Source organism: Durio zibethinus, chromosome 27 (assembly GCF_047325235.1).
Source record: "Durio zibethinus cultivar Kanyao isolate XHJ-2024 chromosome 27, ASM4732523v1, whole genome shotgun sequence".
NCBI lineage: Eukaryota > Viridiplantae > Streptophyta > Magnoliopsida > Malvales > Malvaceae > Durio > Durio zibethinus.
Genome location: NC_143188.1, coordinates 8,911,898 through 9,056,076, shown reverse-complemented (window position 1 = coordinate 9,056,076; position 144,179 = coordinate 8,911,898). Strand labels below are relative to the sequence as shown.

At 28.9% G+C, this 144,179-nt stretch overlaps 9 protein-coding genes, 2 long non-coding RNA genes and 4 pseudogenes across 17 annotated transcripts; 8 read left to right on the top strand and 7 right to left on the bottom strand.

Annotated features, from left to right (window-relative positions):
- The first annotated feature begins 321 nt into the window (after positions 1 to 321).
- On the top strand, positions 322 to 3,491 carry LOC111279917 (transcription elongation factor TFIIS-like). The gene is given in 3 exon segments (XM_089756525.1): positions 322 to 792; positions 2,055 to 2,135; positions 2,137 to 3,491. Coding segments are annotated over 3 exon segments (1,104 nt in total). The 5' UTR covers positions 322 to 627; the 3' UTR covers positions 2,995 to 3,491.
- Positions 3,492 to 3,549: 58 nt separating this feature from the next.
- On the bottom strand, positions 3,550 to 4,931 carry LOC111279916 (uncharacterized). The gene is made up of 3 exons (XM_022866982.2): positions 4,334 to 4,931; positions 4,142 to 4,210; positions 3,550 to 4,067 (listed from the first exon to the last, which is right to left on the bottom strand). The coding sequence occupies exons 1-3, from the start codon at positions 4,766 to 4,768 to the stop codon at positions 3,963 to 3,965; spliced, it is 609 nt and encodes a 202-aa protein (XP_022722717.2). The 5' UTR covers positions 4,769 to 4,931; the 3' UTR covers positions 3,550 to 3,962.
- Positions 4,932 to 5,434: 503 nt separating this feature from the next.
- Positions 5,435 to 9,207, bottom strand: LOC111279731 (uncharacterized). Its single transcript, XM_022866758.2, has 7 exons — positions 8,546 to 9,207; positions 7,962 to 8,042; positions 7,646 to 7,720; positions 6,975 to 7,019; positions 6,799 to 6,888; positions 6,599 to 6,700; positions 5,435 to 5,907 (listed from the first exon to the last, which is right to left on the bottom strand). Exons 1-7 carry the CDS (start codon positions 8,993 to 8,995, stop codon positions 5,725 to 5,727), a joined length of 1,026 nt encoding a protein of 341 aa, XP_022722493.2. The 5' UTR covers positions 8,996 to 9,207; the 3' UTR covers positions 5,435 to 5,724.
- Positions 9,208 to 20,473: 11,266 nt separating this feature from the next.
- On the top strand, positions 20,474 to 21,687 carry LOC149510888 (uncharacterized). Its single transcript, XR_016334781.1, has 2 exons — positions 20,474 to 20,706; positions 21,417 to 21,687. It is a non-coding gene; the product is annotated as an uncharacterized LOC149510888 (long non-coding RNA).
- Positions 21,688 to 24,778: 3,091 nt separating this feature from the next.
- LOC111279730 (mannan endo-1,4-beta-mannosidase 6-like) lies at positions 24,779 to 27,138 on the bottom strand. Of its 2 annotated transcripts, none has more exons than XM_022866756.2 (6): positions 26,944 to 27,138; positions 26,569 to 26,848; positions 26,288 to 26,482; positions 25,993 to 26,115; positions 25,663 to 25,874; positions 24,779 to 25,429 (listed from the first exon to the last, which is right to left on the bottom strand). In XM_022866756.2, exons 1-6 carry the CDS (start codon positions 27,102 to 27,104, stop codon positions 24,997 to 24,999), a joined length of 1,404 nt encoding a protein of 467 aa, XP_022722491.2. In that variant the 5' UTR covers positions 27,105 to 27,138; the 3' UTR covers positions 24,779 to 24,996. The 2 variants fall into 2 exon arrangements, with proteins under 2 accessions (XP_022722491.2, XP_022722492.2); XM_022866757.2 differs by having other exon boundaries at positions 26,950 to 27,138.
- A 1,642-nt stretch (positions 27,139 to 28,780) lies between these two features.
- LOC111279206 (receptor-like protein kinase FERONIA) lies at positions 28,781 to 32,094 on the top strand. Of its 3 annotated transcripts, none has more exons than XM_089756242.1 (2): positions 28,781 to 28,978; positions 29,193 to 32,094. In XM_089756242.1, exon 2 carries the CDS (start codon positions 30,665 to 30,667, stop codon positions 31,886 to 31,888), a length of 1,224 nt encoding a protein of 407 aa, XP_089612368.1. In that variant the 5' UTR covers positions 28,781 to 28,978; positions 29,193 to 30,664; the 3' UTR covers positions 31,889 to 32,094. The 3 variants fall into 3 exon arrangements, with proteins under 3 accessions (XP_089612368.1, XP_089612369.1, XP_089612367.1); XM_089756243.1 differs by having other exon boundaries at positions 28,813 to 28,926; positions 29,193 to 32,088; XM_089756241.1 differs by lacking the exon at positions 28,781 to 28,978 and having other exon boundaries at positions 30,717 to 32,023.
- Positions 32,095 to 34,684: 2,590 nt separating this feature from the next.
- Positions 34,685 to 37,317, bottom strand: LOC111279207 (ubiquitin-conjugating enzyme E2 28-like). The gene is made up of 5 exons (XM_022866141.2): positions 37,049 to 37,317; positions 36,813 to 36,928; positions 35,868 to 35,995; positions 35,660 to 35,764; positions 34,685 to 35,166 (listed from the first exon to the last, which is right to left on the bottom strand). The coding sequence occupies exons 2-5, from the start codon at positions 36,880 to 36,882 to the stop codon at positions 35,023 to 35,025; spliced, it is 447 nt and encodes a 148-aa protein (XP_022721876.1). The 5' UTR covers positions 36,883 to 36,928; positions 37,049 to 37,317; the 3' UTR covers positions 34,685 to 35,022.
- A 15,234-nt stretch (positions 37,318 to 52,551) lies between these two features.
- Positions 52,552 to 56,829, top strand: LOC111279867 (KH domain-containing protein At2g38610-like; annotated as a pseudogene).
- A 1,532-nt stretch (positions 56,830 to 58,361) lies between these two features.
- On the top strand, positions 58,362 to 60,018 carry LOC111279205 (protein RETICULATA-RELATED 3, chloroplastic-like). 3 transcript variants are annotated; one of them, XM_022866139.2, is made up of 2 exons: positions 58,362 to 58,404; positions 58,698 to 60,018. In XM_022866139.2, exon 2 carries the CDS (start codon positions 58,756 to 58,758, stop codon positions 59,803 to 59,805), a length of 1,050 nt encoding a protein of 349 aa, XP_022721874.2. In that variant the 5' UTR covers positions 58,362 to 58,404; positions 58,698 to 58,755; the 3' UTR covers positions 59,806 to 60,018. The 3 variants fall into 3 exon arrangements, with proteins under 3 accessions (XP_022721874.2, XP_022721875.2, XP_089612294.1); XM_022866140.2 differs by having other exon boundaries at positions 58,687 to 60,018; XM_089756168.1 differs by having other exon boundaries at positions 58,683 to 60,018.
- A 450-nt stretch (positions 60,019 to 60,468) lies between these two features.
- On the bottom strand, positions 60,469 to 69,395 carry LOC111279373 (putative zinc transporter At3g08650; annotated as a pseudogene).
- A 2,487-nt stretch (positions 69,396 to 71,882) lies between these two features.
- LOC111280092 (NADH dehydrogenase [ubiquinone] 1 alpha subcomplex subunit 1-like) lies at positions 71,883 to 72,574 on the top strand. Its single transcript, XM_022867255.2, has 2 exons — positions 71,883 to 72,188; positions 72,314 to 72,574. Exons 1-2 carry the CDS (start codon positions 72,081 to 72,083, stop codon positions 72,404 to 72,406), a joined length of 201 nt encoding a protein of 66 aa, XP_022722990.1. The 5' UTR covers positions 71,883 to 72,080; the 3' UTR covers positions 72,407 to 72,574.
- A 151-nt stretch (positions 72,575 to 72,725) lies between these two features.
- LOC111279930 (large ribosomal subunit protein mL102 (rPPR5) pseudogene) lies at positions 72,726 to 76,778 on the bottom strand (annotated as a pseudogene).
- Positions 76,779 to 79,223: 2,445 nt separating this feature from the next.
- On the top strand, positions 79,224 to 81,546 carry LOC111280169 (uncharacterized). The gene is made up of 3 exons (XR_002688999.2): positions 79,224 to 79,465; positions 80,511 to 80,867; positions 81,155 to 81,546. It is a non-coding gene; the product is annotated as an uncharacterized LOC111280169 (long non-coding RNA).
- Positions 81,547 to 99,719: 18,173 nt separating this feature from the next.
- LOC111279372 (uncharacterized) lies at positions 99,720 to 101,254 on the bottom strand (annotated as a pseudogene).
- Positions 101,255 to 113,366: 12,112 nt separating this feature from the next.
- On the top strand, positions 113,367 to 116,626 carry LOC111279665 (uncharacterized). Of its 2 annotated transcripts, none has more exons than XM_022866646.2 (6): positions 113,367 to 113,849; positions 114,207 to 114,371; positions 114,558 to 114,674; positions 114,936 to 115,139; positions 115,584 to 115,748; positions 116,007 to 116,626. In XM_022866646.2, exons 1-6 carry the CDS (start codon positions 113,610 to 113,612, stop codon positions 116,427 to 116,429), a joined length of 1,314 nt encoding a protein of 437 aa, XP_022722381.2. In that variant the 5' UTR covers positions 113,367 to 113,609; the 3' UTR covers positions 116,430 to 116,626. The 2 variants fall into 2 exon arrangements, with proteins under 2 accessions (XP_022722381.2, XP_022722379.2); XM_022866644.2 differs by having other exon boundaries at positions 113,465 to 113,849; positions 114,555 to 114,674.
- The last annotated feature ends 27,553 nt before the right edge of the window (positions 116,627 to 144,179 follow it).

Sequence of the window (144,179 nt, the reverse complement as noted above, 5' to 3'; positions counted from 1 at the left end):
TTTTATTTAGATCAAATTTGAAATTGAAGTAACATTTTAATTGAAATTTTAAATACCATAATGAGAGGTGAATTTCTAATTTTAAAATTTTAAATACTATTAAAAATATGATAATTTTTTCAAAAATTAAAAAACTCTAAACTAAATGTAAAAATCAAATATTCACAATCAAGATTCTAAAAAAAATTTTGGATTTTTTCGAACCATACGCATTTGTAATTTTCAAGATAATGTAAAATTACTAAATTAGTCTGTAACTTTCTAATTTACTATATGTAACCATTATTAAGAAGAATGAATTTCTGTTTCTTTTGATTTTTCCTTTTCTCTTTCGCCCTTATATATTACTAAAAGCCAGAAGGAAACAGATTTAAAAACCCAGCAGCAGAATGAGTCCAGGTTCAGGCCAAAGCTTGAATGCTGGAAAATAAACGAAGCATGACCATTGACCGTCCATTCCCTTCTTCATGGATCTTGACTCAATCCCGTCCAAAACACCAAACCAAACCAAATCAAAGAAAACAAAACACAACCCAACCACAAGCTCTCTTTTCTTTCCTTGCCGGTTTCGTCTCTCTTCAAAACGTCCTTACAAAAAGTGAAGGATAGGTAATTCCGCTTTGGCGAATGGAGAGGGGGCTGGTGGATTTGTTTGAGGCTGCCAAGAAAGCGGCTGTTTTGGCCGCGTCCGATGCCGTTTCCTCCATCGTCCCCGAGGTTTCAAGATGCGTGGACGCGTTGAAGCATCTCAAGGCTCTCCCCGTCACTTACGATATTCTTGTTTCTAATCAGGTTTTTTCACTTTTCTCCCCCCCCCCAATTAATATATTTAATTCCAATGAAACAATTATCTCATATATGGATTTAACTTGTCTCTGAGTTTATCTTTATTTCAATTTTGTGACTGCGGATTAGGAGGCCAATTAATTTCCTTTTCGAAATATTTCGTTATTTGGTTCTTCAAATGGAAGCAAAGAACAAATTCTATATAAATATATAAACATATATATTAGTATAATAGAGGAATAGATAGGTTTATTAATTCTATATGCAAGCAGTGAAGCAGTTTATAAACTTCAGAGAAGCTGATTTAATTGATTGCCTTGTGTTCATTTAAGTATAAATAAGCTATGTTAGGCAAATCGGGATTGCCTGAATCTTTTGATTTTTCATACACCTACACATACACAATTTGGAGTCTGACACTTTTGCTTTTTAAATTTTTAGGACAGTTAAATTGCACCGCTTCTAGTACTAAATATAGAAATACTTAAATGTATTATGTTATTACCAAAGTAAGGCTCCCCTGTTATAGAATGACTTTGACTACTGACTAGAAGGAATGATAGAGAAATTTATGAATACAAAGGAAGTTAGAAGAAATAGAGTGCAGACTAAAAATTTTACTACTTTATTACTTTCCAAAGTTGTGCTCTTTTCCTCTTTTTTCTTGTATAATTAGGTGTAATAAGATATATCTTATAGCTTCCTCATTTACCCTTGCCTCAATGTATTTGTTGGGTTGGTGGGAGAATATCCTTCCATCGCATTTTGTTTGTTCTCACCTTTCTTTTTTACATAGCAAGGAAACAAAGTTTTTCTCTCCATCATTTTCCATCCACCTTTTGTAGCACCCAGTTTCATGTTAAACGCGTTTGTAATTTTTGAATTATTTGTGGACGAAAAGCAACATGCCATGTTCTTTAATTTTTCATGTGTAGATTTATCATGAAAAAAATGAATTATGTGTGCTGTCATACTAACGTAGAAAGGGCAATTTTGGTATATGATTGAGCCATGATGTTCAATGCTATTACAACTTGCAGGTAGTTATAGTTGAATCGTATCTTCTTCATTGCTCAATGACATTGAAGGAGATCCAAGTAATTATTGTCAGATCTGATGTTAGCTTTACAATAATGTTGGCAATTTCAACCTATTAGTGGACCAAGACATTATCATCTGTTTCTTCTTCATCTTGTTATTTACTTTGTTACATGGATGTTGGTGAATGTGTACATTTCATGAAAATTTAACTCCCATACATATTACATGTTGGAAAAAGGCTTCGACCTCTCACAAAGCATCCTAGGGAGAAGATCCAAACTGTGGCTTCTGACTTGCTTGAGTTATGGAAAAAAAATTGTTATTGAAGAGACTACCAAGAACAAGAAAAATGACACTGTTAGTGCTGTCAAGGTTGAGAAACTTCAAAAGCCAAGTGCTGTGAAGGCTGAAAAGCTCTCCAATACAGAAACTTTAAAGGTTGAGAAACTATCTAAAGGTGATTCAACAAAACCCATCAAAGTTGAGAAAAAGGAAGCAAATGGAGATACTGCAATGGCTGAGATGACAGATTGGGGAGAGACTCGTAGGGTTGAAAAGATTTACATGGATGAGAGACAAGCGTCGAATGTACAGAAACCATCGCAGCCTCTTTCTGGTCCTCCAAAGCTGACATCATTGGTCAAATGTAATGATCCTTTGCATGACAAATTCCGGGGGATTCTTTTAGAGGCCTTGTCTAAAGTTTCCGCTGAGACTGATGAGGAAATGTTGAATCAAGTGAATGCTTGTGATCCCATCTGGGTTGCCATATCTGTAGAATCTGTGATGTTTGAAAACATGGGTAAATCAAATGGGCCCCAAAAATTTAAGTACAGATCTATAATTTTCAACATGAAGGATCCAAACAACCCAGATTTAAGGAGGAAGGTTCTTCTGGGAGAAGTAAAGCCAGAAATGCTTATCACTATGACCCCAGAGGAAATGGCCAGTGAGCAGAGGCGACATGAAAATAAAGAAATAAAAGAAAGGGCTCTATTTAATTGTGAGCGTGGTAGTGCACCAAAGGCTATAACAGATCAATTTAAGTGTGGTCGTTGTGGTCAACGCAAGACCACTTACTATCAAGTGCAGGCAAGGAGTGCAGACGAACCTATGATAACCTATGTAACATGTGTAAACTGCAACAATCATTGGAAATTCTGTTAGTGGAATCTGGAGATCTGTCATCCATGCAGTGAAGGTGTAGGGTTGATCATCTCGGAAGTGTCATTCTGTTTATCTTGAGTTTGTGGTCATTGACTTTGAAAGTAATCTTTCATTCATATTTATCTTGCTATAGGGACTTTCTTTTAGGGATATAATTAGGTCTTCGAGGGATGATTGTGCAAAATCATAACTCTGCTGTTCAGCATCTTAGGTGCATGCATACGTCCCACTCTTACAGAAAACAGAGGCTCGTTTTGTGGCAAAGATGATCTTGGATGCGGCTACAGGCTAATGTTGGCTATTTCTTTATGCCAGTTTCTGGTTGTAGAAGGCATTTCATATGAAACGTTTAATGCTTGTTTTTTCACCATAACCCCTGCAGATGGTATTCATTTCCAAAGCTAGTTGTAGAATTTGGTCTATATTTCTTAGTGTACCAATAACAATGCTATAAAAGGCATGGTTTGAATTTTCCAATGGATGCTATTTTTGTGGCATTTCCATGATTCTTTTTCTTTTACATTATTTGATGTGATTTTCATGATTATTTTTTATTGGATCTTGTGGTCACCCTGGTACGTCCATTTCAAAGTTAGAACAGGAGATTTGGATAAAGAAAAAAAATGTTTGAGCTTCGGACAATTTGTTTGATATTTGGCTAGGCGGTAATGAAGAGTTTGCATGAGAATATCGATGATGATAACAGTGTTCTATCAGGGAAGGCTGTGGCGCCCTACCAAAGCAAGGATTAAAAAGAAGATGATTTTAGTGAAAGAGAGCCTGTCTGAATTTGAATTTTCAACATGATCAGTTACCTACTACAATCAGATATATATTATATTATAGCATTTCCTTTGAAAATGACAAAAGAAGACCGAAGATCCGCCGTTCATTGCTCTCTTCCATCCATAATTATATATATACGGCGGGGAAGGTTAGGGTTTGGACTTGGACTTGGACAGACATGATTAATCATTGTTCTCTCCAACAAATTCAGAAGAATCTGATGGCGTTGGACTCTGCAATGTGTTTTCATCCATGGATTCCTCCTCCCAATCTGCACCTTTTATTTCCTGAACATTTGGATCAGAACAGAAATCAGAAAGAAATGTAACCGTGGGGATTTCCCCAAAACCAACTAACTTACCAGCGATTGCACTTCATTAAGCTTCCTACCCTGTTGTCTCTCCCTCAGTGATTTTATTGGAGATATCCTCTGAATTCAAAATCATAAAATACTAGACATTATTAAACACTCCCAGGTTGGTTTGTAACGAAGAAAAATCATAAAATACTAGACATTATTAAAGTCTCCGAGGTTGCTTAACTAATAACTTACGAGGCAATAAGATTTGAGCTCCTTTAATCTGAATAGCCTATCAACCTCGATTTCAAGCTGCTTCTGAATCCGCCCCCTTTCCTCCATCTCCTTCATTTGCAAATGCAGCATTGCATCCCTGTCTTTCAATATCTTTTCCGTCTTCTCCTTACCCAACCTCAGCCGCTCCAGCTTCTTCCTGATGGCACTGAGTTCCTCCGCCAATGACGAATCTAAATCCAACGCTCCCTCCATCTTCTTCTTCGGGGGTGTAGTAGCGTTAGGGTTCATAATGATGGGATGATGGTTCAGGTTCTCCTTGTTGGAATCGTCCCTCCATTCTTGTTTGGACTTTAACTTTATCTGCTTCACTACTACATTGTCATTGGGGGTGGCTGTATTATTCTTTGGCTGGAGAGCTTTGCGTCCGCTGAGATGAAACTGAGCCGCCGCCATTCTTAGAGATTTGGGATTTTCACCAAAGAAAATATAGACAAAATGGGAAAGACGAGAAAAGGAAAGGAAGAGAAGAAAAAGAAAAAAGAATGTGTTTGAATTTGAATAAGAGCAGGCGCTAACGGCTACTACTTTATAAATACAAAGTAGAAGTACATTTCTTTTTCTTTATTTGGTGGGTCACTTCTTTTTTTCTTTCTTTTTTTATCTACATAATAATAGTAATAATAATAATAATAATTAAAAATGAAGTGAGCAATGAGAAGAAGTTGTTGAGATTTGGAGTTATTAAAGAAAAAAATGAATGTAATTAATATAGAAGAAACATAGATATATAGGCTACGCCAGAATAAGAAACAGGGCGCGGCTAATGACACCCATTAGTCTGTCCGTTTAAGAGGGTGGGTTCTGTTTCAACATCTTCAATGGCAAAGATGACAAATGCTGGTCAGTATTTATTGCTTCCTTGCCGGTTGCCATTTCATTTTCAGGTCCAATAAAAACCATGATTGTTGTTTCAGTTGCTTAAGCGACTCCCAGAATACAATATTTCATAAAATTGGAACATATTTTGTTATATCATATAACTATCCCTGGTTTTCGGGTGTTCCATTCCATTCTGCAACTGCAAGCCAGCAATGGAACAAATAGTGCAAAATCACTCCAAGAATACAATATCACTCTTTCCTTGTCTGTGTTAGCCTTAAGAAAGTTGAATACAGAGCATTACAATTACCACAAAACGAGTGGCTTCAAATTTTAGTTACTTGCATTCACATAATATACACCTTTTGATTATGTAAAATTTGAAGAAAGAAAAATAAAGTTGGAGGGGTGGGGGGAGGGAGGAGGGAGGTATGAGCGGATTAATGCTGTAAGGATAACTACCAATTTATTTAATATATCTACATAGAAGGAAAGGGAGAAAAAGATCAAGCATAGAGACCTAAACCACTTCACAAGTAATCCATTGGATGTTCCCAATCATCTTCTGCTTCCCTCACTTTTGAATGTGATTTCTGCCTACAGAATCCTCTCCGAGTTCTCCCACCATCTCCAAATCTGATGGCCCCTTCACCATCAGCATATTCCGTGTGCTCTTCTATGGAAATACCAGCATTATGGGCATCCAAGAAACCCTGGCATAAGCAGGTCAGATATTTAACTAATGGCAGAATTTATTATAGATTAAAAAAAATGAATATATTAGCAAGCATGTCTCATGGCAAACATTTTCAATTCTGTAAGCAGATATCAGCTTCTCTAACTAAATGATAAAACTTATTAGCCAACTTAGGGTATTAAACCAAGTTAGCAGACTCAAATGTCACTGACAACCAGATAGTAGCATTAGGCATTTCCAAGTGATGCCTAGAACTGTTATTACTAACAATCTCAAAATAATTAGGAAGATCCATGGATCATAACAATGCCCACATATTGGTAAAAAATATAATAGTCATACAATATGTTGATATGCTACTATATATGGATGCCCAGATCTTGTCAGCCAAAGACTACAGAAGAAACATCGTCCAAACAGTAGAAAAGTTATATGTTTGTCAACCAGAATCAGGAAAATTTTCCTGTTTGCCACAATACGACTTCTTAGTTATGACTGCAGGGGCTAGATTAAGCTTTTTTCTAAGTGGATGTACATGGAAATCTTGTTGCATAAAGGTGGTATTTCTGAGTTAAACTGGGGGACCAATAGGCATGTATATCTAAATGAGTGGAAGTACACACAAAATAACAAGCATCAATGGGTCCCAAAAAGAAATCCGCAAGCAAGAACTTTTAAATAGAAGCATTAAGTGACAAGCAAAACACCTTTGTCAGCCTCTGTATGCGTGAGGCTGCAGCTTCATCAACAACTACAGTGTCTGCTATGACTTCCAGCACATCCTCAACAAGCAAAGCATAAGTGCTCACCTGGAGCCATAATCCAGTTATGACCGTAAAAACTACTGATCCTTCTATCACTCGATATTTAATTGTATTAAAAGATTAAAAAAAAGTAGAGAGACTACCAAACTTGATGGAATGATGGATATCCCAAAAGAATCCAACTCAAGAGATTCAACAGCCCCTGAATTAATGTTGAAAGTATAGCCCCGCACCTAGAATTATAAGAGATAGATTATAAGATAATTATAAAGCAAATGAAACAAGCAGAGAATTTCTAGGGCATAAAGTATGTACTCACCTTCCCAATGTTTCGACGTCTTGGTGTGACAACTCTGTATCCTACCTAACAAACATAACAAAATTAAGCTCTCAAAAGTAAAATCTAAGATATAAATGATGAAAAAGAAAATAACTAATAACCATAACAAAGGGGAAATTTTGATATCTTATGGGAATTTAGTATATCAGCTTCATCCTTCAATCATAAATCAATAAACCATGAAAGAAATAAGAATCATCACTTAAAAAATCATTTTGTGCAAACTTTCCAATTTAGTGAAAATGAAAATCAGTTGACTCCAAGACATGTAAATATTAATAGTGTTTTTTTGTTTAATTTCCATAGATGACAGAACCATGACATTGTTCAACAGTCAAAGATTGCAATCTATAAGAACTGAGCTCTACATTGCAATTCAAGTCTACGTTCTAAAACACCTAAAAGTTGCAAGCTGAAAGAATACAACTCCACTTCAAATGAACAACTAGTAGTCATCTCTGTATCATACCAAACATGAGTTAATTTCATAGGATCAAACACATAGCAGAAAATTTGCATAAAAGCACTCTATGCCATACAAGAAAACTTTAATTAATAACATGGGAAGAATAGTCAAGCAGCTATAAATCACAAATGATAAGATTTACATCCAAACAGTGGAAGCAAGACAGGAAAGGAACAACACCTACCAGAGTCTCAAGTCTAATCATTTTAAAATCATTCTCCGTCACTCTCTCATCTTCAACAAGCACGACATCACCAACCTTTGAAAGCAAAAAGAAAAAAAAAATTAAATACTATCTGAAAAGGAAAACTGTGGTGAAGAAAATTACAGGCAAAGAAGGCAATTGAAAATAGTGGCTGAAGCAAGCATAATCCTTGACCTATAGACACGCACTCAGCTATAGTTAAAGGCAAATTATAGAGACATCAGACATGAACCATTGACTTGAATGCAATTAGCAGTACTTAATGGAAAATGCAAAAAAAAAATTGATCCATTACCTTGTTGACATCTTGTAGAAGAAACCTTTCTGATTCCCCAGCAAGCAAGCTTGGCCTTACCTCCACAACCAACACCAGCCACTGAAAAATTAACAATACAATATGTATTAACACCTTGCGCAAATAACACCCATGTTCACTTTTGGTTGTAACTTTTGCTACTTAACTTTGCTGCCTCAAAAGTTGCAGCAAGTCAACAAGTCAAAAAAGCAAAATTATATTTGTTTAAAAATAAACAAAAAATCGCAAAACATGTTCAAACATAATTGTTCCATATATAAACAAAATCATAATTCATACATTTTGGTATCCAAAACGTTAATTTTTTGATTCGGCATAATACTACCACTTGCTTTTTTATCCAAGAAAACTTTTTGCTTTGTACTTCTGGAATCAAAATGTGAACAGTAAAGGCGACAACCGAACTCAGCAGTAAAGATACTCGTAGAAATGAAATATTTCATGGATATACAATTAATCCCAAAATTCCAAATTCAGCTGAAAATTGGCAATAACAAAATAACATGGTTTGCGTTGAATAATAATAATAATAATAATAATAATATGAAGAGCAAAGCACTTACTGAAGCGGTATCCACCCATAATTGAGATACAAAGCCTAAGCTTTGAGCAGATTGGATGCTTATCACTTGCTTTGCCACCATATTTGACCTCTTCATCACTTGCCTCCTCCTGCTTTCCATTTTAACCAATTCATCTCCACTTTTTCCACTCCCCTTCTCGCCCTTCAATTCCTCGTCACTAATTTTCTCCAAGCTAGCATCGATGCGACGTCGTTGGAGCTCCAATTCATTGTTCCCTTTGTCTTCAAACTCCAGGTGGCCATATCTCTCTCCCTCCGAGCCTGACCTTGGAGATTGACTTGCCTTCATACTGCATTCAAAAAGCTGTATTCTGCCATTATTTTTTATAAATGGGAAATGGGTACCTGGAATTCGTGAGCTATTGAGGGTTGAGTTTCCAAGTTTGATGATGGAAAAGGGGAGAGGGCTCCAGAGGACGCAGTTGCACATGCTAATAATAGCTCAAGGCTCAAGCTTTGTAGTCAGAGCTATGCGGATTTCAAATAATGGGCCAAACCCACTCCGACGCCGCTGCTTGGCTGCTTATTAGTAGCGTAGGTAGTGGCTGGCTGCGCTACCAAGAGTTTCCTCTAATTTTTTGCATGAGAAAGAAAGTGCTCTTCAGTTTCCAAGCTTCAATTGAACTCGCTGTCCTCGTTGGTGTTGGCCATAGCCATATCATTTGCCTTTTATAAAAAAAATAAAATATAAATAAATAAAAAATAGTACTCCCACTGCCTCATGCTTGCAAGTGGAATATTTTTCTTTTTTTTTTGCGTCTTCCAAAATTATGGTTTTCTTTTTTTCCGTTTTAACACTCACAAGTTTCAATATTTTTGCTAGAATAAGAGCCCTTTTCGTAGTATGACAATTTTTTTGAATTATTTTTAAATATGAAAAAAATAATTTTTTATGTTAAATTTTAATGGATGATAAGTTATAAATAAATATATATGTATTTATTTTTTAATATAATTATAACTTAATTATATATAAATATAATTTTTTTATTAAATTAATGCATTAAATAATATCTTTATTGATATAATATATAAATATAAATTAAATAAATAATAAAATACATTATTTTATATATCTCTAAAATGGTTAGAGCATAGCATCTTAAGCCCAATCTTGACTCGATCTAAATTATTTAAAAAGATAAAAATTAATTTTTTTTTTAAATAGCATCGATTAGATTGCGATAAATCAAAATTTATTTGATATAGGTTATTTTATTATCTTTACATTCATTGATTTTTTTTCTTTACAAATTTTATGTAATAAATAAAATAAAAAATAAAAAATAACAAAAAGATTCAAATAAAATGGCACGTGAATTTATTAAATTAAAGTATTAAATAATATTTTTTAATAAATATATAAATATAAATTAAATAAATAATAAAATATATATTTTTATATATATTAAAGTAGAAGCATAATACTCAAAACTTTACTTTGACCTGAACTTGATTTTAAAAAAAAAATCAACTTATTTATTTCGAATTAAAACATCCAATTGATTCATTACAAACTAAAATTTATCGAATATTGATTATTTTATCATCTTTATCTCAATTAAATTTTTATTACAAAATTTATTTAATAAAAAGTAAAAAATTAAGAAAAAAGGATAATGTTTCATATAGCCCTTTGACTAATGTATTTATTTTAATGTGATACTTAAACAAAAAAAGTTTCTAATTAGATACCTTGACTCTCTATTAATATAGTCTAAGACTTAACATCATTAATTCCAAAACGCTGACGTAGCATAAATATTTAATAAGATGCTAACACGTGTTAAAATAATTCAGTCAATGCCACATCATCAATGCCATGTCAACATTTAAAGAAAAATTTTAAAAAATTAAAAAAAAATTTTTAATTCTAAAAGAATTCTAAATTTTTTTAAATTCTAAAAATTTTTTAAAAATTCTAAAATTTTTTTAACTTTAAAAAAAATTCAAAATTTTTAAAAAAAATTCAAAAAAATTTTAAACAATTCAAAAATTTTTTTAAAAATTTTAAATTTTCTAAAAAAATTTTAAAACAAATAAATGGTTTTGTAGTAGCAATAGGTCAATAGTTGAAAGCAAGCCAACCCATACAACTGGATTCCATGTTCATGTTCGATTTGCCATTTCTGAATAAGCGACTTGATCATATTAATCTATTGGGAAAGAATAAAACTTGCTAACAAGGTTCCAAAGCTGAAGATCAGTTTTTGGACGAAGTAAATTGGAGGAGGCATTTGGATTGTAGCCATCACAAGGAGCTCAAATTAAAACATACAATGATAGTTACAAATAGTTCTCATCGAATGCTTAGCAGTTGTGAAAATTTTAGATGGTGCTAAAAAAAAATGAAAAAGGAATAATCATCTTTAAACTATTCAGTTTAGCTTCATTTAACTCAATGATCCAAGACTAGTATTGTTTCTGAACACAGATGGTTGATTGTTGATATGTAGGTAGGTGCAATATTTTCTCGACTAATAAAAAAGAGGTTTTGCTTTGGAATGTTATTGAGCCTTAGAGATTATATATATCTATATATCTATATATATATATATAGAGAGAGAGAGAGAGAAAAGGGAAAAAAGAGAGTTAATATTTGATTTAATTGTACAGATTCAGTCAAGACTTGTTTTATGTATTAATTTTTGTTTTGGTGCTTGTCTATAAAAATGCATTAGCTGTGGATAAGAAGTTAATATATTAATTAACTAGTAAAAATTATTATGATATAAAGTATAAAGCTTTTGATCCAAAATTGAAATTTAGGTTAAAAGAGTGGCGGATCCTTGATCCAACAGGTGAAAACAAAGGTTGAAAAGAGGAAAACAACATAATAAAAGTATAAGAGGATCGAAAGGTGGAAGATAGAGATTTTGAGGTTTGAAGTTTCGAGTTTTAACTTCAGACCTAAGAGCTATGAAACATTTTGGGATAAACTTGAGTTGCAAAATAGAAAGAGAAGGATGTGAGTTTTGTTTAGGTGAAATCGAGGACCAAACCAACGTCAACAAACAACGATCGATATTGGTGAACGGTGATCCGATAAGCTATCGGTTGTCGGAATCTAGGTTAAGGGAAAGATAGTCGTGTGGTTGTTTTTTGAAGGAAAGATGACTTTTTTAAAGGAGAAAAAATGAATTGAAAAAAAAAAAAACCTTTAAGATTATAATTGGCCACATAAGCATGACATATAAGTAACTACTTAATATGACATGTTTTTTATGGGCAATTGTCAATTTTTTATAGACTAAAATCACTAAGTAATTTTCTTTGCTAACAAAGTTAAGTCTTTGACTATATTGATATACGGATCGAGAGTCTAGGTACCTAATTAGAAATTTTTTTTAATTTAGATATCAAATCTAATAAATTACAATAATTCAAGGGTCATATAAGATATTATCCAAATAAAAAATAAAAAAAAAAACCAAAAAAACAAAAACTTTAAAAAACTAAAGAAAATGAAAAAAAAAAAAAAGATGTCACATAAACACCCAAGACAAAACAAAATGTCTTAAATGTTTCTCTAACTCAATCCACTTTTCTAAAAAAATCTCAATCAATCTTTATTTTAAAAAAAAAAACACTTATACTAGATTGGTACAAATAAAAACCAATTGAATATAGATTGTTTTCTCAATCTCTACCTCCTTCATTAACTTTTTTTTACTAAATTTATCTAATAAAAAAAATAAAAATAATAAAAAAAGTTAAAAAAATAGATTTAATAAAAAATAAAATAAAAAATGAAAGAATGGAGGGGTGTCACATGGAGACCTTTTTTTTTTTTTTTTCATTTTCTACAAAATTAATATTATTGATGTTTCGTAATATTATTTATTTTTTAGCTTTAAAAATTATAATTATCAATATTATAAACCTTTTAAAGAAAACTAATCCTTGCTAAATAATTTTATTATTTAATTAAATAATAAAGTAAATTAAAAATGTTACATATGTAATCCAAAAGTATAAAGAGAAAAAAAATAAAAAAATTGAACAAACAATTTTGAGAAAAAGAGGTAATTACCAATTTTTAAAAAAAAGTAATTTTATATTATATCACATGCACACACACATATATATATATTACAACATATATAGACACTTGAAAAGATTTGTCACATAAATACTTATGCGAATAATTTTTTGAATACATGTAAGTTAATTTTTTAAAAGAGTAGGATAACTTCTTTTTATAACAAATTACATGATCCAAAATTTATTCAAATATTAAAATTATTTAAATTATAATTGAAAATCAAATCAATTTAAAGATATATTTTTTAAAATTAAAAGTCTAAACTATGAATTTTATCTTCATAATAAGTAATTTTAGTTGTTTACCAAATAACTTTATTTAAGAAATTATTTAATTATTAAAATCTTTCATCATGTTTAGAATTTCAAATATTAAACTTATCTACATCGTTCAACAGCCTTTTTTTCTTGATTTAAAACAATAAAAAAGTTATCATTTCAAAAATTTATGCAAGATATTGAAAATTCAAACAACTTTTCATATTTTTAAATAATAAAACTATCAAAAAGACTATATCCATCTCAATCCTAATTATCAAATTTATATTTCAAATATCTACAAAAAATTTGATTTTATCTTTATTACTTATTATATCCTTTTAAATTTAAAATAATTAATTTAAAATTTATCTATTTAATCTTAGTTGCCACTTAAGAGTTTTTTTACAAATTTAAGACTATATCGGTTTTTCATTTTTTTTTTTATTTGTAACCATTTTTTAAGGTACATTTTATTACTATTGCAATTTTATTTTTTGGTTTACAACTTTTTTTTTCAGATATATTTTATTATTATTACAATTTCGTTCTTATAAAAATAATATTTTTTTTAGTTTATTTTTTTTTCTTTCTTCACATATCTCTTAATATTTTTCATATTTTGTTCAATAATTTAATCAACATTACAAAAGTAAAAGTATGTTAATACTTATTTTATTATTTAATTCATCATTCAATAATATATATGTTTTTTTTTTATAAAAAAAACATAATTTATTTTTATTTGATATAATCCTCCACATGTATAAATATTACTATAAATAAAAATGGCCCAAAAAAGGATGTCATTTTTTCTTACTTTTTCAAAAAAATTACTTTTTATGACGAGTAAGTATATATGAATTTAATATATGTTGTAAATAAATTTTGAAAATTTGAATATAATTTGGAAAGAAAATAATTTATATGTATATACCTATATTAAATAGATAAAAACTTTTTCATACATTACACGGATTGCAATTTAGTTTTCAAAGAAATTAAAATATCAATATATGTTTATTAATTTATTTTTTGTTATTATGTGAGAAACTTTTTTATAAAATTTTCAGTTTAGTGTTACTTGATTCGTGATATCAAATTCAATAAAATTTTGTATAATAATATAAATATTAAAAATATTAAAGTTAAAACTTTTTATTAAAGTTTGAAATAAAAATAATATTAAATACTTAACTTTTTTTACATGTAAAAAATAAATTATTTAAAAAATACATGCATTTGTTATGAACGAAATGCTGGTGTACAATAACCCAAAGAAAAGTTATATTATTAGTAAAATATCATTAATGATTAATCAGAGGATTTTTTGAAGTCTTTGTCTCAAATATTCTCCATCATCAAATCTGGATTTGTTAAGTTTGAAATGGTTACTTGAAAATTAGCAGAAGTGCTGAAGTGTGGTTTCATTGTTTTTACAAGGTTTACTTAGATTTACTTGACTGCAAGGCTAGGTGTTATTAGAGGAAGCAAAAAAAAGATGATTGCATCAATGGATGAAGAATCATGTCATGCAAAAAGTTGATTCTGACAAATCTAGTGACCGTAAATAGGATTGGGATCATTTCAAGACGGTTGAAATTTTTTTTGACAATATTTTTTTTGGACAAGGGATTTATGACTGACCAATTGTCTTTAAACATCCAAATACCATATTATCCAATGTCATTTGGGGATTCTTACACAATGCAATGCAATGTGTCATAAAACAGTGCTGTAAGCGGTAGGGGATATTTAGCATCAACATCTGGCATCGCTTGGGGATTACGTTTGGAGCACAGAAAAACACCTTAGAAGTAATCAAAACAGCAACAACTAAACACAATATTGTAACTCCGTGGTCCACCAGCCTAAGCTAACGATTTTAGGTCATGTTTGGTGGTGTATTGAATGATTAATAAGACAAGATGATAATCATTTTGTATCATATTTACTTTATATCTAGTTAAAAGAGATATAATTATAAAGAGGATTTTAATATAAAATAATTTAATTATCTCAAAATAAAGAGAATTATTTTTAATTTATAGGATTTGATTTTTATGTCTTATTATATTTTTAAAAATTACATAAATAATTTAAATTATATAAATTTTGAAAAAAAATAATTTTTACTAATAAATAAATTATTATTTTTTTAAGGCTAAAAAAGAGTACTTTCATTCCTAAATCAAAGTTTACTTCAGAATTAACAGTATGTTTAACCTGATCGGGACATTCTTCAACCCAAGTAGTGGTATCATGCAAGCCTATCCCTAGTTTAGCAAGACAATGTGCTACTTTGTTACAATCTCTCATGGTGTGGACTATCTTAACATTGTGAAATTGTTGAATCTTTATTCACGCTTCCTCTATCAGTGTACCAACAGGGGAGAAATCCGGGGTTGTCGCTTTAAGTTTTGACATTATAGTTAAGCCATCTCCTAGTATCACATCTGCAAACCCCATTTCCTTTGTAAAATCCACTGCACTCACCGCTTCAATGGCCTCTATGGTCAGAGGATCTGTTATCAACGGCCAGCTGTTAGAAAGAGCTCCCTTAACCAGTCCATCCGAGTTTCTAATTATCACTCCAATGCCCCCTCTCCTTTGGGCTGCGCTCACTGCTCCGTCGAAGTTGATTTTGTACGCACCTATAAGAGGAGGTTCCTACTTCTGGTTCCTTTTTGTTTGCAGGCCAAAGGATTGTTGTTGAGCAGAATTGAAATCTTGCTGGTATTGTTTAACAAAATTCGGTGAAGTTGTGAAGTTCCTTCTTTGTTCACCATGCACTTCACCATTACTGTCATTCCAAATCACCCAGGCAGCAATGATCAAGTGATGTCTCTGCTCTCTTGACCGGTCTTCCATTAACTTCCTTACCCGTTCTGTTATCCACAGATTTTCCCTTACTCCATCGTCCCACTGGAATCCTAATTGCCTCCAGACCTCTTTCGCCATTGGACACTCAAAGTTTGCGTAGGCCACTATTTCCTCATCTCCTTCACACCTTAGGCACGTGTTATTGACTTGCAATTTCCATTTGGATAGGTTCTGCATTACAGGAAGAATCTCTTTACACGTTCTCCACATGAATACTTTCATTTTTGTTGGTACCTTTGCTGACCATATATTGGACCATAATGTTGTTCTATCCCGTCCCTGTTGGCTTGTTACTCCCCTGCTACCATTTTATATGTGCTCCTAACAGTAAACTCACCAGAATTTTCAAGCCTCCATGCTACTGACCAGCCAATTTTGCTAAGCGGGATGGTGCACACTACCTATGCCACCTCTGTTGGAAATCTTTCTTGGAGCGCTTCCTAGTTCCACCATCGTGATTGTTCATTCACCAAAGTTGCAACCCTTTCATCCTCGTCCCATCTCTCCCTTGCCAAGTTTGGATTGAAATTTACATTAGAGGGCATCCAATTAACTTTCCAGATGCGTATAGTCCTCCCATCTCCTATTCTCCACCAGGCACCTTGTTGGAAAATACCTTTTGTAGCCTATACACTTCTCCACATTATGGAAGGATAGATTCCCAAGTTGGCTTCCAAAAAAGATCTTCCAGGGAAGTACTTAGCTTCCAATACCTTGTGTAGTAGAGTACCAGTTTTCATCAGCAACCTCCATCCTTGTTTGGTAAGGAGTGCCTTGTTAAAGGCTCCCATATCTCTAAAACCCAAACCTCCCTGTCCCTTTGGTGTGCATAGATGTTTTCATTGAATCCAATGAATCCCCTTTTTACCCTTCTCTTGTCCTCACCAGTAGTTGCTAAATAGGCTGTTTATCTCATCACACAATGAGGCTGGCATAAGAAAGCAACTCATGGTGTATGTGGGAATGGCTTGGAGAATTGCTTTTATAAAAACTTCTTTTCCCCTATGCGATAAGGCTCTATGACTCCAACCACTCAGTCTTGAATTTATCTTGCCATTTAGCTCCTTAAAGGCTCTTCTTCTGTCTCTCCCCACCATGGATGGGAGTCTCATATATTTCTCCATGTTGATTATTGATTGAATGCCGAATATATCTTTTATTTCTTTCTTTTTTTCACCTTTACATTTTTGCTGGAGTACAAGGTCGATTTTTCAAGTTTTATCTGTTGTCCTGAGCTTTCTTCATATCTCTGTAACACTTGCTTCACCCTCTCGCTTTCGCTTATGTTTGCCGTGGCAAATAGCAGGCTGTCATCAGCGAAGAATAGATGATTAACTCTAAGACCAGATCTGCTTGCCTGCACCCCGTGTAACAATCCCTGTTCTTGTTTATTATTCATCATTGCTGCCAGTCCTTCTGCACACATAAAAAAAAGATAGGGAAAGAGTGGATCCCCTTGACGGAGTCCTCTTTCTGGTTGAAAAACATCAGTAATCTCACCATTTACCACAAGAGAATATGAGACTGAGGTAACACAATTCATCATAAGTGCAATCCAATTAGAATGAAATCCCATTTTCTTCATTATGTCACCTAGATAATTCCATTCAACACGATCATATGCCTTACTCATGTCCAGTTTCAAGGCAAAGAAACCATTCTTACATTTTGTTTTACTCTTCATAGTGTGGAGAAGCTCATACGCAACTAAGATATTGTCGGATATTAGCCTCCCAAGAATAAAAGCACTCTCGGCTTCACTAATGCATTCAGGCAAGATGGTCTTTACCCTATTCGCTAGGACCCTTGATATAATTTTGTAGATTACATTGCACAGACTTATAGGCCTATATTGTGTGATTTTAGTGGGGATTTTGGTTTTAGGGATTAGAACAATGTGGGTATGGTTTATGGTTGATAAATCCCTATTTACATTCAAGTAAGACAAACATAATTTAGTTACATCCTCACCAACAATATGCCAAAATTTTTTTATAGAAAAGAGCATGCATACCGTCAGGTCCTAGTGCTTTGGTTGGATACATGTGTTTGAGGGCCAGGTGAACCTCCTCTGCTCTAAATTCTGCAAGAGTTTGTTTATCTCATTGATACAGGGGTTTCCACCACCTTCAGGGTATCTTCATAGGATGATTTTTTTTTAGAACTAAATAAGAGTCTAAAGTAGTTAGTTAGTGGCTATATTTTTAATCTCCACCTTGTCTTCACACCAAACCCTGTCCGAGTTTTCCATACCCTGAATTGTATTGTTCTCTTTCCTTTGCTTTGCTTGGGTGTGAAAGAACACAGTGTTTCTATCCCCTATCGCAGCCAACTTATCCTTGATTTTTGTATCCAAAACACCTCCTCTCTTTCAAGCTATTTGTTTGTTTCATCCTTTAGCTTTTGTCGTTCCCTAAGGAGTTGTCATTTGCTGGCCCCTTTTGTAGCACGTGGAGCTCATTTCTCAACCGTTTCAGTTTGTCCTTCATGGAGCTAAAATTAGTATTATGCCACTTACCCAAGTGACGCACAACCTGTCTCATTTTTTCTTCCACCGAAACTAGGTTGTCCACTACCCGTGCGTCCCTCACTAATTTTTTACAGTCCGCTTCCCTCGTCCACCATGCTTCAAATTTAAATCGCTTGTTCCTTCTTTTGTCTCTCCGTAGGAGCTTGCTTTTTTTCTCATACTGTCATAAGATCTCATTAAAATCGCCCATACAAATCCACGGTTTGTTTGATTGCCTTGCTAGGTGTCTCATCAAGGCCCATGATTCTTCTCTCTTACTAGTTTTTGGCTCACCATAAAATCTAGTTAATCTCCACGTCTCCCTTTCTTGCTCCTCCTCTACTTTCATATCTATATGGTTTTGGAGTAACTAATTAACTTCATTGATACATCGGACTTGCACATCATTGCCAATCCACCACTGCTTCCGATTGCATCCACATTAAAACATGCCCCAAATCCACATTTCCTCCTTATTCTATCAATTTTGCTTGCATGCAGCTTAGTTTCGCATAAGAACACTGCATGGGGATCTTTACTCTTTAAAAGATCTCGAAGAGCCCGAACCGCATGCGGGTTCCTAAGCCCACGGTAGTTCTAAAATAGGCACCTCTTTGCTCTAGGCGGGATTGGAAACCAGTCTCCTTCGTTCTTTGAATTTGTTGTGCACCTTCCCAGTCCACTTCTCTGCTCTTCTTCACTTGCATGTCGATTTCCATTGAATCATTGTCATGGTCCCCAGCCCTCCTCTCGCTATTGTTTATTTTGTCTGCCTCAGACCTTTTATTAATTTCTCGTGCCTTCCTTTTCCACTTGTGCTTCGTGCTGGGTTGTACGTGCATGCATGCATATGTCCCTTTATTTTCATTGCTTGTAACCCTCTCGTTTTCTGTTATTCCTACTTCCAAACTTGCCACGTCATTTATTTGCTTATTCACCTCCCAAACCTGGTCCCTATTCCCATGCGTAGTCCCTTTCTCTGTCAAGCTATCTCCACCTGCCTTTGTTATTTTCCCATTTATTTACACCCCTGATTCTCCTCCTTGATTTATTTCTTGTAACGTATGTGGTCCCATTTCTTTCCCTTCTATAATTTCTTATTTCCCTTCTATCACCCCGCAATTCTCGCTGAATTTGTGTATGATTGTGATCCCTGTATTCTCGCAGTCTTCCCTCCTATCACGCCCGTTTCCTTTGTTGACGCTCGTAACTTCGTTCTTTCATTTTCCCTTTTGATTCAAACGCCCGGAGTTCAAGTTGGAGTTCTTCCTTTCCGGTGAGGCTTGTGTTAATTCGTTTTGTTAAACAACTGGGATGCCCATATTGTTGAACAAAGAGTCTTCCTCTTCAAATGGGAAAGAGATCTGCCCTTCTTCGCCTGGCCTTTAACTACGTTGTCCTCTTTCCCATTCCCTATTTTTGAATATTTCTGAAATCCTCCAAAAGCCCTCACGCCTCCTATTCTTGCAGAAAGGGCTCTCAACTAGTTACCATATTGTCTTCCCTTCTCTTCATTACCAATCTCATCTTATCAATCTCTGTGTGACCCAAAAAACCACATAAAAAAAATTTGGCATTCGCTCATACTTCAGTCTGCCATGAATATCTTCCCCACCTTTTTTTTTCCAATGAAATAAACCTTCTTAAGGGCTTCATCATGTCACTTGTGACCCTCATCCGTAGAAAACTCCCTTCACTAGAGTAGGTGATATTCTTATCTACATCCTTCAATAGTCCCACTTTGTTCCCTATCTTTTCTGCAACTCCTATATTCATCGTTCTCAGGGGAAGGCCCTATAGCGTAATCTAGAACGTAGCTTCCTTGAAGGTGTACTCTTTTGGGCGTAATCTCCATCGTAATCCCTAAACACCATTAGATTTTTGTCGAAAGACCAAGGCGATCCCTTGATCACCCTATTCTTATCATGGTTAGATCCAAACTGGAATAAAAACAAAATTTCCCCCGTCATTACAAAAAAATGAAAAATTAGTAGCTGTTTTTTAATAGCATTTTACTTACAAAGGTCACTAAATTTGTGTTTTTATAAAGATTGAGGTATTTTTTTATCAAAACGTCATGAAAATTTTCCAATAGCGCTATTTGTATGACAAACGCCACTAAAAACAAGAATTAGCAGCATTTATACATAAAACGCCGCTATATCAAATAGTTTAAAGGTGATTTTCTTTCATAAACGCCACTATATTATAAAATTTAACGATGTTTTCTAAAATACACGCCACAAAATTTTCTCCATTCCCCACCCCTTTCTCTTTCATGCAAAATTTTCCCCTTTCTCAAATCTCTCTTGTCTTCCCTCTTTCTCAAATCCCATTCTCCTTTCACTTTCCCTTTTTCTCTTTCTCAAATCTTATTTCCCTTTTCGTGTCTTCCTTTTCAAACCAGCACCCAATCTTCGTTGAATCCAGTGTTGCGATTATGAGAGGTACTGTTTAAAAATAATTTTACTTGGAAGAGCTGTGGTTCTAATCGACTTATTCACAACTTTGGAATTAGAAATTTGTTCAGATGGTTTTTTCTTTAATTTCTTTGTGGTTTGAACTTGATATTGTAAGGTTGTGACCATCTAGTATTTCAACAAAAAAAACCCTAATTTCTTTGGTCATCTAGGTTATGACCAAAAAACCCCTAATTTTAGAAGCCTTGAATCATTCCCAATTCCCAGTCATTTTACTAATCGTTCATTGTCGGCGATTGGGGAACCAAATAGGCCCTTTGGTTTTTCTCATTGTTATTTTTCTTTAATTCTTTATTTATATAAATAATAAATATCTCTTACTGCCTTTTTTTCTTTTGATATGGCGGTGGTTGAAGATTGTCGGGAATAATCTTTCGAGGGATAGCGTGTTCTTACTGTTCTATGCTTGGATAATAATCTCATTTTTTTATTTTGTTTTTTAGTTCATGCGATTTTGGACTTTTTCTGTGAAACATTTCAGACTTTTGGTCCTGACTCATCAGTCCTGACTCGATGAGTGATGACTCGTGAATAAGGACCCGATGATCAAAGTCTATGGGCTAAGAAATCCAATCTTAATGGATTTGATTGATCCCATTTAGATCTTTTTTTTTTTTTTTTTTTTTTGTACTTGATACTGCAAGGCTTTTATGCATCTGCGTTTGGAATTCTCTCAGGCATGAGCTTAGGTGCATTTGTCTGTGCGACCTTAGTGGCTCATTTCCTCCCCACTAGTTCCACATTTCAGGTTTTTCCTTGAGCCTTCTCGAGAACCACTGGACTATACCTTTGCTGATTGTTGCACCTCAAAACTTTCGCTACAAGTTTTTTTTTACCTTTTCAGGTCGCTACATTTGTATCAATGCTTGCAATAGTGTACATGAGAATAATTTGATGTAATTGTGTTATTATTAATGTTTGAAATGACTAATAAAGTTTTAATTTCAATATATCCTTTTCCCGAGCAGTAGTCGTTGCTCTCTTCAATAGTTTTGCAGAGAGTGGGATGATATCTTCATTAATGGTATGACTTCCTTTCTAATTGTGAAATTATGACCTTTAGATAAGTTTTTTGATCTCATGATCCAAATATACATAGCTGAAAATGATAAAATCAATGATTCAGAAGCAAACTCAAAGCAAAGAACAAGCAAACTAAAACCGAAAATTAATAGGGTAGTAAAGCAATAGTATGAAAATAAATTAAACAAAAATTTAAAATACTTAATTCAAGTAACAAAGTGCCTCCTAGGTGACTGCTCAACCTAGAAGCAAACTTGTACCATCATTTATCAACCCCCAAACAGCCATGAAAAATCAAAGAAACAACATCAAAATACGGAAACAGGTTCTGGACAACATCTGATTAAAATTCAATTTCCACTCTCATTTGATAGTATTCGATCTCCAAATTTTTTGTGGAAGTAACTAACTAATATGTGAACATACCCATAAATTTTCAAGAGCATTGGACATCATTTAGTACTTGAAATTTAACCAAAACCGTAGCAAAACAAAATCTGGAATTTCAGCTTGGAAAACAGAACAGCTCCTACTAAATCTTAGATCTAGCTCAAAATATATGGAATTTTGCTGTCAAATTTTATAGAAGCTTAGATAACTCATAGATGAACAAGTACTAAAAAGCTTGATACAAATGGAAACCGAATTGAACTTGAAAAATCACAAAAACTGAAACAAAATAAAATCTGAAAACAGAATAACATTCTGGAAACAGCTTTTAAAAAAAATTAGATTTGCTATCTCAATTAGAACTATTTGATCAAGAGGAAGCACTGTAAATCAAGCTAACAAGTAGAGGAACAACATATAAAAAGCTCATGATTTGCTGAAACTGAAATCAACTTGAAAATTAATTTAAATAGTAGCTAACATCAAACCTGGAAACTCAAAAACTGTGTTGACTACAAATTGAAATTGCAAGCTTAAATGATAATTAAAGGAACTAAAGTAGAGCTAAATAATAAGTAAAGGAATGTAAAAGAAACTTAAAATAAATTTAAAACAAAAGAAAAAACAAAGAACAAAGATTGAACAGCCAAGAACATAGTAGCTATAGAGCTGCCAACACTTGGAGTTCCAACCAGGAAAAAAAATGCCAAGGCATATATAAAGGGGGGCTCTTCTATAGCTGAATGAAAGCTTTTTTAATGTTTGATCTCAGCTTCAAATGATACAAACTGAACCTTCAAAAATGTCAAGTCAACGATGTATTAGGAAGCTCTTTTTCTTTTGCAATATGCTGCCTCTCGTGGTTTGTAAGTTTACACGTAACTCATCAATGGCAAATTTATTTGTTTTGGTTCATTTCTACACATTTGTTCATGTACGATGTATAATTGTTGATTTAATAATAATGTTTTTCGCTTTTTCATGCCAAGTATTCTTTAAATGTAACTGTTGTTATTATGTCTAAAAATGAAAAAATTGGTGTTTGTATTTAGATATTTAAATATTTATAATATCCTGTTTATAAATTTAAATTCATTTTTATTTTTTTCAATAATTTTTTATTTAATTATAGTAATAAATATTGAAAAAACTTAATTTTTTTTTTTAATTTAACGACATTTGTAATGAAAAACGTTGTTAAATTTAATGATGTTTCTAATAAAAAACATTATTAAATTACAAAATTAACGACGTTTGTATCCAAAAATATTATTAAATTTAACCATATTTTTTGACACAAACATTATTAATTTCTGTAATTTAACGATATTTGTTTACGAAAATACTATTAAATTTAACGATATTTTTTTATATAAACGTAATTAAATTAACGATGTTTTTTTTCTAAAATGTTACTATTTTCTCCGATGCAAATATGGTTGGCAATCTTAACTGACAGTTTTGGCAAACGCGATAAATCTTATAACGGTATTTAGAACAGCCGCTAATTATAAAAAAAAGAAAAAAGGTCACCAGAAACCTATTCTCGTGTAGTGAACGTTGTTATTGCCATCTCCTTTGCCATCTTCCATATTACCCTCAATGTGCCCATCATTGCATCTCTGTTGAAGGTTCTGTTGGTTAATAATTTTGCCTACCATCCAGCTCTTCTCTTCCAAGGGATCCATGCTCTTCAAAAAATCTTCTGTATCCACCCGTTCTTCTTCTTTCTCTGTTAGTTTGAACTTTTTCCATTCATCTTCCAGATCATCCGCCATCGTTAAAACCAGACAATACCTTAACTATTTATAATCAACCCGATGTAGTGAGCTACTGACTACCTAAGTACTAAGCATAACATCACCTCAAGAACCCTGAGGAGCAGAAACTCTTGTACTCATCAAGACGATAACCCCTCTCACAAAGCCAAGAGTTTTGGAGAGACTTTTTTATTTATAAGAATTTAATAAATTATCTTATTATAATCATGATATTATTTAATCTAATCTTATTTATAATATCATTGTATTTTATCTTATTATAATCTTATATACGGATCTTAAGATTCTGATATAATTACTGCCAAAAGTTGGAACTAACTTCCAATCCCACGTCTAATTGGGAAATGGTAACATGATAAGTTGTGCATAAATTAGTAATAGTTTTGGAAACTGATTATCAACAAAGAACTCCTGATAATCTATTTGAGTGAAAATTTCCACTTGAAAGTGAGTTACATTTCTTGCTGTTTTCGACTATACTTGCTTGAAAGTTACCACTTAAGAATAGTGACAGGAACAGAAATTTGCAATTAACAACCAAACTGGAAAACCGAAATGTGGTTCTATTCTTTCTATGAATCCAAACAAAATTACCATTTACCAGGATTGCATGGTATTATCAGGGGAAAGAAATGAACTACTATACTTTAGGCCAAATGAATTCGATGTTGAAGTCTGGAATTGCATTGTTTAATGTAACAGGTAGACAAGGAGAATATGCTGAACTGTGTTACATGATAACAATGTTGTATATATGTTAACAGCAGGTATGGTATCCAAACTCTGATCCACATGGACCAGATATGCTAATTAAGAGAAAGAAATGCTTATAACAGTCTGCAGACTGAGATAGAAAGTATTTCTGGAATTAAGTAGTGTGATTAGCTAATATAATCTGATAATCATGTTGTGGACTGGAGAACACTGCTAACGTATTGTAAATACTCCACCAAGATCTTATTATATAGTGGCTATCTTTTATCTATAATAAACACCATTAAATATGTTTGATCTTTGTCCTATTTATATACATATACAAGGACTCTTCATCCATAAAACAGTTTTACAGATCATCATGGTAGAGGATTGTCTCCAAAGCATTTTTCTTCTTGCAACCCCATCGGCAGTTCCAAGAACACATTGAGTTAAAGATTGCGAGTCTTGTGGAATGAAGGGATATTAGGTTTGATGTTGAAGGAGACTTTGCAAGGACAATTGCATAGCCGTCATCCATGTAGTCGGTCCCATCAGGGAACAGCTGCCACAAGAGGCTCCCAGCCCCACCCCCTCCTTTCTTTGTCGAGTTCAAGATTGTCTTGTACACTGTGCTAATAAAAGTGTCTCGGAATGAGGAGTTGTAGCCAGGGTCTTTCGCAGATACACCAAACTCAGCGAAGATTACCGGCATTCCTAGATATTTCTCAGCATCTTCTATGTGGGCTTCCATCCATGATGTTGTGAATTGGAGATGAGCATTGGTAATAGTTTGCGAAATCCTTCACAAATTAATTAAATCATCAATTAAGAAGTTTCCATACTTATAATATGAAGAAGAGTAGGCAAATAAGCATAAGCACAAAAGCATATATTATGATAAGGTGAGAGACGCATTTGCTGGAGTTTTATATGTTTTAACGTTAACCCGCCAGACGAAATTCATAAGTTCTGTCTGACATTATAGGAAGTATAAAAGGTTTACAATAGTTCCAAAAGGAGTAAAAGCCTTTACCAGGTATCTGCATAAATATGAACAGATGCAAAATCAATTCCGAGAGCCTGATGGTTTCTTATAAAGTCAGTTCCAACTTGAGTTGCATATGAATTCGGGTTGAACTGAGCCCTTGCAGGTGCTGAGGGGCCATAAAATCCTTCTAGTCCAATTTCAACCAAGTGCTTTGCATCGAGGCTCTTCACGTGCACTGCCATTTCTGCTATCCATGACTAGAAGATAATGGAGTGGCTTCAGGATGCAATTATGGTAATTGAGAGAATATGTATGATTATACCCAAGGACCAAGGCTAACTTTATTTGTCACTAGCTTTTAGAAGAAAACTAAACCTGCAGTGTATCCCCAGAGGGATCTGAGGTGCAACGAGGTTCATTCATCAGTTCCCAAGCAAAAATTGTAGGGTCATCCTTGAAAGTTATGTTTGTGAATGTATTGACTCTATTTAGCACTGCCTACATTGCCAAAAAATAACAGGGATAAACAGAAATGTAATTACTGAAGTAGGAGTTTATAACAAGCTGATATATGTTCATGCAATGAGTTTCACTTTGTCAAACGATTTAGAATGGAGTTGATCAGCAAAAAAACAAACAAAACTGTAACATATAATTGAAAAGAACTTACCTTAACGTGGGCCTTGTAGTAACTTCTAAGAGTTGGATGAGAGAAGAATTCATCATCCGATGTCAAGTTAAGGCCAGCAGCCTTGCCCCACTTGACATATTGCGCCTTGCCACCATACGCATCCCAGTTATTAACCAAAGACAATATGAGCTTGATATTGTACTTCTTTGCTTCAGTCACCACAAAATCCAAGGCCTGCATTAATTTTCAAACAAAATAACATTATCTGCTTCTGATAAAAAATTGAAAAGCACTATCAAGATTCAGAGTGAAATTAGTACCTTGAATACTTCCTCATCATAAACTGATGGAGACTTCTGAAGAGCTCGCCATTGGCCATCATTAAAAGCCCAAGTCCTGCAAACAGTTAGTCCTACTGAAGATGCCTGTTGGAACAATTCAGAGACCTTTCCTCTTGTAGATTGGTCCGCCGCGAATACCATCAGCCAGTATGTATTGAATCCATTGACATAGAAAGGTTGACCATTAACAACAAACTGGTTCCCCTTTGTCTCCACCATTTGCCAGTCATCATCTTCCACGTGTTCCTTATCATATATCCTGAACATAGCAAATCATGAATACATTATGTTGAACTGTTGAAACTTGAACATTAGAAAATTGTACTAAAAATGTATTCTCCTCTGATTGGTTACCCTTGCCTTGTACTAAAATGTGGTGAATGATCGAGGACTTCCTCCACCATGGTTTCAATCTGCTTATTCCCATCAAAACCAAAGACCTTGGTACCCAAATTTTGAAAGAAAATCACGAGAAAGGCCAATGAAAGAATGAAGCATTTCTTGCAAGAATCCATGGCACTGAAAACTGACCCAAAAGCTGCATTTTGCATCTTCCGAGGATAACATATTTATACATGGTGAAACAAGAATGTAATACTTATCTTTATTCTTAGTGGATGCCTGAAATTGTGAAACAAGAAGAGTAAGGAAGAGGGGATGATGTCTCTAGCTTTGACGCTAAGAAAAAATTATTGATTTGGTCTGCCATTCAGTCATTGCCTTCCCTTTCAAATACCGATAGGGTAAAGATCGATCGTAGGCTGATGGGGTAGACACTAGAAACTGAATTTGAAGAAAAGCGAAGGCTATGCACAGCAACACAAGTGGCAGAGCCGAAAAATAGTCACTCCCAAGTTAAGTTTTTGAGTGGGTCCAGACTTGAGAGTTCAGAGTCGGACAATTTTTTGTTGAGATGTGAGTATCATTGCATTGCTTTGGGTGCAATCAAACTATCGTGTCCATTAATAAAACTTGCCCTTACATTATAAAGAAAGAAAGAAAGAAAGAAATTGCTACTCACTCACTCTGTCTATGCAAATATGACAAGTTCTTAGAAATGAGTCTTAAGCTTCTGCGCCTAAACTCTCTGTGTGTGTGTGTGTGTGTGTGAGAGAGAGAGAGAGAGAGAGAGAGAGAGAGAGAGAGAGAGAGAGGTGAGAAACAATATACCTGTGTAAAGATAAGAAAGAAGAAGAAATAAATCAGCAGTGATTGATTACTACAGGATGAGGACAGAGTTGGTTTGTAAAATCAGTTTCAGCTTTTAGTACTGATAGCAGGTAAGGTAAGCAAAACCGGAACGAACGACTAATCCTTTTCGTTTTCATGTTCAAAGCTAATTAATGTGCGTTTGGTTTATGAAACAAGCTTCTTCTTCTTCTTTTTTTTATAAAATTATTCTACTATCAATGGATGCAGAAAAGATTGTTAGATTTATAATTACAGGGGAAGAGGTTTGGACAAGTTTTTAAATTCCAATTATTTGGATGGTCAACTCTATGGGTGTTCTTTTTTGTTTTTCCTGGCCGCCAATATGTAAGTAAATGTTTTATAGTTTTTTTTTTTTTGGTACAAAATGCTACTATTTGTCCATTTATTTTTGTTTTAAAAATTTTTTGGTGAAATAAATTTTTTTTTTATTTGATATGATATATAAATTATTAGTTTGATTGTAATATTTTATTTATAAATTAATTGATTTATTTATAAATGGATAATTCTCATCTCTAAATTTATCCTGTAATTATATGTCATATCAAAATTAAAAAATACAAAAATTTAAAACAAAAACTGACAGAACCGATTATAATGAGTCTTTGATCAATTAGGTCCGTGAAAAAATTGAATGGAATGCAACCAAGCACAGTCAGGCAGAGCTGCGTGGTCAGTGTAAGTTGGCCCACCTTTATATGGGCCACCCAGGGCCCCAAAACCCGAAGCTTGTTAATAAAATCACTTTCTATTCTATTTCTTTTAGAAAATAACAAAGAGAAAGGAAAAAACATGTGTTGACGCGTGCAATCATCTATCTGTTGTCATCCGGTCATCAAAGCCTCGCTATTAACATTTTAACACATAGAAGGGCGTTTTTGTCCTTTCTCTATACAACTGTAAAGGGGTAATAAAAGTAATTCAGCAAATAAATAATTTAATTAACTAATTAAATCAGCTCTGTTGGACTTTCGTATTCATACATAAAACTACGACTAAAATCTTAGAAGGGCCGGTCAGTTTCTGCTTCGTTCACCTGCTTTCTTTCTTCTTTTTTCTTTGTTTCTCTCCGGTCCATCCCAAACAAACAAAGCCCTCTATTGCCATCTTCTCCCATTTGGCTCAGTGAGTTTTCTCTTCTCTTCCCTTCTCTTCTCTTCTTTTGAGCTTCCTAAAGGTAAATAAATGACTTGAAACTCTGTTCATTTTCACATCTTTCACAGGCTACCTTTTTTTGTTTTTTCTTGCATTCTTTTAGATTAATCTATCTTTTTGAGGTAGCTAGCTTGTCTTTTGGATCTGAAATCTCTATGCCTTTTTGGCTAAGGAATTCTGGGTTACATTTGATATTTCCATTTTATGTTCAAAGATTAAGTCTTTCTCTATCGCAGATCTCACATTGTGAACTCCATGAGGAACTCAGCTGATCACTCCTTTCCTATTTCTATTATCATTTTTGCCTCCATGTTCTTTCAACTCGCCTTAGCTGCTGATTATGTAGCAACCGAGAAAATTCTTCTAAATTGTGGTGAGAAATCTGAGCTTACCGATAAAGATAATCGGAAATGGACTCCTGATGTTGGGTCCAAGTTTTTGATTGGAAGTGGGAATTCTCTCACTTCCTAAGCTGCCACGCAAGATCCCGTGGTTCCTGAAGTTCCTTACTTGACCGCCCGGGTTTTTCGCTCTAGCTTCACTTATAGTTTCCCGGAAGTAGCTGGTCGGAAGTTTGTTAGGTTGTATTTCTATGCTAATTCGTATGATGGGCAGAATGCAACCAATGCTTTGTTTTCAGTCACTTGTGGTTCCTATAATCTTCTTAAGAATTTCAGCGCTGCTCAAACAAGTGAAGCTTTGAATTACGCTTTTATTGTTAAGGAGTATTCCATCAATGTAAACAGTGACCATTTGAACTTAACATTTACTCCCTCTTCGACTCCTTCAAATGCCTTGCGTTTGTCAATGGGATTGAGGATTTGTCGATGCCTGATATTAATAGTAATACCGATGGGATAAATATTGTGGGTCAAAATGTTCCATTCACCATTGATAACAGCACGGCACTCGAGAATGTTTACCGGCTGAATGTGGGTGGAAATGATATCTCGCCTTCTGATGATACAGGTTTGTTTAGGTCTTGGAATGATGACCAGCCATACCTCTTTGGCGCAGCATTTGGAGTTCCGGGAGCTGCTGATCCAAATGTCACCATTGATTATGGAACCATGCCTACTTATATTGCACCAAAAAATGTTTACACCACTGCTAGATCCATGGGGCCGAATGCTCAAATAAACAATAATTACAATTTAACCTCGATGTTCAGTATTGACTCTGGATTCTCTTACTTGGTCAGGCTGCACTCCTGTGAGTTTACAGATAACATCACTAAGATTAATCAGAGAGTGTTTGATGTCTTCCTCAACAATCAAACTGCTGAGCAAAGGGTTGATGTGATTGCGCTGGCAAATGAAAAAGTTGATGTTCCTGTGTATAGGGATTACGTCATCATTGTTCCCGGAGGGAATTCACAGCAGGATCTCTGGCTTGCATTGCATCCGTACACCAAGGCTTTGCCCCAGTATTATGATGCAATCTTAAATGGTGTGGAGATATTCAAGAAAAGTGATCCAACAAGGAATCTAGCAGGTCCCAATCCAACCCCTGGTCCACAACAGGATGTAGTTGACCCATCATTGGCTTTGCCATCTCAACGAGGTCAATCAAAGAACCAGAAGGCAATTATTGCTGGGGGAGTCAGTGGTGGAGTGGTTCTAGCTCTCGTTATTGGCTTCTGTGTTTTTGCTGCTTCACGTTGTCGTAGGCATGGAAGGGATACAAGCACAAGTGATGGTCCATCAGGATGGCTTCCTCTTTCCTTGTATGGAAATTCTCACTCTGCAGGTTCAGCAAAGACAAATACCACAGGGAGCTATGCTTCCTCCCTTCAAACCTTTGCCGCCATTTCTCATTTGCTGAGATCAAGGCTGCCACAAACAACTTTGATGAGGCTTTACTCCTTGGGGTGGGGGGTTTTGGCAAAGTTTACAAGGGAGAAATTGACGGTGGGACAACTGAAGTTGCAATCAAGCGTGGCAACCCACTATCTGAACAAGGTGTGCATGAGTTCCAGACTGAGATTGAAATGCTTTCCAAACTCCGCCACCGCCACCTTGTTTCATTGATTGGTTACTGTGAAGAGAACTGTGAAATGATCCTAGTTTATGATTATATGGCTCATGGAACGTTGCGTGAACATCTGTACAAAACCCAAAAGCCTCCTCTTCCATGGAAGCAAAGGCTTGAAATATGCATTGGGGCTGCTCGCGGTTTACACTATCTCCACACTGGTGCCAAACACACTATTATTCACCGGGATGTCAAGACAACAAACATTCTTCTGGATGAGAAGTGGGTGGCTAAAGTTTATGATTTTGGATTGTCAAAAACTGGCCCCACATTGGATCATACTCATGTGAGCACTGTTGTGAAGGGTAGCTTTGGCTATTTGGATCCGGAGTATTTCAGACGGCAGCAGCTAACTGATAAGTCTGATGTTTACTCTTTTGGGGTCGTCCTCTTTGAGATCCTTTGTGCCCGTCCAGCATTGAATCCTACACTGCCGAAGAAGCAAGTGAGCCTTGCAGAGTGGGCTGCACACTGTCACAAGAAAGGCATCCTTGATCAGATTATGGATCCTTATCTGAAAGGGAAGATAGCACCAGAATGCTTCAAAAAGATTGCTGAGACTGCAATGAAGTGTGTAACTGATCAGGGAATTGACAGACCATCTATGGGTGATGTGCTGTGGAACCTGGAGTTTGCTTTGCAGCTACAGGAGAGCGTAGAAGAGAGTGGCAAGGGAATTGGTGAAATGGACGTTGAGGAGGGAACCTATGAAGTAACATGTAAAGGCAGGAAAGATCCTAATGCATCCCCTGGTTTTTATGGTAATCTAACAGATTCTAGGAGCAGCGGCATGAGCATGAACATGAGCGTTGGTGGTTGCAGCCTAGTTAGTGAAGACTCTGACGGGTTGACACCTAGTGCCGTTTTCTTACAGATCATGAACCCGAAAGGGCGTTGAGAGCTGTAAGTGACTGCATTTGGCTAGAGCTTAACCAGAATCCAGTGAGCCAATACGCTTGCTGTTGTTACTTGACCATGGAATCAAATTTTGGCTTTCATTGTTGTATTCATTTACTTAATATTAGTATATATATTTTTACCACTACACTCTATATGTTTTGATCAAGTCAGTTTTAATTTGCATCTAAAATTACATGAAGAGTGCAAAAGATAATGTGTTGCAGTCATTTGCATTTAACTGATAGGCCTCCCCTAGTATTGGGTATTTGCCATTTTATACATACTGGTGGTTTTGGCATATGCTTATTTCATGATATGAAAAGAATCTATCTGTTCCATTCCATACTATTGCCCTTTGTTGAGGGGTTGTTTTTTTTTTTTTGTTTACGGACTTTGTTGAGGGTTGAGAACAAAGTAGGGAAGAGTCCAGCAATTTGGGTGTGATCCATGTGGGTGGGGGCCTTGTTTGTTAGGTTTGTATTGCGCAAACGTCCATATGTCCATGACGGTGACAAATCGGTTAGCCCAAATATTTTAAACTACCTTCTCCGATGCACGAATTATTTTTATGTTATTTATATTTAAATAAAAATAAAAATTAATATTATTAAATTATTAACATATTCAAAATATATATAACATATAAATGAAAAAAAAAATCCACCTTAAATTAAGGAGTAATAAAAAAGTAATGTTAAAGTTTGTGAAAAGATAGAATATTATTTGAAAAATAAGTTTAATGAAAAGATGATAAAGAATCAAGATATAAAATTTTATTTAATCCATAAATATATTTAAATAATAATTTTTAATTATTTAATTATTTTTTATTTAAATTAATTTTTTATTTAAGTATTGATAAAATTTAATCCATAAATATATTTAAATAATAAATTTAGCTATAGAGAATATCTATTTAGATAATAATACTTAAATTTTAGTATTTTATACTTTTATCTAATAATTTTTTTGATATTTTATATCTTAACTCTATTCATAATAAATATCTTAAAAAAATTTTACTGCTAACATTTTTATTGTAAAGGTATGACAAAGTTTAGAATCTAAATGGATTCTTGATAACTAATTTCTGAAATATATCATAGATTTAGATAATAAAATATTATTGCAATTGTATGATTAAAAAGTGTAGAAATAATATATCAATTCTATTTAGCTGCATATGAAAAGCTTAAAAAATGTTGTAAGTGTAAAAGTGTTATTGATAAATTTGGCTTTATTTTATTTTTTTAATTTTGCGAATTATGTATTTGCCTTTTCACTAAGTTGAAGTGGTCACTGTTAGACAAATAGTTCCCATTTTGTAACATAGAAAATAATTTATAGTTTTCATTTCTGTTAGAGTTTATATGATTGTATTAGGATATGTGTTTGTTTATTTATATATTTCTAATTTTTTTTATGAAATATATTTAAAAGTTGAAGATAATTTAATAAGTATTTATAAAAATTTAAAGATATTAAATAATATTTTTAAAAATTGTGATAAATTTAAATATTTATATTAAATGTAGATAAATTAAAAAAGATAAATTATTTTAAAATTGATTTTAAATTAAGATAAAATGATGTACAAAATAAAAAAAATTTATTAGAATTTAAATTGATCCTTGATTAAATTTTAAAATTTTAGATAATTTAATAATTTTTAAAATATATTTTTTTATAAATAATTTAAAATTAATAAATATTTTTTATATCATCATAACCAGAAGTTTTATGGATTATCCTACGTATTAAAAAAAATATATTCATGTAAGCGTTCATCACAAATTATTATCTGATAATCATATATGTTATAATATATCTATATATATATATATATATATATATATATATATATGATCTGAGAGTATTTGGATCAACTGGCAGTGCAAAACGTGGGACAGAATTAATGGAAGAGCGAGGGAGAGTTTTCTATAACGTGGCTTTCGTGTATATGCGGCCATATTATTATTATTATTATTTTAATAATAGGCCCGGGATAAGGAAGTCCATTATGGTATCAAAGTTTATGTGATTATTGTTATTATTTGATGGTGGGGGTGGATTGATTAGGTATTCCTTTTACAAATAAAAACAAAAGAAGAGCTAGGTTTTAATCCTTCCTTGTCCAAGTCCAAAAAAAAAAAAAATGCGATGCATGTGAATCCTTGTAAAAATCATTAAATCAAATGGGGATAAAATCATAAAACAAAGAGAGGATAGGGAAAGTAAATATAGCTATCAACTTTGAGACTATATTTTGGCGATAAAGGAAAATACAAAAATAGAAAAAGGGCAGAGATTTCTATGAAGAAAAGTTATAAATATTATACTTTGGGAGGTTTTTTGGGAAGGGAAGATGAAAGATTTTTGGGGGTCCACACTGGATACATTGATGGTTCCGTTAGCCCAATTGTTTCACAAATTATGCAAGAAAAGGCCCATAGGGCACATGGCCTCCACCACCATCTTCTCTGGTCTGGAGTTTGACCTTTAAAACAACATCCAACTTTGGATTTAAAATTCCACTTTTTTAAACTCAAAGATACGAAAGTACTAGCATTAGAATCAGAAAGAGTGATGGATACGAAAACAACTTTTGCATTTCTGATGAATGTAATGTGCTTTGAAGAATAGGTTATCCCCTATTGCCATGGTAAAACAAGACGTCCAGAGTCCAGACACTACAAAAGTGGTCTGATCAAACCATTTTCATTCTTGTATGAAAATTTTTAGGACCCAATTTAAATTTGATTTAACACAAAAAATGCTTCATACAGCATTATAATGGCAACAAAATAAAGAACGGTTGCATATCTCTTTATCAACAATAAACCCCCCACCATGCACAATGTTCAATACAGAACATTAAGTAAGCAGTTGTAGGGCTATAGACTCTGATACATTACTGATACTACTTCAACATCGGACAAATGAGGGACTTCACACAAGTCACAAGGTGCACGATATAAAATGTCCACTTAGTTCTATTCTCCGACATCCAAAGCATAAGCACCACGACAAGTTCCCTTAGGAAAACACCTCCTCTCTTCCCAACAGAAAACATAAAAAGGTTAACACATTTGACAACATACAAAAGCCATTGGTATTACACGCTAACCACCATCATCCCATGGCATACTTCTGGGTCCAGCTGCGTGCAGTAGCTTCATACTTGGCCCGATCGGTCTTGTACATGTGAGCAATCTCCGGAACAAGTGGGTCATCAGGGTTTGGATCAGTCAGCAATGAGCAGATTGAGAGCAGAACCTGATTTGCACTTGAGTTAGTTTTTCTACAATCTGTTCCTTTTTTTAGACAAGCTCTATTGATTTTGACCAAAATTACTCAATATTCCAATAAGCAGCAGCAGAAGTCCATGCAAGGAAGGATTAGTAATAATAATACAATTTTTCATTATCAAAACTGGCTTACTTTTGGTGCATATTCCTAATGAGATTTGATCAAGGTTGGCCTTTCTGTTCTGATATTAATCACTCAATTTCCAGAAATAAATTTGTACTCAGAAAGTAACAGTAATGATTGTTCAAAATTTGTGAATCTGCATAAACTACAAGTTTAACTTTTTAACCAATAGACAGTCATTTTACCCACTGAAGACTGAAATCGTTAAAAATGCCATATTCTTTATCTTCTCAGGGAAAATCTTGTGCAGCCATGCATTCCATAGTAGGCCAGAACATAAATTCTTGACATATATTGTACTAGAATTACCATAATATCAGCCAGAGTAAGGTCAAACCTTGGAAATGGTTAGTGCAGGGCTCCACTGTTCTTTTAGGATATCAAGACAAATGCTCCCATTGCTGTTGATGTTTGGATGGAAGACCTTGGTCCTAAATGCAACCTAAACAACAGAGCAGCATTATCCATCAAAAGAGAATGTATGACTCAACTAACCTTTCACACATACCACAAAGGGGTAAAACATTGCAGGTGAAGAAAATTACCTTAGGAGGTTTGAAAGGATAATCTGGAGGAAAATGAATAGTAACTAAAAATACACCTCCTGCATAAGGGCTATCGGAGGGGCCCATAATTGTTGCTTGCCAATGAAACATGTCTTCGGCTACAGGACCTATTATAAACAATGCAAACATCCAAAGGTTACTAAATGACATCCATTGATTCACATGACTATTATCATCTGTCCCTTTGTTGACAAAATGGAAAGGAAGAATCCATGCCTACAAACTTATACACACAGGTAAGGTTCACAAGTCTATGGACAGATACTAAGAAGTGAAAATAAGTGAAAATGGCAATGGATGATAATCCACAACCACCACAATAGGGTCTAACCTTTGACAGAGTGAGGGTTTAAATACGCTTAACTATACCCAACAAGTCAACATAAGCTTCTTTTTTTTTTTTTTTTTTGACCAGATGGAATAAATATTTTACCAGAATGGTTTGATCCTGATAAAGTAATTGTAATATATATAAGAACAACTGGAAAGCTTCCCAATCGCATCAAAATCGAGTTGCATGAAGGAAAGATTAGAGAAAGAAATTCAATACGAAAGCTGAGGTCTAAAGAATGGGACTTGAAACTTTGTAACTAATAGTTTTCAAAATTTTTGAAGTTAGGAGCCATGGCCATGATAAAAAGTTTTCAGCGATAAGCAGCCAGAAGGATAAAAGCAAACTTGTGTGTATATGTGCGTGTATAGCCAAATACACAATCTTTTTTGGAATTTACTCGATTCATAAGCTAAAACTGATGACGCAGTTCGAAATAAAGAAAAGCTAGTCCGACCATACAAAAACGACAACGCATAGAACATGAAATCAGTGCAATAGGGAGGGCAACCAAATTGGTATAAATAAAGGATCAACTCTATTATTATTAGGAAGGTATGAAATTGATGCATATTTAGAACATGAAATAGTACCTGCACTGCAAGAAGTGGGTGGATCCTTCTGCAAATCCTTGAGTTCCTTCAAAATCCGCTTTGAAGCCATGACGCTTGAACGGAAGACAACACAAGGATCCTACCTGGACCGGAGCCTGGAGAAAAAAAAAAAACCCATGCCATAAATTGTATTTATGGCATCCACAGGGAAAACAAACCTTGAAGAAAGTAAAAAAAGGGAGGGAATGACAAGTTAAAAGGAAAAAATACCAGACCTGGAGCAGATGAAGAGAAGAGAGAAAGAAATTGGGGTTAGAGACGATAAAGAGAGGAAGCGGGGTTTGAAGTTTCACACTTTGAAGCAGATCCCTCTCTTTTACAACCGCAATCCCTTGATTTTGCACTTCAAACTCAAAGTCGCTCGCTAAATCAGAAAGACAGAGAGAGAGAGAAGGAGAAGTTGGGGTTTCCAGACCATCTTATACACGTCTGACACGTCCCCACTCACTCGGTAATCTCCTCTTCAAACTCAATAATTTCGGACAAGGTGGATATATTTATATATATATATATATATATATATATTGACAGTTTTTAACTTTGTCTAATAGATAGTAGTAGATTTGATTTGTTGGGAAAATTTTCTTCTTTTTTTAGAATGAGTTTTTAAGTTTCATAAAATTCCCTCATAGTTATCACATAATTCAAATATAAATTAAAATCTTAAAATTTAATTGTTGAAATATCTAATGCCCCACTCTCTATTTTTCTTTAATAATAAATATTAGTATTATTAATTTATTTTTCTTAAAAATTTATTACGTTCATTTTTAAACGAAAAATTACATTAAATAAGATTTTTTATTTCTTTCTTTATTTTAGAAAATACATTTACTTCTTTAACGAGGATGAGAAGCTCTTGGATGTTAGAACTTTAAATTTCATGTTTGAATTTCATCACGTACAATTTATTAAAAACTACTTAATTGCTATTGTAATTACTAATTACTATATGTAGATATTACAATGTCATAAAAAAGTAAAATCATTTTTACTATAATTTATTGTGTAAGTAATTTTTTTGTATTTTAGCAATATAAAAATAAAAATATTTTGTACATCTTAAAACTAAGTTAGGTATTTAAATTTACAAATTAATATGAATTTTTTTTAGTTCTTATATAATGGACCACAGAATTATAAAATATAATACTTAATTTATTGTTGTTATAAAACTAGGTTAGGTATTAAAAATAGGACAGAGAAGTCTTGTAAGAGTTTTTTTTTTTTTTTTTTTAATTTTATTTTTAAAGGAGTTAAGACTGTGATTGAAGCAGCAATCACAACTATTATATCTGCATATTAGTATTAATATTAATTAAGAATCTCAAAAATCAATTTTATTATACAGCTATAATATCCATCCTTGTTTCGCTTTGAGATATTTTGAATTTTTTTAGTTTTTATTTGAAATTTTAAAAATATTAGAATTCTTTTAATTCATGATTAGAATTTGACAGAAACAAATTTAATGGATAAAGCAATACATTTTTTTTTTCTTTTCGAACAAAAATAATATATGTTTAAAATAAAAAATATATAAGTAAATCATGACCGGTTTTAACGGGTAAGACAAATTTGTGGCGGAAATGCAAATCCAAATTTCAACTATCATTAGTAGTTAATACTTAAAACACTTAATATGTAAACAACTATAAATAATTAGTAACTTTGAAACATCATTCTAATGATTTGGTGTCATCTTTGAATTTGTAGCTTTTTAAGGAACAAAGCACTTATCTATAAAAGCTACCAGCAGATGAAATACAATAATACTGACTTGCAATATAACAAATCTGTAATAGTACGAAAATCAATCCAATATTTAAGTAAATTCCCAACTCATCCTTCATTTGATTATCAATATTCTATTTTTCAAAATTTACCTTAATTGTAGGTTGCCCAACAGTAGCCTTCTTATCATTTTTTTCCCACAAGCATTACTCTTATCTACATCAATTTTATAGCGGTGTCAATGGTTAGAGTATGAAGAAGGTAAAGTATTCTCCATCTTTATCTTCAAATTTTTATATTATATCCGCTCTTATATATATATATCCAATAGATATTTTAAATTTATTTATATCTCCATCTTCGTAAATATTTAATGGATACGAATAATCCTCGTGCCTATAGCTTTTAAAAAAATAAAAACCAAAATTTATTTTTTTAGTTTTTGTATTTTTATTTTGTATATTTAAGTAATTTTTTATAACTATATATTAGTATATATTTTTTCAATAGAAATATATTAATTCCAATTAATCTAAAATTATAATTGATATTGTTTAATAAAAAATTTATTTATTAAATATATAAAAATATATATAGGATATGTGCATGAGTACGAGACAAGTGCTATATTAACTGTTTCCATCTCTGTATTCAATAAAAATTTAAAATAATACACATTCTTATCCCCATACTCATAATATAATATCCATTCTCATATTCATATGAGTAAAAAATCGAGTTCCCCATTAGATATGGATAAGATTGACTCCCTACAACTGAAGCTGCTATAATTATATTAATACAATTGCCAATATAAAACATCAAAAAAAAAATCTTTCCTTTTCCCTATTTGAATTCAAAATGATTCTCAATTCACTCAATTTAAACCAAAGGGATGCATTCACAAATATCAACAACCTTAATATACCTTAACTAATAATTATTAAGATCCAAACCAATTCTCTTTCATTAAAAAGCTTTCATACTCTATTTCCATTAAATTCAAACCTTCCTTAAAAGCATCCATTTCAACTCCAATTTTCAAAAATTTATTAAAAAACAAAAAAAAGTCCTTGGCATAGAAGAATCACAATTTTAGCCTTTTTTTATATAAAAAATAAATTAAAAAATTGAAACTTCAAGTGTTGCAAGCATTAAAGAGGTTCAAATTATCAATAGTATATTGAAGAATTCACACAACTATCCATTTAATGAATTAGTTACAGAATAAGTTCCCAATTGAACATGACTAAGAATGAGAACTCAATTTCTTACAATTTAAAGTGCAAAAGCAATAAAGCAAAGGTAGTAATAATTTATAACTAGAAACAAATGCTAATAAAAAGTTACATTGTTTCTCAAAATCATATATTTTTTCCAACATATTTGGTTTGTTATAAAACTACAAATCATATATAAAGATTGTTTGATAAATTCAAATGAAACTCATTCTATTACCTTCATGATTAGTCAACATATTATGGAAACTAATCGAAGTATAAAAGAAACTAAAAGAAAAAATAAAAGAAAAATAAACAAAAAATTGTGAGTCAAATAACAATTTTACTAGATTGGCAAAAAAAGGGGAGGAGAATTTTGCTAGCAAAAAGACTATAATAGTTTTAGCCTAAAACTCTACCTCAACCTTTTTAAGCAAATTTTGAAAAAGAAAAAGAACACATTCATTGTTTTGATATAAACCACATTCGTCAATTCAAATCCAATTATACAATCTTATTTTTAGTTTACCTTTAACTTATTTTCCACTAACTTCATATACACCTTCTTTCTCAAGCCTTTAAAGTTAATCTACAAGCAAATAAAAATATTTAGGAAAACAAAAATTACAATAGAAAGCAACCCTATGGCCACCACACATTATAAAACACATTATAGTTATAAAACACAAAGAAAGTCAATATAAGGTCAAATCATAAAGAACAATAAATGAAAGCATCCTTTACCAGCACTTATCAATCTTTATTTTGCAACCGTTATTGTCACCTTGAAATATTTTATCAAATCGATATCTCATTGTGGAAAAACTAAGAGTATATTGAAACACTTCTTTTAAGAATTATACAAAAATCTTATGTCTATATACAGCTAATTAGAGGATAAATTAGGAAATTAAATCTCCTTAAAGTTGATCCATATAGTTAGGATATTTTATTTTTAGTAACTAATTCTAGGGATATAAATACTTAATTCTAGCAATACAAATATTTACAGATTACAACAAATTGTAATTAAATATTTTCCCACTCCCCTTCAAGTTGGTGAATAGGAGTTTTCTATTCCCAGCTTGAAAATAATTTCTTGATATGTTATATTGTTGAGACCTTTAATTAACACATTTACAAGTTATCCCTTGGTTGATATATATGGTATGCAAATCAACCCACTATCTAGTCTCTCCTTTATAAAGTACTAGTCTACTTCAATATATTATGTTCTGTAATGTTGCATAGGATTTTATACAATGCTTATTGCAGACTTATTATCACAATAAAGTCATATGATCCATCTCACTTAATCTTCAAGTCTTCTAAGATAATGTTTAACCATAGTAATTCATAAATTTCTTAAGCTATTTCTCTAAACTCTGCTTCAAAAATTGATTTTATCACCATATTCTGTTTTTTACTTTTTTAAGTCATTAGGTTACCATACAATAAAGTGCAGTAGCCCAACATGGATTTTTTATTAGTTACCAAATTTGCATAATTAGCATTTGTATATATCTTTAGTACTAATCTTGAATTTTTTTTGAATAAGATTCATCTCCTAAGATTGGCCTTCAAATAATGTAGTACAAGGTAGACAACTTAGAGGTGCATTTCTTTAAGACTATACATAAACTAACTTATCACATTCACAGCATATGCTATATCAAATTTAGTATATGAGAGATAAATAAGTCCTCCAACCAATCTCTAGTACATCTCCCTATCTAAGTAACATCTTTATCAGTTTCTTCAAGTTAATGATTAGGATTTATAAGGGTATTTACAAGTTTATATGCAAGCTTCCTAGTTTTCTTTTTGTGAAATAAAAATACCATGCCATAAGTGAGTCATTTCAATTCTTAGGAAGTATTTCAATCTCCCTAACTCTTTTATCTCAAATTCTCTAGCCAAATATTGTTTTAGAGATTCTCTCTTTTTTCATCATTTTCAGTTATAATTATATCATCAACATATACTAAAAGAATTGACTTTCCTTGAATCTGAGTGCTTGATAAACAGTATATGATCTTCATTACTTTGGCAAATCTCTCAAACTAGACCATAAGAGACTGTTTAAGATTGTATAAAGCTTTTTTTACCTTATATACTTTTTATGCTTCTAAATGACCTCCAAATATTGGTAAAACCTTCATATATATATAAATATATATATCTTCTTCCGAATCACCATGTTAAAAAGTATTCTTTACATCAAATTATTGAAGCTGTCAGTTATAATCTACAACAAGGATAACAAAATCCTAACTGCATTCATCTTGGCAATTAAAGCAAAAATTTTTTTTATAATCATTCCATAAGTTTGAGTGTAGCTCTAAGCCACCTACCATCTGCCTTGTATTTTATAATGAAAATCCATTTACACCTAATTGAATTTTTTCTTTAGAAAACTCTATGAGTTCTCATGTTTTATTTTTCTCTAAGGCCTTTATTTCTATTTTCATTATCTGTCACCATTTCTCATTGGATAATGCCTTAAATAATATAGTGGAATAGAAATAATATTTAAGCTCACAAGGAAATTTTTGTGGGATAGTGAGAATTTTTGAAATGATACAAAATTAGAGATTGGGTATAATGGATGCTTAGTACATTTTTTTTGTTTCTTTTCTAATGGCAATAAGCAAATCATAATCATTGGTTTTAGCTTTAGAAGATTCATACTCATTTTGAGAAATAATGTCAGAGATAGTAGTTACCTTATTTTCAAAGTTGGATAAGGTTCTTGGACTTAAATAGGTTTAGGAGCTGAAACTTTCTTTCTTTAGTACACCTATAATTCTTTCATATAATTAATAATAGTTTGTGTTTGGAATTCAGACTTAAGGGTCAGTGTTTGACTTGTACTAAAACAAAAGGTTTAGACTTAAAATAATTAATAGGTGCAAATGTTGAGGGGAAGGATAAATCAAGCACAAAGAAGTTCTTATCCTTATCTTTCATGAATGAAGTCTCATTCTGAAGATAAAGTTGAGTTAAAAAAGATTTACTTTCTTCACAATTGGCATCTATAAATATAAAATTTTTTAGTAAAAGAATGGTAGCACTTATACCCTTTTCTAAGTTGATGAATACCCTATAAAAATATATTTAATTGCTCTTAGATCCAACTTCCCTTTATTATGATTATGAACATGAACAAATGATTTACAATAAAAATATCCTAGGTGAAAGTATTTTCATAAGAGTTTTAAATGCCAAAACTCTTAAAAGTAACTTGTTTATAATGTGCGTGACATTGAGAATAGCTTCCCCTCGTCGGAATTGGGTGTGTTTCCTAAAAAAGTAAAAATGAAGTTATGGCTAGTAAATGGCTATTTTTTCTCTCTACCACTCCATTATGCTATAGAGTATTAACATAAGACAACTCATAAACAATCTCCTCATTTTGGAAATATGTAGATAAACTTTGATTGAATAATCTCTTGTATTATCAGACCTAAACCTCTTGATTTTCACTTAAAATTGATTTTGGATCATGTTTTGAAAGCTTAAAAATATACTATTCACATTGATTTGGATTTAAGTAAAAAAATTCAGGAGATCTTAATACAATCATCTATGAATGAAACAAACCATCTTGTATAAAAAAATTAAGAATTGTAGAAGTACCCCATATATCATTATGAATTAAGTAAAATAGAGTACAACTTCTTTTATCGCTAAATGAAAAAAAACACACGTCTATGTTTTACAAGTTTACAAACATCACAATGAAAATTTACAACACTTAATCATTTGAACAAAAAGGGAAACATGTTTTTCAAAGTTTCAAAATAAGGATGTTCAAGATGAAATGACAAAGATAAACTATTGTTGATATTACTTGTGTTATTTGATGTCTCAAGATCATATAGTCCATCCTATTCCTTAATAAGTTCAATTATCTTCCTCTAACTCTTATTTTAAAATTCATAATAAGAGAGATAAAAAGTCACTTTGCAGTTCATTTTTTTAATAAGCTTTTGTATAGATATCATATTAGTAGATAACAGAAGAACATGAAGAATTATTTTAAGAATAAACGAAAAATTAATTTGAACATCTACTAATTTTGCCATTGTAGTAAGTGAACCATCTGTAACAATAATTTTTTTTATTACTAGAATATAAGATTTATGTACTAAGCTTTTATGAGAAATATATCATATGATTATAAATCCTGAGTTAATAACCCGAGAACTCGTAATAGATTTAACCGAGATATTTAATCTATGAGAACCGGGGACTTTATCTAAATTAAAGACCTTACCCAATTAACATACCTCAGTAGACTTTTCAAGGGTTCTCAATAGGCTTTTCAATTTATGAATCTTTTCTTTATCCAACTCTTTTTGTTTTTGAGACTTTTGTAGTACTTTGATGGTTTTACCAATTATCATTTTCTTAAATTAGATGGTAGCGATAGTAGATTTTATTATCTTTGACATTGTTATCTTTTTTTAGATTGAAAACAAGTCTTAAAAATTAAGATATAACAAAAAATGAGTTCTAGCAATTAAGGCCAAATAAGGCAAAATTCAATGGCTATGAAGGCTTTAACATGGTTCGATAATGAAGGCTTGAAATAAAAGTCAACAATGAAGGCTAAAAATTTTGTTTCCAAAAAAAGCCTAATGTTCTAATATCATGTGAAACTAAAAATAAAACTGAAAGCATATTGAAATTTTTTTTTTAAAGAATTATGCAAGCATCTTAGGTCTACATAGAGCTAGCTAGAAAACAAATAATGGAATCAAATCTCCTTACCGTTGATCCTTATAATTGAAAGATATCTTAATTTTTTGTCTTTAATTTTAAGGATACAAATACTTAATTTTAGTAATGTAAAGATTTACAAATTACAATCAGTTGTAATTAAATATTTTCCCACATTCACACTAATAAATTTAAAAATAAATAAATAAACTCTAATCAATATGGAAAAACTTAAAAAAAAAAAAGGCAATAGCATTTAAACATGACATTAAGCATGCATAATAGAACACATACACATTATAAAAAGTGAGATAAAGAGAAAACTAATTGAAAATGAGTAACTCACCATCAAATACATACCTAAATTATCAACTAAAAAATGAACAGAAGAATAATAGGAGCTTCATCACCATTAACCAATACATTTTCAACTAACAAATGACATTTTCAATCAGCATGTTATATCCATTGTCTCTGGAGAATCAATAACTTATTTAAGTTATGATTCAATATGTCCTAAAAGCTGTAACACAAAGATTAGGATGTACTTTATCCTTAAGAATTCTTTAATTTCTTATGTTTCCCTAGGATTCCCAATCATGATTTAAGCTCCATTTGTTTCACGAAAAAAGATTTTCAAAAAATAATTTTTGCATTTTCAAGTGTTTGTTTGGTAGAAAACTAGCTGGTCAACAGAAAGTAACTTACTGACCAATGAAAAATGAGACTATTTTTCTAAAAATTATCTTACGAATTGGAAAAAGAAAAATTTTTTTCAAAAAAGAGTTATTGTGAGTAAAATTATTTATTAATACTTGTGAGTATAATTTTACTTATAAATAATATTATATTAATAAATTGTATATTAATAAATAATATATTATAATAGATAATATACTATTAATATAATGTATTAATAAATATTATTAATAAAATAGTATTTTAATACATTAATAAATAATATAAAGAATAATAAATAGTTTTATTTTAAGTATTTTTTATATTAACATAATAGTTTAATTTAAATATTATTATTAAAATATCATTATTTTTTAATATTAATAATTTTAATAATAAATAATTTCAATATATTTTAATAATAAATCATTTTTAATATTTTAATATTTATATTAATATTATTTGAAAAAAAATAGATTTTTGGGAAAACAACTAAACTGTGAAAAATATTTTTCACTAACTTATCAAAACAATAGAAAATATCTTTTAATTCAAAAAATATAAATATTTTTTAGAAATTATTTTTCGAAAGTCATTTTCTATGAAACAAACGGAGCTTTAATTTTGAAAAAAGGTTTTGTAATCATGTTATTATGGAATATCAATTAAACAGTTGGTCTTTGTAATGAAACTAGACTTATTGTTACACAACTTGTTATAAATGTAATTGAATAAAAAATCATTATTAGGAATAATACAGACAAAAAAGTCTTCATTTCAAGAATTGTGACAATAATAAAAGATCATAAATGGCCATTCGTTTTGAAAAGGAAGCAATTTCCTGTAAGGCTATCATATGCTATAACCAGAAACAAAAGTTAAGGCCAAACTTTAGATTATGTAGGCTTTTACTTACCAATTTTAGTAATGGATAATTGTATGTTGCTCTATCAAGAGTAACTTCTTTTAAAAGATTGAAAGTCTTGATAAAAAATGAGAGTGAATGCAATAGAGTAAAATAAAAATTGTTGTTTTTCATGAAATTTTTTAAGATTTGATTGAAGGTAGAAACATCTTACAATACATAATAACAAATTGCTATTATATCTGTACTGCTCTCATTAGTTTTTTTTTTTTTAATATTGATATATAATATTACTAAGCAATAATGAAAGTTTACATAAATTTTTATATTCCTCACTTAACTACTAATAATGTACTCATTTTCTTATATAGGTGATTAGATAAAAGTATTGTTGCACAATCAACCTTAAAGTCCAATAAACACCACATAAGGCATGGTAAAATCTAACAACAACAAAAGCATTTATGCCATTAACAAATTGTATAGCATATTGTTTTTAAACAAAAAAAAAAAAAGACAAGAACATATAATTTAACATAAGTTCTTATAAAATAAATACAAAACATTTAACTCTTAAACAATATCTGATTAAATAATTTTTTTTTGTGCAGCAAGAATGACCACTATTTTGCTTTCCAAACTCAATAATAAGACCCAAAAATACATAGTTGAAGTCAAGATATTGAGGATATGAAAGTCAATCAACCCTAGAGCAAACAACTATTTGATAATTCATAATTTTCTTGCCATTGATCATGAGGTAACCCTTATATATCCTTATATTTTTGGTATATACCAATTAAGTCTTATTATATACTTGCTAGGTAACAAATATGCTTCATAAAAAGACAATACAATGTTCTATAGTACATTCATTGTTTTAATAAGAATAGTTATATATACTATTTTGAAACATCCATGAAAAAAAAATCTTAAACTTAAGTATATATTGTTATAAACTATTTGATTTTTTTTTTTAGAAATAAGAGAAAAATGCATATAAATAGCTTTTGTTAATCCTTATGAATTGAATACATGAGAAAGTTAATCTAACAAATGAACCTTCTATGTTTTAATACCTTATTATATAAAAACAAAATAATGCAATTTAGGATATTATAAAGCTATCAGACATGCCAACATATGAGAAGATTTTACAAGAGAATGGAATATAATAGACTTCAAACTTGTTAGTCAGTGAAAAGAAGAAGAACTATAATGTTGTTTCAAATCCCTACATAATCAATTTTGTGAGAACAACAAAAATAAGATCAATCAAACCCTCTTTATCATTCCCTGAGCACCATTACAACTTTGTGCAAATTCATTAACTTCACAATATTGTCAAGTAATATAATATTATCTCTTCATGAATGACCAACTTCACAATAGTAGTATAAATTATTAAAATATTACTTTTTACATATCCAACTTTTGAGTTTCAGATGTGATTGAAATGTTGGTGAATATTGTGAAAGAAGGAATTACTTTTGTTGGAGAATTATTGTAAGAAGTTACAAAAAAAAAATCTTGAAATCAAGATTTCAAAGTATGTAATCAAACTAATATTCAAATTTATTATTTCTTGTTAAAAAATAAACAAAACCTGAGAATTTTACATATTTTACAATGCAGAATTATAGGAGTTATACTTAGATAGAATTTACAAAACTGCTAAACAAGGAGGAGTTTGTTGGAAGCAAAAAAGTCCAATTATTATCTTTGCATCCATGATAGTTACAAAATTTTTAGGTAACATTCACATAGATTGATGAAAAATTAACATTGTCTCAAATTTATATTAACTTCACATCTTACTTAGAATGTTAACAACTTATCTACTTTTTAAATAAAAAAAAATACAGGATAGCTTTCAACAGCAACATGTTCAGCTTCATGAATCATAGTAAATCTTGACATTGAAAAAGCTCATGAATTGAAAAATAGGTAAATTGTTTTGTATGAAAAAAAAAGAATGTTACATAACAACATTACTTTTTACATGTTAAATGTGAAAATCAACATACATCCCTGCAAGTTTGACAACAAGAATAACAAAGTTGAATTGCTTGAGCTTACCATTTCAGTAAGGTTGCCAATAGAAGAAGAAAAAATGAAAAATAGAATCACCATTGAGAAACTTTTTAAACAAGATCCAAATGAAACCCTGGTAATACATTTATTTTTAAACTATACTTATCAATTATTATTATTAAAATAAACTATAAAAAATCTACATTTTACTATTACAAAACACAAAATTTTACATGTGAAACAAGGATTCTTGAAGTTGATGCAACACAAGGATGGTTCCACAACAGCTGCAGTGAATGTAAAAGAACACTTATACCAAGTGATGGAAATTTTGGTGTCCTGAACACAATAAAAGAATGCCTTCTCGTAGGTATTGTCCAAACACTAAGCTGAACTTATACTATACGATAATTGTGTTGCTTGAAAATTATACTAACAACAAAGAAAATGTTCAAATTACGAATTATAGTTGAGGACCAAACTGGGATCACTCAATTCATATTCTTTGACAATCTAAAAAAAAAATTAGTACAAGGAACAATAATGAGCCTTATTGCAATGATCAAAAGGGATCCTTTCAAGTTGCAAAAAACATTGAAAACACTTAAGAATAAATTTTTTTTTTTCAAGTGTCCATGACAAAATAGTCATTTCAAAGTGGGCTTTCTCACTACTGAATCAATACTACTTTCATGGCAGATAAGATGAAATCCAATCCAAACCTTCTAATGTTAGTTGCATCAGATAACAATGATGAAACAAGCAATGTAGGATTGGCTAAAAAGTTCCAACAATCACCAACACATGTTCCTTGTCATGAAGATTTGTTCCACGAAGAATCACCATGAACAAAACAAAGGATAAGGTAAAGGCTTTATCTTTGCAAAATATAAATTATAATTAAGCACAAAAAGTTTTGATAAATAGCTTTAAAAATATGACAAAAAAAAAAAAAGAAGAGAAAGGAACCATCTGTAAAATAGAGAATATTAAACAAGTATAGGAAAACAAATTATTTAATCTCATTTCATAAAAACAAAATATTAAACAAAAAAACATTATCACAATGAAATTCTCAATATATATGCCCACCATCTAAAGTTATTCTTTAATTTAATCAAGGAGGAAAACGCATGCAAATACTTTGATAGAAAAAGCCATATAAGTTGGACTTTTATATATGAAATTGTTTATTATATATTTTATACAAAACCATAACTTTAACAGAACCATTATGTTAAAATATTATTTTTATATTATCATAGTACAATGAATTGAACTGTTAAAATTATTTGCATAACTTATAACATATATTTATATTATACTTTATATATTAATAATTATCTCAAATATATTATACATTTTTAAAAAATTCATAAAAAATATATCATGAACGGTGTCCTCATAAGGAAATCTTGGTTGTTATATGGTAATTAGATACAACACTCCATGTTGACAAAAAGACTAAAAAAAAAGGAGCAATTGAAATGAAAAACCCAATTAACTAGTAACAAATTTGTTTTTTTTTTTTTAATTATTAAAATAAAAATTTATTATCAAATCTAAAGGAAAGTGGAGGTTGAGAAGAACAAAAGAAAAAAGAAAAACTAGCAGACTAAAAGCACTGAAGAAGATGTACGTCGAAATAATCATGTAAGCAATTCCTAGAATGGTGCCAATGTGGAGCTAGATCTGGATATGCATAAGCCTAATGGCGTTCTTTCCATAAGTCAATTTGCTCTTTTTTTTTTTTCTTTATTTTAGTTGATTGCTCCCAATTTCTTTTCTATTTATTATGAAATAAAAAATGATAATTCAAATTGTATATGCAATACTTATAAATTGTTTGTTGACATAAATTCATCTTTCATTTTTCTAGTTTATTATTATAATTCAATTTACAGTCAAATTTGAGATTGCAAAGTTGCTATAAATCTCTTTCTCAAGTATGAGTTATAAAAGTTGTTCACGGAATACCATTGATCTTTGATTAATTTATATGTATCTTAGGATTATCAATATTTTGTGACATTAGAAATGTAAATGCATAATTGGTTGTGATAACATAAGCTTCTTTTATAACCACAGACCTCCCTCGAAACATTATAGTGTTTTAGATTTCTTTAGGAGTTGTATAGGCCCAGAGGTTCTCTTTAAGTCGAGAAACATTTCCAGTTCTAATGAGATAGGATTTGACAAAAATAAAGTTATCTTATACTAGAATTAAACGTACACTATCATATAGAAATCCATTTTTAAATTATATAATGGCACAAATTGTATCAATAATTACCAAAAGTATATCATAAGTTACCAAAAATTTACTAAATTATATTAAGAGATTACCAAAATTTTATAAAAAATTATCAAAATCGTATTAATGATTACCAAATTTACATAACAAGTTACCAAATTAATACCGAATATTACAAAAATTATATTAAAGGTTACCAAATCTTTATCCAAAGTTATCAAAATTAAAATTGTATAAAAAATTATCAACTTTTACTTATAGCATACAAAAATTTAAATAAAGTATTAGTATATATCATTGTTATTAAAAGTATATAAAAAATTATCAAATTCAACTTAAATTATACCACAATCAGAATTAAATTGTTAGTCTTTATCATTATTATTATTATTATATCAAAAAATTATTTATTAAAATGAATTTTAAAAGTAAGAATTATAAGTGTCTTGAATCACTTCTATTTTATATTGAAGGAACATGTTATTCTACTCAAGGTCCAAAAGGAAAGGCTACTAGATGATCAAAAGTTCAGCACCAGCTTTTATATTATTAGTTACCTTTAAGCCTTGCAATTTCTCTAAGAATATATTGGGATGAGTATAAAGTTATAGGGCAGAAGTGGGTGGGAACATGTGCGCAAACGGTAGTGCATAATTATTAGAATATCAAATATTAAATATTATTTATTATTTATTATTAAAATATATTAAAATTATTAATATTAAAGAATAATTATATTTTAATAATAATATTGAGTATTAAACATATTATATTAATATAAAAAATACTTAAAATAAACTATTTATTATTCTTTATATTAATATTTTAAAATATTTAAAATAGTAGTATTATTCTTAAAATATTATTTTATTAATATTAAAATAGTAATGTTTACTATTAAAATATTTATATTTTATATTAAAAGTATCTATTATTAAATCATAAAAAATATTTATATTTATATTTATATTTATTATTAAAATAGTAATATTAATACCATAATAAAAAAATATAAAATTATATATTTTAAACTAAAAAATAATAAGAAACTATAAAACTATTCATATTAAAAAATTATAATTATATTATTTAACATTAATTATTAAAATAATAAAATATAATTATATATGATATTATTTATTATTAAAATATTAAAAATATTTATGTTTAATAGTATCAAAAATTAAAATATTTAAAATTAAAATATCAAAAGACTTTTAATACTAATATTTTAATATTTTAATTAAAATTAAATAAAATATTTTTATTAATATAATAATATTTCAAATCGAATCAAATTAAATTCGAATTTAAAATATTATGTTCAAAGTAGAGCTATGAAAATATTTAAAATTAAAATATTAAAAGACTTTTAATATTAATATTTTAATTTTAAGTAAAATTAAATAAAAATATTATTTATTAATATAATAATTTTTAAGTCGAATCAAATAAAGTTTGAGTTTAAAAAATTATATACAAAATCTGACTTGAATAAAATTATGCTAAAACACATTGATAAATAGTTCTACTCATATATAATTTTTTCTTGAAAATTATCTTCCTTTTTCAAAAAAAAAATTACCTAATTTTTCGTTGACCAATAAATTATTTTTCATTAATCAATTAATTTTTTTTATCAAACAAACATTTAAAAATATAAAACTTATCTTTCCAATATTATTTTTTGTAAAACAAATGTAGTCTAATATTTGGATGGAGTGTAAGTTGAAGGTAAACAATTGCAAGCGAAGGCAATGGTAAGTGAATATGAGAAAGATCCAGTCTACAATTTCAAACCCCTTGTGCTACACGAGAATGATTGATCATGCTCCTTCAATTAATGAATATTGATGATAGCACACCCCCTTGCTCATTCCCTAGTCAGTTAGTCTCCACAACCACAACACACAGTCAGTGTTTTTCAACCCAATAATCATCACTATCAATCTACATTCCAAAATTGTTTTTTTCATTTTAATTTGCATATCTTTGTGTCTCAATTTAAACATTATTATTATTATTATTATTTCTCTTTTCTTTTTAATTTTTTTCTTTCTTTTTTTTTGGTTATTTTATTGATGGTGTTATGTTTCTTTTTTATTTTTTTTGCAACAACCACAACTAAAACCTTTTCTACTCTCTAACAAAAATTTCATTCTTTTGTTTCTTGAAAGAATTAAATCCTCAAAAGCCAAAGCCAAAGCCATGTCAAGTCTATATAATCCCAACTTCTCCCCAACAAGAATTGCTTCTCACAGATTAAAAGCACCCTAGATGTTGACAGGTACACTTCCACTTCTCAAGCCAAAAATATGACTTAATATCCATCTTTTCAACCATATTAATAATAACAATGAAAAAAAAAAAAAGCTTCACTGTTGCTTGTGTTCCTTTATTTTGATTTTATTCCTTTTGGGGTTTAACAATTTTTTATCTATGTAGGATTTTGTGTTCTTTTTCTTTTTCTTTAGTAAGTACTTGTCGAAACTGTTGGCAGAGTATCAAAAGCTTGGACCTTTCATGCAAGTCCTTTCAATATGTAGTCGATTGTTAAATCAAGGTTACTTTTTTACTTTCTCACTCTTCGATCTAGTTTTTTTTTTTTTTTTTAATTACCTCTATTAGATCAGTTTGATTTAATGTAGTGATGAGATGTTCATTTGTGTTTCCTTTTCTGAACCTATCCTCTTTGATTGTTATGGGCTTGGCTTGATCATTTACCTAACCCAATGTTTGTTAGTTAGCTATGTGTTCTAATGCTGAAACATGACAACTCTCATCAAACCATTGTGTTCGAATAGTGACTCAACACTGGAATTAGTTGTTTGCAATATTATTACTTAGTGATTATTGTTGTTTTAATTAAATAGGCTTAAAATATCATCATTTTTAGCTGGCATACGTTCTTAAGTATTGAAAATTCCAATCCTCAAAGCTACCTGAGTTATGGTGTGATTTTTTTTCCCTTTTTGATTCAAGTGCTATGTTTTGGCCAATGTTCTATTCATACTTTACAACCTTTATTATACACTACAGTTATTTTATTTCATTATATTTTCATTTTGGATGCTATTATCTTTTCATGCATTGATATTTTTTCAAAACTTCATTCGTTTATCATATAAAATAGTCTTCATATGCAGAGATATTTCGGGTCTCAGGAATGATGTCAAACCAAGGATTTGGTGACTTTGACCAGATAAGGCATAAAAGCCCTAGTCCCATGGTCTCTTCAAACCTTATGTCAAATGTTTCTGGGACAGAATTAGGCGGCTAGAATAGTTTTTTTTTTAGAGGTAACTATATTTAGAATTTCATTTTTATGTCTTTATTGAGAATATAAATATATATATATATGTATATATAGAATTAACATTTTTATTGTTTGTTTCCTTTATATGCAAAATATTTGTGTCATGCTTGCCTATAAGTTGATAATTTGGGTAACTAAGATTGAGATGTTGCTTATACTTTTAATTTTTTGACATGCACTTTAAGTTAATTTCTGGTAAACACCATTATAATTTGAGTGTTTAAAACATTGCAAAGGAGAATCATAATATGTTGAAGTCTTATTATCCTTTGGCATTATAAGGATCTCAAACAAACTATTAAGTTTAAAGTAGTTTCTTTTGCTTTATTAGTATGACCAATAAGCTTTAAAATTAGTTCATACAGTTTTATTTATGCTTTCAAATTATAGACCATTTCAAAAGGGATTATGATTTTAGTTTCCTGCTACTTTCATTCATACTTTATTTGGCACATTATAGGTATAGTTCCTCTATTCAAGAATACATGACAAAATGCTTGCTTAAGTGACCTATTTCAATATCAATTGCTGAATGCATAGTCATATCTGAATGAACATATATGTTATTGTGAATACTACATGATTGTTCTAAAACTGTGACTTTCAATTTTGGATACTAAGTTCATTTCATTGAATAAGAAGAAAGAATATGGCCAAATTGTCACAAAATGAAAGCATTCCTGCCAAATGGTGAATATTTAAATTTCATATTAATCGTCTTTGCCTCTGGTTGTTGACTTGAACACGATTGTTTAATCTCTTATATTTTACTTAATGATAGATCCTCTTAAGTAACATGGATGAGAACCGAGTTTATTTCTTATCCAAAATGCTATAATTGCCAAATCACACTTTTTAATGTGCTTGGAATGCAGAAGACTCTACTAATATAATGGCCTTATTTTGGTTCGTTTCTAGTAGCTAAGATGTATTCAACTTTTGTTCCTTAATTTTTGTTTCTATGCCCATAAATTGGTTAACATTCTAAATCTATTTTGCAACATTTTAGAACTTGTTCGTTAATAAAGCATTGGGAAAGTATTCTTTTGGAAAGTGGATTGAGTTGGAGTGCACAAAGGTTAATTCAAGCTAAAACTTGATTTCACATGCTTGCTTTCTGTTGTCTGGATTGAGCCTTCTGATCTTTTTTATGCTACTGTTGCTTTTTGTATTTTGACAGAGACTAAGTGGACTTCCGGAATGACAATGGACTGGAAAGGTGAACTAGCAAGTCCTAGTTCATACACTGTGAAGAGGATTTTGCGTCTTGAAATTCCCGTTAGTACGTATCCAAATGTGAGCTTTATATGAAAAATGCTAGTGCATTAGATTAAAATTTTATTAATTATACTCAGATTTCAAGAATGAAACAATTTTTTATGAGTATTGATGTTAGACTTTACTTTTCTTTGATGTTGGTTCAATTTTGTTGGACTATTTCTAGGCTCTACAGGCAATTCATTAAAGCGGGTAGAAGCTACTACTGGCTGCCATGTATACATTAGAGGCAAAGGATCAATAAAAGATCCCGACAAGGTAAAGCTATAAAAGTTAATAGCTACTGTTAATGTTGTGTTGTTTGTAAAGGTTTGGTATCGCTAGTTTCTGCTAGATATCTCAATTGTGATTCAGGTGAAACTGGTAGGAAGATGTGATGAATTTCTGGATTGCTGCACCCAAGACGGCTTTCCCTCCCTCCCTCTCTCCTTTTTTCTCCTTATCCTTTTCTTTTGACGTAAATTGAATCATTTTAGATGTTAATTTCCTTCGTTTTGCATCTGAATGAAGAGAAGCTTAGTGGCAGACTTAGCTATGAGCACCTAAATGATCCACTCCACATCTTAATTAAGGCTGATTTACCTGCTAATATTGTTGATATAATGTTTAGGCAGGCACAAGAAATCATAAAGGAATTACTCAAACCTGTGGCATGTATTGCAATCTTGTTCTTCTTTGCTAAGAAGTTTATTAGCCATAGGATGCTCTCATATATGCTTTACATCTCGAAACTCCATAATTTTTCATGAAATCACCTGTTTTTTAATGTCGAGAATTGATGGTTGAGATGTTGAAGAGTAATTACAAATAGAAAAAGCTCACAAAAAAGACAACTAACAAGAATTTGAATAATGACAGAATATGATTATTTGATTAAAGAGATAGAAGTTCACTACCAAGATTAAACATTAAGAGATACAGAAACATCACCTTAAGAATTTTAATTAAAGATATAGAACTATAGAAGTTCACCAATCTAAAAAATCCACTTAAGAAATACAGAACTTGAAAACAATTTAAAGTTTGCTTAATGATGAAACAAACTCTATTACGCTTTTTACAAAGAATAACAAAAAATAAATAGGTTAGGAATATCTCTCCAAGCATGAGATAGAATTTCAGAGATTTGATTGCTAAATTGATGGAATTGCTTTCAATCTTGTCTTATTGAAATGATGACTCAAATAATAAGATTTGCATGTGAATACAATAGTCCGTAGTGTGAACATAATTATCTGCCCATTTACACCTGTAAATCACATGATAATATGCAGAATATTTGGTGTCTAGGTTCATTCATGAATCTAATCATAATTCTTATCCATCTTCATGCTTTCCTTTTTTAGCTAGTGTGAACACAAACTCTTTTTTCCAATCCATCTTATTTTTGCATTTGTTTAGTGGATTTGGACCAAGGATAGACCTATCTTATTTTTGAATAACTCTTCTTTAATCTTAACCCAAGTTGTAAGATGTGTTACACTCTGGTGTCACTTTTGCTTGTGTAAGCTTTTTCCTTTGTGAAAGACTTTGGCATCCTCACAGTTGTGCGGCAGGACAAGTTTCCTTCCATTATGTTTTCCTTTTATTAACTTTGCAGGCATCATGGTGTTAAACTGTTAATGTTAATAAATATTTTCATCTTGTATTTGCTGAACTTCATATTCTCATATATAGGATGAGTCACAAGATTTTATCAAAAGGCAGCAGTTGCGTGAGCTGGCAATGCTAAATTTCAATTTCAGAGAGGAGAGTCCTGGTCCAAGCGGAAGTGTTTCTCCTTTTAATTCCAGCGGAATGAAACGTCCCAAAACAGGATGCTGAGAGTTGAACCTTAAATCATCTAAAATTGTTTTCTGCACTGCCCCAGAATTTCTTAGCCAAGTATAACTTCTGATACATATCATTTCAGCATAGCTTGAAAAGGCTAACAGTTATTGCTGGTGAAGTTTTGTGCTGGCCTTTTCATTATTAAATTATTAAAGAAAAAAAAAATGAAAAAAAAAAATTATATAGTTGGCCCCCCGAGTTTAGGTTTGGTGAGGTCAGTTTTCCTGTAAACTCAATACATTCATTGGATTTATTCTTCCTGTGTTAGTAGCTATAAGGAGTGTGCAACCTATATATATATATATATACATATATATATATATATATATTTCGGTGTTGCAAGCATTACGTCGGGTGAGGTCGGATGGAGTTTTGTAGGTGGTGTCATCTTTGTTGTTTCTTTCCTTTGTAGTTTATACGAAGCATAGAAATGTAAGTTGGGTCGATAATTCTTTTTCCTCGTCTACAGTACTCTCTTCAGTCACTCATAATAATTTAGTCAAAATGTTAGCTGAGAGATTATTATGATTTATGGCCCCATGCACTGGAACTTGAACCCTTATTTTAATGGCTTGAATTTTGTATCTTTAAAGCTTCAATGGAAAAAAGTTGTTCGAGATTATTAAGTTGCCATCTGTTGCTTTTCAGCCTCTGCACGAATGTAGCATATTTAAAAATAAGGAATTAAATAAATAACAAAACGAACAAAAGTGAAACTTCTTTTGGATACAGCATTTGTTTTTACTTGGCTTTTGCTAGACTGAGGTGGGTGATTCAGGATTTTTACAATTGACCAAGGTGTGCAAGTCCAACTAACATGGCTCACCTCAACTCAAAAAGTTGTCCGGTGGCTATGTGCTGCTCATCTCTCTGGATTGATAGTCTGTGTTATGTTTACGGGTGGGAAGATATGATGGCAGATGAGGCATGTGTGCCAAGCATGGCTATTTTTCGCATTACGATTTAAGTCTTATCTCCCGATATGAGCTGCAGTTAAAAAGGATTATTATTTATTATTAAGAGCTGTCAGCAAATATTTATATTAGTAATTCAATAGGTGCTACTTTAATTAATATAAATACTTCTATCAATTACGAATAGTGCAAAAAGGATGTAAAAAATTTATACTACTTTTATTTTAATAAAATAAAGAATTAAAATCAACATTACTTGAATTATTAGCATCATAAAGATGGCGAAAAAGCCCATAATAATAATAGTGATACATGTAAAAGAAAGGGGATGAGATGGACTTTATCAAATGTATTTTTGGGGAACAGAGAAAGTGGAAGGGAGAGCAAAAGGGTAAATACTTCATCCAACCAGCCGGATTTGAACGCGGGACTAGGGATAACCTACTACACCCTACTCCTTAACTATGTTCGGATCTATTACAACAATATTGGTTAGGTTAAGCATTGGAGAAATGAATAGTTGGATCTCGAAAGGTGCTTTTGGTTGGTGGGCTTAATCTACAGTCTTGGGTTTTGCCAATGTTTTGGGCGGAAGGGCCTTAGGGTTTTGGTATGGAAGTTCAATTCAACTCCTCTCTTCTCACTTCCCATAAATTCACCGTTCTTTTCTTCTTTTTCCTACTCTTCACCTAACCATTTCCCTCTCCATCTGCATCTCTTCTGGTACATTTCTCCCGTTTGCGCTTTTTTTTTTTTTTCATCATCTAATAGACTACCTCACGTATTCTGCTTTGCTCTGCTCTTTTCACTTCATTAAAAAGGTTATTTTGTTTTCACCAAATAAAAAAAAGCTGATTCTTTTTTTTTTTTCAAACATAAAAATTAACGATTTTGCCTGAATTAAATCTGCTGTGACTAATGGATCTCTTCATTTGTCTTTATTTTTATGTAATATATTTAGCTTACAGTTGTATTGATAAATAATAAAATTTTCTAAAAAGAAAGAATCTTTGCAGGTTTAGATTAAATCTGTGTATACTTGAGTTTGAGGAATCAAATCAGTGGATCGATCAGATGGCAGCCATGGCTCGGTATCGTTTCTCAATGCTGACGAGGCAATTCCCCAACACGAGTGAGAGCCGCCGTCTCAAATCACAATCAGCAGATGTTGTTTCATTCTCTCTAAACCAACCAATCCGCTTTCAGCACACCAAGATTTCCATTTCCAAACTTCATATTTCATGCGCTGGAGGAGGCGATGGAAACAACGGGGTTGGTCGCAGCGGTGGAGGTGGAGGAGATGATGATTCCAACTCCAACTCCAACTCCAAGGATAATTCATGGCAGGGTTTTGGCATTCTGGGTCTTTTCCTAAGCGGATGGAGAGACAGGGTTGCAGCAGATCCCCAGTTCCTATTCAAGGTTTTAATGGAGGAGTTGGTGGGAGTAACTGCCTGTGTTCTTGGTGACATGGCTTCTCGTCCTAATTTTGGTCTTAATGAGCTTGACTTCGTTTTCTCTACTCTTATTGTCGGATCCATTTTGAATTTTACTCTTATGTACCTCTTAGCACCGACAGCCTCAGCTTCCTCTTCAAGTCTCCCTGCTATATTGGCAAGTTGTCCACAAAGTCACATGTTTGAACCAGGTGCTTATACATTGGTGAACCGTTTTGGGACTTTCGTCTTCAAAGGGGCTGTGTTTGCTGCTGTGGGATTTGCTGCCGGCCTTGTTGGAACTGCAATCTCAAATGGGTTGATCAAGATGAGGAAGAAAATGGATCCCAGTTTTGAAACACCCAACAAACCTCCACCAACCTTGTTGAATGCCCTCACCTGGGCTACTCACATGGGTTTTAGCAGCAATTTGAGGTACCAAACCTTGAATGGGATTGAGTTTCTGTTGGCCAAGGGAGTTCCCCCCTTGGTATTTAAGTCATCAGTGGTGGTTTTGAGATGCTTAAATAACGTACTTGGAGGAATGTCATTTGTAATATTGGCAAGGATGACAGGGTCACAGAGTGTTGAAGAGAAGCCAGCGATGGTGGAGGTTGGATCTGTTGCGGATAAGGAGAAGTTGGTGGATGGTGACAATTTGGAGGCCGATCAGTCGACTTTTAATTGATTTTCACTCTTTCTTTTTTCTTCCGCATTTTCTCCGCCTCTGTCTATAACTTGGATGTAGTATGTGATCATAATACGTGTAATAAGATCCAAGATGTATCAGAGCTTGATGCCATAGTCCATGCGTTGGTTGAGATCGCCCCAACACACTGTTTTTCAGTTGCATTTCTCAACTTGTTATTTTCAAAATTTCAAAAAAGCTGCTTTACCTCAATGAGATTACGGGTGATCATCTCGTTGATTTTTGTAGAAGTCTTCGAACCACCTCAACTGTGTTGGAATTGGAAATGACAAATAATGCAACAGTGGCGCCTGGTACTGGACAGATTTTTTACTGTCGATACAAACAGCCATCGCATTGCTCATGGAGCGGTCATGAGGTTGTTTGGCTCTAGGGGTGGCCTTGAAAGAGCACAGTTTGATCATTCAACTCTGTTTTCTTCCTTCGATGGTATCGTAGTAAGTCGATTCGAGTAAGATTAACTAACTATTCAAAGTTTTATCTATTAGTAAATCTTTAAAAAAAAAAAATCACTGTTTAAAGTAAACTTTTTTATTCACCAAGACGAGATTCTATGAACAATCTGACACGTAATCTGTCTCAATTTAAATATTCTTAAAATCTTATCAAAATTAAGTTCTCATGTGAAATAAAACTCCAAGGGAAGCCCAACGAGGACGATCAAACCCAATCTCCCCTATCCGTTAAAATTGTGTAGAAAGATGAAAACTAATTTACAACAAAAAACCTCATCTTCTCATGTTTAACTCTAAATCCTACTGAGGCCTAACATTAAATCTTTTTCTTTCGAGGTTTTATTCCACAAATCAACCAGTAAACAGAGCCATACTCAAGTATTAGTTAAAGCACCACGGTGCTTGAGCACATTCATCTTATCTGACAGCCTCTGGAGCAGAATTGCAGTAAGGTGTGTGCAAGCAAACTAACTTGATGCATGTTAAACAGAGTGGCAAAACCAACTCCAACTGCAAGCCCACACTGCTTTTCTGCATATCCAACCTTACTGCTCTTTGAACTATTCAAACAAAGCAAGGAAATAATCCTCCACAGGCCAAAACCATCACATGGTCCAGACCACTGTAGTTAATTCCTGTCAAAATTGATCCGATTGCAGATATTGGGCCAACAAAGCCAATAAGATCAGCTGCTGCAAGAGAGCCATGCCAACTGTCAGTAGCTCCAAAGATGCAGCTGGCCACTGCCGCACAACGAGGAAGCCCATGAAGGGAGACAGGAAGGACCATGTGCCTGCCAAGTCCATATGCTTTTGGTGCAGCCACTCCTAGTGCAACCGCCTCAGCCAGTGCATGAAAAGCCACTGCTCCACATGCCAAAAATGACTGAAGCGTGAGAACGCTCACCGGAAATCCAGTTACTGATGGTAGGATATTGGAAGAAGCTCTTTTATTATTACACACAATTTTCAAAATACTAGAGCTTGAAACATGGACAAATGCATTGCCTAAGGTAAGTAGCAACATAAGTGGTAAGAATCCCATCTTTGAACACACGAGTAGTTGTAATGGTCACCAGGCACCAAGGATGAAGCCGATGCCAGATGTAGCACCCATGAGAAGGGCATGCTTAAGGCGGAAAGCAAGAACAAATGCAACAAGAACAAGGCCAACCAACAAAGGTCCAAGACCAAAAAGTAATGAAACAAAGAAGCCAGAAGCATCCTCAGAACTGGAAATTTGAAACAATATAATTTAGTTAATGAGAAGAGACAAAATGAAATCACAACAAAGCAGCAAAGAGTAGGAGCAGTATTGAAAAAGGAAAGCAGATGCCAGATTGTATCAGGGACGGCAACAAGCACACATATCAAGCCTGATACAAGCTACATCAGGCACAATCCGTCTGAATCAACTTACGTGGTCATATCATGCACAGAAAGCTATGACCAGAGTTCTAGGAAATGGAATATATACGCAAATAGACAAAAAGGTATAATATCGTTACAACAAAATTTGAAATAATTTTTAACATACAAAAGTTATAACTCCAGCAACATGTAGGATAGAGCATAGCAAAGAAACCCAAAGTTGTTGCATTTACTCACTTGTAGTCATGACTGAAGTTCTGGAACATAGTGCTTAGTGCTTCCATGAATGCTACTGAAAGTGTAGCTGCTGATGCCGCTCGAGTTGGCCAAGCTTCCCATTGGAAAAAAAAAAGAGGGGGGGGGGGGGGGGGAGGGAAGGGAAGACATAATGTCTCCAGAGCAGAAGAAATCTTAGAAAAATAAAACACGGTCAAACATGATTAATCTCTTTACAATTTGCTGTTCAAATAAAGTTGTTTTAGCCTTTTAGTCTTTGCGCAAGAAAGAAACTGAAGAGGATGGCAATAGTGGTTATCCATTAGCATAGATTGAGAAGTTCTTTAGATTATGAAGCAACCTAGATTTGGAAATTTCCAATGAAGGTGTTCTTGATAGGATGCAAAGCAGAATAGAACAAAAGATATTGAAAGATTTATTGCAGAAGAAAATCTGTATTCTTGAATATTCAAAAATGTATTTTAAATGCAACTAGTGCAGTCCCCTTAAATGCATCAGGGAGAACCTCAGCTACGACCATCCAGATCATACATTCAACAGCAAAACCAGTACAAAAGGGCAGGAATTTATTAAATGCATCAGCACATATAAAAGAAGGAACTACTACACATATCAAGCCTGATACAAGCTACATCAGGCACAATCCGTCTGAATCAACTTACGTGGTTATATCATTCACAGAAAGCTATGACCAAAGTTCTAGAAAATGGAATATATACGCAAACAGACAAAAAGCTATAATATTGTTAAAACAAAATTTGAAATAATTTTTAACATACAAAAGTTATAACTCCAGCAAAATGTAGGATAGAGCATAGCAAAGAAACCCAAACTTGTTGCATGCAGTCATGACTGAGTTCTGGGACATAGTGCTTAGTGCTTCCATGAATGCTACTGAAAGTGTCGCTGCTGATGCCGCTCGAGTTGGCCAAGCTTACTATTGTAAAAAAAAAAAAAGAGGAGGGGGGGGGGAGGGAAGACATAATGTCTCCAGAGCAGAAGAAATCTTAAAAAGATAAAACATGGTCAAACAAGATTAATCTCTTACAATTTACTGTTCAAATAAAGTTGTTTTAGCCTTTTAGGCTATGCGCAAGAAAGAAACTGAAGAGGATGGCAATAGTGGTTATCCATTGGCATAGATTGAGAAGTTCTTTAGATTATGAAGCAACCTAGATTTGAAAATTTCCAATGAAGGTGTTCTTCATAGGATGCAAAGCAGAATAGAACAAAAGATATTGAAAGATTTATTGCAGAAGAAAATCCGTATTCTTGAATATTCAAAAATGTATTTTAAATGCAATAAGCGCAGTCACCTTAAATGCATCAGGGAGAACCTCAGCTACGACCATCCAGATCATACATCCAATGGCACAACCAGTACAAAAAGAGCAGGGATTTATTAAATGCATCAGCACATATAAAAGAAGGAACTACTACACACATCAAGCCTGATACAAGCTACATCAGGCACAATCCGTCTGAATCAACTTATGTGGTTATATCATGCACAGAAAGCTATGACCAGAGTTCTAGAAAATGGAATATATACGCAAACAGACAAAAAGGTATAATATTGTTAAAACAAAATTTGAAATAATTTTTAACGTACAAAAGTTATAACTCCAGCAAAATGTAGGATAGAGCATAGCAAAGGAACCCAAAGTTGTTGCATTTACTCACTTGTAGTCATGACTGAAGTTCTGGAACATAGTGCTTAGTGCTTCCATCAATGCTACTGAAAGTGTCGCTGCTGATGCCGCTCGAGTTGGCGAAGCTTCCTGTTGTAAAAAAAAAAATGATGGGGAGGGAGGGAAGACATAATGCCTCCAAAGCAGAAGAAATCTTAAAAAAATAAAACATGGTCAAACAAGATTAATCTCTTACAATTTACTGTTCAAATAAAGTTGTTTTAGCTTTTGAGGCTTTGCGCAAGAAAGAAACTGAAGAGGATGGCAATAGTGGTTATCCATTAGCATATATTGAGAAGTTCTTTAGATTATGAAGCAACCTAGATTTGGAAATTTCCAATGAAGGTGCTCTTGATAGGATGCAAAGCAGAATAGAACAAAAGATATTGAAAGATTTATTGCAGAAGAAAATCCGTATTCTTGAATATTCAAAAATGTATGTTAAATGCAATAAGCGCAGTCACCTTAAATGCATCAGGGAGAACCTCAGCTACGACCATCCAGATCATACATCCAATGGCAAAACCAGTACAAAAAGGGCAGGGATTTATTAAATGCATCAGCACATATAAAAGAAGGAACTACTACACATATCAAGCCCAATACAAGCTACATCAGGCACAATCCGTCTGAATCAACTTAGTTGGTTATATCATGCACAGAAAGCTATGACCAGAGTTCTAGAAAATGGAATATATACGCAAACAGATAAAAAGGTATAATATTGTTAAAACAAAATTTGAAATAATTTTTAACATACAAAAGTTATAACTCCAGCAAAATGTAGGACAGAGCATAGCAAAGAAACCCAAAGTTGTTGCATTTACTCACTTGTAGTCATGACTGAAGTTCTGGAACATAGTGCTTAGTGCTTCCATGAATGCTACTGAAAGTGTCGCTGCTGATGCCGCTTGAGTTGGCGAAGCTTCCTGTTGTTAAAAAAAAAAGAGGGGGAGGGAGGGAAGACATAATGCCTCCAGAGCAGAAGAAATCTTAAAAGAATAAAACATGGTCAAACAAGATTGATCTCTTACAATTTGCTGTTCAAATAAAGTTGTTTTAGCTTTTGAGGCTTTGCACAAGAAAGAAACTGAAGAGGATGGCAATAGTGGTTATCCATTAGCATAGATTGAGAAGTTCTTTAGATTATGAAGCAACCTAGATTTGAAAATTTCCAATGAAGGTGTTCTTGATAGGATGCAAAGCAGAATAGAACAAAAGATATTGAAAGATTTATTGCAGAGGAAAATCCGTATTCTTGAATGTTCAAAAATGTATTTTAAGCGCAATAAGCGCAGTCACCTTAAATGCATCAGGGAGAACCTCAGCTACGACCATCCAGATCATACATCCAACGGCAAAACCAGTACAAAAGGGCAGGAATTTACAAATGCATCAGCACATATAAAAGAAGGAATTACTACAATGGGCTGCCAGAAAATTAAAGACGGATTGCCAAAAAATTGGATTGCAGCTTTCCTAGGAGGATTGTTTTGAATAGAACTAGTGTCGTAGCCAAGAGAATGGGAAGCAAGGAGTCAGAATTCGGTTGGGATTCTGTGAGTGAGGGAGCAGAGGCAGAATCGAACTAAGAAGATTCGGTATAATGAAAATCGAACTCAAAAGCACTTACCAATCCAGTCCAGCTGACATTTTTTGAGAAATCCTCCTAGAAAGAGGGACTTGGCAGAGGTAGACTCGCCATCTGGCTCACCTGCAAAAATGAATTTCAATTGAAAAAGGCTCTTCCCACACGGGGTGGGCTAGCTAAGCCGGAAAGAGTTCAAGTTCGATCCTTTGCCATGGATGGAAAAAAATCCGGATATAGATAGTGTTCAGTGAGTAATAGCTGTTGTCGTTGAGGGATTCTCTTTGAACGAATCCGATTTGTCGGGCTTTCTCATTGCCTTCAACTTCCTTGAAAGGAAATAGGCTTCGTCGTACCGCACCGCAGTCGACCTTTGGTTTGGATGTTTGTCCCATCCACCTTTTAACTCTCGTTTCGTATACGTAACTCGTTCCCTTCTTCTCGATTGCTGCTCTGGAGGGTACTCTGGAGCAACGTTTGAACGTGTTCGGCCTTGTTCACCCTTTCCGCATTGTATCCCAGTCTTTCCTTGAGTAGACAACACAAAGAAGGTAGTCATTCCCTCACGAGGGAATGTCCCACACCAAATCAAGTCGTAAGCGACAACACGCCCAATCATAGCCAACTAGTTTGTTTCTACCAAGCCCACAAGCGCTTGAGTCTTCAACCAAGACTCGTTTTTCACTTGCCAATTGCATCACCAACTGAAAATGGCTTATCAAACTCAGGCAATTTCAGCACCGGCTCAATCACCATCGCCATCTTCAAACCGTCAAAAGCCTTTTGACAAGCGTTCAGACTAGTTCTAACCCCGATCCTTCTTCAGCGGATCGAACTTACTTACTCCCGCTCCTACCGGATCCAAGAGGATCGATGCCCGATTCCCCGACCCACTAATCCTTCCGACTCGGTAGGGATTGCAATCTCGAGAGAGGGAGCACGAATTGACCTTCAACAATAGGTAGAGGGGTGGGCTACGATGGATAGAGTGAACCCATCCTTATTCCGCACTCCCTCTCACCGGCTTTGAACAACTATAAATCATGAATACGAGCCTGGATAATTTACCACAAGGGCTCAGGCTAATTGGACTTAATAGTTTGCATTCACAAAGCATGCTATTCCAGAAAGCAACGCCTCCATGAATAATAAGCTTCAATGCAAAGAAGCTCAATTCAGTCGGGACGTGTCTACTCTAAACGAATAACGTCCAGAATTTCTTTCCGACAGGATCTTGTTCCAAGCAGATTGAACCGAAAAAAGAGGAATATATTTACTAGTTATATCATCTGCAATCCAGACGTACTTCGAACCAATCATAGACTTTATTAAGATAGGTAAATTAAGAGAATCCCCCTAGAACCGTATATGAGAATTTCATTCCGTACAGCTCAAACAAAAACAATAAACAACCATTTGAGGAAACTAAATTTACGTAGAAATTATAGCCAAAAAAGAAAAAAAAAGTTTAATTGATTTACCATCTCATAATCTAAAGGTTAATATTAGATTTTTAGAAATTATATCCAAATAAGGAAAAAAGTTTAATTGATTTACCATCTCATAATCTGAAGGTTAATATTTGATTTTTATTCTTTGTTTTGCCAATTTCAACAGATAACACCAGGATGCAGTCATTTACTATTTTAATATCAATCAAGCATGCACCTGACAGTTTGTAAGATGGTTTGGAATTACCCAGAAAAAGAAGGTAGTTCTTCACTCATCATTTGTTGACAATGGATCCTTCATTGAAAATATTTACCTGGTCTTTAATTTTAACTAACTTGTCTACTTCACCATTGCGTTTTTTACTTTTCCTTTTCAACCTAATCTTGGAAGTTCTAAGTTAGAACTGTTTCCTTTGATGCAGACAGATATGCTCAAAGCCTGATTAACAGCATTATATAATTAGATACCTGCGGTAAGGATGTAATTACACTCCATAGCATTACATTATGCGGAGAAACACCCCTTGATGCAAGTGTCAAGGGCTAAGACTCAACCTTCAAGCTCGTGCGGCTCTAGGATCTGAGCATGCACTCATTTAACGTCCCAAATCAGTCTACATACCATGGTTTACACTCTTGTAAAGTATTATTCGCTTTGACCTCTTTGGGATCACGATTTTATCTTACAAAAAGTATTTCTCAATGAAAAGGTGGTGTGAATTCTTATATCTTAAGACCAACTCTAGTACTCAATTGATGTGAGATTTATGACTACTCTCTAGGACTATGACATCTTTTCCCACTTCAGTAAAGGCCTACTGTCCTCGGTGGTACATCGCTAGTACCACTAAAGCTGGCTTTGATATCATTTGTCGCTCGTGCAGCTCTAGAACTCGGGCATGCACTCATTTGACATCCCAGATCAACCTACCTATTACGATTTACACCTTTATGAGGAGGTATTGTCCACTCTGGCCTCACAATTTTTTCCCGTAAAAAATACCTCAAAAGGAAAACGTGGTGTGAACCCTTATATCCTAAGACCAACTCTAGTACTCAATTGATGTGAGATTCACGATTTCTCCTTAGGATCGTGACACAAGCACCATGCTCATAGCCAATCCTTTGGTATGTTATGCACAGCTATGGCCAAAGTTACCAAAAGGCCTTAAGTAAAGCCTTTTGAGCCAGCAAAGGAAACTCCAATGGTAAAGCCCTCTCCAAATGAATGGAGGGTCATAATTCCAACGACAGGAACAACTTTAGTAGCATATGCTCCTTTTATACCCAGCATACTCACTTCCCCACATTGTTCAAGAAACTGAAACCCAGAACGATGGGAAAATTTTTAAGATGTTAAAATCTCCTACAAGTAAAAAGAAACCACAAGATTACAAATTAAAAGGAGAGCATTGTGTATCGCATGCAACATTAGCAGTCTTAAAGTCTCATCAAAAGCATTAATGATCTTATCTATGATAGGCGTTGAAAAAGTGAAAACCTTCTTTTTTTTTTTCATTTGCAAGGTCTAAAATAGAAACTTAATCTGCATATATGTATATTTACTCTATGCATTGAAGTGGGACAAGAATAGTGGCCCTTAATCAGAGCCTAGTATATCGTAATTCTACAAAAGCAGTAGATCAAACCTAATAACTGAAAAGAAAGATGGTGATCACCTTCTTACAAAGCAAGGTAAAAATGCCACTTGCTAAAATCTCAATCACAACCTAAATTCCAGCACCATGTTCTTGCCCTTCTTGTATGAGATCAAAACTTGCAGCCAACATGACACCAGTAGCCATTCCATTACATATGCCAGCCCATTGAGGATCGAGCTCCACAAAGAAAAATGGAACTGCACCTAAACCAGTTGCTGCAACCATTACTAATGTAAAAACTACAACGGTGGACACAGAAACTTTATTGTAATACTTCCAATCACCCATTGCATTGTCATTGTCCTCAAAACTTATGACCTTCTCTGTACCAGTGCAATATATAAACAGCTAGTAGCAATATTCAACAAAATAAAATATCAACTTCTCAAATTTTTTGTTTTCCCTTATTTCTTTTAGAACCAAGAATTTGACTTTCTTGAGTGCCAATTACATCCTTAACAACCTTTTTCTTGCCCTTGCTTATCTCAACTGCTATCACTTTCTCACTTCTCAATCTAGGCTGATGAATAACATTTATCAAGTTATAATAGGTAATATTTAAGAAAATAAAATAAAAAATATGCATTGTCTGACAAAGAATTACTCTTATTTAAGATTTATCTCCCTCTTTCTAAGTTTGTATATAATTCATAATCTTGTAAGACTTTTGTCTTGCTTTTAATGGTAGCTCTAACAGTGTGCTTATCATTGTGACTTTAAATTTTAATTTAAGTAAAAATAATATAATACACATAATTATAAAAATAACTAATTTGACTCGATTTTCAATTAATTTTAAAAAGTTAATAATTTAGTAGTTATTTAAAACTCGAAATGATTGAATATAACAAAAATTTGAATTGACATATAATGCAATCAGAATTCAATATGTCTTATTCATCTTTTGTAATAATTTAAAAGTTCTTTATTTAAGTTTTTTTTTTCCCTTTCATCTTCAATGTATTATTTTTATTGTCTTTATGGTTAAATTAATTAATTGATCTTAAGAGTATTTGTAAGGTGAAATTACAATTATAAGGAATTGAGCATACTTCTTTTATTTGGTTTTATGATAATTTGAATCCAACTTTTAAACAAAGAAAAGCATACACTCATTATTGTGTCAAATTTGCTCATATACATAAGTGAATAATTGAGTACACTACAAATAAAAATAGATGATAAAACTTGACTGAATCTAATTGGTTGATGATCTTAAGTAACTTAGTACTATAAAAAAAATAAAAAATCAAAATAATTGAAATATTAAATACACAATTAAATAAAGATTTAGCAAATGAATTTTGCTAATTAATGCCCTGGAAATCTTTTTTAAGTTTAGTTTTTATTTTACAATAATTTTTAAGTTTAGTTAAATTATAATTTATAACAATATTGTTATATTTTTGATAAATTTCAATTTTTTTGAACAAATATTGCATAATATGGGAACTTTAAAAATTTTTATACAAGAATTGATATTCTTCAATTGGTATAAATAGGAAAATAAAAAAGTATATAATGTTTCTCTTAATAAAAGAGTTTCATATTAATCTTTAAAAAATTTGAAATCAATATATTTGTATATTTTTCATTAAAACATCATATAGCACTAACCCTTTTTGTGATATGAAGAAGATAAAGTTATGTATAATCATTCAATTTTTCATCTAATTTTTTTACTTAAAATAATTTTCTATTAGTATTTCCCTAATTGAATGTAATTATACGTATTACCGGTTGAAAATTTAATTTTTTTATTTGAAAATTTTTATTATGCACAAGTTTTTATTATACAACAATATTAAAATACATAATTTTGAAAATTAAAATGAAATAAAATAAAATTTTAACATTGTACTTAATCATTTTTTTTTAAGAAAATTCCAATTCTCAAAATAACAAACTTGTTATGTAATACTTTTATAATCTACAATGATTTTATTTTCAGTATTAACAATATAAGTTTTGATGAATGATTATAATTTTGGAATAAAACACATTAAAAAGATAATTGCAATGAAGTTTATCACACCTTGAAAAAATTCACATAAAATAATTAATTTTACTTTACTTAATAGTTTTCTACATAGAATAATTCTTGTTAGGTTGTCCAATCACTAGATGAGCAATTTAATAAAATTAAGAAAGATTAAATAATTTTGAGATATAATTTAGTAATATATATATGCACATTAAGATAAAAGTTGAAAGAAAAGTAAATTAATTATTATTTCATTCAAGGTAAATAATGCTTATGGCAACTTGGCATGACTTAAATCTTGAGCTACTACTAGCTCACCACCTCTTGAATCATTTAATTCTATAATTGAAAAGTCCAATTAAAGTGTTCAATAAATCAAATAATGTTAATTGTTGGTGGAGGTTGTGCAATTAATTTGCATTTGATTTGAAATTAGTTTTTGTTCATGAGAATAATAATTATAAAATTCTAAAGAAAAAAAGAAATTAATTATAGAAAACCAGACTAAATTGTAAATATGATATGCTAAAGAATTATTTTAAGGGATTAAAAAGATTTAATTGTATTATTAATAATCATATGATCAACTCATAAAACATATAAATGCTAAAACCATTAACATACATATATAATTAATAAATCTATGAAAACAAAAAATTGAAAGGCAAAAATTAAAAAAAAAACAAATATGTTTCAATAACTGAATTATAATTACCTTTAATAAATTTATTTATCACATAATCTACATATACAATTATTTGTACAATAACTAAATAAACAAATTTTATGTAATTATTTTATTTATATGCACATTATATTTTGATCTCTTTCTATTTACATTTTTATTTGATTGAAAAATCATTCTAATTTACAAAAAGGTCTAACAATAAAAAAAGTTATTTAAATAAAAATTTATAAAAAATTAATAATAGTATTTTACTCAATTACTTTTAACATTTTTGAAATTAAAATTTTACTAAAAGTATTTTAGTTAATTATTTTTGGTATTTTTTAGCCTAATTATAAATAAATTTAATAATAAAAAAGAAAATTTATTTAAATTAAAATTTATCAAAAAATTACTAAAACTTTTTTAGTCAATCATTTTTAACATTTTCGAAATTAGAATTTTAAAATTTTAAATAGTTTAATTTCATATAAATTTTATTTTTAATTTTAGTTGAGTTAAATTAAACTTAAATTAATTAATAAAAATTATATATTTAAAAATAAATTTATTAATTTAAGAATTCATAAATATATTTAGATCGATTACTTTTAATACTTTTAAATTCACCCTTTTATATATATATATATATAAAAATCCTTACATTTAATTTTAGATAACTTAAATTTGTGTTAAGATCCTCTAAAAGAAAAAAAAATTGCACGAACACATAAGTGTTAGAGTATAAATGCGTGCTTCTATATGGTTATATAAAGCTACTAATTGAATTGGTACTTCGAATTACTCAGAAGCCGAATTAGCTAAAAAAATTATTAAGAAATTATGTAAAGTTACAAAGTAATCTATCAAATGCTCATTTTTACAAGAAAATATACACATTTTCATTTTCATTATTAGTTACAAATGTGATGAATTCTTTCGTAGTTAAGGAGCCAATGGAATGAAGTTGGACGGCCCATTTTATAACGGTTGGGCTAAAAGCTTGAACTGTTTGATCCTTTTGTATGTGTGCACGCGCGTGGTTTTATGGAAGGAAAACTGTATAGTCGTAAGAAGGGCATAAAGGTGAAGAAGATTGGGACATAAAGATGGGTAAAGGGAAGGAGTGAAAGCAGAGAGAGTTGAAAGAATGGAGTGGATATGGTTGGAAGCAGCACTTACCCTCGGAATCATAGCAGGAATGCTCTGCGTTATGGGCAATGCTCAGTACTACATCCACAAACCTTATGATGGCCGGGCCCGTTTTCCTTTTCCTTTTACCTTTTTTTTTTTTTTGGGGGGGGGGGGGTAATATTTTTTGAAATTAAGATCGATTTCTTGGATTGCTTCTTTGGTTTTGACTGAAATTATACGATGAAACAGCCCAAGCACATCGGAAACGATATGTGGGACGTTGCCATGGAAAGAAGGGATAAAAAGCTCTTGGAAAACCTTTCTTTCTCTTCCTCTAACTGATCTCTTTTTAATACTTGTACTTTTTTCTTTTTTCTTTGAAATTTCTCCTTTCTATTGATGTTTTGGCTTAATCTTTATTCCTTTCGGGACAGATGCACCCGCAGATTTTCCGTTCCTATGATCAGATGTCAACTTATTAGGGTTTTCAGTTAAATTTCTATTTTTTACTGACTGGGGATTTTTATTGCTATTCTTCTCTTTTTTATTTTTGTTTTGGTTTTAGTTGCATGATTCATTTAATCTCCATATTTTCGATTTGTTTCTGCATTCTTCTTGGCAATCAAACAAAGCTTATCAATTTTCCAACGTTAAACATATATTAATATTCTTTATCCAAAAAAATATATTCTTTTCCGTCAAAATGTATTAGCCAAGTGACTAAAAGGTACATAGATAATTACAAAGGTAAAGAAACTGTAAATTAGTCTCCAATGGTCTTCGGAGTGAGGTATAAAATATACATATGAATAGAATCAAAGTGACAGTAAAAATAGTAATGATAACACAAACTTATTTACATTAATAAGCAATAACGAAATTGCATAACAAAGCATAAATTCTTTTAGATCAGTCAAGAATATTCCAATTTTAAACGTTATAATTCATGTTGCATCTATTAATTGTTTACTGCCAAGTTTAACAACTATACAAGTGATTTTGATTTGTATGTCCATTTCAAATGTGCTGAAGTGGTGGTTTTATGTCAAGGGCTGACTATTGAATATATTTGTAGGAAATCTTACCGTCCACCCACGAGGCCAGCCTTTGTTTTGAAATGTTACTACTTCATTTATGTTTATATGTCTTATGTGAATGTGACATACAATGCGCTTCCTACTTGTAGGAGATGCTTCTGGTTGCTGCAGATTTGGTTACCACTCCATATATACTAATTGGATTGACTCTTGTATTTTTTTCCTTTTTTTATATAATTTTTTAATGATAGTTTATATGGCAAATTTTAACAAGAATATGTAAGCATGCATAAGAGAAGACTACAAGCAAGTCTCTGCTTCAGAAGATTAGTTATGGTGTTGGATTTGTCTTAGTTACTTTGCACATCATACAAAAGGAAGGGAATTAGTATTGCCACAATTCTACGCATCTTGGGCAATTCTTCATGTGTCACGTGTGTTTGGTTGTGTGTGCATGCTCCTAGACAAGTTTCTAGCGGCATGTTTCCCAAGAGTAACATACATCCTGCCTTGTGTGCATGGTTCTGCACACTTTCATTTCTTTGATTCTGACATAGTAGCCCATGATATTTGGTGCTAAACGCAGGAAACTTGGCCAATGGAGTGAGGGAGAAAAAATAAAATTGCCCTATATTATTCTGTCTTGCTGAAGAAGACTCCGGAGCAGCTGGACTATTGTTCTTTTGTTTTCTTTGTAATATGAATTTGCATTAACTTCTAAAATCTTGCACTTTTTCTGCAATACTTGCTAATGTTTGCATTTCTCAAATGGTGGTGTTTTGGAGATTTGTTGTTTTGAAATTCCTTGTGACCTTTCATTTGTCTAATGTGTCTGAATCACTGAGGGCTTCCGAATTTAAAAATGAGGTGAATCTTTAATTTTATTTGAGTTTGAGTAGGGTTTGAGTTTACTTCGCGGAGAAAGATTTCTTAATTTTTTATGAGCATTTTGCTCGCTGTTCTCATCTCAAGTAGTGAGATTAGACCCGGCAGCTGGGGGACCGGCATTGATTCTTTGTCGCATAAATCAATTGGCAATAATATTTAAGCCATTCATCCCCAACTTTATCACCAGCAATGCTCATATGGGACCCTAAAAATTCTAGATAGACGGTATCAAAGGGCTTAATGAGCCATGCAAAGCTTTACCTCCATGCATTTGAAATGAACACAGCATGATCATTATTCTAACGATAGAACTATCCAAAATATTCGAAAGATAATTTAGCTAGCAACATTAGCTTGTTTCTTCTCTTTATTGCTTCCACTAGCTGCATCCCCTCCTTTTATCATTCTAGAAAGTATATCTGCTTGCTTTGTATTCCCCTCCTGGTTAAGGCTGTTGGTTAAATCCTCAAGGCTACTCCAGTTAGTGATCCCTCCATTCTCCAATATTTTACACAATATTGAACATGCATCGAGAGTCTTTCCAGCAGCTAAGAGAGCATCCAACACCTTCTCGTAACTCGAAAAGTTTATGTTAACAGTCTCTCTCTAAACCAAAATCTAACAACTTGAGGGCAGCAATAGTCTTTCCTTTCTCAGAAAGAATAGAGAGAAGGCTACCTAAATTGGGTGCACAGCCATTTTGCATGAGTAGCTCAATTCGTCCAAGGGCTTCTTCAACGTGACCTCTTATTAGGAGAGCTTCCAAAATCTTAACAGCCAAGTCCATATGCTCCGTCACTCCCTTCTCCACCACGCTCTTCATAACTCTGCTTGCAGTCTGAATCCTTGCATCTTCAAACAAACTCTCCATGACTGACTTGAATATACCAGACTCGGGAAGATGTCCATCCTCAATCATACAGTCCAATGCTGTTTTAGCATCAGCGGCTTCACCTTCCTTGAGTAACTTTCAATAAGCAAGTTGTAAGCATCTGCATCTTTGGGCACCCCTCTCCTACCCATGATCTTTAGAATTTCAAAAGCGAAACCAGGATTTCCTTCTTTTGCATGCTCTTGGATCAAATTATTAAATGCAGTAGGATCCAGAACACCCTTCATCAATTACCGGAAAAAGATTTCTGCTTTTCCTGTCTGACTGTGGTGGCGCTGACACTGAATCATTGGATTATAAACACTAGCTTCCATGTCCAAAGAATATTCTGGCCTAAAGATAATTTCCTTCTCAACTAGCTTATCCAGCAACTTGATTGCCCGATCAAACTCGTTCGCCTTGCAAAAGTGCTCAGTCAAGATGCCACAATGACCAGCCTCTGTTGAGACACTCAATCGAATCATTGCCTTGAGCACATCACTAGCTGCATTCAAATTGCCAGCTTTGCACTGACTATTTAACAGTTTAATGGAAATTAAATTATCCTTTGGTGCAATATGCCTCTCCACCATCTCCTTCAAAATAGTGTTAGCCTCGGTCATTTTGCGCGCATCACACAGCCCTGGCAACAAAGTTGAATATGTAGTTGCATTAGGCTTAATACCAAAGGACTTCATCTTTTCAAACAATCTCAATCCATCGTCAACTTGCTCCATCGCAACATATCCCTTTATCATGGTAGTGTAGCTGATCACTGTAGGTACTAAGTTGATTCCCTTCATCTCTACGAACAACTTCTCTGCCTCCACCATTTTGTTGAACCGACAATATCCGTTAATCATTGTATTATAAGTCACGACATCAGGTGAAATGCCCCCAGTCTTCATATCCTCATAAAACCGATCAGCCGTGTCAAGTTGAGTGATAAAAAGAAACCCCAAAGCATGATGTTTAGGTTTGACGAGTGGGCTCTATCCCTTCACTCAACATCTTATTGAAATACCTTTTGGCCATCATATGTCGACCACGTCGCAGTATAACCTTAAAGAAAGCATCATAAGACTTGATAGTCCTGTCCACACCCAATTTCTTCATTTTCTGGAACATTTTTACAGCCCCTTGAACTAATCCGGCTTTCCCATAACTATCAATCAAGACTACAAAGAAATCCTCGTCCCATTCAACGCCCTTTTGGGGCATGTCTAGAAGTATGCATCTGGCATGATTGAGCTTGGAAGCTCGACCCAAAATCTGAATGATCTTCATGTGGGCTTCACGGTCATGGCGAATCAATCCAGCCCGCTCCACCCACCGGAAGAACTGGAGGCCCTGCACCGCGTTCTTAGCATCATGAAGTACATTATCAACTAATGAATGATCGAATTCGGGGACTAAAGCACGGATGGAGTTCTGTAAGCGGGTCGTCCAAGCCCGTTTCTCCATCATTCTACAAACAATATCCTCTACTTTATCAGGGCTTCGTGTCTTACCACGTGGGGCTCACTGGTTGTTGTTGAGCACTTTTTCTTCTCGCTGAGGTGGCTCATTGTTTAACTCTTCGGAAGCTGTGGTTGGATCTAGGCTTGATGCGAAGAAATGCAAAGGGTTTGAGATTCTGGGATAACTGCCAGGTTTCAATTGGTATGGCTTAGAAAGGGGGATGAAAGCCATTCAAAGTTGAAGACGTGGAGATCCAATTCCTAACCCAGCCAGGGAGCGGGGAAGAGGAGAGTGGAGAAATGTTGTTAGTGTTTAAGGGAGGTTGGGGTTGGGTCCATATCCGTAGATCTTATCAGGCTCAAAAGAAACCATTTGGATGCGGGTTTGGGATTTTTAGTACTTACCTTGTTGCTTTTTCTTTTTATAAATATTTTTATTCAAGCAATAATAACTAATAAGTAAGGGGTTTTATTAATCTATATGTATAAAAAAAAAGGGGTTAGCAATTTACAAATTTAGTTTTGGATTTGAGTGTAAGCTCAATATAATTTGAAATGAACAAAACCTAAAATTTGAAAACAAACTTTTATGGTGTTTGCACTAAAATGCCACTTTTAATAATTTTTTATTAAAAATAAGTAATTGATTTTCATTTAAATTTAACTCAAAAAGATTAATAATAACAGTATATAAATTTACAATGGATAAATCCCAAACATGAAAATTTTGGGTAAATGTCACGTTTCTCCTTAAACCTTCTTGGAAAAGTCATCAATTGAATTACAAAACAGAATAATTTTATTTTTGTATTTGTTCTCATAAACCTTGGTAAATTTAAAACGTAGTTTCAAGGAATCTTCTCTTCTCAATAATTTCTGCACTCGGCATGCCCTGGAAAATATTTTAGTTTATTGGCCCAAAATAACACAGCAAAATGGAATTGTTGGAAGATATGAATGATCAGAGAGAATCCGATGAGATGATATTCATTTCCCTCCTAACTGTCTGAAGACCTGTGGAAGAAAGTTTGGTAAGGGTAGCAGTCCTTATGGTTTTACCTGTGCCGTGCTTAACTTTTTTTTTTTTTTTCATTTTTTATTTTTCCACATTTTAACTTTGGTGGGAAAGGCATTAAACAGGCTCACAGGCACAGCTTCTACTAACAAGGAAACAAAGCAATGAAGTTTCTCTGGTCCACCTTCTAATAAAGTCATAGCATAAAAGATTCTTGGGCCATTTAATCGAAGTTTATATATTAAATAAAACATAAATGAAAAAAAAAGGGAATCATATAGCAGAAAGGGACTCACATGATGAATGTTTTCGTGTTAGCTTTAAGATCTACAAAATTAGCCCCATATTAAAAGTCTAATTAATTAATTAATTATGATTATTATGTTATGTATTTATTAGCCCCATGCTGTTAAAGCTTACACCTTCCTCTCTACCCCTGCGAGTCCATAAGTAGGACTACCCAATTAGCACTTGAAAGATGGAAACTTTTTCTTATTTGGCTGCTCCACAATGAAGATTGGCCTAGCTTGGGAACTTGGCTAGGCTGCTATGCTATCTATTGCTTATTATTCTAATTCTATATTATTGAGTGGCTACTGTCTGTTTGTCTAGTACATTTTTGACGAGTAACTATTTTGAATTACCTCACCCTTAAGGATATTCTAGGCTGCAGAATTCTTTTTCACCAATAAGTATTAATATTTAATTATGGCGTGACTGGACTAAAGTTTCTATTTGATTTCAAACTATTTCTTCAGTTATTATTCTCTTATTTTAAATTTATTACTTCATTACATCCAATATCAGAGTTAGAACTTTATATTTTAAAAGATCAACTACTTATTTAAACAATTGTAAAGGAGGCCTTCCAATGGATATTCAATTGGAGATGGCAACCGACTATGCTAAGCCAACTTTTATCAATGCTCACAGTTTTTAAACCTAGAGAGTCAAATACATACTACTAGAAAAACTGATTTTGGCAACCACAATTTGTAATGACTAAAAATACCACTATAAAAAATCATTATATTTGTAATAATTTTTTATAATAGTTATTTATTTGATCTTTTATATTTTATATAACGATATTTTTTATTACTACAAATTCTTATATAATTTGTAATGATAAAAAAAATCAATATGAAATCATATTATATTTTTAACTATTGTTGTTTAATTAATTTTTTAAATATTTTATCTAACAACAACAACAAAAAAAAAATAATTACGATATTCATATAACGTTTATAACGACAAAAAAAATTGTTCTAAAATATTAATAGATTGACAATAATTTTTTTAGTCATTATCAAATTAAAATTTTTTAATACTTTACATAAAATTGTTTTTGGAAAATCTAATTTTTTTTTAAGATAAGGCCAAACGGTACCCTATCTTTGAGTCAGATTATCTTTTGATCTGTGCACTAATCCATCAATGTACTTAACCTGTTTTTTTTTTTTTTTGTCCATAACACGATTGCATTTAGGGTTCAACCTTTTCAAAGCTTTTCTTTTTATTTATATATTTATTTGTTTGCACATATTTAATTGTTTTATATAATATACATGTTTGAATAATTGTAGTCGTGAAAATAAAATACTTAAAAATTTTTTTTGATAAGATTACATAAATTTAAATATATATTTTTATAATTATTATATTTTATTATATAATTTTTGATATTTTTTAAAATTAATTGATAGTTCATAAAAATAATAAATTAATTTTTTTTAGTCTCCGGTAGCGTCTATCAAATTGGCAAGACTAAAAATATCATAGCAAAATTTTATCATATTTGCAAAGATTTTTTAAAGTCATTATTTTTTTATATTTCTTAGTATTTTATACAAAAATAATATTTTTTTTTATTGGAAGTTCGCATCTTACTTGTCTCGCACTGGCCCTTATATCTTTGGTCATTATTTTCCCTATTCTTGGATACCCCTTTGGTTCTCTAAAATTTGAAACTCTTTTTTCTTCCATATTTAGGCACTGGCCATGACATTGGGATATCTGTTGGCGGATGTGTCACAGGCAGCGGTAATGGCGTTCTCATACCTTTGGACAAGAACTCTTTCGCTTTTCTTCATGTTGGTGATTACAGACGTCTCCAAGTTTTAGAAGGTAAAAAAAAAAGGTTGGGGTTTTCTCCGAGTTAGGGCATTCTTTTTTTGCTTAATTGTTTTAGGCTACTTCGTTGAACGAAAGGATTAGAAAATTTTTTTAGTTTAATTTCATGATTCAAGTCGCTGAGTATTTACAATTCTCAAGACTTAACATTTAATTGTGGGTTATGAATTAGATAAAATAACTAATTTTATGCGACTTCAATATGAATGAGCACTATGAAACGATTTGATTGGTCGTGATGTATTCTACAATTGTTTCAAAATTTGGGCGATGATATTACTACTATTTTATCTAATGTACAGAACATAGAAATTGTAATTTTTTTTTTTATTCCTTTTATGAATGTCTCAACCACTTAGGAGTGCTTATTAAATCATTTTCTTTCTAATACTGTTTATGTTTCATTTTTTAATCTTAATAAAGGAACTAAAAATATGATTCTTTCTAATGCTATATGTTACTTTTTGTTCAATGGTTTGGGTATTTTTTTAATGTGCATTTGAGCTATTTGGTAAAATGTCTCTTAGAATCCTATATTGCACTAATCCATGGAAACTTCTTGAAGTTGAATTGTTATTTGTTATGAAGACTGTTGGGTTCTTCTTTGTCTCATTTTATGACATTGAGTCCAATTCTATGCAACTTGAGATTTGGCTCTGTAAACGGAATTGATTTATGGAATATGCTTTTATTGGGTTTGTTTAATGGTAGAATTTTATATGAAAGAGTCTCTTAGAATCACTGTTTGTGGATGTAGTTCTAAAATGCTAGAGTCTTAGTCCTTTATTCATGAGGTCACTCTTTGTATAAATTAATAAATTTCTTTTTCTTGAACGGGGAAAAATAGAGTAGTTGCCAAAATATATTATTGTTAGAAGCAAAGACGACATGATAGAGGCATTGAAATCTTTAGGTGACATCAGTTCCAGCAGAACCATGGCAAGGAATAAGGACTGAAATCTATATATATATATATATTTATATGCTTAATTATTCATCTTTGATGTCTATATAATAAGGACTTGCCTCTTTCTTATAGGCTGTAAAGGTGTTTTGGGCCCCAAAACATATGAGAGTGATTCTTTATCAGAAGAGGAATTGCTTGAAAATTACAAAATTCTAAGGCAAATATGATAATATCAGCTACAAGCCTATATAACTCTCATTTGATTCAATGATTGTGAGATACAACATTAGATTAGTTTGGTGCAAGAGCCGAGTTGAGATTCCAAACCAGAAAGGGATATGCAATAAAAATACTTGCAATCTAAAAGAAGTGACCGAAGACATTGGCCGAAGCATATGCTTCATGCAAATTTTTAGTGAATGGAGTAGGGCACACCTTGCTGCTGTTAGTGTCTCCTACTAAAAGATGTTCAGAAAACGATTAAAGAAGGTATTTTTCCAAACTCTACTTTGTAGCATTAAGCTTAATTTGTTTTCCATGTAGCAACTTTGATGTGATGCAAAACATAGAGCAATGATTATGATCCTAGTCTACTCTTTGTTATGCAAAACGTCAATCAGCCTCTGACACTATCTTCAGAACCTAATATTTGCATGTTTTGTGCAAACACGATTCTATCTTTAAATTGCTTTCTTTCTTGATTGGAGGTTGAGTGGGTGTTCAACAGATTTACTATGTTTCTGAATTTTGTTGATGCATTGTTTTTGTCTTCGCAGCTCTAGGATGCTTTGCCTTTGGACAAAGCGGCACCTCAAGTCAATTGCTGCTGCGTATTGGAAACCTCAGTTTAATTCGTTGTTGAATCCATTGCATTCACCGGCCAATATAAATGGAACAGGAAGTGGAAATATAGTTTCATCCCATATCGGTATGTCATTTAATCTAAGTTGGAAATTACACCTCAGCCGTGGTTCGGGATGGAAGGATTCCTACTTTCCGCCAGCAGGCGTCTTAAGACACTTAATGGAGTTGTAAGTTTTAAATCTTATATTACATTCAGAATTATTTTTATTTATTTAGAAATTTTAGTTGTCCTAATATGTTTTGGGACAAATTTAGATGATTTAATATTTTAATTTTCTTTTAAATGAATTCTTTTTTTTGCCCATGAATTTTTTTTTTTCAATTCTCAATTTTCATAGTAATAAATATTTAAACTATCACAATGAGATGAATTGCAATGATTTTTAGTAAAAATATTAGTTGTTCCTAAAGTTAATAAAATGGTTGCCAAATATTTGTTTATTATTTGTATGGACACAAATATTATTTGAGAAAGATTGTTTGCAATAATAATATTAGTTATTAAATTTTTTTTAGTTGTAAAAATATAAGAAACACAAAATTGTGGTTTCATAAGAACTTTTGATAACGGTTATTATCGATATTAAATTAATTATTGTTATGACAAAATAATTATTGCTAAAGATGACTTGCAACTAAAAATATTTTGTTGTAAAAAAATTTTAAGCAACCAAGATTATCCTACTACGTAAAAGATTTTGTAATCAAATTATGTAAAAGTTTTGGTAATCAAATATATGGTTATTAAAAGAAATTTTTGACAATTACATTAAATCGTTGTCCAAACATAATTTATTTATCAATGAAAAAAAAGGATGTTTTAATAAATATTTTTTGAAATGATATTTTATATAAAAATCATTTCGTATACTATTAACAATAAAAGTGCATACAATGACATTGTAATGATTTATTTTTTATTATGCAAAAATTTTGGCAACAATAAATTACTATTTTACAATGACATTAAGCGATGTCAAAAATTACTTTTTCTAGCAGCGACAACTCGAGCTCTTGATTCTAAAGTAACATCTGCCTCTGAGCCAACAACGAAGGATGAGCTTCAATCTCAACTGCATCTGACCCAACAACGAAGGACAAGAGCTTCAATTGTTTTTAGATGTGGGTGCAAAAGTCGATGTATTTTCCAGTGTCGAACCAAGAATCTTCAAATGGGAATTAAAAAAAAAAAATCAGTGCTGAACAGTTGAAGTTGAAACATTTGAGCATGAAGTTGGAGAATACACAGATGATGAAGACAATGAACGTGAAACATTAAAACTAACTTTATAATGTCGTAATACGAATTTGTGTGGTAAGGCAACTATTAGCAGCAAGAAAAGTGGAAGATAAGGAAGATTAGCTTCGAGTTGCTATTTTTTACACTCTAGTCAAGAGCGGTGACAAGTTTAGTAAGCACATAATTGATGGTGGCAGTTCTATGAAACCGATATCAGTCTACAAATCAAAGTTCGATCACATCCGCAGCCTTACAAGATCACTTGCCTGGAAAAAACCACCATTCCAGTAACATATCCTGCTCTTGTTTCTATTTCTATGGGCTATAAAGATGATATCTGGGTTGATAGTGTGCCTATGACTGTTAGATGTATTCTTTTCGCTAGACCACGTGCGAAGGCCAATATTTAGTACTTTCTGTTCAACAATAAGAAAGTAGTATTGAAGAAGCCTATGCCCGAGGAAGTACTCAAGAAGTATACCAAGGAAAATATGAAGATTACTGAACCTGCAAAGATAAGTTTAAGCAGAAAGTAAATAGAAAGAGGCTATTGATGCTTGAGTAGAATGATCTACATCCTAAATTGTATGTATGTCCAAGTAATTGGATTTGAGTAATCGCAGAGGGATCATTCAATATGCAAAGATTTCAGTATCATAAATGCAGCATTAATGGATGGACAACTAGGTGATATCCATCCTGTTCCATACATGGTGGTTACCTATTTAAAGATGCTTTTGCCTTCCAAATACTTCATCTCTTCTCCATCAAGAGATGAAGTAATATTAGACTTACATTCTGCTGAGGCAGCACAACATTTTCGACGTGACAAAACTATAGCCAAGGTGGACAGATTGATAAGGCCCAGCTTGCAGAGAGATGTAGCATGCATTGTCCAAAAATTCAGCACTCGCCAACATGATGAAGTTCGTAGGAAAATTATATTTAGCAACAGAAGCTAAGAAAAAAAAAGAGGCAGATTTCAGAGAAGGTGAAATGATTATGGTTTGTATCTAACCCGAAAGATTTCCTAGAAGCTCTTTTAAGAAACTATAGTTGAGAGAGTGTAGGTCCTTAGAAAATGTCAAAGGGAATTGTAGTAATGCTTATGTGTGTTATAAAAAATAAATAAGAGAAAGAAAAATAATTGAAAAGAAATTTGATTTTGAGGGGTGAAAGTTTTTTTTTAAAAGTAATTATGAGGATACAATAAAATCTCAAACTCTTTAATCAGAAGTAGTGAAAATAATTATATTGAAAGATCTATTTATACAAAATGAACAAATGTAAATTTTTATTCAAATAATTATGATCGTTTGTATAATAATATAATTTTTATGAATAATAATTTATTTATATTTAAATTATTTTTATTTAAATATATTATTTAAAATATGAATAATATTAATACAAAAATTAATTTAATTAATCAATAATTAAATTTTTTAATCCAATATAAGATATATCATATTCTAAACTATCAACATTATGTTTGAGAGTAACCACAAGATTTAGAGAATAGTCCAATAATTAACGTAGAAGATCTTACCACTTATTACGGTCCTAATGATGTCACAAAAGCTGAAAGGGGCTTCACAATTGCCACAAAGGAAAAGGCAAGCGGAAGTAATTAAAGATGTGATAAATGACCAAATTGTGTCTCCCAGAAAAGATAGGTTCCAAAATTCCTAATCTTTGTTGTGATTAAAATTTAAGGGGAAAAGTATTTGGAGTCTGCTCCACCTCCTCTACGTTTTATACCTTTCTTTTCTTACTGATATAATACTTTTTTTTTTGCTAGAATCATTCACCTTAGAGATTATTAACTTTCTTAAAGCCTACCATAATAGAAAGAGAAAAAACATGTCTCTATCTCATCTAGCTTATGAAAGAAAAAAAAAGTCTTTTAAGAAAGTTTCACTACAAGGATTTAAGTTTTTAATAAGAGTTTTTTTTTTAATGTTTAGTGGCGTTTATAAACGCCACTAAAAGAGTTGTGATGTTGTAAAAAAGGTCAATCAAAGTATCGATTATACACGCATCACAAAAAAAATGACGTTTTTATGAGAAAAATGCTATTGCTTTTGGTGGCGTTTGTAATTAAAAACGCCTTCATTTTAGAGGCATTTGTATATGAAAATGATTTTATATTAGCGGCATTTGTATTTTTGAGACGCCTCTAATTTAGTGATATTTTTATGAGAAAAATATCATTGCTTTAGTGGTATTTATAACTAAAAACGTCGCTATATTAGAGGCATTTGTATTTGAAAATACCTCTATATTAGCGGCATTTTTCTCTTTCAGATACTACTAATTTAGTAGTATTTTTATGAGAAAAATAACATTGCTTTGGTGGCATTTGCTGGTAACAATGCTGCTACTACCAAAATTTTTTAAAAATTTTTGTTCATAATTTTTATTTTCATAAAAGAGCTTAAATTTAAAAACTGAAATTAATATAAACTTAATTCACGTTTAAATATGCATCTAATTAACACAAAATTTAATAATTAGTATAATAACATTCAAATATTTTTAATACATTAACAAAATAAAATTTAAATGTATGAAATGGATGACTGCATAGATTTTGCTAACTGCCAATTGATGAAGAAAAATTTTCACATTGTTTACGAGCATGTTTAAGAACCTACTACTGAATAATACTATATAATTTTTAACACTTCATTGTAAGCTTTTTTTATATTTAAAAATTTAAATGTTTACTAAATATAATACCTGAGTTGGTGGAGCATAGAGAGCAGTTCCTGGAAATTGTTGTTGCATAAAATTTATAAGATAATCGAATCAATAATGCAACTGTTGAAATTTTGCACACTCTTGCTTTATTCTAGCATGTTCGTCCTTAATTTTGGCACACTTTTGTTCTCTTTCTGCTTTCATTTGCTGAAACTCCTCTCTCAATATTAAAATGTTTTGCAAAGACTGATTTGTTGAGAATATAAATTGTTAAGAGCTATGTCCATAGTAGGTAGATGGTGTTGGACCCAATCCAAGGCCTCGGACTTGTCCATGCCTTTTTTTTTCTAGTAACTTTTATGAATATCCAATTTTTCATTTCTTGCATGTTGAGAGAACCATCAGATGCTACTTCAATCTCAATAGTCATTTTCTCTTTCGCTTTTTCTAGTGAATTTGTCATATACAACTATCAAGTTTAATGATTAATTCATAATATGTCAAAATGAGTAAATATTTACTTTCTGTTAAAATAGATGTTACAAATTACCATAATTTCTTGTGTTTCGACATTCATGTAAGATTTATATTTTTTGTGTGTTATGTGAAAAAGTTTCACACGTCCATTTTTACCGCCCAACTCATTCTCCTATACAAAAACATATGTTACTTGATAGGATACATATCAACCGTAATTGATTTATGCATATCAAGCCTGTCAATCAAGTATTAAAATTTTGAATAATTTTAATATCATGTATTTATATTTTGGCCTCGTAACAACATAATAGTTTTAAACATACGCAAACAATAAAAACATTTTGGGCTTTCACACATATCGATCATGGAAACCAAATTCAATTATTTGGACAAGTTTAATATCCTGGATTAAAGCCATTTAATATGTTGAAAGCCATCCAAAAGTTTAATTTGTATATTTGCCTTTTATATGCAAAAATAGTCCCAAATAGACATAAACAACAACTTTTTATCTCATATCAACCGTAGAAACCAAGTTCAATCAATCGTTCAATAATTAATATCAAGTATTAAAGCTATCCAAACTGTTAAATTACAACAATAACAACAATTTGTACTTTTAGCTAAATATATGAAAACCATAACTTTTTCATACATATCATCCGTGTCAACTAAGTTCAAAACATTCGATAAGTTTAATATCATGTATTAAAACTATGAAAACTATGAAAACAAAACAATTACTGTTAATTTGCATATTTACCTTTTAATGGCACAAAAAGTTCATTCATTGAAATAAATTTAAAATCATAAACTTACTATTTCTTTTTGCTTTCTTGCAAAACTTTTTGATCCACTTGTGTAGCTATATTTCTGTTGCTTTCTACTTCCAATCTCAATCTGTTCTCTTTTTTGTCATAAAAAATAATTGCTTATATGATAGAAATACAAATATTACCAACTTAAAGGATAAAACACTTTCATCATTTCATTATACTATACAAAGTTATAAATTAGTACCTGTCATTTTCTTGAGAACTAAAATCTAACTAATTGTTTATATTGCCAACTAATCACATTGCGGGATAGATTTTCCATCATCACCTCTACAGTAGTATTTTGATCGAAATACTTATTCTTCAAAATATTCTTATAATCTTTCCATTTCTTTCTCAATGACTTAAGCATAAATAAAGTTGGTATTTCAAGTACAAATTTTGACTGTAATAATACAATAAAAAAAGTTTGAATAAGTAAACAAAATGTAAAATAATAAATTTTTTATATGTAATTAATTATACTAATACCTCAATAAAGTTTAAAGCCTCGGCCTTAACTTCTTTTGGAACTTTATGCCATGTTTCATAATGAATAGGCAATTTCATTCCATTATAGGCAAGCATGCCTTGAAATCCAGTCAACAGTTGAGCCTCTTCACCAATTGGTTACTTATCAGAGTTTGTAGACACTACAATATGCTCATTAGGAGGTAGTGCAAATAATTTCTTCAAAGTTGTCCTACCTCTGGTCCTCCATTGACCATTGTTATCAACTGCAACAAATAAAAAATAAATTTGTAAAATCGTAATATTTTTATCATTATACTCGAATTCTACAATTGGGGTATATAATACTTGCATTCAAATTTAAAGCATAATCAATTGATGGGATGCTATCTAAACCTGGACATCTCGTGTTGCAAAATTCAATATCAGTTGAAGGGTTAGAAATGACGGAGTTAGATCCGACAATACATCCATTTTCTTCTAAAGGATTCAATCCATAACAAATATCAGCAGGTGTCATAGACGATTCTGAACTAATATCTCTGATATGTATTCCTTTCAACCTACTCCTCTGTATTGTAGCTTACTTACAACATAAAAGCGAATATAGAAAAGATATTAGTTTAGAACATATATAAAGACATTAAGGAGTTAAGAAATCAAAACCTACGATATATAAAGAACATATCAATTTAATTAAATCAAAAGATAATGTATGATTTAGAATACAATAATTATACAATAGCAAATGTGACATTAATTACATACAATCATTTACTACATTATGTCTTAAACACTCAAATTATAAATTATAGATACACCATTTCATGGTTCATAATTATCTTCAGTAACATATTTACAGATCCACTGAGTGTAGGTATTGGAGATATTTTCATCCAAGTTTTATTCAGCAAAAGGATAACATTCAGTTTCATGTTCAACATCATCTTTGGTATCTAATCCTATATCAAATAAGTCTTTAGGTGTGTTTCGAAGAATAACAAACTAACCTAATTCTTTGGGATCTTCAGAGTAAAAAACTTATTTGGCTTGAGATGAAAAAATATAAAGTTCATCAATGAGTTATTGTCCAATGTGAATTAATCGAGAAAAATTAACAAGTGTAAATTCATATTGATCTTTCTTAATACCTCTAGCACTATTCACATCAACCCAATCACACCAAAATAAGATAACTTTTCACTTTCCATAATAATCCAACTCAATGATGTCATTTATCATGCCATAATAGTCAACATTTTCCTCTAAAGGGTTTCTGTCCCTAGTACTAGCATAGCTAGTAGTTGATGAAGTCACAACAACTCTTGAATTTTGTGTACTTTTAAATCTCTCATGAGATTTAGTATGAAATCAAAATCTAGTGATGATGAAACCTTTGTATCGTTTCACAATATGGTTTGGACCTTGTGAAAGACACTTCACCTCTTCACTAACAAGCCTTCCACTCCAAACCTATAAAAGTAGAATAAATATATATATGTTATTAATGTTAGTTAAACCGTAAGTATTCTATGTAGATTTCTCATAATGGGAATTATGACATTACTTACAGTTGCTCCTAACCATTCATTAAAGTTTTTGGCGAACAACTTATTAAGCTCTTGAAGGTTTGATCATCGATAATGTGCAAGATCTCTTAAATTATTTCTATACTCACTACAAAGCATCATGATAAAGTATTAACAAAAAAAAAGACAATAAATTATGCTTAATGTAATGAATAATTTCCTTGCTAAACAACTTACGTATAAATTGATTCAATTGAGTCATGATGAAAAAGAACATATCGATGTGCTTGTGCCTAAAATTTATCATCTAACTCCACCATTTCAACTTTGCCTATTGGTTGTCCAAAACTTTGAAAAAGATAACCGTAGGCAAAGTCAGTATTCTGCATACCAATATTTTTCGATAGTCTATTAAATCTTATTTTAACATCTTCCAAATAACAAGAACAAAATATCATACACTCTTCTTTCAAATATCCTTCAGCAATAGAACCCTTTAGATAACGTTTGTTGCGACAATAAGGCTTTAACCTCCTTAAAAACCTATAGCATAAAACATTAGTCATATGTTATTTTAAGTAGAGTGGCTTGATCATCAGTAAAAATGTAATCAATCTATTAACAAATAATATCTTTCAACAGGATACATTTATTGATGATAAATCGACCAATCGACTTTTGCTTCATATGAAAGATGGATAATCAAATGCATCATAATAGTAAAAAAGTTTGGAGAAAAGATCTTCTGTAAATGGCATAAAGTAATCATGGCTTGATCTTGAAGTTTGTCAAGCTCTTCCACATTTATACATTTTTCACATAGAGATTTAAATATGTTACTTAATTCAATTACCACAGAAGTGACTTGCTTTGACATTGACGAACGTAAAACAATTAAAAGTAAGTCTTGCATCAAAATGTGATAATCATGTGACTTTAATGAAAAAAGTTTTTGCTTCTTTAGATTCACACATCTCGATATATTTAATGCATAGCCATCTGAAACTATCTTGCAAAACACATCTTTTTCAACTTTAGAAATCCCAAAACAAGTAATAGGTAATCGATATTTGCCATTAGGAAGTAACTTGAGATGAAGGTCTAGGTGAATCCCCATATTAACTAGGTCAAGCTGACTCTTTAAGTCATCATTGGATCTTCTATTCATATTGAGAATTATCCCGTTAAAATTTTCGTAAACATTCTTCTCTATATGCATCAAATCAAGGTTATGGCGTAATAAATTATATTCCCAATAAGGAAACTAAAAAAAGATACTTTTTTTTCACAACTCAGACTCATTGGAGTCATTTTTTTCATCGTTTTCTTTATCATGTTGAACATCAAGATCATCAACTTCAGTATCAGTATCACCAACTTGCATAATATAAGGCCAAACACCTTCAAAGATGTCCCTCACTCTTTTTCATGATGGAGTTATTTTTTCATAAGTGAAATTAATATATTTTAACTTTGACAAGATATTAGACCCACTAATGGGTAAAGACGATATTCTCAACTTTTCAGTCCATCAAAGAGATATTTTTGGAATCTAAATTGATGATTATCATCTAACCATCAACGATGTCTCATATAACAAAACTTCCTACCATTAGGTAACCACTTCAATCATGTCTGTACAGTACAACATGGATAAGCATAACAACATTTTATACTCTAACTAGATAAATTCGCATAAGCAAAAAAATCATTGATAGTCCATAATAAAGCAGCACGCATATTGAAATTTTTTTTGATGCATCATAGGTCCCAACTCCTTCCCATAATTGCTTTAACTCTTTAATAAAAGGTTGTAAGTAGATGTCTATATCATTACCCGAATTTTTTTTCTCAAAAATTATCATAGATAATATAAATAACTATTGCTTCATGGCAATCTATGGTGGCAAATTGTAAAGATCAATACAACTGGCTAAGTACTATAAGAAGTACTCATCATTTGAATGGGTTGAATCCATCAGATGCTAGTCCAAGTATAACATTTCAAGGATCAGATGCAAAGTCTGAAAACCTAGAATAAAATGATTTTCATGCCAAAGAATCTGTAGAATGCCTCAATGATCCATCATCCATCCATTTCTTATGATGCCACTTTATTGAATCTATAGTTTTGGAAGACATAAAGAGTCATTGAAGTCTTAGTATTAATAAAAAATAACGTAAAACCTTAACAGGCTTTTTTTTTACGCATACCTCATCACCATTCTCATTTAACCTTTCATCAGAGTTTTTATCCATCTAACGAGAAATATCACACAAATGATAAGATTCTTGATTTTTTCTATCTCTCCAATACAACATGCAATCATTGGGACAAGTATGAATTTTCTCATATTCGAGACCTAAATCCTTGATCATTTTCTTTGATTTCTTACAAGATTCAAAGATTTTTACAAAAGGAAACATTTTTTTCATAAACTCTAATAATAAAGTTAGAAAGTTTTTCGTCTATCCATATAAGCATTTCAAGTGAAAAAAAAAAACACAAAAAGATAACCTTGAATACTTTGATCTTTCATAAAGTTTTTCGTTTATATCCTTAAGCAACCTATAAATTTTGATGCTTTTCTTCTAGGTTGTTGGTCACGTACACCAATCCCAGGTTCACCAAATTCATTCATTTCAACATTGGACTAATTAAATATTGCATTTTAGGGAAAAGGATTACGAAAATATTGGTTATGAATATTAAAAGCATCTCACAACATGCCTTCAATGTCATCTATTATAAAAAGATCATGTTGGCGTTAGGGAGCCCTTAAAGTTAAAAAAACTCTAATGGAAGACCTTGATAGTACAGACTCTCCATGAAAATACCAATTAACATATCCCAAAAGAAATTCAATACAAATTAAATGTTTAAAAAGAACTTTATGCATTTGTCACTCGATATTAGCACACTTCACACATGGGCATAATATCATATTATCTTCACTTGTATTCTCAAATGCAAAATTAAGAAAAATTTTCACTCTATCTCTGTACTATTGACTTAACCTTGACTTTTGCATCCAACTTTTATCCATTTAGTACTTGTTACATTATCAGACCAAATGTATATAAATAATTTATATGAAAACAAACATGTACAATACTTAAGTTTACTATGTTTTAAACAAAAGGCAATAACAAGATCAATGCTTACAAAAAATGAGAACTCCTTGTTGTGAAGTAATTTTTTAGCTACCAGATATTATAAATGTTAAAACTCTGTTACTAATGTAGATAGTACCCAAGAGTATTTGTAGTTGGGGTTGAAATAAAGTGAAATAAGGTGGGTTTTGGAGAAAATTGTTTAAACTAAAAAGAAAATTACAAATTGCAAAAGCTGAAGGAATAGTTGAATGAAGTAAAAGCTAAAGTAAATAAGTAATGAATAGTCAAAATAGGGTTCTAAAAGACAATGCTCGAATACTAAAAGCTGGAGGAAAGAGAAAGTAAATTGTACTTGATCTATAAAGAGAAATAGTAAAATAATGAAGATGAAACTTAAAGTTGGTGATTGGATGCGCCAAGTTTGGGAAGATTTTTATTGGACCAAATTATGGAAGGCATTTACTAAGAAAAATGCCTATAATAATTGCCTCATGAATATATTTTGAATATATTATAAGTGTCTTCAATAGGATTGTTGTAGAATTGTTTGGGATTATTAAAGGCGTTTATGCCACAAAAACCCCTTCACTAATTCTATCTAATTTTTTTGGCGAATTTATTGAAGGTGTTCTTTGCATAATACGCCTTCAATAGTTCCCTCATTTATATCTATGAATATCAATGAAGATGATTTTCTATTAAAAATGCCTTCAATAATTTCCTTTTAAAAATTGTTTGAGATTATTAAAGGCATCTTCTGTTGAAAACACCTTTCATATTACACAACTTAAATTTTAAGGGGTTATTGAAGGCTTTTATTCTAGAAAAACTCCTTCATTAATTCATTTTATTTTTTGAAGTAATTTATTGAAGGCATCCTCTAGTGCATAACGCCTTCAATATTCTACTGCTCAAATTTTAAGATAGTGAAGGTATTTTTTGTAAAAAAATGCCTTTAGTAAATAGTCTTATTATATTTTATGTACAAAGGCACTCAATAATTTCCTATTAAAATTATTGGTATTATTAATGGCGTTTTTCAGTGAAACACGCATTCAATATTCCAGAACTTACAATTTTTTATGATTAGTGAATGTGTTTATTCTAGGAAAATGCCTTCACTGATTACATTTAATTTATGTACATAATTACTGAAGGCATTTTTTTTATAACAACCGCTTTCAATAATTTCTTTCTAAAAATTTTGGGATTATTAAAGGCGTCTTTTACTGAACAACACCTTCAATATACCAATACTCAAGATGGTTAGTGAAGGTGTTTATTTTAGGAAAATGCCTTCACTAATTCTTTTAAATTTTGTACATAATTATTGAAGACATTTTTTATAACAAACGCCTTTATATATATTTTTTAAAAATTTTGAGATTATTAAAGGCGTTTTCTACTGCAAAACGCCTTTAATATATCAGTACTTAAATTTTAAAAGGTTAAAGAAGGCATTTATCCTAGAAAAATGCCTTTAATAATTCCAATTAGTTTAGTACATAATTATTGAAGGCTTTTTTTTTATAGCAAACACCTTCATATATTTTCTTTTAAAAAATTTTAAGATTATTAAAAGCGTCTTTTACTAAAAAATACCTTCAATATATTAGTACTTAAATTTTAAAAGGTTAGAGAAGGCATTTATTCCAGAAAAATGCCTTTAATAATTCCTATTAGTTTAGTACATAATTATTGAAGGTATTTTTTGATAGCAAATGCCTTCAATAATTTTCTTTTAAAAAATTTTGAGATTATTAAAGGTGACTTCTAGTAAGAAATGCCTTCAATAATTCTTTTTAAATTTTCTACATAAATGTTAAAGGCATTTCTTGATAACAAACGCCTTCAATAATTTCTTTCTAAAAATTGTTGGGATTAGTAAATGCATCTTTTAGGAGAAAATGCCTTCAATATATCGCTACAAAAATTTTAAGAAGGTTATGGAATGCGTATTTGCCAAAGAAATGCCTTTAATAATTCCTTTAAAATTTTATAGATAATTAATGAAGGTGTTTTTTATAACAACCGCATCATATATTTTCTTTTAAAAAATTTTTGGATTATTAAAGGCATCTTCTACTGCTAAACGCCTTCAATATATGAGTACTCAAATTTGAAGATAGTTAGTGAAGGCGTTTATTCTAGGAAAATGCCTTCACTAATTTGTTTGAATATTTGTACATAATTATTAAAGGGTATTTTTGAGAATAACCACTTTCAATAATTTTTAAAAAATTTTTTTGAGATTATTAAAGGGGTCTTTTAGTGTAAAATGCCTTCAATAATTTGTTATAATTTTTTGAAGTTATTTATTGAAGGTGTTTTTTACATAATACACCTTCAATAATTCCACCCATTCTTATCACGAGGATATCAATGGAAGTAATTTTTTTACTAAAAACGCTTTTAATAAAAATTTAAGGGGATTATTGAAGGTTTTTTTTTTTTTCAAAAAATGCCTTTAATAATAATTTTTATATTAATTTCCCTGCCTTGAACATCGAAATCACAAACTGTTAGTATACAAAACGATTAAAAGCTACATTAATAAACCAAACCAAACTCATAAACACATTTCTATTAGACCATTTGTTTCTTTATCTCTATCATTGCCACCAACCTTCAACAAATCAATGACGCGCACCTCTTTTTTTTTCGGTATGTCTTATTTTTTTATTGTTAATTTACTATATTTTTTATAATATTTAATAGAGATTTTATTTTTTTTAGTTCCTTAATATTTACATATGCATTTATATATTTTTATGAATTTCACCATAAGCATAGTCATCCAAGCATAGTCAACATTGCATGTATGCTGTTTCTATATAGTACGCCTTAACTATTGTGGTTTGCTGAACCTTATTGTTTGAGATTGTTTTGCTAAATGGTATTGTATGATATTAGGGGCTGAATCGTATGTTTTTATTGTATGCTGATGGTTTGTTGAATGGTATGCTGAATAATGTTTCTGAATGGTTTGTTGAAGGGTGTGTCTGAGCATATTGGTGATTGGTTTTCTAAATGGTGTTTCTGTATGTAGTATGGTATTGGTTATATTTAATTATGTACAATGTTAAATTTAGACGATCATTTTGTGTAATTCATATAATTATGATCAAGATTGCAGGTATTATGGACTCTAAACAACATCATTCTCCTTTTAATAAACATGCATAAGACACACCTGTAGGCCAAAAAAGAAAAAGAAGGGGCCCAAATAAAGAAATTAAAGTGAGTGACACAAAAATTCATGTTGACTTCAATCAAAGTGGCTAGCCTGTGTCTGAAGGAGCTACCAAGTTAGCTATTCATATTGGAGTCATCGTCCATAGCAGGATTTCAATTATATACACCGACTGGTGATGAGTTCCTGATGATCTAAAAGATGATATATGGTAGTTAGTTGTGGTATGTTTATTCAACTATTTCATAAAATTTGTTAAATGATAATTTAATTGAAATTCAATGTGTTCATACTAATTGTGTTAACTTATGTAGGAACGGTTTGATGTCCCAATTGATTGCAAAAAGATTGTGTTGCAATCTACTGAAAAAGCATTCAGAGACTTTAAAAGCAGATTGACAATCCAATATATTTTACTACTGGTTAGTGAAGGTGATGTATTGGCTATTCCACCTGTGTCATATGTAGATGTAATAAGTGTTGAAGATTAGATAAATTTTATTTGACATCGACTTTTAGAAGTTTTCTTAGTATGCAAACTCACTACCAAAAAAATTATTTATAAGTTTTTATGCAATATATCCTTTGATCTTCATATGTGATTGATGAAATTTCTTTCTTTTGTAGAAAATCAAAGAAAACCAATGGAACATTTGGGCCAAACAACAATATCACCATCAGACAGCAAGAAAAAGATATGCAAATATGAAGTATGAGCTTGTATGTATTCGCACACTTGTTTTATACTCATTAATGAATATTTATGAACATTCATTTCATACATTCTGATTCTTATATTACGGTAATTTAATAGGAATTACCGAGTTCTGGCATCGAATTTTTTAGATGGAATGTCTGAAAATAAGGACATCTATGAAAGAATGGATCATTTATAGATGAAGCAATCGCAGAAATGGTAAAAAAGATTATATGTATAATTATTTTTTTAATATCATGTATGATTGGAATTATGGTTGTATGCATGACTGTATACTAAGTTATATAGATTTGTTGTTATAGGCCATCTTATTATTGTCTTTTAGGATGATTATGCCACCAAAGTAAAATCTGGTGAAGTGGTAACCCATTGTGGTAAAGATCCATTGTCTTTAGCATTGGGTGTTAAAGAAAGGCCTTGTCGGGTTTGTGGGGTTGGCAAATCTATCTTGCCATCAAAGTTTTTTGGTAATCAACCCAAAGCCCCACTAATGAGAAATGCACAATATAAAGCAATCATTAAGCAACAACAGTAATGGATTGATGACCAAAAGTAATGCCTCAATGAACAACAGCAAAGACGTGTTGCTTTGGAGGCCATGTTGGCAGCAATGCAGCATAGCTTGCCAGTAGGCCGCCTGATAGCATCATCCCCGTAAGACAAGCTTCCATTGTAAGTGAGGCAATGAACCCATCCTTTGTTACCACCCATGACGTATGATTTTATTTATAAGTTTAATATTAATTTGTTTATTATATTTATTGATTTGGTTTTAATACTTATATTTCATTATATATTATAGGAAGATATTGGGAATCAGAGTATAACCCTTGTTCAGGCTACCATGGATGAGTTATCTAAAGCATCACTGAAGCATTTATCTGGAGAAAACTTCATAACCATTGAGTCTGAGGAAGGGTTGTTTGATAAACCATCATTTTCTTTCATTGGTGTAGAAAAGGTTAAAAAATTTTATGAACTGGATGAATTATCAGCTATTGATATTGTTGTTTATATGAGGTTAGCAGATAAATACAAAAATGCACATTCAATATGTATTAATCTATATTGTGGTGTAATACTAATTAGCATTGTTGATTATTATCGTGCAGCTTCCTATATAAAGAGTTCAAGAGGAGACAGTTGGCAATAGATTTAGATTCATTGACCTCAACTGCATTAGTGAGAAGAGTGACACAGTCACTTATCATGCTAATCATGTGATTAATTGCATGAAAAGATCGGTTGATTATTATTTGCTCCCATATAATACGCAGTAAGTTATATTCTAACTTTAATTATTTCAACCTTAATTATTCCAACATTACCCAAATATGATCTGATGCGTAACCTGAGTATATCATTATTATTATTTTGCAGTCATCATTGAATGCTTATTATGATTGACACTGAATCCTTAACACTATACGTACTTAATTCAGTTAATCCAACGGTGATGCCTAACCCCGATATTGAACTTTTATAAAAATGTATTACACTTTATTATATTATATATATTTTGTTTCTTCATAAGTAATTTTATTTATGTATTAAGTAATTTTTTTATGTTATTAATGTTAGGGTAATATCTGTATTCGATAAGAAGATAAAAAAATTGAAATGGGTGTCATTACCGGTAAATATGAAATTTATTCTTTTGTGTTGAGTTTGTGTAGATATATGTTTCCTAAACCCACTCAATTTAATTTTCAGGTACCTCGTTAACTTGGTAATACTGAATATGGATATTATGTCTTTCGGTTTATGTGGGAGATAGTTTTATATGATTTTATGACCACACCATTCAAGGTTAGTATAAATTTCATAAACTTGTTATATCTTCAAAAAAATAAAAAGTTAAATTATGTTCTTATTTATTAACATTTACTTCTATTTTTTATAGTGGGAAGGCAAAGAAAGCTTCACGATAAAGGAACTAGATGAAGTCCGTAAAGAATGGTGTGAGTATGTATTATCATTTATCAATGTTGATAAACCTTGAAGATAGACATTGTTGGCTGAATGTAAATATATGTGGAACAAATTGTTGTAGTGTTTTTAACACAACAATGTTCATTCTGTAAATTTCAAAATATTCATTGTGTAAATTCCAAAATGTTCATTGTGTAAATTTCAAAATATAATTCGTAGTATCACATATAAAAACCAAATATTTTCTAGTATTAAATATACAATTGACTTCAAATTTTTTATGGTCATAGGCCTATAATTGACTTGACATATATAATATGAAAAATGTATTGTTGATGGGATTAACGAAGGCATTTTTAGCAAGAAAACACATTGAATCATCCCTAACAAAATGTTATTGAAGACATTTCTAACCAAAACTACCTTCAATAATCCCACATAAAAAATTATTATCTGGAATATTAAAGGCATTTTGGGCAAAAAACACATTCAAGAATCCGTTCCTTATTTTTTGTATGGATTATTGAAGGTGTTTTAAAAAAAAAGTTACCTTTAATAAAACCAACTAATAATTAATTAAATAGATTATTGAAGGTGCTTTAGGCTAAAAACACCTTCAATAAATGGCCTTTAATAATCCATACTAAAAATTTATTGATTGGATTATTAAAGGCGAGTTTGGTCAAAAACGCCTTCAAGAATCGGTTTCATATTTTACCTATGTATTATTAAGGGCATTTTCTTTGCCAAAAACGCCTTCAATATTCTCTCCAAAATTTTTTGGAGAAATTAGTGAAGGCGTTTTTGCCCAAAAAATGCCTAGAATAATCAATTACAAATAATTTCTGCAAAAGCTTATAAAAGAATAAAGAGAAGGATCGAACCGTCCATACATTATGGTTAACATCCGTATGATCTGAAATTTTTTTATATGAAATTTATTGAAAGCGTTTTTGTCCAAAAATGCCTTCATAAATCAGTGAAATTTTTTGCTGGAATTAGTAAAGGCATTTCATGTTGAAAATGCCTTCAATAATCGCATACATTTTTTTTATGAAGGGATTATTGAAAGTGCTTTCGACCAAAAATGCCTTCAATAATCCGTTTCATATTTTGTTATGGATTATTAAGGGTGTTTTTCTATAAAAAACGTATTGAATATTCCCTAACAAAATGTTATTGAAGGCGTTTTTCAAAAAAATTGCCTTCAATAATCTGACCATTCAAATTTGTCATGTGGAATATTAAAGGCGTTTTGAGCCAAAAATACCTTCAAGAATCCGTTTCAACTTTTGTGTATGAATTATTGAAAGGCATTTTTGATAAAAATTGCCTTTAATAATCCATACTAAAATTTATTGATTGGATTATTAAAAGCGAGTTTGGCCAAAAACATCTTCAAAATTTGGTTCAATATTTTTCCTGTGTATTACTAAAGGCGTTTTCTTTGCCAAAAACGCCTTCAATATTCTCTCCAAAATTTTTTGAGAAAATCGTGAAGGCGTTTTTGCCTAGAAAATGCCTAGAATAATCAATTACAAATAATCTCTGCAAATACTCAAAAATGGCTAAAAAGAGGGATCGAACCTATCACTTTATGGTTAACATCTATATGTATGAAAATTTTTATATGATATTTATTGAAGGCATTTTTGACTAAAAAAGCCTTCAATAAGCCTGTGCAATTTTTTGCTGAAATTAGTAAAGGCGTTTCTTACAGAAAACGCCTTCAATAATCACATACATTTTTTTATGATGGGATTATTGAAAACATTTTTTGCCAAAAATACCTTCAGTAATTTTTTATCAATTTTTGAACGAGATTATTCAAGCCATTTTCTACAAAAAACGCCTTTAGTTTTCATTCAAAATTTTAAGACAAGATTATTCAAGGTATTTTAGTCGATAAAAGTCGTTAATATCAAGTTTTGGGTGACGTTTATAAGTAACAACGTCGCTATTTAAATATTTAGTGGCGTTTTGATAATAAACGTCTTAAATTTTATAAAAACATGAAAGCTAGCGGCATTTGTAACTGAAACGCGACTACAAAACTGCCAGTAATCTTTCATTTTTTATAGTGTTCATAAGGTTCTCAAGATTGGCTAAAAGTGAAGAACTTGGATAAAGTTCTCTGTAGCTCCGCTAACCTAAAAATACAGTCAGAGTAGATGAGAATTACAGATTTTGTTTTCTGGACTGATACGAAAAATTGAAAATTTTAACTCCAGCCACAAATGACCAATCCTAACATTTGCCTCAAATCAATGCCAGTTGGAGCCAATCTTTAACATCAGCTTGCTTTGAGCTTGCTTTGATTACAAAGCAATCTTTATCCTACATTCCACAGAAACAGACAAAAATAAATTAAAAAAGACATGGCCCCGCAAGAAGAAAAGGGTTTATTCCTTACGAATGAGAAAACTAATAATTCATGACATACAGAATAGAATCAATTTTGGCTACATGCACACCACAATGAATCATAAGACTGAAAAAATTTGTGAACAATAATAATAGACTTAGACAAAAATCCTATTTACCCACACTACAAGTCTACAACTTAAAGGCTACCACCAGAAAGCAAAGAGGTGTGAGGCTGTGAGCAGAAGAATTTGTGAATACAGGAATTGAACTTTGACTAAGAAAATTCTTGTACAACACGGAGGGAGTTAGAGAGCATATTCGTTCTCAAGACTTGGTTGAGTCCGAGTGACTTTGAACGATATGGTGCTTTTGTATCCCCAACCGAGGTCATATGTAGTGCTTCTCCCACTTCTTGCAGCTTTTTCCATCTCTTGCATTCTCTTTCTCTGCTTGCATTAGCGTGCCCACAGTACCAAGAATGCCAACAATGCCAGTAATGACAATCCACCCAAAGCAGAAGCAACAATTATCCAGAGTTTTCTATTAGCCTTCTTGTCTTCGCCTCTACTTGGTGGCCTTGATGGCAAAATAGACTCAGTAACTATAGAAAAATACGCCAGCTGGATGGTACAACATCCATTCGGTGATGTTAAGTTGCTGAATTTGACCAAACCATGTAAATCAAACCAAACACACTTGGGAACTGACCCATTTGGAGCGGATTGTACATCTGAGAACTTGATTTTTATAGGATCAGCAAATGCCATAAAATCTGATTCTGGCAAATTTGTAGCTGATAAGTTAGAGGCATCATAATTAAGCAAGAAGACCCAGAACAGGAGCGAGGTAATTGTAGTTGGAAAGTGAATAATACAACATAGAGCAATTGGCTAAGTTTTGGTATACCGAAACGAGTCTTTCCACATAAGGCTGCTTTACAATTCCATCTCAAACTCCTTCTACATTTTCACACCTTCGCTCCTCAAGCTACCACTTCTCAGCCTCATTGCTGTAATCCTAATCCCACTCAAATTAGATTGAACAACCCCATCGTAAGGAATTCCTGTCCTAGGATGTACAAAGGCCTTGTGAGCATAGTCTTAGAAAAGCATCAACGGATCTTCACATTTGATTTTGGAGAACCAGCAAAAACTCTAATATTATATTTATATATATAATATTTCATTTGAGTTATATTATTTAACTAACATATGACATATATACAAGTAATATACTAACAAGAAATTACAAGTTTATAAAATCATAAATTTTATCAATTTATAAACAAAAGTATAAGGAAATAATTAACAAAATATGTGATGGATTTGAAACAACATATGGTTTAAAGAAACTTCTAGCTAATCCAAGAAAAGATAATAGAAGTGATGCTTTAAAAAAAATTTAAGAAAACCCTAAATGACTAAAGCAAAAACCTCAACCTACACATTATCCTTGTTATTCACCTTTCTAAAGTCTAAAAATTGAAGCAAAAAGCTTTATAACAAGTGGCTTACACTATTTGAATCTAAGGATTGTTGGTTGAAGGAGAAATGGTAGCAATAAAAGTTATTTTCATGATAAAGAATTGTAAAATATGAGAACATGGTAGCAAGAAAACTCACCTTTTAGAAGCAACCAAGATGGATTGTCATTGGAAGGTGACTTCCTACTATAACAACGAATATGGTAGAAACAGAGCCAATGATGGCGATTGTGGTTGTAATGGTGATTGTAAAGATAAAAGATAAAGAGTTTTGTCTTTTAGAGAAGAAATACAACTTATCTCAAAATCAAACAGTAAACATCCCAATCTAATAGTAAAAAGATCCTACCATCGCCAAAACAAGGAGATAAGTTAAATAAAGGCAAAGAAAAAGAAAGCATCTATTTAGACAATTTGCAGAAAAAGTAGAAACTAACTAAAGACCATTAAGTTCACAAGAAAAACAAAAATTTTCCCATGCATATTCATAAAATTTAAAGCTACCCTATTTTTCCCAACCGTCTATCAATTATATAAAAAGTGCACACTATAAGAAAATGAAAGATTAGTAGCTGTTCTGTAACGGTGTTTTACTTATAAAATGCCATTAGTTTCTGTGTTTTTGTAAAACTTAAGGTGTTTATTATCAAAACGCCACTAAATATTCAACTAATGGTGTTTTTACTTATAAATGCCGCCTAAAACAAAAATTAACAGCATTTATCGACTAAAACACCTTGAATAATCCCATTAAAAAAATAGATAGGAGATTACTGAAGGTATTTTTGCCAGACAATGAGTTGGATAATCCTTTCATAAAAAAATATAGGTGATTATTGAAAGCATTTTCTGTAAGAAACGTTTTTAATAATTCCATTAAAAAATTGCAGAGGATTATTGAAGGCATTTTTTTGTCAAAAATGCCTTTAATAAATATCATATCACAATTTAAAAATCATACGGTTGTTTACCATAAAGTCATAGGTTCAATCTTTTTCTTTAGCTTTTTTTGGGTTTTTGAAGGGATTATTTGTAAGGATTATTCTAGGCATTTTCTGGGCAAAAACGCCATCACTAATCCATTTAAAAAATTTTGGAGAGAGAATATCGAAGGAATTTTCGACAGAAAAATGCCTTCAATAATCCATAGAAAAAATTTTCTATGAATTATTGAAGGCATTTTTGGCCGAAAGCGTCTTTAATAATTCAATCAATAAATTTATATGAGGGATTATTGAAGGTGGTTTTGGTCAAAAATACCTTCAATAATCTATACAAAAAAGTTAAAACAGATTCTTTAAGGCGTTTTTGGCCTAAAATGCCTTTAATAATCCACATAATAAATTTTTATGAGGGATTATTGAAAGTGATTTTGGTCAAAAATGCCTTCAAGAACATTTTGTTAGGGAATATTCAAGGCATTTTCTGGCTAAAAACGCCTTCAGTAATCCCATAAAAAAAAACTTTGGTTTAATTATATATGTGAACTCAGTTGTAAGTTTATGTCCAGAAAACATTTGATTTATATATATGATACTATGAATTACATTTTGGAATTTACATTATGAACATTGTTGTATTTCAATAAATTGACCACACATTCGAATTTAAAACTAATAATGTTGTCATATTAATATACTTTTTTCAAATAATTGTACTCAATATATGTGTATTCATATAAAACAAATATATACCAATAATATTAAACCAATAATCCAATCTATAAACTTAAATTATCTATTCAACATGGCATGTTAAAAACATTATAACAAATGATCCTCATATATTTACATTCAACCAACAATATAGAACCTCAAGGTTTATTAATAAATGATAATATATACTCACACCATTCTCTACAGACTTCATCAAGTTTCTCTATCGTAAAGCTTTTTTTACTCTCTCATTAAAAAAAAAAATCAAAAGTAAATGTTAATAAACAAGAACATAATTTAGCTATTTTTTTGAAGATATAATGATTTTATGAAATTTATACTAACCTTAAATGGTATAATCATAAAATCATATAAAATTATTTTTCACATAACCAAACCTCTAAAAAATGTTGAAAAAAACACCACTAAAAACTTAAACCTTTGTAGTGACAATTTAACCAAATAACCATTATTAACTCTAATTGAAACAATATTCTTAAACCACAAATCATAAAAGACAGGCTTTGCTTCTTATTATTCTTATTATTATTATTATTATTATGTTGATAAAGATTACGTAAAGATTGTACAATTAATTAAGCAATTTAATTCTATTTCAAAAAAAAAAAAAAAAAGCAACTTAGTTACGTGGAAGACTTTCCTCTCAACAAAAGTATTAACTTCAAGTCTCTCTCAAACGATTATAATATTAATTATTATTATTAATACTATTACCATATTTAAACTAAATATATATGAAAAAAAAAAAGTTCTCAACAGGACAGATGATCCAAAACAAATATTTGGGCCGTGCATGCATGCTCAATTGGATTCCTGACCTATTCTTTTTGCAATAGTTCACGTTTGCATTTGCTTTCCTTCTCTTCAGTAAACTTTTTATATCAACAATTATAAAAAGAAAATTATTATAAAGTCTACATCTCTACACGTCATTTTCATGATTACTATGGAACATTAAGCTAAATGATTTCCCTTTTTCAAGGAAATTAATCTATGAAATAAAGAATCAGGGTCAATATTAAGTAATGGGGGAAATGGGCATAAAGAATGACAGCACGGTGCAGTCAAGAGTGAAAAAAAATATACATGTGCAAGGGAATAATATCCGTTCAAATCAATATTAAAAATTAAGAAGCATTAATTTATGATTCATCATGTCTTGGAGTGCTTTCAATCATCAGCCAATCCAATGTAATCTCAATCTCCTCAACAAAATCTACACATGTTGCTTAATATAATATTCAATGTTGAAAAAGTATTCATCACTCAGTTTATTAACTGTAAAAATTGAGAAACTCCTCTGGGGTTCATATTTGGGTTCAATCTCATTTTGCAAACAGAATATTTCTGCAAAAGTATTAACAGTTGCATGCAGGTAGAACGATGCAAAAGTTTACTCACAAGAAATTTGAATGTTAGTCTCTCTATTATAATTCATAAAAATTTCGTTTTCGTATAAATCAAATTTAATGAGATTGGTTCAATTACTAATAAAAATACCCTTTTTAATGTTTTTTAAAAATTAGATTTTTATTTTTATTTAAAAATAATATTTAAAATTTTCTAGAATTTTTACATTTTTTAAACTATTAAATTTATTTTTTAAAATATTTTAATTTTTCAAAGTCATATTTTTATTATTTTAAAATCAAAATTTATTTTTTCTGAAAATAAATATTTAGATTTTTGTAAAAATTTTTAATGCTAATTTTTTTTTCAATATTTTAAACTTATTTTAAATTTCAAAATTTTGAAAGTTTTGTATGTTTTCAAATTTTAACATTTTTTTATTTAATCAAAATATTTATTTCATTTTATTGTTTTTAAGTTTTTGATTTTTATAAAATTTTCTATATTTTTAAATTTTTATTATTTTTAAAACTTTTCATTTTTTTAATTTTTTATTTTTAAGAAGATTTTATAAATTTTCTATATATCTTTTATAAATTTTCTACATATAAATTTTTTATCCGAGTGAAGAATAAATAGGAAGAAACTCTTCATGCTTTGAAATAATTCTATTTTTTCATAAATTTTTATATTTTTCCACCTTAAATATACCAAAAAAGAATAGATTCTAAAGGCTTGTTTTTTCTCTATAATTTATTGATTTTTCCATTTAAATATTAAAAAATAAAAAAATGAAATTGTTATAAAAATTCCAAAAAATTAAAAAATTTATTAAATAAAAATGTTAAAATTTGAAAAATGTAAAAGCCTTCAACAAATGAATTTCATTTCAAAAAATTTAAATGACTGAAATATTGAATTTTTTAAAAAATAAAATCTGATTTAAAAATTAAAAATATGATTTTACAAATTTAAAATATTAAAAAATACTAAATTCAAAATTTTAAAAATATTAAAAAATAAAAATTGGATAGATTTATTTTCTAAAAAAAATTAAAATATGGCTTTTAAAAAAATTAAAATAAATATTTTTTATTAGTAATTGGATCAACATTATCTAATTCAATTTGTATGAGGATGAGATTTTTATAAATTATATTAGAGGGACTATTGTTCAAATTTTGTGTGAGCAAAAAGACCATTTGCATAATTTGGTAAATAATTTTTTTCATCCAAATTATCATGTCAGCAAAATCAATGATCATGTCATCAAGTTAACGGCCATATTAGCATTTTTTATGTTAAAAATTTGACGAAAATGATTGAACTAAGATTATCAAATCAAAATAATATGAGAACTAAATTTGTATGAATTACAGTATATGTACTAAATTTTGAATTTTGATGGAGTACAAAAACCTTTGACATAATTTAACCCAAGTTTATGATAATAATTTTAAAAATCACATTAATGGACTAGCCTTTTTTAAGTTTTCATCTCAATCACAATTATCATTTACCCCACCAAATAATATCTTAATTAATTGTTAAAAATAATACTGCATAATATATTTATTCTCAATGGTGGATCTAGAATTTTTATATAGGAAGGTCAAAATCACAATCATTTACATATAAATATTATATTACATATAAATATTATATTAGATATATATTTTATACATAAAATTAAAAGAATATTATGGAAGTAAATATTTAGTTAAAAGATTATTTTTTATCAATTCCTATTAGTAGTCTTCGTTGTTACTTTTTTTTTTATGGGCTAAATACGTATTTGACCCCTAAACTTTATATTTTTTGTTACATTAGTACATAAAGAATTATAACAACCACATTGGACCTGAACTTTCAATCGTTATCACGTTAGTCTTTTGGACTAACGCCGTTAGTCAACTTTACTAACATGATATAAATATCTAATAAGATATTGACACATGTCAAAAAAAAGTCTAATTAACGTCATTTCATCTGCCACATTATCATTAAAAGAAAAATTCATGAAAAATTCTAACAAATTCTATAAAAATTCTAAAAATTTTAAAAGATTAAAAAAAAAACTAAAAAATTCTCAAATTTTTTAAAAACTTCTAAAATAATTTTAAAACTTTTTAGAAAATTCAAAAAATATTTAAAAACTTCAAAACAAAAATCTAAAAACTTCTAAAAATTTTAAAAAATTCTAAAAATTCTAAAATAATTATAATAATTCTATAATAATTCTAAAAGTCCTAAAAAATTTCTTAGAAAATGAAAAAATTTTAAAAATAAAAATTTTGCAGATTTTTAAAAAATTCAAAAAATTTGTAAAAAAAATTTTTTTGAGCATTTTTTAAAATTTATAAATTTTTTATAAATTTTAAAAAATTTGAAAAAAGTTTAAGAATTTTTTCAAAATTTTTATAAAATTTTTAGAATTGTTTTGAAATTTGTTGAAGTTTTAAAAATGTGTTGGAATTTAAAGAAAAATGTTTAAATGTTTTAAAGAAAATTTAAATAATTTTTAGTATTTTTGAGAATTTTTTTAGTTTTCTAAAAATTTTTAAAGAAGTTTTTAGAACTGTTTTTTAATGTTAGCGTGGCATTGATTAGATTGTTTAGCACTTAACAATATCTTATTGAATGTTAATGTCACCTAAGAAAAGTTGAATAATGATGTCAATAGCAAGTACTAACAGAATGAAAATTTATGTACCAATGTGTTAGTTATAATTTTTTAGGTACCTACATGATAGAAGGTATAAAGTTAAGGGATTAAATATTATTTAACCATTTTTTTATCAATTTATAGTAGTGATGCGACTTTTTAATTAATGCCTAGTATCTTTTACTAGGCGAATTAATTATGTATAGTTTTTATGAAATATTGTGGTTTTATGATAGAAATAATGTAAAAGATTGATATTAAAATTGATAGATTGATAGATTAATAGAGTTTTATAAATAGATAAATACATTGTAATTTTAAAAGTTTTCAAAATTTTTTTGTAAATAATCAAATGAAATCTTTTAAATTATAATATGAATATTAATTTTCATTTTCATTTATAATTTTCGTGTAAACCGTCACTGTAGGGGTTTAGACTTTTAGTGACATTTTTTTTAATATTTAGCGGCGTTTATAAACACCATTAAAAGATTTGAGACGTTTACAAAAAATGCCAGTCAAAGTATCGGTTATACACGCATCGCGAAAAATAACGGCTTTTTCTATAAAACACCGCTATATTAGCAGCATTTGTATATGAAAAACGTCACTATATTAGCGGCATTTGCATTTGAAAAATACCGTTATATTAGCGACGTTTATATCTAGAAAATACTGTTATTTTAGTGGTGTTTGTATCTTTGAGAAGTCGCTAATTTAGTGACATTTTTATCATAAAAATGCCATTAATTTGGTGGCGTTTGTAACAAAAACATGCCGCTAATTTAGCGACATTTTTAAACAAAAATGCTACTAAATGCTAAAAATAGTATCATTTGTAGTAAAAACACCACCAAATTTAATGGTGTTTTTTGATACAAACGTCACTAAATTTAGCATTTACTAGCATCTTTAAATATAAACGCCGTTAAAATTTTTTTACTTTTTTTATTTTCTTTTAATATTTATTATAATTAAATAAAAATTGTTAAAAAAATAAAAATGAATTTAAATTCATAAACTGAATATTATAATATTTAAATATCTAAATACATAATTTGTTCCAATATGCATGTGACACAAAGTTTAATACGTACAATAACATCCCACTTTGCATTTGTTTTCTTCTTGCCCATCAATGGACTCCATGAAAGGAGTTGCACTTACTTTGAGTGGATCCTCAACGCTTATTCCTCCTATTGACTTTCATTGCTAAAAAGAACGTTTCTTTAGAAACCTCAAAATGTGCTGTTAAAAATGCATCACAGTACATTTCATTTATCTTTTCCACAACTTCATGTTTCATCCTGATTGAAAAATGTCACTGGTAAGCTATAAAAAGTACCATAAAATTTGTAATGTAAGATAAAATCAAGGAAGATATACAAGATCTCATTATTACATGCATGCAGAAATAACATAGAAACAAATTTAACCAAAGCAACAAACTAAGATATATTTTTTGGCCAATGATTAAGATAAATGCACAAGGCAAAATGATCTACACTCCCTCTCTAAGTGCATTTCACAACAATGCCTTTTTTTTTATCATAGTTCTTCTATTTTGCATATTTCATTATGAAATTGCTAGACTTGAAATACAGTGCCACATAATTTGAGAGAAGAAGAATAAACGAAAGGCTGAGAGATAGATCTTCAATCAAGTTCATGTTTGATTGCATTGAAAAAAGATAAAGATTATTTGATTCCATGAAGTTTATAAGATAAACCATTTCAAATCATTTTCATCTCGTAAATAAATTCATAGAAATAAATGGTTCAAATGCTTCAAGACGAAAATAAACCAATCCTTTAAAATAAAATGACCACGTAATAGAGTTTTAAGAGGAAAATGCAAATTGTGTAATGGATAAATCAACTATGCTACACTTTGAACTGATGGTACAACTGTGTCTATAGAGATCAATGATTTTTTTGACTTAGCAGTAGCAAAAACTGTATCATGGAATCATTAGAAAGTAATTGAAAAAAGTATAGAAGACCAATCCAAGTTGATAGGTCTACAGTATGCACATTTCAATTGTAAAGGATTCATAATAAAATTCAAAATAACAAATGAAAGCATCACAATGGCTTCCACCCAAAATGCAAAATGCCAATTTAAATGACTGTTAACTTGTTAGCTAGTTATCTCAGATTAACGTTTGGGCAGAGCATAAAGCAACATAAAATATGGACAGTAGTAAAACTTGGCATATTTGAAATAAGGATGGTTCTTTTATTCTTAAACTAGGAAGAAATTAAAGAGATCAATTTAACAAATACCTATAAAAAAGCTAGAAAAGAAAACTTACTATTCCACCGTAAACATATTCGAGTGCATATCCAATTGGCATACACATGTAAAATATTGCTAGCCATGCTATTTTATGATACAAAAGCAGAAGAAGAATAAGATTCAAGGGGATGACATCAACAAAAAAGTTTCTAATTGAAAGAGATATAAACATAAAGGGCATGTTGCATATAACTCCCAAACTCAATAGTTAATAGCAAGATGATTGTGATTTATAAGTGTGACAAAATAATTAGATTGAACCCTAGAACTAAATTTTTTATAATGGGTCATACTAAAATAATTAACTTAATTTCTTGTTTCGACATTAAAAGCTTGAAGCTAGAACATCCTTTTTTTACCTTTTTCAATCATACCAATTTATGGAAAAAACCCAAATTCCTTGACTTTTGGGGTAAAATAACCCTTTGGCCACATTTAGATCTTTATTAAAATAAACAACTAAGAGGATCTTAATACATATCAACTTTAGGATACATTAAATAAAGGAAATTCTTCTACAAATAAGTTATCAACATTGCAAGTGTAGTAGCCTAAACTTTAACGCAATTGGTTCAAACAAATCCAAATCAAACCCTAAACACACACATGTAATTGAAATAGAATACATTTCAAAACTAGTATATTAAATCTGAATGTTCATTTTTGTTCCTTTAAATTTTCTTCAAAAAAAGCTGGAATTTCAAAGATCTATAAAAAATCATCATGAGAAATCAATTTGAAAAGCAAAAGTTGAAGAAAAATCGCATAATGTAATGAAAGAACACAAAATTGCAACTGACAACTAACTTGCAACCAAACATGAATTAATTGATCTATATCTAATTGATGCTAAAACAAGTGATCATAAACTAGAATTGAAAAGATTAATAAAGGAACAAAAAGGAAAATTGATTTAAAGAACAAAAAGTGCAAGAAAATACAAGAATTAACTAGAAACAACTAAAATATAAAAGTGAAATTCAACCAAAACTTACTGAGTTGATGAAAGAAAAAATTAGGTCTAGAAGCTTATAATGAAAATGAACTTGAAATGAGCTAAGAAACAATTCATCAATCAAGTTTGCTACAAAATTCAACAAGAAAATGGCAGCAAAATAGAGAAAAGCTAGCTTAATGAACTAGCAACTCAAGTGATACTCAAAATAGAGAAAAACAGGGCATTAACAACTAAATCTATCCAAACACCAAATGAATTCATGAAAATAAATGAAATCAATTAAAAAATAACGAGAAAACATGTACAAATAAGAATGTAAAGTATGAGAGAATCAAATCAAACACCTAGAAGGAGAGAGGATCATCATTCATCAAGTTCTCATGCATGGATCGTTTCTGCCTTATGGATTCAGCCTTAATTTTGAAGAATTAATTGTACTGGTACAGATGGTATTTGAGGTTGAATTTTTATTGGATTATATCCTTATGAAATAGGAATCTAGGAAAAAACATTTGAAGTAAATCAACCTAGAATTCACTCAGTTTTGATCAAAAGACTGAAGATAGGTTAGGTGTGCGGTTTTGAAACCAGATTTGAGTTCAATGTGAATTTTACAGAATTTGAAAAGGAAATCATAAGAATTTGTAAATTTCATTATGAAAATCTTAAAGAACATTCAAAAAGAGTGTAGGAAACCTAAAATTGTAAAAAGATTCAATTAAGAAAACTAAAATTAAAAGCTATTTGGTTGGAGAGAAAATGAAAATGACAGCAGATCAGGTTCTGACAAGTGAAAGGTAAAATATCAGTTTGTGCTCTAAGTTGCACCAGGAATGATATATGGAAAGCATAAACTTCTTATAAGACAACTGATTAGTGATAAAATATGGCTTAAACAAGGTTCAAAAAAGCACGAACAAGCATCAACAAATATCATACAGACATTCATGTGAAACCATAACCTCTCACCCCGAAACCCCTCAGCTTCTGACAAATTATTAAAAGAAGTTCTTTTTGTAATAGAATACAAGATTCAAGTACATTTAGTTATCATGAATTTATAGTTTTATACAGTTCTCTTGATTTGAAAGATTTTTTTTCAAAACAATTACGTTTCTCACTTCCTCTCACACTCACCCAAGCACATTCAACACATTAAATCAAACAGCAGGCAAAGATTTCTATATTAAACTAGTAGAGATAGAGCAAGAATCAAGGCAAAGCATTCACATATAGATAGGAGATAAGTGCGAGCAACCTTGTGCTGGAGTACTCAAAGAGCTTTCTAGCGGCTGAAAAGACTATAAGAGCTATCTCAGCATCACAAAGAGTGGAAAGCTCATGAGCTTTCTTGAAAACTCCTCGTCTCCTTTTTGAGAAAGTCACCTACCTCGTTGCTACGTTGTCAATCTTCTTGATTTGAATTTTCTTTCTCACCATTCTCTTCCAAGAAAAAAGTTGAGGAAAGAAAGAAAATTACAGAGAAAAAAGAGGAGGTTTAAATTTTCGAGAAAAATTTTAGTTGCGTTATTTTTTCATGATAGCGGCGTTTACTTAAAAAAATGCTACTATTTACAAAAAGGATTATTGAAGTTGTTTTAGACTAAAAACGCCTTTAATAATCTCTTTTAATTTTTTAGAGTGGATTATTGAAGGCATCTTGTGCAAAAAATGCCTTCAATAATCCTTTCTAATTTTTTATCAGGGATTATTGAATGTGTTTTAGGCAAAAAAATGTCTTCAATAATCTGCTCATAAAAAATAGAGGTAATTATTGAAGGCGTTTTCTGAACGCCTTCAATAATTCCCCTAAAAAATTGTAGAGGATTATTGAAAGTATTTTTGGTCAAAAATACCTTCAATAAATCTTATTGTTAATGAATTTGTCAAAAATGAATTAGCATTGTTGGTTAGAACATACGGTTATTAATCATAAGATTGTAGGTTTGATCATTCTCTTCAACATTTTTTAGGTTTTTTGAAGTATTATTGAAGGCATTTCTGATCAGAAACACCTTCAATAATTCTCCTAAAAAATTAGAAGCAATTATTGAAGGTGTTTTTTTTTTTTTTTTTTTTTTTTTTTTTTTTTTTACAGAAAATACCTTCAATAATCGCTTCTATTTTTTATGAGTAGATTATTCAAGACATTTTTTGCTTGCAACGCCTTCAATAATCTCTCATAAAAAATTAAAAGAAATTATTAAAAGCATTTTTTGCACAAAACGCCTTCAATAATCCCCTCATAAAAAATAAAGGAGATTATTGAAGGCATTTTTATTTTCCAAAAAATGCCTTAAAAAATCACTTTTATTTTTTATGAGAGAATTATTTAAGGTGTTTTCTACACACAAAAAAAACCTTCAATAATCACTCCAATTTTTTAAAAATGACTATTCAAGGTATTTTATTCAATAAACCTCATTAATTTTTATCTTTAATGACGTTTTATAAGTAACAACGTCACTATTTGAATATTTAGTGGCGTTTTGATAATAAATGCCTTAAGTTTTATAAAAACACGAAAGTTAGTGGCGTTTGTAAGTAAAACACCGCTATAAAATTGCTACTAATCTTCCATTTTCTTGTAGTGCATTTTAGTTTTGAAGTTCACAAAATTTACCTAAGAATTGATATGCTTTGCATGATTACTCGTTAAAAGAGTAAGACTCAAAAAAAAAATTTTTTTTTTAAATGAAAAGTGTTTAATATATTTATTGACACTATAAGAAAATATGTAAATAGTTTTATAAAAAAAAATCCTCACACTTTGTAAACGTATATTCTATCTAGAAACTATTAATTATACAATTTTTACATTTTTGGATAAGATTCAATGAATTAAAAAATCATAAATGAAAAAAAATAATTATTGAGGGGCAATTGATTTATTTTGGAAGATATATCTAAAAAAACTCACATAAACACCATATATATATGAAAATAAAATTAAAAATTCTCTCTAGCTCTCATGTGGCTCCGTCACTGTTTATTTTGTTATTTAAAATGTATGATTCATTTATTGAAAGAAAAAATATCGGAAAATGCTGAAAAATGAGAAGTGTGAGAGAATTACAACTATAAAATGAAAAAATATATATAACAAAGAAAAGGTGGCTTTAAAACACAAGGACCAGCATCAAACTGAAACAAGTGAAATTAATTAATAATTTGTCGTGGCAAAGCCAAAGCCGGAGCCGAAGAGTTTTTGCTTCAATTTCTTTTAGTAAATAAAATAATAAATGCTGGTTCGTTAAAAAAGGAGGGGAAGTTTGTTAATTTCCCGATCATTTTGTTTTGGCAATTGCCAGCAAACAGATCTCTCCCTCCCTCTCTGTCTTGGAAAATAGAAAAAATTAACAATAAAAGAAATGGCTTATAGGAGAAGGCAGGGAATAAGCAGAGCGTCGACGTTCAAGGAAGAGATTCACCACCCACACCCACCAGGAGACAATGACAGCAAAACATTCACGTCCTCCTATTCTTTCTCTTCATCAACATCAACCGCCAATTCTCTCGCCGCTCAGGCCATGCGTGCCGCCTCTGCTTCTGCCAAAACCGACTCCCCTGTTTTTGTTGCTGATTCTGATTTCAACCCTTCAAGATCTAAGGTTTTTTTTTTTTTCTTTGTGGGAAAACAAAGGCATACCATTATCATTTAAGTCAGATATCATGTTCTTCATTCGCTTTTTTTGTCTGTTGATTTTATCAATGCCAAATCATACCTAAGTTACAGTTATCAAATATTATGGGCGGCGTTTCAGAGATAAACGCTACAAAATAAAATCTATGATTTAGAAAAGAAAAAGGAGATCTATTTTGTTGCGTATAATTGAGTGTTATTTTGTTCTTTCTTTCTGGTTTTGATCACAATTATCTCCAGATGGTCATATTTAATCGACTTTTATGTTCCTATGATGGAATTTGTTTCCTGTTGTCTAATTTCTTATTGAGATGACTAATTGTAGGGCTTCCATGCCTACGAAGATTCAAGAAATGATTCGAAAGGGTTCTGGGGTGTTCTGGCTCGAAAAGCCAGAGCCATTCTCGACGATGATAATGTCTCTCAGCAGTTTGAAACGCCTGGCAGAGTAGGATCATCGCCTATGTTGGAAGCCTCACCAGCTTCCCAGGTGATCTATTTTAATTCTTTGTTGGTGCTAATAATGAGAGGAAAGTGTCTTCAAAGTAATTCGATTTAGACGTTTTGCTATCGGTGTTTCTGCTGATGCAATGCCATATTAAAGTGCTCCATTTTCTTATGGCTTTATTTTATGTTCAAAATTTACACTTGGGCTTGTGTTTCTTCTCAATAGCAGAACCAACAGCCAACTGAGGGCTTTAGAAGAATGGATAATCCTACAATACGAAGGGGCTTGGATAAGCTCACCTCATCCCTTAATCAGATTGGTGACACATTTGAAAAGGCTTTTGAGGTAAGATGTGAACTTGTTTGGGCTAGAATTTTGTTAAACTCTTCATGAGATTCTTTCATTTATAAACTTGTCTCATTCATTCTAACCAATACTTTTTACTCTGTATGTACCACTTCTTTTGCCTTTCCAATATCAAGTAGTGAGCAAATTAAATGTTACTTTATATCTATTTATGTTTTGCCCATTGTTATTTTTTTGGGGGGGGGCGGGGTGTTGTAGAAATGAAACTGTCTTCATCAGCACAATTTCTTGTCTTTGCAGGAAGGTCGAACAATTGTGGAAAGTAAAACCCAAGATATTATCCAAGAAACACGCAAGCTTCAAATCAGGCGGAAAGGGAGCTGCAATCCCGTGGCAGAAAATCAGGTCACTGGTTTCAATAGCACATTGCAGCAACCTCTGATGGAACCGACACGGCTTCAGAATCAAACCAACCATGAAACCCGACTCAAGGCATCTCGCGATGTAAGGTGGCAAAATTGTGTGACACTGAGTCATATAGTGAAAGCATTGATTATTTCAATTTGGGAATAAAAACAAGGATGTGAATTTCTCAAAATCACTTCAAGTTGCCAGTTAGAGAGATCTTGGTCTGCCTGCCACTCAACCATTTGATAAAATTTCTTGTCCTGAATTTATACAATCTTGACTTTGCTGCATTATTGAACTATGCAGCTCAGAAAAATTAAAAAATAACCTCTTTTAGGTTATTTCCATAATGATTTGGTTATTAGTAAATGTAAGCTGCATTATGGGCTATGCTTAGAAGTTCAAATACAACTTTAGAAATGGGGTATGCGTTCATTATGGTTGAACTCAACTAGTGCCATTAGGAGAAGTAGATTATAAGCGAAGTTCTTCATGTCCTGTCCGGTGAAATGCAAGATTTGACTCTTTTTTGCTTCACAGGTTGCAATGGCCACAGCTGCTAAAGCAAAACTTCTTCTTCGGGAGCTGAAAACTGTTAAGGCAGATTTGGCTTTTGCAAAGGAACGATGTGCTCAACTAGAAGAGGAGAATAAACTCCTTCGGGAGAGTCGAGAGAAAGGGGGTAATCCTGCCGACGATGATTTGGTACACATACGTTTTCTTTTATGGAGAGAGGATTCTTTTTTTTTTTTTTATCAGGAAGGCAGTGTTTTACGTTTGCTGCCCCTATCATGAGATCAATATTCTTTTGTTCAATTTCTTCTCTCATGATTTTTTTTTTTTTTTTTGAGGACGTGTTGAGTGGGTTATTGGTGTAGTTGAGTTACTGCTACATGCAGGAAGGCAGAAGTAATTGCAATAATTTATTGGTAATAATTTTGAATGTTGCAAATGTTATCTCAGATTCGGCTTCAACTGGAGACTCTTTTGGCAGAAAAGGCCCGATTGGCGCATGAAAATTCAATATACGCTCGAGAGAACCGGTTTCTAAGGGAAATTGTAGAGTATCACCAACTGACCATGCAGGATGTTGTGTATTTAGATGAGGGAGCTGAAGAAGTTACAGAAGTTTATCCCATCAACTTCTCCTACTCAAAAATGCTTTCTGATTACCCCACCTCACCTTCTGAGGTGGAGGAGGTCACCGCTTCCCCTTGTACGAGCCCGCCACTCACAAAGGAAATCTTACCTGTCCCTAATCCACAGCAGGAAGCCAAGGGTGTCTTCAACTCCATAACTGATGTCTCACTCGCACCTACTTCATCCACTTCCTTACCCGATGGAGAGGATGCAAGAAGACCTCCAGTATCTTCTCTCGAAATTTAGTTTTACCAATATATTCTGCTTGTTAAAAGACTATTGTAACATGGGTTTGGGCAAAGTAGGAAGGAGGGAGCCGATCTTTTTTTTTTTAATTTCTTCACTCATTTTTAAGGATTGATTGTTTTTTCTCTTTTTGTGTGTGTTATTGTGCATACCCTTTTTTTGGTCCATGATTAAATAAGAAAATTAAAATTATTTTCCTTTTCCCTGTGCAAGTTGTATTTCTATAATTAGAGTGTTTGTGCCGAGCTGTCTTCTAGGATCAAAAGAGAGAGAAATAAAGTGATTAAAGTCAAAAGTCAAAAGTGGTCTTAACGTTTATACTCCGATGCTCAAGTTAGAGACTGATCAAAGAGGCATGTATATAAGAAGGAAAATATAAGAAAGTATATAAAAAAACAAGATGGAACAATGGTATCTGGATGATCTTATTTATACTTGTTAGGTGGGGGTTTTGGGCAGCCTAAGCTGCCTGAGGTCAGCCTTAAGGTCAAGGATGACTTGGTAGGCTAAGCTAAGTTGGATGTTGGCCACCTAGTCAAGAGATGACAAGTCAGCATCTAAATAGGGGTTTAATGAGTAGGCTGGAGAGGTGTTTGAGCTGACGTGACCCCATGGATTCAGGTTGACATGATAAGTCAACTTGGTCGAAAAGTTAGAAATTCCCATAATAGTTTGTTGATTGTCTCTAATGAGGAGAAATGACTATTTTGCCCTTTGAACCCAAAATTGCTTCTAATATTTTGTCATTCTACCTAGTAGTCTGAGTATTAGAATGATGAGTGTAGGTTGGACCAATTTGATCTATACTCGGTGATATTGAGCTTAAATTCTTGAGCATGGGTTTTTAAAAAAAATTATTTTGTTGATTTGATCTCAAGTTATTGAAGTAAATAATTTTAGGTGTCGATATGGACGAGAGATGCATAGGCCAAACCTGTAGGTGGTAGTCGACATGTTTTGTATGTCGGACATTGCATTTATTTGTGATTTACTGCTATGTTATTGTGATAGCTAATGTGGGACCTGTATATTTTCCTTTTGTTTTTTATTTTTCTTTCGTAATGGTATGTGCCTGATGACGTGAACGCATGTGTTTCTAAATAGTAAAATTCCTAATGAAATGACTAATATGGCTTTCCACTAATTCATCTATATTTGCATTTATTAAAGAGAAAATTTGGTAGTTACATGATCATGGGCTGAGAACATGAAGGGTCATCCTTGATAACCTTTTTGGCCATGTGGCACAATTTGGAACATTTATCCAATCTCCAAGTTGGCTATATAAAGGGCCTTCTAAGGCCTTCACGTCTTATATCACAGTTTTCTAGCTCTCAAGTCGACCATATTTAACCGACCTCTAATACTTTTAGCTTTCTTTGAACTTACCTTCACACTTTCAAACTTTTTGGTACATTTTTTTGTCCTTTTCATTATGTTTTCTAATTTTAGTATGTTTGATAACTTTAAGGTAGAACTAAGGGGAGGTTAGCTTGATCGTGAAGATTTCTATTCGGATGATTTAAGTCCCCTCTAATATTGTAAGAAGGGATTATAGCTGAGTTGCCTATTAGTTAAAATCAATATTTGCTAAGAGCCAAAAACAAATAAAAAACGAACACCCATGTAAAAGGAAAATGGGTTTACAATGGGATGGATAAGTTTCTTGCTGCAATAGATTTCAAGTTTCAGAATCCTCCATCTCTAATGGCAGAAGTTAGCTTAACTTTTCTAGCTGACCTTTCTTTCTTTTTTTCTGCTCTTCCTTTAGATTATCCTAATCCTTCTCATCTTTCTTACCATTCTTATCTTTTTTTTTCTTTCTTTCTGATGAGTAAATAATCTGAGCTCAAAGTCCAACTCTAGCTTGTCTTCTGAGTTTAAGGAGCCTTCTACTTTCTCTTTAACTTTTTCCTTCTTCAATGTAGTAGGGGTTTAAAGAGGTAATTATTCAAATAGTCATAACTATTTGAACTTATTCACTAAACAAATTTTTTTATTTTTTACTTATTAATTTTTTGAATGTTAATAAATTAGTATTATTTTATTTTGAGTAAACATGTATGAATCGAAACAATTATTTTATGTCTAAACAAAAGGTAAGAAAATTTGAAATAGATAATTGTTCTAATAGTCTTAACTATTTGAACTAGATTAGCAAACACATTTAGTTTTTAAATCCTTATTAATTTTTAAAATATTATTAATTTAGCAATATTTTACTCCAAATAAGCTTGACAAATGTTTTAGAACCAAAACAAAGATCATAATAATTTGAGATAGATAATTGTTTAAATAGTCATATCTATTTGAACTGGTTTTATAAGGAGATTTAGTTTTTAAATCTTTTATTAATTTTTAAAATAGTAATAAATTATTGTTATTTTATTCTAAATAATTTTGTATGAATAGAAATAATTCTTTTACGACAAAACAGTCATAACAATTTGAAATAGATAATAGTTCAAATGACATGACTATTTGAACTTGTTCGGTAAATAGATTAAAGTTTTAAATCTTTAACTTATTAATTTTAGAATATTAATAAATTAGTATTATTTTATTTCAAATAAACTTGTATGAATAGAAACAATTGTTTTACGACAAAACAAAAGATCATAACGATTTGAAATAAATAATTGTTCAAATAGTCATAACTATTTGAACTTACTCGATAAACAAATTTATTCTTTAAATCTTTTACTTATTAATTTTGAAATATTAATAAATCAGTATTATTTTATTCTAAATAAGCTTGTTTGAATAGAAACAATTGGTTTATTACCAAACAAATGGTCATAGCGATTTGAAATAGATAATTGTTCAAATAGTCATAACTATTTTCTAAAATTTTACTTATTAATTTTGGGAATATTAATAAATTCATATTATTGTATTCGAAATAAGCTTGCATGAATAAAACCAATTGTTTTATGATAAAATAAAAGGTTATAGTGTTTTGAAATCGATAATTGTTTAGATAATCATAACTATTTGAACTTGTTTGGTAAGCATATTCATTTTTTTAATCATTTTACTCCTTAATTTTTGGAATATTAATAAATTAGTATTATTTTATTTCAAATAAGCATATATGAGTGGAAACAATTGTTTTATTACAAAACAAAAGGTCACAATGATTTGAAATAGATAATTATTCAAATAGTAATTATTATTTGAACTTATTCAATAAACATATTTATTTTTTAAATCTTTTACTTATAAATTGTCAAAATATTAATAAATTAATAATATTTTAATCCAAATAAACTTGTATGAATAGAAACATTGTTTTATGACAAAAGAAAAAGTCATAACAATTTGAAATAAATAATTGTTCAAATAGTCATAACAATTTGAACTTGTTCGGTAAATAGATTTATTTTTTAAACCTTTTACTTATTAATTTTCTTAATATTAATAAATTTATATTATTTTTTTTGAAATAAGCTTGTATGAACAGAAAAAATTATTTTATGACAAAGCAAAAGGTTTAGCAATTTCAAATAGATAACTGTTCAAATAATCATAATTATTTAAACTTAATCAGTAAACATATTTATTTTTTAAATCTCTTAATGATTAATCTTCAAAATATTAATAATTTAGTATTATTTTATTTTGAATAAGCTTATACGAGTTGAAATAATTTTTTTATGATAAAAGAAAAGGTCATAACAAACTGACAACAAAAACATAATTATAACTTATTGAACCAATTCAAATAATTATAACTATTTGAACAATTATCTATTTCAAATTGTTATTACGTTTTGTTTTGTCATAAAAAATTATTTTTGTTAATATAAGTTTGTTCGAAATAAAATAATGCTAATTTATTAATATTTAGAAAATTAATTGGTAAGAGATTTAAAAGGTAATCTGTTTACTAAACCATTTCAAATAGTTATGACTATTTGAATTATTATCTATTTCAAATCATTATAATTTTTTATTTTGTCATTAAACAATTGGTTCTATTTATACTATTTTATTCGGAATAAAATAATATTAATTCAATAATATTCTAAAATTTAATAACCCAAAAAATTAAAAAATAAATCTAATTATCGAGCTAGTTCAAATAGTTAGGACTATATAAACAATTATCTATTTCAAATCGTTATGACCTATTGTTTGTCATAAAAGAACTATTTTATTCATATAAGCTTATTTGGATTTAAATAATTCTAATTTAATAATATTTCAAAAATTAATAAATAAGAGATTAAAAAATAAATTTGTTTACCAAATTAGTTCAAATGGTTAAGACTATTGGAACAATTATCTATTCATGTCATTCTAACCTTTTATTTAGTCATAAAACATCTGTTTTAGTTCATACAAGCTTATTCAGAATAAACTAATATTAATTTACTAATATTCAAAAAATTAAGAAGAAAGAGATTTAAAAAACTAAATATGTTTACTAAACAAATTTAAATAATTATTACTATTTGAATAATAGTCTATTTAAAATTATTATAACCTTTTGACTTATCATAAAACAATTGTTTTAGTTAATAAAAGCTTAGACAAAATAAAATAATACTAATTTATTAATATTTCCTAAATTAATAAGTAAGAAATTTAAAAAATAAGTTCGTTTACTGAATCAATGAAAATAATTATGATCATTTGAACGATTATCTACTTCAAATTGTTATGACCATTTGTTTTGTCATAAAATAATTATTTTTGATCATACAAGTTTATTTGAATTAGAATAATACTAATTGATTAATATTTCAAAAATTAATAAGTAAGAGATTTAAGAAATAAATCTATTTATCGAACCATATCAAATAGTTATGACTATTTAAACAATTATCAATCTCTAATCGTTAAGATCTTTGTTTTATCATAAAACAATTGTTTCTAATCATCGAAGCTTATTTAGTTAAAAATAATAATAATTTAATAATATTCCAAAAATTATTAAGTAAGAGATTTAAAAAATAAATGTGTTCGCTGAACTAATTCAAATAGTTAAAACTATGAAAATAATTATCTATTTCAAATCATTCTGAATTTTTTGTTTAGTAAAAAATATTTGTTTCATATCTTACAAGCTTATTCAGAATAAAATAATGCAAATTTATTAACATTAAAAAAATTAATAAAAAAAGATTTGAAAAAATAAATCTCTTTACCGAACAAGTTCAAAATAGTTTGACTACTTGAATAATTGTTTATTTAAAATCGTTATGACCTTTTGTTTTGACATCAAAGAATTGTTTTAGTTTATAAAAGCTTGTCCAAAATAAAATAATGCTAATTTCTTAATATTTCTAAAATTAATAAGCAAGAGTTTAAAAAAATAAATTTATTTACTGAACAAATTCAAATAGTTACGACTATCTTAATAATTATCTATTTAAAATCGTTATGACCTTTTTTTGTCATAAAATAATTGTTTCAGTTCATATAAGCTTATTCAAAATAAAATAATACTAATTTATTAATATTCCAAAAATTAATAAGTGATTTAAAAAGTTAATTTGTTTACTAAATCAATTCAAATAGTCATGTCTATTTAAATAATTATCTATTTCAAATCGTTATGACCTTTTGTTTTGTCATAAAATAATTGTTTATGTTCATTCAAAATTATTCAAAATAAAATAATACTATTTAATAACATTCTAAAAATCAATAAGAAATTTTAAAAAATAAATATGTTTATCGAACAAGTTTAAATAGTTGTGATTATTTGAACAATTATCTGTTTAAAATGTTTTGAACTTTTGCTCATCATAAAATAATTTTTTTGTTCGTACAAGCTTATTCGAATTAAAATAATATAAATTTAATAATATTTCAAAAATTAATAAGTAAGAGATTTAAAAAATAAATTTGTTAATCAAACCATTTCATATGATTAAGACTACTTGAACAATTTAATATTTAAAAAATTAATAAGCAAAAAATTTAGAAAATAAATCTATTTATTGAACAAGTTCAAATACTTAGGACTATTTGAATAATTATTTATGTCAAATAGTTATGATCTTTGGTTTTGTCATAAAACAATTGTTTTTATTCATACAAGTTTATTTGGAATAAAATAATACTAATTTATTAATATTTTGAAAATTAATAGGTAGGAGATTTAAAAAGTAAATCTATTTACCGAACAAGTTCAAACAATCATGTCCATTTGACCAATTATCTATTTCAAATCATTATGACATTTAGTTTTGTCATAAAACAATTGTTTTTGTTCATGCAAAATTATTCAAAATAAAATAATACGAATCTATTAATATTTTGAAAATTAATAAGAAATTTAAAAAATAAATTTATTTACTAAAATAGTTTAAATAGTTATGACTATTTGGACAAATATTTATCTCAAATCGTTATGATATTTATTTTGTCATAAAATAATTATTTCTTTTCCAAAAATTAGTAAGAGATTTAAAAAATAAATGTGTTTGCCAAACTAGTTTAAATAATTAAAACTATTAGAACAATTATTTATTTCAAATCATTCTAACCTTTTGTTTAGTTATAAAATAATTATTTCAATTTATGCAAGTTTATTTAGAATAAAATAATACTAATTTATTAACATTCGAAAAATTAATGAGTAAGAGATTTAAAAAAATATATTTTGTTTATCAAACAAGTTCAAATAGATTTGACTATTTAACCAATTATTTATTTAAAGTTGTTATGACATTTTGTTTTGTCATAAAACAATTGTTTCAGTTCCTAAAAACTTATCCAAAATAAAATAATGCTACATTATTAATATTTCAAAAATTAATAACCAAGAGATTGAAAAGCTAAAGCTATTTTTCAAACCAATTCCAATAATTATGTTTATTTGAACAAATATCAATCTCAAATTGTTATGATCTTTGTTTTCTCATAAAACAACTATTTTTTATCATAAGAGCTTATTCGGATAAAAATAATACTAATTTAATAATATTTCAAAAATTAATAAGAGATTTAAAAAATAAATTTGCTTGCCGAACCAGTTCAAATATTTAAGACTATTAGAATAATTATTCATTTTAAATCGTTTTGACCTTTTGTTTAATCATATAATAATTGTTTTAGTTTATACGAGCTTATTTGGAATAAAATAATACTAATTTATTAACATTCAAAAAATTAATAAGCATGAGATTTGGAAAAATAAATCTGTCTACCAAATAAGTTTAAATAATTATGACTATTTGAATAATTATCTATTTAAAAATATTATGACCATTTTTTTTGTCATAAAACAATTGTTTTAGTTCATAAAAGCTTATCCAAAATAAAATAATACTCCTTTATTAATATTTCAAAAATCAATAAGTAAGAGATTTAAATAATAAATTAGTTTATCGAATCAGTTCAAATAATTATGGCCATTTGACCAATTATCTATTTCAAATCATTGTTACCTTTTTTTTGTTATAAAACAATTATTTTTCAACATACAAGGTTATTCAAAATAAAATAATATTAATTTATTAGTTTTTCAAGAATTAATAAGAGATTTAAAAAATAAATTTGGTTTTTGAACCAGTTCAAATAGTTACGACAATTTGAATAATTATTTATTTCAAATTATTATAACCTTTTGTTCTATCATAAAACAATTGTGTCTGGTCGTACAAGCTTATTCAAAATAAAATAATACTAATTAAGTAATATTCTAAAAATTAATAATTAAGAGATTTAAAAAATAAATTCGTTTACCGAATGAATTGAAACAACTAAGACTATATGAACAATTATATATTTAAATTTTTATGACCTTTTGCTGTGTCATAAAATAATTATTTCAACTCATAAACGTTTATTCGAAATAGAATAAAACTAATTTATTAATATTTTAAAAATTTATAAGTAAGAGATTTAGAAAATAATTCTATTTGCCAAACCAGTTCACATAATTATAACTATTTGAATAATTATCTATTTCAAATCGTTATTACTTTTTGTTTTGTCATAAAACAACTATTTTTGTTAATATAAGTTTGTTCGAAATAAAATAATACTAATTTATTAATATTTAAAAAATTAATCAGTAACAGATTTAAAAAGTAAATCTGCTTGCCAAAACATTTCAAATAGTTTTAACTATTTGAATAATTATCTATTTCAAATCATTATAACCTTTTATTTGAATAGTTTTGCTTGTTCATACTATTTTATTCAAAATAAAATAATATTAATTTAATAATATTCCAAAACTTAATAACCAAGAAAATTAAAAAAAAATCTAATTGTCGAACTAGTTCAAATAGTTAAGACTATATGAATTATTATCTATTTCAAATCATTATGACCTTTCTTTTGTTATAGAATAATTGTTTTGTTCATATAAGCTTATTCGGATTAAAATAATACTAATTTAATAATATTTTGAAAATTAATAATTAAGAGATTTAAAAACTAACTTTGTTTACTGAATCAATTCATATGGTTAAGACTATTGGAATAATTATATATTGCAAATCATTCTAACCTTTTGCTTAGTCATAAAACAACTGTTTCAATTCATACAAGCTTATTTAGAAGAAATTAATACTAATTTATTAACATTCAAAAAATTAATAAGAAAGAAATTTAAAAAAATAAATTTATTTACCAAATAAATTCAAATAGTTATTATTATTTGAACAATTATCTATTTAAAATTCTTATAATCTTTTGATTTGTCATAAAATAATTGTTTCAATTAATACAAGCTTAAATGGAATAAATAGTACTAATTTATTAATATTTCCCAAATTAATAAGTAAAAAATTTTAAAAATAAAATCTATTTATTGAATCAATTAAAATAATTGTGGCCATTTGAGTGATTATCTACTACAAATCATTACTACATTTTGTTTTGTCATAAAATAATTGTTTTTGATGATACAACTTATTTGAAATAAAATAATATTAATTTATTAATATTTCAAAAATTAATAAGTAGCAGATTTAAAAAATAAATCTGTTTATTGAATCAGTTTAAATAGTTATGATTATTTGAACAATTATCAATCTCAAATCATTAAAATCTTTGTTTTGTCATAAAACAATTGTTTCTGATAATAAAAGTTTATTCGATTAAAAATGATACTAATTTAATAATTTTTTAAAATTAATAAGTGTGTTTATCGACTTAGTTCAAATAGTTAAAACTATTAGAATAATTATCTATTTTAAATCATTCTAACCTCTTGTTTAATCATAAAATATTTGTTTCACATCTTACAAGCTTATTCGAAATAAAAAAGTCCAAATTTATTAACATTCAAAAAATTAATAAGCAAAAGATTTGAAAAAATAAATCTATCTACTGAACAAGTTAAAATAGTTGTTTCTATTTGAATAATTATTTTTTTAAAATTATTACAACCTTTTGTTTTGACATAAAACAATTGTTTCAGTTCATAAAAGCTTATCCAAAATAAAATAATACTAATTTTTTAATATTTCCAAAAATTAATAAGCAAGAGTTTAAAAAAATAAATTTGTTTACCGAACAAATTCAAATCATTATGACCTTTTGTTCTGCTATAAAATAATTGTTTCAGTTCATACAAACTTATTTGAAATAAAATAATACTAGTTATTAAAATTTTGAAAATTAATAAGTGATTTAAAAAATGAATATGTTTACCAAATCAATTCAAATAATTATGTCCATTTCAATAATTATCTATTTTAAATAATTGTTACGTTTTGTTTGGTCATATAACAATTTTTCGTACAAGTTTATTTAGAATAAAATAATATCAATTTATTAATCTTTCAAAAATTAATAAGTAACAGATTAAAAAATAAATCTATTTACCAAACCAGTTCAAATAGTTATGATTATTTGAACAATTGTATACTTCAAATTATTATAACCTTTTGTTATGTCATGAAGCAATTATTTCTATTCATACAAGTTTATTCAAAATAAAATGGTACTAAACTAACAAAATTAAAAAAATTACTAACTAAGAGATTTTAAAAATACATTTGTTTGCTGAACCAGTTCAAATAGTTATGACTATGAACAATTATCTAATTTAAATCATTATGACCTTTTTTTTGTCATAAAACAATTTTTTCAACTTATAGAAGCTTATTCAGAGTAGAATAAATCTAATTTATTAATATTTCAAAAATTTATAAGTGATTTAGAAAATAATTTTGTTACCAAATCAGTTTAAATAATTATAACTATTTTAATAATTATCTATTTCAAATCGTTATTATTTTTTGTTTTGTCACAAAACAATTGTTTTTGGTAATATAAGTTTGTTCAAAATAAAAAAATCTAATTTATTAATATTTAGAAAATTAATCAGTAAGAGATTTAAAAAGTAAATCACTTAACAAACTATTTCAAATAGTTATGACTATTTGAGTAATTATTTCTTTCAAATTATTATGACCTTTTGTTCTATTAAAAATAGTAGTTTTTGTTTATATAAGCTTATTCATATTAAAATAATACTAATTTATTAATATTCTGATAATTAATAGGTAAAAAATTTTAAAAATAAATATGTTTACTGAACTAGATCAAATAGTCATGACTATTTGATTAATTTTCTATTTCAAATCGTTATGACTTTTTGTTTTGTAATAAAAAAATTTATTTCAGTTCATATAAGCTTATTTGAAATAAAATAATACTAAGTTGTTAATATTCCAAAAATTAATAATTAAAAGATTTAAAAAATAATTCTATTTATCGAACAAGTTTCAATAATTATGACTATTTGAACAATTATCTATTTGAAATCACTATAATCTTTTGCTTTGTCATTAAATGATTTTTTCTATTCATACAAGCTTATTTCAAATAAAATCATACAAATTTGTTGATATCAAGACAATTAATAAGTAAAAGATTTAAAAAAATAAATTTGTTTATCGAACAGGTTTAAATCGTTATGACTATTTGAATAATTATTTATTTCAAATTGTTATGACTTTTTGTTTTATCATAAAACAATTGTTTCCATTCATACAAGCTTATTTAGATTAAAAAAATATTTATTTATTAATATTTTGGTAATCAATAAGTAAAAAATTTTAAAAATTTTAAAAAATAAATATGTTTACCGAACAAGTTCAAATAGTCATGATTATTTGAATAATTATCTATTTTAAATCATTATAACCTTTTGTTTTGTAATAAAACAATTATTTCAGTTCATATAAGCTTATTTGAAATAAAATAATACTAATTTATTAATATTTTAAAAATTAAAGAGTAAGAGAATTAAAAAAATGAATTTGTTTACCAAACAAGTTCAAATAGTTATGAGTATTTAAAAAAAAATATGTTTCAAAATTTTATGACTTTTTTTTGTCATAAAACAATTGGTTTTGTTCATGCAAGCTTATTTCTAATAAAATAATATAAATTTATTAATATTCTAAAAATTATAAGTAAAAATTTAAAAAAATAAATCTATTTTCTAAATTTATTCAAATAGTTATGATTATTTGAAAATTGTTCTATTTTAAATCATTATAACCATTTGTTTTGTCATAAACCAATTTGTTCTATTCAAACAAGTTTATTCAAAATAAAATAATTCTAATTATTAATACTAAAAAATTAATAAGTAAAAGATTTAAAAAATAAATCTATTTATCAAGCGAGTTCAAATAGTTATGACTATTTGAATAATTATTTATTTCAAGTTGTTATGATCTTTTGTTTTATCATAAAACAATTATTTCTATTCATACATGTTTATTTGGAATAACATAATACTAATTTGTTATTATTCTAAAAATTAATAAATTGAAGATTTAAAAAATTAATTTGTTTTGTTTATCGAACAAGTTCAAATAATCATGTCCATTTGAACTATTATCTATTTTAAATCGTTCAAACATTTTGTTTTGTTTTAAAACAATTTTTTTCTATTCATATAAAATTATTCAGAACAAAATAATATGAATTTATTACTATTTCAAAAATTAATAAGACATTTAAAAACTAAATCTCTTTATCAAACAAGTTCAAATAGTTATGACTATTTAAACAATTATCTATCACAAATTGTTATGATTTTTGTTTTGTCCTAAAACATGTATTTCTGTTCATACAAGTTTATTCTAAGTAAAATATTGCTAAATTAATAATATTCTAAAAATTAATAAGTAAGAATTTAAAAAATGAATGTGTTTACCGAACCAATGCAAATAGTTCAGACTATCAGAAAATTTATCTATTTCAAATCATTTTAGCCTTTTGTTTAGTCATAAAATAGTTGTTTCAGTTCATACATGCTTATTTAAAATAAAATAATACTAATTTATGAACATTCAAAAAACTAATAAGCAAGAAATTAAAAAAATAAATCTATTTACTGAACAAGTTTAAATAGTTATGACTATTTGAATAATTATCTATTTAAGATCATTATAACCTTTTATTTTATCATAAAACATTTGTTTCAGTTCATAAAAGCTTATCTGAAATAAAATAATATTACTTTATTAGTATTTTAAAAATTGATAAGTTAGAGATTTAAAACATAAAACAGTTTATCGAATCAGTTCAAATAATTATGGCCATTTGAGCAATTATTTATTTTAAATCATTATGAAATTTTGTTTTTTCATAAAACAATTGTTTTTCATCATACAAGCCTATTTGGAATAAAATAATACTAATTTATTAATACTTCAAAAAGTAATAAGTAGGAGATTTAAAAAATAAATCTATTTACCGAATCAGTTCAAATAGTTATGACTATTTGAACAATTATTTATTTCAAATTATTATAACCTTTTGTTCTGTCATAAAACAATTATTTCTATTCATACAAGCTTGTTCAAAATATAATAATGCTAATGTAATAATATTATGAAAATTAATAACTAAGAGATTTAAAAAATAAATTTGTTTATTGAATCAGTTCAAATAGTTAAAGCTATATGAATAATTTTTTATTTCAAATCGTTATGACCTTTTTATTTTGTCGTCAAATAAATTTTTTAGTTCATACTAACTTATTCATAATAAAATAAAACAAATTTATTAGTATTTGAAAAATTAATCAGTAAGAAATTTGAAAAATAATTTTGATTGTTGAATCAGTTCAAATAATTATGACTATTTGAATAATTATCTATTTCAAATCATTATGACCTTTTGTTTTGTCATAAAACAAATTTTTTTGTTCAAATAAGTCTATTTAGAATAAAATGATACTAATTTTTAACATTTTGAAAATTAATAAGAGAATTAAAAAATAAATATGTTTACTAAAATAGTTCAATAAGTTATAACTATTTGAAAAATTATTTATTTCAAATCAATATGACCTTTTGTTTTGTCATAAAACAATTGTTCATATTCATACAATCTTATTCAGAATAAAGAAATGCTAATTTATTAATATTCTAAAAATTAATAAGTAGTGGATTTAAAGACTGAATCTGTTGGCTTGACCAATGCAAATAGTTATGACTATTTGAACAATTATTTGATTCAAATCATTATAACCTTTCGTGTCATCACAAAATAATTGATTTTGTTTGTGCAAGCTTAATTTAAATAACATAATTCTAATTTATTAATATTCTAAAAGTTAATGAGTAATAGATTTAAAAAATGAATCTGTTTACCGAACAAGTTCAAATAGTTATAACTATTTGAACAATTATCTATTTCAAATTGCTATAACCTTTTGTTTTGTCATAAAAGTTTTTTTTCTACTCATACAAGCTTATTTTGTATAAAATAATACCAATTTATTAATATTTGAACAATTAATAAGTAAAAGATTTAAAAAATAAATCTATTTATCAAATAAGTTCAAATAGTTATGATTATTTACACAATTATTTATTTTAAATCGTTATGACTTTTAGTTTTCTCATAAAATAATTGTTTGTGTTCGTACAAGCTTATCTGGATTAAAATAATATTAATTTATTAATATTTTGACAATTAATAAGAAACAAAATTTAAAAATAAATATGTTTACTAAACAAGTTCAAATAGTCACAACTATTTAAATAATTATCTTTTTCAAATCGTTTTGCCCTTTTGTTTTGTCATAAAACAATTGTATTAGTTCATATAAACTTATTCAAAATAAAATAATACTAATTTATTAATATTGTAAAAATTAATGAGTAAGAGATTTAAAAAATGAATCAATTTATTATACAAGTTCAAATAGTTATAACTGTTTGAATAATTATCTATTTCAAATCATTATGACATTTTGTTTTGTCATAAAACAATTGTTTTGGTCCATACAAGCTTATTTCGAATAAAATAAAATAAATTTATTAATATTTCAAAAATTACTCAGTAAAAATTTAAAAAATAAATCTATTTTCTGAACACATTCAAATAGATATAACTATTTGAACAATTATCTATTTCAAATAGCTATGACCTTTTGTTTTGTCATAAACTAATTGTTTCTATTCATACAAACTTATTTAAAATAAAATATTACTAATTTACTAATATTCTAAAAATTAATAAGCAAAATATTTAAAAAATAAATCTATTTATCGAGCAAGCTCAAATAGTTATAACTGTTTGACAAAACAAAAGTTATAAGAATTTGAAATATATAATTGTTCAAATAGTATAACTATTAGAACTTATTTAGTAAACAGATTTATTTTTTAAATCTTTTACTTATTAGTTGTCTAAATATTAATAAATTTGTATTATTTTAATTGATTCAAGCTTGTATGAATAGAAAAAAATATTTTATAACAAAACAAAAGGTTATAGCGATTTGAAATAGGTAATTATTCAAATAGTTATAACTATTTGAACTTGTTTGATAAACAAATTTAGTTTTTGGAATATTAATAAATTAGAATTATGTTATTCCTAATCGGTTTGTATGAACAAAAACAATTATTTTGAGACAAAACAAAAAATCATAATGATTTGAAATAGATAATTGTTTAAACAATTATAACTATTTGTATTGGTCATGCCAACAGATTGATTTTTTAAATTCGTTATTAATTTTTAGAATATTAATAAATTAACATTACTTTATTCCAAATAAGATTGTATCAATAGAAAATTTGTTTTATGACAAAACAAATGGTTATAATAATTTGAAATAAATAATTATTCAAATTGTTATAACTAATTAAACTGATTTTATATAGATTTATTTTTTTAAATCTCTTATTAATTTTCTAAATATAAATAAATTAATATTATTTTATTTTGAACAAACTTATATTAACAAAAACATTTGTTTTATGACAAAACAAAATGTCATAACGATTTGAAATAAAGAATTGTTCATATAGCCGTAATTATTTGAATTCGTTCAGCAAACAAATTTATTTTTTAAATCTCTTAGTTATTAATTTTCATAATATTATTAAATTAGTATTACTTTATTCTAAATAAACTTATATGAACATAAATAATTATTTTCTGACAAAACAAAAGGTTATAACTATTGAAAATATATAATTGTTTAAATAGTCATAATTATTTGAACTTGTTTGGTAAGCATATTTATTTTTTAAATCTCATACTTACAAATTTTTGAAATATTAATAAATTAGTATTATTTTATTTCAAATTGGCTTGTATGATGAGAACCAATTGTTTTATGACAAAACAAAAGTTCATAATGGTTTGAAATAGATAATTGTTCAAATGGCCATAACTATTTGAACTGATTCGATAAACTGATTTATTTTTTAAATCTACAGCTTCTCAATTTTTGAAATATTAATAAAGTAATATTATTTTATGTTGGATAAGCTATTATGAACTACAAAATTATTTTATGATAAAACAATTATTCGATAAATAGATTTATTTTTTAAAATTTTTTACTTATTAAATTTTTGAATGTTAATAAAATAGTATTATTTTATTTCAAATAAATATGTATGAACTGAAACAATTATTTTCTGACAAAACAAAATGTCATAATGATTTGCAATGGATAATTATTCAAATAGTCTTAACTATTTGAATTGGTTCGACAAATATATTTATTTTTTAAATCTCTTGCTTATTAATTTTTAAAATATTATTGTTTTAACAATATTTTACTTCGAATAAGCTTGTACAAATAGAAACAATTTTTTTATGACAAAACAAAAATCGTAATGATTTGAGATAAATAATTATTCAAATAGTTATAACTATTTGAATTGGTTTGGTAAGCAGATTTAGTTTTTAAATCTCTTATTAATTTTTGAAATATTAATAATTAGTATTATTTTATTTTGAATAATTTTTTATGAATAAAAATAATTTGTAAACAAAATTTCATAATGATTTGAAATAGATAATAGTTCAAATGGATATGACTATTTAACCTTATTCAGTAAATAGATTTATTTTTTAAATCTCTAATTTATTAATTTTTAGAATATTAATAAATTAGTCTTATTTTATTTCAAATAAACTTGTATGAAAAGAAACATATGTTTTATGACAAAACAAGAGATCATAACAATTTGAAATAAATAATTATTTAAATAGTCATAACTATTTGAACTCGTTAGGCAAACAAATTTATTTTAAAAATTTTTTACTTATTAATTTTTGGAATTTTAATAAATTAGTATTATTTTAGTTCGAATAAGTTTTTATGAATAGAAACAATTAGTTTATGACAAAACAAAAGGTAACAATGATTTGAAATAGATAAAATCGTTATAACCTTTTGTTTTGTCATAAAACAATTATTTATGTTCATAGAAGCTTATTTAGAACAAAATAATACTAATCTAATAATATTATGAAAATTAATAACTAAGAGATTTAAAAAATAAATTTATTTACTGAACCAATTCAAATAGTTAAGGCTATATGAATAATTATCTATTTAAAATCGTTATGACCTTTTGTTTTGTCGTAAAACAAATGTTAAGTTTGTTTAGAATAAAATAATATTTATTTATTAATATTTTAAAAATTAATAAGAGATTTTAAAAAAATCTATTTACCAAACCAGTTCAATTAGTTATAACAATTTGAATAATTATTTATCTCAAATCTTTATGACCATTTGTTTTGTCATAAAGCAATTGTTTCTATTGATACAATGTTATTCAGAATAAAGTAATACTAATTTATTAATATTCTAACAATTAATAAGTAATGAATTTTAAAAAATGAATTCGTTGGTTTGACCCGTACAAATAGTTATAACAGTTTCAACAATTATCTATTTCAAGTCATTATGACCTTTGTTTTGTCACAAAATAAATATTTCTGTTTTGTATAGTTGAATTTTCAAAATATTAATTAATTAATATTATTTTATTCTAAATAATTTTGCATGAATAGAAACAATTGTTTTTTGACAAAATAGGAAGTCATAATGATTTGAAATAGATAATTGTTCAAATGGACATAACTATTTGAACTTGTTCAGTAAACATATTTATTTTTTAAATCTCCTACCTATTAATTGTCAGAATATTTATAAATTAGTATTATTTTATTTTGAATAAACTTGTATGAATAGAAACAATTGTTTTATGACAAAACAAAAGATAATAACTATTTGAAATAAATAATTATTCAAACAACGATAACTATTTGAACTTACTCAGTAAATATATTTATTTTTTAAATCTTTTACTTATTAATTTTTGAAAATTAATAAATTAGTATTATTTTTATTTCAAATACGCTTGTATGACTAGAAACAATTAGATTATGACAAAACTAAAAGATCATAACTATTTGAAATAGATAATCATTTATTTTTTATATTTTTACTTATTAATTTCTAGAATATTAATAAGGTTATATTATTTTATTCAAACTAAGCTTCAATAACATAAACAATTGTTTTATGACAAAAACAAAAGGTCATAACAATTTGAAATAGATAATTGTTCAAATAGTCATAACTAAAATAGAATCATTTTTTAATTCTCTTATTCATTAATTTTTAGAATATTAATAAATTAGTATTATGTTATTTTGAATAAGCAGATATGAACTGATACAATTGTTTTATGATGAAACAAAAGGTCACAACAATTTGAAATGGATAATTATTCCAATAGTTATGCCGATTTGAACTTGTTCGGTAAACATATTTATTTTAAAAGTCTTTTAGTTATTAATTGTCAAAATATTTATAAATTAATATTATTTTAATCCGAATAAGCTTGTATAAACAAAAACAATTGTTTTATGAAAAAAAAAAGTCATAACAATTTGAAATAAATAATTGTTTAAATAGTCAATGCCATTTAAACTTATTTGGTAAACAGATTTATTTTTTAAATATTTTACTTATTAGTTGTCTAAATATTAATAAATTTGTATTATTTTAATTGAAATAGGCTTGTTTGAATAGAGAAAATAATTTAATGACAAAATAAAAGGTTATAGTGATTTGAAATAGGGAATTGTTCCAATAGTCATAACTATTACAACTTGTTCGATAAACAGATTCAATTTTTAAATCACTTATTTATTAATTTTTTAAATATTAATAAATTAGAATTATGTTATTCCGAATAAGCTTATATGAAAGAAACAATTGTTTTGTAACAAAACTAAAGGTCATAATGATTTGAAATAAATAATATTTTAAACAATCATAACAATTTGCACTGGTCAAGCCAATAGATTCATTTTTTAAATCCATTACTTATTAATTTTTAGAATAGTAATAAATTAGCAATACTTTATTTCGAATAAGATTGTATCAATAGAAACAATTATTTTATGATAAAACAAATTGTCATAACGATTTGAAATAAATAATTATTCAAATTGTTATACCTAATTGAACTGGTTTGGTAAACAAATTTATTTTTTAAATCTCTTTTTAATTTTCAAAATATTAATAAATTAAAATTATTTTATTTCAAACAAACTTATATAAACAAAAACATTTATTTTATGACAAAACAAAATGTCATAATGATTTGAAATAGATAATTATTCAAATAGCCTTAACTATTTGACTAGTTCAACAAATAATTTATTTTTTAAGTCTCTTAATTATTAATTTTCATAATATTATTACAATAGTATTATTTTATCCTAAATAAGTTGGAATGAACTTCAATAATTGTTTTATGACAAAATGAATGGTTATAATGATTTGAAATATATAATTGCTCAAATAGTTATAACTATTTGAACTAGTTCGATAAACAGATAATCTCCAACTTATTAATTTTTGAAATATTAATAAATTAGTATTATTTCATTCCAAATAAGCTTGTTTGATGAAAAACAATTATTTGATAATGAAACAAAAGTTCATAATGATTTGAATTAGATAATTGTTCAAATGGCCATAACTATTTGAGTTGATTCGATAAAAAGATTTATTTTTTAAATCTCCAACTTCTCAATTTTTGAAATATTAATAAAGTAATATTATTTAATTTTAGATAAGCTATTATAAACTGAAACAATTTTTTTATGATAAGCAAAAGACCATAACAAATTTAAATAGATAATTGTTCAAATAGTCATAACTATTTGAACTTGTTCGGCAAGTATTTAAATTTTTTCAATGTTAATAAAATAATATTATTTTATTTCGATTAAGTATGTATGAATTGAAACAATTATTTTATAACTAAACAAAAAGTCAAAATACTTTGAAATAGATAATTATTCTAATAGTCTTAACTATTTGAACTGGTTCGATAAACACATTTATTTTTTAAATCTCTTACTTATAAATTTTTAGAATATTATTAGTTTAGCAATATTTACTCCAAATAAGTTTGTATGAATAGAAACAATTGTTTTATGATAAAACAAAGATCATACTGATTTGAGATAGATAATTATTCAAATAATTGCAACTAGTTGAATTGATCCAGTAAACAGATTTAGTTTTTAAATCTCTTATTAATTTTGAAATATTAATAAATTAGTATTATTTTATTCTAAATAATTTTGTATGAATAGAAACAATTGTTTTACGACAAAACAAAATGTCAAAATGATTTGAAATTGGTAATAGTTCAATAAACATGACTGTTTGAACTTGTTCAGTAAATAGATTTATTTTTTAAATTTTCAACTAATTTTTTGAATATTAATAAATAGTATTATTTTATTTCAAATAAACTTGTATGAATAGAAATAATTGTTTTATGACAAAACAAAAGATCATAATAATTTGAAATAAATAATTATTTAAATAGTCATAACTATATGAATTCGCTCGAAAACAAGATTTATTGTTTAAATATTTTACCTATTAACTTTTGGAATTTTAATAAATTATTATTATTTTATTCTGAATAAGCTTTTATGAATAGAAACAATTGGTTAATGACAAAACAAAAGGTCATATTGATTTGAAATAGATAATTGTTCAAATAGTTATAACTATTTGAATGAATGTGTTTAGAAAATAGATTTATTTTTTAAATTTTTGCTTATTAATTTTTGGAATATTAATCAATTTATATTATTTTATTCGAAATAAGCTTATATGAATAAGAACAATTATTTTATGACAAAACAAAAGGTCATAATGATTTGAAATAGATAATTGTTCAAATAGTCATAACTATTTGAACTTGTTCGATAAATAGATTCATTTTTTTAAATCTCTTACTCATTAATTTTTGAAATATTAATAAGTTATTTTATTTCAAATAAGCCTATATGAACTAATACAATTGTTTTATGATGAAACAAGAGGTCATAATGATTTGAAATAAATAAGTATTCAAATAGTTATTACTATTTGAACTTGTTCGGTAAATATATTTATTTTTTAAATCTTTTACTTATTAATTGTCAAAATATTAATAAATTAATATTGTTTTAATTCGAATAAACTTGTATGAACAAAAACAATTATTTTATGACAAAACAAAAAGTCATAATGATTGACCAAATAATTATTCAAATAGTCATAACTATTTGAACTTATTCGGTAAACAGATTTGAAAGAAACTTGTATGAATAGAAAAAAAATTGTTTTATGACAAAACAAAAGGTTATAGCAATTTGAAATAGATAATTAATCAAATAGTCATAACTATTTGAACTTGTTCAATAAACAGATTAATTTTTTAAATTTTTTACTTATTAATTTTAGAATATTAATAAATTAGAATTATGTTATTCTAAATAAGCTTGTACAAATAGAAACAATTGTTTTGTGACAAAACAAAAGGTCATAATGATTTGAAATAGATAATTGTTTAAATAGTCATAATTATTTGCATTAGTCAGGCCAACAAATACATTTTCTAAATTATTTACTTATTTCTTTCAAAATATTAATAAATTAGCATTACTTTATTTCGAATAAGACTATATGAACAGAAACAATTGTTTTATGACAAAACAAATGGTCATAACAATTTAAAATAAATAATTGTTCAAATAGTTGTAACTAGTTGAATTGGTTTAGTAAATAGATTTATTTTTTAAATATCTTATTAATTTTCAAAATATTAATAAATTAATATTATTTATTCCAGATAAACTTGTGCAAACAAAAACATTTTTTTTATGACAAAACAAAAGGTAATAACAAAAATTTTCAAATAATCATAATTATTTGAACTAGTTTGACAAACATAATTATTTTTTAAATCTCTTATTTAATAATTTTTGAAATATTAGTAAATTTTTTTATTTTATTCCGAATAGGTTAGTAAGAGCTGAAAAATTGTTTTACAACAAAATAAAATGCCATAACGATTTGAAATAGATAATTGTTCATGCATCCTTAACTATTTGAAGTGGTTTGGCAAACACATTTATTTTTTAAATCTCTTAGTTATTAATTGTTAGAATCTTATTAGATTAGTATTATTTTATTTCAAATAAGCTTGTATGAATAGAAATAATTATTTTATGACAAAACAAAAGGTTATAATGATTTGAAATATATAATTGTTCAAATAGTCATAATTATTTGAATTAGTTCGGTAAATAGAACTTTTTTTGAAATCTCTAACTTTTAAAATTTTAAAATATTAAAAAATTAGTTTTATTTATAAGGAATAAACTTTGATGAGCTAAAATAATTTCTTTATGACAAAGCAAAAGGTAATAACAATTTGAAATAGATAATTCTTCATATAATCTTAACTGTTTGAATTGGTTTGGCAAACAAATTTATTTTTTAAATCTCTTAGTTATGATTTTCAAAATATTTTTAGTTTTATATTATTTTATTTCAAATAAACTTGTATGAATGAAAAATAATTGTTTTATGACAAAATAAAAGGTTATAAAATTTTGAAATAGATAATTGTTTAAATAGTCATAACTATTTGAACTGGTTTAGTAAATAGATTTATTTTTTGAATCTCATAATAATTCTTGAAATATTAATAAATTCATATTATTTTATTTAAAATAAACTTGTATGTTCAAAAATAATTTTTTATGACAAAACGAAAGGTAATAATGATTTGAATAGATAATTGTTCAAATGGCTATAATTATTTGAAGTAATTCGATGAACTGTTTATTTTTTAAAATCTTTTACTTATTGATCTTCAAAATATTAATAAAGTAATATTATTTTATTTTGGATAAACTTTTATGAACTGAAACAATTGTTTTAGGACAAAACAAAAGTTCATAATGATTTTAAATAGATAATTGTTCAAATAGTCATAACTATTTGAACCTATTCAGTAAACAGATTTATTTTTTTAAATCTCTTACTTATTAATTTTTCAAAAGTTAATAAATTAGTATTATTTTCTTCCAAATAAGCTTTTATGAATTGAAACAATTATTTTATGACTAAACAAAAGGTTAGAACGATTTGAAATAGATAATTATTCTAATAGTCTTAACTATTTGAACTGATTCTGTAAACACATTTAATTTTTAAATCTCTTACACATATTTATTTTTTAAATCTCTTACTTATTAATTTTTAAAATAATATTAAATTAGTATTACTTTTATCCGAATCAGCTTGTATGCTCAGAAACATTTATTTTATGATAAAACAAAGATCATAATGATTTGAGATTTATATTTATTTAAATAGTCATAACTATTTGAACTGGTTCGAAAAATAACTCTAGTTTTTAAATCTCTTGCTTAATAATTTTTGAAATATTAATAAAGTACTATTATTTTATTTCTTATAAGTTTTTATGAACTAAAACAATTGTTTTATGATAAAACAAAAGGTCAAAACGATTTTAAATAGATAATTGTTTAAGTAGCTATATTTATTTGAACTTGTTCAGAAAACAAATTTATTTCTTTAAATTTCTTGTTTATTAATTTTTTGAAAGTTAATAAATTAGTATTATTTTATTCTGAATAAGCTTGTATGAACTGAAATAATTATTTTATGACTAAAGGAAACGTCATAACAATTTGAAATAGATAATTGTTCTAATAGTCCTAACTATTTGAACTGGCTCAGCAAACATATTTATTTTTTAAATCTCTTACTTATTAATTTTTGGAATATTATTAAATTAGTATTATTGTAATCCAAATATGCTTGTATGAAAAGAAACAATTATCTTATGACAAAATAAAGATCATAATGATTTGAGATAGATAATTGTTCAAATAGTCATAACTATTTGAACCTTATCAGTAAATAGATTTATCTTTTCAAATTTCTTGCTTATTACTTTTTCAAAAGTTAATAAATTAGTATTATTTTTTTCCAAATAAGCTTGTATGAACTGAAACAATTATTTTATGACTAAACAAAAGGTTAAAACGATTTGAACTAGATAATTATTCTAATAGCCTTAACTATTCAAACTAATTCGATAAACATATTTATTTTTTAAATCTTTTACTTATTAATTTTTGAAATATTATTAAATTAGTATTATTTTTATCCGAATCAACTTGTGTGATAAGAAACAATTACTTTATGACAAAACAATTATCATAATGATTTAAGATTGATATTTTTTTTAAATAGTCATAATTATTTAACTGGTTTGAAAATAGCTTTAGTTTTTAAATTCTTAATAAATTTTGAAATATTAATAAAGTAGTATTATTTTATTTCAATTAGTTTTTATGAACTAAAACAATTGTTTTATTACAAAACAAAATGTTATAACAATTTTAAATAGATAATTGTTCAAATAGTCATATCTATTTGAACTTATTCATTAAACAAATTTATTTTTTAAAATTTCTTAGTTACTAACTTTTCAAAAGTTAATAAATTAGTATTATTTTATTCCAAATAAGCTTGTATGAACTAAAATAATTGTTTTATGACTAAACAAAAGGTCAGAACAATTTGAAATAGATAATTATTCTAATAGTCCTAACAATTTGAATTGGTTCAACAAATATATTTATTTTTTAAATCTCTTACTTATTAATTTCTGGAATATTATTAAATTAGTATTATTTTAATCCAAATATGCTTGTGTGAAAAGAAATAATTATTCTATAACAAAATAAAGATCATAACTATTTGAGATAGATAATTGTTCAAATAGTCATAACTATTTGAACTAGTTAGATAAACAAATTTAGTTTTTAAATCTCTTATTAATTTTCAAAATATTAATAAATCAGTATTATTTTATTTTCAATAATTTTGTATGAATAGAAATAATTTTTTTATGATAAAACAAAATGTCATAATAATTTGAAATAGATAATTGTTCAAGTGGACATGACTATGTCTACTTGTTCAGGAAACATATTTATTTTTTAAATCTTCTACCTATTAAATAGTAGAATATGTATGAACAAAAATAATTTTTGTATGACAAAAGAAAAGGTCATAATAATTTGAAATAGATAATTGCTCAAGTATATATGACTATTTGAACATGTTCAGTAAATAGATTTATTATTTAAATCTCCTACTTATCAAATTACAGAATATTAATAAATTAGAATGATTTTATTCAGAATAAATTTGTTTGAATAGAAATAATTGTTTTATAGCAAATAAGCAAAAGAGCATAACTATTTGAAAAAAAATTATTGTTCAAATAGTCATAACTATTTCAACTTGCTTAGTAAACAGATTTATTTTTTAAATATTTTACTTATTAATTTTTGAAATATTAATAAATTAGTATTATTTTATTTTGAATAAGCTTTTATGAATAGAAACAATTGGTTTATAACAAAACAAAAGGTCATAACTACTTGAAATAGATAATTGCTCAAATAGTTAAATAGTCATAACTATTTGAACGAGTTCAGAAGATAGATTTATTTTTTTAATTTTTACTTATTAATTTTTGGAATATTAACAAATTTAATTATTTTATTCAGAAAAAGCTTTTTATGAATAGAAACAATGACTTTATGACAAAACAAAATGTCATAATGATTTGAAATAAATAATTATTTAAATAGTTATAACTATTTAAACTTGTTCGATAAGCAAATTTATTTTAAAATCTTTTACTTATTAATTGGCAAAATATTAATAAATTCATATTATTTTAATCCAAATAAGTTTGTATGAAGAAAAACAATTATTTTATGATAAAACAAAAAGTCATAACGATTTAAATAATTTTTCAAACATTTATAACTATTTGAACTTATTAGGTAAACAAATTTATTTTTTTAAATATTTTACTTATTAATTTTATTTGAAATAAGCTTGTATGAATAGAAAAGAATTGTTTTACGACAAAATAAAAAGGTTATAGCAATTTGAAATAAATAATTGTTCCAATAGTCATAACTATTTGAACTTGTTTAGTAAATAGATTAATTTTTTAAATCTCTTACTTATTAATTTTTGAAATATTAATAAATTAGAATTACGTTATTTCAAATACACTTGTATAAATAGAAACAATTATTTTGTGATAAAACAAAAGGTCATAACAATTTGAATTAGATAATTGTTCAAACAATCATAACTATTTGCATTGGTCAGGCCAATAGATTCATTTTTTAAATCTGTTGCTTATTAACTTTCAAAATATTAATAAATTAGCATTGCTTTATTTCGAATAAGATTGTATGAATAGAAATAATTATTTTATGATAAAACAAATGGTCATAATAATTTGAAATAAATAATTGTTCAAATAGTTATAAATAATTGAACTAGTTTAGTAATAGATTTATTTTTAAATCTTTTTGTTCTTAATTTTCAAAATATTAATAAATTAATCTTATTTTATTTCGAACAAACTTATATGAACAAGAACATTTGTTTTATGAATGAATAAAAACATTTGTTTATTGTCATAATGATTTGAAATAAATAATTGTTCAAATAGTCATAATTATTTGAACTAGTTTGGCAAATAGAATTATTTTTTAAATCTCTTACTTATTAATTTTTGAAATATTAATAAATTTGTTTTGTTTTATTCTAAATAGGTTACTAAGAACTAAAAAAATTGTTCTACTGCAAAACAAAAGGTCGTAATGATTTAAAATAAAGAATTGTTCATATAGCCTTAAGTATTTGAACTAGTTTGGCAAACAAATTTGTTTTTTAAATCTCTTAGTTATTAATTTTCATAATATTATTACATTAGTATTATATGAATAATTGTTTTATGATATAACAGAAGGTTATAATAATTTAAAATATATAATTATTCAAATAGTCATAACTATTTAAACTGGTTTGGTAAACAAATTTATTTTTTAAATCTTTTACATATTAATTTTTGAAATATTAGTAAATTATTATTATTTTATTCTGAATAAGCTTGAATGGTCAAAAACATTTGTTACATGACCAAACAAAAGGTAATAATGATTTGAAATAGATAATTGTTGAAATGGCCTTAATTATTTGAAATGATTTAGTAAACATATTCACTTTTAAATCACTTATTAATTTTTGAAATATTAATAAATTTATATTATTTTATTTCAAATAAGCTTGTATGAACTGAAATGATTGTTTTATGATAGAACAAAAGGTGAAAATGATTTGAAATAAATAATTGTTCATATAGTCTTAAATGTTTGAACTGCTTCGGCAAACAGATTTATTTTTTAAATATCTTAGTTATTAATTTTTAAAATATTATTAAATTAGTATTATTTTATTTGAAATAAGCTTGTGTGAACTGAAACAATTATTTTATAGTAGAACAAAAGGTTATAACAATTTGAAATAAGTAAAAATTCAATTAGGAACTGGTTTGGTAAATAGATTTATTTTTTAAATATCCTACTTATTAATTTCTGAAATATTAATAAATTAGTATTATTTTTATTCCAAATAGGCTTATATGATGAAAAGCAATTGTTTTATGACAAAACAAAAGTTCATAATGATTTAAAATAGATAATTGTTGAAATGACTATAATTATTTGAACTGATTCGGTAAATAGATTCACTTTTTAAATCACTTACGTATTAATTTTAGAAATATTAATAAATTATTATTATTATTTTATTTCAAATAAGCTTGTATAAATTGAAACAATTATTTTATGATAAAATAAAAGGTCCCAATGATTTGAAATAGATAATTGTTTAAATGGCCATAATTATTTTAACTGATTTAGTAAACAAATTTATTTTTAAATCTCTTATTAATTTTAGAAATATTAATAAATTAGTATTATTTTTATTTCATATAAGCTTGTATTAACTAAAACAATTGTTTTATGATAAAACAAAAGGTCATAACTATTTTAAATAAGTAATTGTTCAAATAGTCATAACTGTTTGAGCTTATTCGGCAAACAAATTTATTTTTTCAAATCTCTTGCTTATTAATTTTTTGAATGTTAATATATGAGGATTATTTTATTCTGAATAAGCTTGTATGATATGAAACAAATAATTATGACTAAAACAAGGTCAAACGATTTGAAATAGATAATTATTTTAATAGTTTTAACTATTTGAAAACA

What these genes read in the sequence shown, in the direction of transcription:
- LOC111279207 (XM_022866141.2), bottom strand. Translation starts at nt 36,882, where the DNA reads ATGGCTTCAAAGCGGATTTTGAAGGAACTCAAGGATTTGCAGAAGGAT. An exon ending in ACCCACTTCTTGCAGTGCAG is followed by an intron (nt 35,996 to 36,812) that starts GTACTATTTCAT and finishes TGTTTATAATAG; the next exon opens with GTCCTGTAGCCGAAGACATG. An exon ending in ATCCTTTCAAACCTCCTAAG is followed by an intron (nt 35,765 to 35,867) that starts GTAATTTTCTTC and finishes TCTGTTGTTTAG; the next exon opens with GTTGCATTTAGGACCAAGGT.
- LOC111279731 (XM_022866758.2), bottom strand. Translation starts at nt 8,995, where the DNA reads ATGTGCAACTGCGTCCTCTGGAGCCCTCTCCCCTTTTCCATCATCAAA. An exon ending in TTCTACAAGATGTCAACAAG is followed by an intron (nt 7,721 to 7,961) that starts GTAATGGATCAA and finishes TTGCTTTCAAAG; the next exon opens with GTTGGTGATGTCGTGCTTGT. An exon ending in TGATTAGACTTGAGACTCTG is followed by an intron (nt 7,020 to 7,645) that starts GTAGGTGTTGTT and finishes TATGTTTGTTAG; the next exon opens with GTAGGATACAGAGTTGTCAC.
- LOC111279206 (XM_089756242.1), top strand. Translation starts at nt 30,665, where the DNA reads ATGGCTTCCTCTTTCCTTGTATGGAAATTCTCACTCTGCAGGTTCAGC.
- LOC111279916 (XM_022866982.2), bottom strand. Translation starts at nt 4,768, where the DNA reads ATGGCGGCGGCTCAGTTTCATCTCAGCGGACGCAAAGCTCTCCAGCCA. An exon ending in AGCTCAAATCTTATTGCCTC is followed by an intron (nt 4,211 to 4,333) that starts GTAAGTTATTAG and finishes TTTTGAATTCAG; the next exon opens with AGGATATCTCCAATAAAATC. An exon ending in TTAATGAAGTGCAATCGCTG is followed by an intron (nt 4,068 to 4,141) that starts GTAAGTTAGTTG and finishes CCAAATGTTCAG; the next exon opens with GAAATAAAAGGTGCAGATTG.
- LOC111279665 (XM_022866644.2), top strand. Translation starts at nt 113,610, where the DNA reads ATGGCTTATAGGAGAAGGCAGGGAATAAGCAGAGCGTCGACGTTCAAG. An exon ending in TCAACCCTTCAAGATCTAAG is followed by an intron (nt 113,850 to 114,206) that starts GTTTTTTTTTTT and finishes GACTAATTGTAG; the next exon opens with GGCTTCCATGCCTACGAAGA. An exon ending in AAGCCTCACCAGCTTCCCAG is followed by an intron (nt 114,372 to 114,554) that starts GTGATCTATTTT and finishes TCTTCTCAATAG; the next exon opens with CAGAACCAACAGCCAACTGA.
- LOC111279730 (XM_022866756.2), bottom strand. Translation starts at nt 27,104, where the DNA reads ATGGATTCTTGCAAGAAATGCTTCATTCTTTCATTGGCCTTTCTCGTG. An exon ending in ACTACAAGGCCCACGTTAAG is followed by an intron (nt 26,116 to 26,287) that starts GTAAGTTCTTTT and finishes TTGGCAATGTAG; the next exon opens with GCAGTGCTAAATAGAGTCAA. An exon ending in CATATTTATGCAGATACCTG is followed by an intron (nt 25,430 to 25,662) that starts GTAAAGGCTTTT and finishes TAATTTGTGAAG; the next exon opens with GATTTCGCAAACTATTACCA.
- LOC111279205 (XM_022866139.2), top strand. Translation starts at nt 58,756, where the DNA reads ATGGCAGCCATGGCTCGGTATCGTTTCTCAATGCTGACGAGGCAATTC.
- LOC111280092 (XM_022867255.2), top strand. Translation starts at nt 72,081, where the DNA reads ATGGAGTGGATATGGTTGGAAGCAGCACTTACCCTCGGAATCATAGCA. An exon ending in ACAAACCTTATGATGGCCGG is followed by an intron (nt 72,189 to 72,313) that starts GCCCGTTTTCCT and finishes ACGATGAAACAG; the next exon opens with CCCAAGCACATCGGAAACGA.